This window comes from Parambassis ranga, chromosome 5 (genome assembly GCF_900634625.1).
Source record: "Parambassis ranga chromosome 5, fParRan2.1, whole genome shotgun sequence".
Taxonomy (NCBI): domain Eukaryota; kingdom Metazoa; phylum Chordata; class Actinopteri; family Ambassidae; genus Parambassis; species Parambassis ranga.
Genome location: NC_041026.1, coordinates 18,083,496 through 18,208,914, shown reverse-complemented (window position 1 = coordinate 18,208,914; position 125,419 = coordinate 18,083,496). Strand labels below are relative to the sequence as shown.

Here is a 125,419-nt window from a genome sequence, read left to right as displayed (position 1 = left end):
TTGAAGGTCAAAAATCATGGCAGTGGGCAGTAGCATAAATGGTCACAGCAGTCACACAGAATCCAGTTAGATGCTGCAACAAATGATCACACTGCAAAAAGACTACAATGATGACAGAACAGCTCTCTCTCCTCTTCTCTCGCCACATGGCCTCCTCCCGTATGGCTCTGATTGTGTGGTCTTTTCCTTTTGTGTTTCCTTGGCTCTTTCTCCCAGCATCCTTTTCTGCATTCCCACAAGCTGATTTTTCTCTTTCATCGTTTTTGTCCCTCTGCCCTCAACATCTCATTCTTTCTGCTCAGTCCACCCCCTTTGTTATCTACTCGCTCTGTATTCACTGTCAGCCTTGTCTTTTCTGTCAAAGTGTAGAATGCTTATTTTTGCATATTTTTGTACTTAAAAACACACTGTATGCTGTTTTAAGAGTTGTTGAACCTACAGGTTAAATACCAGCATATACACAATGTCTTGGTACCTGGACAACAGTTGTGCTCTCCCACGTCTCCCTCATCACCTCCTCTCTTCTGCTCAGTATCCTGATCCTTTTGCAATAAACATGAAAATAACTATTTCTCCCTTGAAAATTTAAAAAAAGAAAATACCCAAGCCAAGTTAAGAAGCCTTTAACACTGGTGCCCATGCACAGTCTCCAGAGTGCAGTAAAACTAACTGTAGTAGCTTTTAGGAGAGACCAAACAACAGGAAGGCAAAGTGATTACTCACATGTGACCCATAGATGGCTCCACAAAATGTAGCAGTAACAACAACAATAATAATAATATGGTGGTTACTGTTATTTTCATCAGGTCATCCAAATACCTATAGCATAGTCAAGCCATGTTTTAATTTCCTGTTAGTAATTTAATTATTGTCTGTTGTTTCTTTATCTTATGGCCCTGAATGGTTGGTTCAGGTATCCATGATTCTAAACAGTTTTAACCACACACTGTGCTAGCAGTGAGCTAGACAGTCACACAATATGTTTACCTTGCTTTGACTTCAAAAACAGCCTCTTTTGTATCTCTCTTTCTCTCTTTCTCTCTCTCTCTCTCTCTCTCTCTCTCTCTCTCTCTCTCTCTCTCTCTATATATATATATATATATATACCTTCCTCTCTCTCTCTCTATATATATATATATATATATATCTATATATATATATATATAGAGAGAGAGAGGAAGGTATTTACACAATATTAACATGTATTATTATTATTTCAAGATTTCATTTTTTTCATTGTAGGTGCAAATGGCGTTGTAGAAAAGTATGGCTCTCTTAATATACAAAGAGGACGTAAGAGTTTTTTTTTCCTCCTATGTTTGATCAAGTTTTGAATTTCAACACATATCAAAACTGTAAATTGTTTCTATGATTTGTTTCTTTAAGTTAAATCAGACATGGTGAACCTGACCGAGATAAAACCAGGAAGAATAGTTTTGACGGCCTCATTTGATGATGTGACACCAAAGTAAGTCCAGATTTAATGATTCTTCTTTACAAATGATTCCATATCACGAAATGACCTGTTCTGCTGCTCCGTGGCAGAATGACAACTGAAGTAAGGGAGGCATTTGTCAGAATGGGAAGCACTTTGATCATGTCTGTGAAGCGCAGAGACAACTGGGTGTTTGCTGGAACAACAGGAACAAAAATCAAAAGCCTCTTTGAGAAGGTGAGTGAACCTGTTCTGTGCACATTTGTTTGTTCTATTTATGTCAGAAAAGACCATCTATTTTAAAAACTGATGAAAACTACTGTTTTTCTTCCCTCTTCACCTGTCAGCGAGCTATTAATGATGAGAAAACCAACATTTATGAAGGATGGCCAGAGGTGGTGGAGGTGGGCGGCTGTTTCCCAAGAATCCAGACTGACGAGCTGACATAAGCTTTAATGAGAATGGCTGTGATGGAAGGTTCTTTTTTAATGTCCTGAAAGCTCATAGGTCTTATTTTTAAATTATATAATGTGTTCTATATATTATTTATTGCATTGTGTTTGTGTATTTTACATGGACAAATTATAGACCTCTGCCTGAAGCTTTTACCTAACAGAGAGGAAAAATCTTATATTTGTACGAAAGCTGTTATATTTCATAGAAGAGAAGACAAATATGTGATTTTTGTGATTTACATACATACATACATACATATCGAGTAGTACTATTGATTGTAATAAAAAAAATCCTAAACAAATGCTTAAAGAATGTTGATGTGTCATTATAATTGGCTATAATACACAGCATAGCACATAATATGCTTGTATCAAGGATCATGTTGGTTGGCTAAATACACAATCATATAATCATATTGTTCTAGTGATAACACAGCATTTATACATGGACCCCACATGGGTCAGGAGTGGGCAGCCATTATGGGTCCCAAGTGGGTTTGTCCGCAGGTTTCATGGTGGCCTCGGATGGGTTTGCCCATATGAGCTCAGAGTGGGAACTAACTGAAAAAACTAGTCTGCTCGCTGTAACCTGGCTACACTATTTGGATCTGTTTTTATTAGTTGTATCTGTGCTGGGATGACTGTCATTATTTATGGGGGAATGGATTCTGAATTATATCAGTGAATTCTAAAGGAAACTGCAGGTCATCTGTCTGTGAGCTGAATGTTAAGACAACGTGTAACAACAACAACAACCACACAAGTTTTTAACAAAAGAATGGTTAAAGAAGAAGTTAATGTTCTGGGATGACTGAGTCTAAGTGCAGACCTTAATCCAAATGAAATGTCAATGACCTGAAGCAAGCTGCTCATGCAAGCAGCCCCACCAGCATCTCTGAACTGAAGCTGTTCTGTACTAAAAATGAGCTAAAAATTCGGCAGTTACTGGAAACCTTACCACTCACATATGTGTATCATTTATGCAGGCTTCGCAAACTGTATGTGTATGAAATTTTGAGTGGGTCAAATCATACTTTAAAAGGATGCAGTGAAATCGAAACTACATTGTAAAAGTATTTTACTTGTTCTGAAGGGCAAAACTTTTGGCCTGAGTGTGTCAGTCTCTGAGAACATCACCATTGGTCCAAACACAGAGACCTTTCCTCTGTCTGTGGCATTCTTGGCTGCTGGTGCAGAGAGAGAGAGAAAGAGAGAGAGAGTCAAATTATTAGTGAAACTCTGTCCACTGTCAGGCCGAAGCTGTGCAGGCACCGAATCTGGATTCATGCTGAGGACATGGGAGTCACGCATGGGAAGAATGTGAGTTTGTTGTGATATCTTTGGTTTACTTTGCTATTTCTGTGCAATAAGAAAATGCATCTTTGTGGCAAAAACAAAATCTTTTTTATCATGAATTTTGTGAAGGATAATGAAAAAAGAAACACTGTTAAATTGTGTTTAGTATTTGTAAGACATAATGGATTAGATATAGTTGTATTTGTGTGTGTGTTGTAAAGCTTTGCTACATTACCTTGTTTTTTACCCAAGGCAGTGAATGCTTGGACCAAATGCAGGTCTTTATCCAGCTGAAAAGACACCCACTGAAGAGTGGGCCTTGGAGACTGTTTATCCTGTCATGTCCTATTAACTGGTCTCCACACAATAGCCAAACAGCAGGACTCCCCCTCTTCATCAAACAAATAACAGCCAGCAGCAAAGTTGTAATTAAAATGCTCTCCGTTCTCATTAAAACTCCCAAAATTTACTCGCATCTTATTAAATTTATAGACATTTAGATGCAAAGGCATGGTGCTGCTGTAATCCTGAGACTACAACAGACAGCCCTGAATAATCATGCTCAAAGCCTTGCATATTCATGAAATATTGCATCCAAATAAAACAGAAAGAAAATGACCTGTTTATTCATGTGTCCAGTCTGATTCCCAGAGGAATGTCTCCACTATTAATTCTGCTCAAACTCCAGCAAATGAGTAGCTCAGTGGGAATGAAACTGTTTGTTTGATCCTGTCATTAATGAGGTGGCAGCCTTCCACCCCACCAGTAAGGGAGCTCTGCTCGCTTCACTGGACACATGGAAGAGGAGCTGACACTTCATTTGTCTTTTCATTCAAATGCAACACACACATCGTTTTGTTGTGTCATATTAAAAAGTATCAAACCATCTTATGTTCTTCTTTTTTCCTCTTGACAGAGAGACCTCCAGCATGTTCCAGGTAGAAGTCAGACACACTTTAACGAGTCTGGTGAGAACAAAATATATGTAATGAGATATTTCGTCTTCTTCTTCATCTTCATCTTCTTCTGTTCAGTGTGAGGTGTTTGACCTATTGGCCTGAAAACAGAGAGGGGGTAGCCTGAGTCTGTTGGAATTTGTGTGACTATAGTGTTTGCAGAAGAGACATTTTTATTGATTTTGACTGCCATTAAAGAGTAAAAGGGTGAGACATAATTTGTCAAGTCAATGAACTGTTATGTGGCCGTTAATAAACCATTTCCCAGTGACATTTGGCAATTCAAGTGAATTGTGTTTAAAACTAGACTATGAAACTTTTGAAAAAAAAATTAAATAACGCAGTTTTCTTCTTATAGACAGAACACTTTAAACACCCCCCTGCTCATTTAAGTGGTGCTGCAGCCTTACAGACAACTGACTGTGACCTTTCTATAGATGTGCTGCCAAATTTTCAGTTTCAGTATTTGCTGTTTGTGGCTCTTGTGGCTAGATGTAGGGCAACACATCCTCTCTGACGAGCCAAACTACATGAGGAAGATCGCGACAAAATACCCTCTGAAGTTGATGGTTCTGTACTTCACAGCATCATTTCATTCTTTATTACTGACACCTTTACTTTAATGACAGTGTAGAAGCAGTATTTATACACACATGATTGTCAAGATGCTTTTAGTTTCATAATCAGAAACAAATAACCAGCACCAACCATCTCCACCATTTCCATGGCTACCATGGCAACAAGCCCTTGATATTTTATGTGTACTTATTAGGGGGAGGTCTGATTTAATCCCAAATAACATAAAATTAGGTCTATTATTCAAGGCTATTTAAATGACCATGTATCTGGTGCCTACCTGTGACTCATATCTATTATGTAGTGGGACATGTCACTAAATATTAGTCAAATAAAACCCTCACCCTGAATACGTATCACATAAACACACGCACACTCACACATCCTTATATTCACTGAATAATTTAAAAAAAATAAGAGCATGCCGTTGTTACTTTCACTATGTTTTGCAGTGTGAGGAAACACTAAGGAAATTGACATAAAACAGTAAAACAATGCAATAAAACAAACAAAAAACAACAAGACTTAAAATAAGCTAAAAGTGCTGAAACACATCAGACCTCACAGGTCTAGAGGGCTCATAGATAAAAGTGATTCTGACAAATAAGATAAGACCATAGAGAGATTTATAAACTAATAAAAGGATCTTAAAAACAATTTTTAAACTACAGAGCAAAGCACTAAAAGACATTTTTGTAATCTGGAAACAATCAGCACTATAGAAATCAGATCATGGATGTTTACAGTGCAGCTGCGTGTAGACACAGGCCATAATAAAAGGTCTCCCAGTAACATCCACGTCTCTAATATACAGAATGGAATAAGTTTCTGTGATTGAGTGGATGCTGCAGGTTTATATCCAGACATAGATGAGCAGAGCAGACTGTGTTAGTGGGTAATAGGTAAGTACTCAGCTTGACAGCTGAGTTACTGTTTGGTGCTCACTTGTTGTAATTCCATCACTATAATCTGTTGTTATACAGGTCACTGAAACAGAGCTTCTGGTCTTGTTTCTTACTCATATGGCTGCATGTGAGGTCTCTCAGGTCCCTTTGCATTTGTTAGAAGCTGATATCAGAACTGAATCATGTTTTCTTTGAGGGCAGCTTGGTTTGAGTGACAACACTGTGTGAGAAATGTTTGGGCCTGGGGAGGTTCAGTTCACTTCATCGCTACATAACATATTATTAAATAATAGGTGCCTGATGAGGAAGTAGACTATTTATACAAAGTAAAATATGAATAATTGTGAGGTAGATGCCCATGTAAAATTGTCTGACAAGAATCATCATTACCGCTCTCTGTTCAGATGATGGATCCCAAATTCTTTCCTCAGTCAATAGTAATCTTAAATCTTATCCCTAGAAAAATCACCTTGTTTGAATAGTGAGGGAAGTTTGTTTGTTTTATCTTTAGCCTCTGTGATGCAGACACATCAGTCTGGGCACAACGTTGGTTTCCCAGATCTTCAATACCAGCTGCAGAGTGAGGAGGACAGCAGTCATGTAATCAGACCCCCAAAACCCCTAAATCCTTTAACTGCCTCCAGGAGCCACCAGGAGCTCCACAAAGAGCTGCAGATGACCCACAAGAGGTCAGACAGACACGCTGAAAGTCATGATTACTCACACCGAGGTTTCATTATTTATAATACAACCATTCAGTCTGCTTTGACAGGCGAGTGTCTCGAGAAGGAAAGACTGAACTGCAGAGAGCTCTCGAAAAGAGGAACTGGGAACAGAGGATGAAGGCGAGCAGGGATCAGGAGGAGGCAAAGAAGAGCACATCTCCTCTTCATCAAGAGCTGCTGAAAAGGCATCAGAGGCTAGAAACTGTATGCACGGCATATGAAATGCTTTCATGTCTTTACAATGCACTGTATCCTATATTATTATAACAGTTCTAAGGGTGGCTGATGTTAATGTGAAATTATTAAGATGGTCTGCAGCCAGTGGCCAGTAGGGGGCAGTCTAGCCTAACCTGAAGCTTGCAATGCTGTAGTGTAAAGTAATATAAACTTAACATCATGTTTATTGAAGTATTGAGTGGAACTAGTACTTAAACATTTACATTATATGCTTCTTAACTAAATTCTGTAGCGAGGGCTGATTCAAAGTTAAACTAACGTTTTAACTTGAGGGGAAAATATTGTAGTTTACTTTATGTTTTGTGCTTTACTACATTTATCTGACAGCTTTGTTTTCTGTGACAAAGTAGATGGAATTATAATAATTGACAAAGCATCTGCTTTACACACAGTGTGTAAACACATTGTCCTTGCGTGCTGTGGCTGCTGTTACACCACACAGAGTAGACATGTTCACTTCAATTACAGCTTTGGATGTCTTCATGTCTCCACAGCTGGAGAGACAAGAGAAAGCTAAACAAGAGGAGCCAGAGTTCCTCCAAGTCAAAGAGAGGCTGAGAAGAACCACAGCGCTCCACGCAGGAGAAAAGCAAACGTGACAGATAAGATTTGTCGTATGATTTGATTTCTGTTGACGGTCAACAACAGACTCTTGGGAATGTTAGTGCTTAAGTGTCTCCTACAATAGACGGCTGAATATACTGCTTAGTGCATGATGGAGGCGACACCTTCTGGTCAAATGCAGACACATCATTCCTGTGATTTAGCTGAAGAGACTAAAGGATGCAGAGAAGAATTTCCAGTTGTTATTAAATTAATGCTTTATTGAGGAGGGAACAAATGAAGAGTATACTGTACATTATGTACGTGCAGTTCATCACAGTCTTTTTTTCCTCATTAATGCGATTCAGATTCTCACATCAGTTTATAACATGTTGATTTTTCACTTCTGTAGTAAGTAATGTCAGTGTGTCCATAACATTCAACAAGACGATCCTTTTTTCCATTTTGTTAGTGTTGTTATTATTATTATTATGAAAGACTATCAGATGCATCTGTCTGTGTGTAGAAATATAAAAACTGAATTATTAAATTAATGAAGTGCTCCTTAAACAAACTGCTCATTGTAGAGCTGTGTTGTGACACACCCCATATTTTAAAATGTTACCTTTATTACCTTTATGTAATGCTTATATTTTATATGAGCCTTATATATACACTTCAGTTCTCCTGCACACCTGTTAATGCTACAAGTAGTACCACCTCAGGACTGCATCACAGTGGAGTTGACCTTTGACCTTTGTAATATAAAATGTCCCCCTGCCATCATTTTGTTTTTTGTCTTATTCTAAATCTGTGTGAGTTTCAGTAACCAAAAAATGTGTTTTGACCTTTGATCAAATTCTAGTTCTGAGTTCACAATGACAGAACACACAATGCATAGACAAGGAAGTTTTATTTCATTTCCTGCAATCATATCTCTGTGGGTACAAATCGTCTTTTTCTTACATCCTGTTCAATAACCCATGATGCATTGCATCCATACATTTGTAGCTCAAAACAGCTTTTACAAAAAAAGGATATACAATATATAATTATATTTATATATATAATATACATGTGTTTCTTTATGCATTTAGATGTGTTTGTAATGGGTAATATAAGCTTTAAGAAAACAGAAAGAAAGAAAGAAAAACACAGCCAAGTGGAAACAAATCCCAGGAAAGGGTTCAACAGAAGGTCATTACCAAACATGTAATAGCCAGGTTATCAAAGTCATCATCAGTGGCTATCTTACGGTTAACATGAAGCCCTTCAAACACAGTTTGCATATTTTCCACAATTACAGTCATGTAAATCCAGAGTGATTGCCTTCTTTTACTGTACTATGGACCTGTATGAGTCAACTGAGGATAAGTACAGATACAACAAAATATTCTTAGTTTCTGTGAGGTGGACTGATAAAAGGCCAATAAAAAGACATGTCATGATCAGTGTGAGGATTAAAGTAATTTAAACTAGGTAATATTTGTGAGTGTAAAACGTTCCCATTGCACTGTATGGCTTTAGTACTCTTAAGCTCAGAAGGACAAATGCAGAGGCTGCACACTGGCAAACGGTGACGCTTTCATCACTGTGACCTTTTTTTTCATATTTTGCACAGTGGCTGATATGTTTTTCTCTACTCATGCATGGGCATCATAGAAATGAATAGTTGAAGAGATTCTGAGGATAAACAGCAAAAAAAATCTGAATGAAAAATGAAAATATTTGAGCTGTAAATAAAGATAGTACAGGAGAAACGTCACTCAGGCAGAGACCATCACTTTCAATGCAAATGATAAGTCCACTGTGCTGTGTTGTATTTTGTCAACAACGTTACTTCTGGTGTTACTCACTTCACATTATATAGCTCAAAATTACAGTATTACATCATTTTTTTCAATACAACAGAGTAATAATAATCATGTGTGTTTATACTAATTGATCATCATTCATGTAAACATATTTAACCAGGTCATGCAAACAGTAGACCAAAACTTCTTCCACTAGAAGTGCACAGCACAGAGCAGGCGGAGCGCCCAGACTGAGATCCCTCTGACTCAGCCTGAGCCGGGCCAAGAGACCGACAGCTGGCGGATATTTAGACACTTGTCCGAAATGCAGCAGGGAGGAGGAGCACGATCGTGGATTGTTTTTGTTTTGTTTTTTTCTCCTGACATTTTTTTTCAACATAACTACACCTTCCAACAGTGAGGAGAGCGCATAGAGGACGCTGAGAGATTCCTGTGATTTATGGACTTTTAGGGGGATCTCAGTTTGAGCCTCTGATAACAGAACAGCCATTAAAACAAACAAAAACAAAAGAGTCTCCTTTTGATATTCATACACTTCCCAGACAGAAGCATGCAGACACTTCAGGTCAGAACTACCCTTCACAAACCCAGTCTGAGCCAGAATATAGAGCCACCACCCCCCCCCCCCCCCCCCCTTGACTTTCAAGTATCTCCTTTCCAACAAAGGATTTGAACAAAAGGAGGAATAAATACTTAAACATTTAAGACAGAAACACTTAATAATGACAATATGAGAATAAGGGGTGAACAAACACAAATAAATGTGCAGTGAAGACAAAGCCTTGAGAACTAAACGGCTACTTGGTCGGTGACTGGGATGAGTCACATTGATGGGTAAAGACATGCAGGAGCAGCTTTCAGCATTGTTTCCCTTTGGAAAGCATTCCCCTTTTCTATGCGTCCTGTCTGGCCAGATTTCTGGAGGAAGCTGCCGGTAATGTAGAGTGTGTGGGCTGGATGGATGCAGATGCACAGTAATCATGATTAGAGGTAGATGTGACAGAGAACGTGAGGACAAAACTAAAAAACTCCACGTCCCTCCTGAAGCTAATATGCTGAGCCATCTCTTGTTGTATATACACAAATGACCACGCTCTGTCATAGCTGCATGCTGTACTAGGGGGGGTTACTTCATTACAATTATACATTTAGACCTTGAAGCAGCCTTGCATACCATTCTGTGTTAATGATGTTTTTTTTCTGAATATGTTTTGTCCACACTGTGACCTGCTGGCTGTGGATGTACTCTGCCTGATGATTTCTACTTTGCATTCCTGGCCAGACTGGGCGGACGGGCTCTGGGCGCTCCAGGGATACAATGTCACCATGACGACAGGGAGGTTGTGCTCAGATACGACTGGCTGGCCTGCAGCAGTAGGTGCAGCTTCTCAGGCTGTCCCGATCTGTGCTGCCCTCGTTGCTCCCACGACGACCGTCCTCGTAGTGAGACACTGGATGTTAGAGCAGAGCAGGGCTCCAGTTAAGAGTAAGTAATAGTATTTTAAAGGGGTACATCATGCTATCTTTGTACTAATTAGATTATAGACATGCAGAAATAATAAACATACACACAAACTTCTTAATGTTTTCCAAAAAATAGTTACTTTTAACTGTAGGTAACTAACTAACTAACTAACTTATATGGTAGCAAAACCTTTGATAAGATCCATGACATTATCTCAATGGATGGTAACATAGGAGTACATAGCCACAGAGCTTGGTATGTCCTGATTCTAGCTTTGGAGAAGATATAGGTCGTGGATTTGGTGTGGGAAGCTGACAAGTGCGCCTCCACCAGGACAGCACTCCACTTGTCATCATCAGCCATCATCAAGGAACACATAAGAGCTCAGTGGTTGTCATTTTGGCGGGGATAAAAACATTGTTGTTGTGGAACTATTTCTGAAGCCTGATTTCTACAGAGAAGAGATTTATGTACTCGTGCAGTGTAAACGCAGGAAGGGACTATACTGAAAAGCTGAGATAGTGGACTTTCTAAAATGCTACTTTAGTCCACAAACTTATCAGTCACCTATATCACACACTATAAATAATTGAAAAAGAACACTTTTCAGTGTGACTTGACTGTCCTGATTTGCACTAGAATAGAATCAGTCGCTGGTAGCTGTGGAGCTCCCTCTCTCTGCTGACTAAAAAGTGCTGTTGTCAGCCCAGCTGTGATTCACAGTGCATTACCTCCTTGTTAAAAGCACATTAAAAGTCTGAGAATGGTTCAGAAAAACAACAACAACAACAACATAATGTCAGGACTCTTTTTAGAAGCTATTGACCTTATTATTCAGTTTGTGTATGGGCCAGTATTGCATGTATTGAAATGAACATAGACCCGTGTGAACTGAGGCTGAACTGAGGACAGTCTGAATCAGCACCAAGTGTCAGGCTGTATTAGCAGTGATGAGTCCACTCACTGACATTCATACTGGGGTGCATGTAAGCCGTTGCAGCATGCTCGGTGGTACAGTGTCAGCCTTGCCTGCTTAATATAGCTTGTAACAAAGCTCATGTTACATGTGGTGATAGAGGCGTTCAACATCCTATAGACTCACATTTAGAGGACTGTATGACAGGAAAACGACCTGACATCAGTTTCTGTATGTGTGCATTCACTGATAACTTACAGCTCTCCTCCTCTCCATTCCCCAAATCATCCTCTTCCTCCTCCTCTTCTTCTGGGAGCAGATGTCCATGGCAGGGACTGGTGGGAGTAATCTGACTGGGTCCCTCGAGACTAGTGCCCAGCTGCAACTTCCGCATGTGGCGCACCACCGCTGTGGCATTAAATGCTTGCTGCACAGAGGAAGAGAGGATTGGAGGGGGAAAAAAAACTGTAAGAACCTTCTGTGTCTGACAGCTTCTGTGAGAGAGAAAACAGCGAAGGCGTACAAAATGTGCTGGAACTCCTGCCAATCTCAATACTGCTCTTTCAGCAGGCGGCTCTGTGATTCAGCCAAAGCACTGACCTTCCATTTACTTTTGGCAAAGTTCTTCTTGATTTGTGCACTGACAGATTCATGGATATTCTTGTCCAGAGCTGTGTCACCACATATCCTGCAAGTCACCAAGAATAAGAACGTTTACAAGCATTTCAGGCAGCTTTGGTTTGATCCATTAGTACGTTAATGGAGCAGTCCCTCTACAGAACATGAATCTAAACCAACTATTTTAAGAATCTCATAATTCTCTTCAGTTCTTTTTTTCAAGGACGAAGCCAAACACAAGTACAATGTTATCTCTGATGTGTCTCGGAGCTGCTGATTGGTCTGGACCGCTACCTCCACAGTGGAAGAGGAACAGAAGAGAAACAATAAACATATGCAAGAAGACTTTATACATTTTTTTTTATAAATATGAAGTTTCAAGTGGCAATTAGTATCATTCTGTGTATAGAATATATTGTTCTGTTTATACTGAAACAGAATGACACTGTTGAGTTACTTTTGCATAATGTCCCATCTTTTTTTAGAATTTGGTTTATTATTCATTTTTAATTTCTCATCTCCTTTATCTCATTTAACAAATCACATTCCCTCTTATTTCATCTGGTACATGTATTCATTATAAAAACTTGGAAATTAAGTAAAATATATATAGTTAAATAAAATAATGATAATAATTTGAAACTCCACAGGGTGAGGTTGCATCTTGACATGAAGGGTTTTTGCTTGACAAATCATCACCACAAGCAGAAGGTATCACATCACTTTAGAATTACACAACATAACAGTTACCTTGGTTGTCATTCTTTCATGTCAGGACTAACTATGCTGAAAGTTAAAGAGTATGACTGAGTGGTTTCCTACCATGGGTGCTGGAGGGCCAGCTCACACGTGTATCTCTTCGAATGATCTTTTTCCATCAGGTGGCAGATGAAGTCTTTGGCTACAAGCAAAGGTTTTCTACATGTTGAAGGTGTTCTCACTCTGTATGTACAGCTGTCTGTAGCTTGTTTTAAAAACATACCTGAATCTGAGATGTCATCCCAGTACGGAGAGTCAAATTCATATTCTGCTTTCAGAATCTGCTCGAATAACTTGGCATCATTTTCATCGTAAAAAGGAGGATATCCACATAACCTGAGGAGCGATATTAGAACATATTCAAGAATACAATATAAACCCTTTCGCATACATTCCAGGAATGAATGAACTTACAGAATATAAGAAATAACTCCTATGGACCAGCAGTCGACTGCTTTGCTGTACGGCTTCTGAGCGAGCACCTCAGGAGCTGTGGACATGCACACACACACAGTAAGCGCTCACAGAGTGGAAAATATATGAGACAGAGCAGCAGTGAGGGTGAATTCAAGTAATCTTGACCTTTTAGTAATACCATGTGATCTGACAGGTCACGTCAAACAGGTAGAGAGCACTTCTGAAACACTTGCAATTGACTCAGTAGTGGATGAAAGAGCCTCTCACAACACAGTGAATAAAGAGGGGATATCATCTGAAACAGCAAGTGCTGCACTCACATGAAAGAGAGAGAGAGAGACGGGAGGGGGGGGGAGACTGAGAAATAAATGCCTCACCCACATATCCAGGAGTCCCGCAGGCTGTGGACATGACACTGCCCGCTCCTTCAATTTTGGACAGTCCAAAGTCACTGATCATAATCTTGGAGTCTTCGTCCATACTGTAATAAAGCAAATTCTCCGGCTGCAAGGACAAGAAGGGGGATCAAAGAGGAAGGTTTGAGAGCAGCAGAATAAAAGGCCAACTGCAAGTCACATCGATCTGTAGCTGAATTAAGAAACCTTCAGGTCTCTGTGGACGATCCCCATATCGTGGAGATATTTGACTGCATCCAGGATCTGGTGGATGAGCTGACTGGCATCTCTCTCTGTGTAGAAACCTTTCTCCACAATCCTGTCAAACAGCTCACCTCCAGAAACGCTGAAGGGCAAACAAACAAACATTAAACACTCTTTTATATTTAGTACAAATATGACATAATCCAGCATGAAAGCTGAGCTACTTACTTTCTGGATGGCTGCAGATCAGCCTGTTAGCTTAGATAGTAGCTAGCTTGCTAAGCAACCACTCTACAAACAAACCACTCAGTGGAAACCAGCAGATTTACAAGATGTATGATGTTTTGAATAACAATAAGAAATAGTTTCCACCATAGTTCAAATGTCATTATTATTGTAATATATTTTTCAATCAGTCACAATTTCAGTCACAAGCCAAAGGGTTTCGGTTGTATCATAGTAAAAGCTGTATGATATCTCTTATATAACTGGTCCCTGTGTAAGATAAAATAGGAAGGCAGACTCACAGTTGCATGACGAGATATAGGTGGGATGTACTTTCAAAAATATCCTCCAGTGAAACAATGTTGGGATGCTTGATTCTGAGGAAGATAAGTGGACAAAAGAAATCATCAGAACATTTTAAAGCACATTTCTTTAAGTAAATTGGTCACCAGATGGCATACTTGCTGCATAATTCACAGTATAGAAAGGCCAGCTCTCTCCTTTGTATAGATATGTAAAGCACATATGCTTTTACACTGTTTACACTTTAAAAAAAAAACTAACATTTCATTTCATATCAAACACATGCAAAGCTTTACCAGCTGATGCTGAATGACAATGACAGGTGTCTGCAGCTGGAACAGCCACTACAGCACCTGACTCAGAAGAAATCATTTGGACTGTTCATTGTTATGAGCAGCAAAGAGGCAGTCAAGCATCTCTGTTGGCTCTTGAGAGCATATAACTGTCATTCACCAGCAGCTGAGAAAGGCTAATGTGACTGAGAGACCCTCCCTTCCCCCTTTTCTTTTAACTTTCTCAGTGTCTCTTGCTCATGTGTCTGTCTTATTTATTTAATTTGTGACTTTAAATATTTAGCTAAACTCCGCCCATTCCTCCATATCGTTCTCCTTCTCTCATACCCTAACCCCCTCTTTCACTTCTCCACCCTCTATGTCTCTTTCTCTTTCTTCAGTATACTGCTGCGGGGAACTCCACACCATCTCCGCCTCTGTGTGCTGTTGCCCTGGCAACAGGGACACTAAAAATAGGTTCTATCTTCTTTACTCCTGACATTTCCGGTGCACAATCCTACTGTTTCTACTGACACCATGCATTTAGTCACCCGTTCAATTGACCCCTTGCATTTATTCTGCAACTGTGTACATGCATTGCTGTGAGAGGACTGAATCCTCCTGCTGGTCATGCAGTAACAGTAACAGTGCATGGCAGGTATAAGCTCCAGCCACCTCACCTGTGTAGTACTGCGATCTCATTCTCAATGTTGTTCTCTTTGCCTTCCAGTGCTTTCTTGGGGATGCACTTGATGGCCACCAGCCTCTGAGTCCTTTTCTCCTCTGCTAGAACCACCTCGGAGAAAGCACCTCTAAAACACACACACACAGCAGAGAATGCATGAGAAATGTGTGGGAGTAAGAAGTGGGAAAGATTGGAAAGAAAAAAAGAGGACTCCTCTTAAGCTGCCAGCCAGGGTGGATTGAAAGCATTACAGGAAAGGTGTGAGTTTGGTTGATTTGAAAATACAACCCAGTGTACTTATATTCATCTTCTTCTTCTTCATTTAACCAGCTTGGTTTGTGTTTGTGTGGCATAGGTGCATGAGTGGTGAGAGTGTAAGTGGTGTTTGGATGAATAATTCAACATAGTGACATTATAAGAGGTTTTGGAGGGCTGAGAAAAGGCTCAGGAGGTAAAGCAACAGTCCCATTGAGACATTTATAGGAACAGTTGCTTTAAAAAAAACTATTTTTAATCCATTCAATAATAGATAGAGTAAATGTAGTGTGGCTGTATCTCAGGGAGACTAGACTGCATTATGGATTATGGTCTGGTGATGATGAGAGGCAGAATAGTGTGTATTTACACAGTCTCCCCACAGGAGCGTGGGAGGGAGCTCAGGAGGAGGCCTGAATGCACGAACATTGTTAGCATCCACAGGGATATTTGTATGCATGCGTGTGTGTATATGTGTGCGAAACACAAATCATTCGAAACACAATGTACATTAAGTGTTCAAGGTTTTAGAAAAATACAACTTTGTCATTGAGTATCTTAATAGAGGGTTACCTTCACTCTAGTCTGTTGCCTTAAATAAAAGAATACATGCTTCACAGTGCTGTTGCTACCAGCAACCCTGTTATAAGGAGGTAAACATCTCCTGCTTTCAATATTTATTAACTAATTACAGAGCTGCAGAGTTATCATGCATCTCGCCTGTTGTCACGGTCCAGTGATTTCTCTCCCCTCATCATTTTTTCTATCAAAATGCTCAGTGTGGTAAACCTTGGGATGGTTTTGCATTGTGGCAATCTTGTGCTCAACAAACCAGTGCAGTAGAAACGTTCGCATATAGTGAATGTGATGCTCAAGGGGAGACACAATTCTCACACACGTCTCCAGTTTCATTTTAAAATCATCTGCGAGCAAAATCACATAATGCTCCGATATTCATCAACCACATAAAAGAGCCATAATGTGTTTAAGCCAGCAGCATTCATAGCCTCACCAGAGGACCAGCTGGTTTAGCTAAAACTGTTTGGGTGTTTGAGAGAAGATTGTCAAAGACCTGAGACAGGGTGTCACACAGGTATGTCTGATGATTGAGAAATCACAGACATTCTCTCATTGCAAGCAATGTATAGTATTAAGATGATAAGAGGGTTTGCTGCTTAGGTTTACAAACCAACTAAAGGCTTTGATAGGCAGCATATTGTGGTGAATGGAAAAGTGATGTAATCCTTAATGTTCAGGAACAGTGGAAATGTTTCACAACAAAGCTTGTTGATTGGTCTGTTAGTTGGGACTGCAGCAGCTAAAGTTTTCTGCAAATGCTTAAAGGAAGAAGCAGGTGATTCATTAATCTGAGTGGAGTTGAAAAAGAAATCATGCTAATTTATTGGATGGACTAAAAAAAGCACAATCAGCTGTATCAACATATAAGAAATATGCTAACTGCCAACTAGCCAATGCAGAAGTAGCACGAACTGCAATTCTGCTAATAGCCACTTGAGGTTAGCTTCAAAAGTGAGTCAATCTCCATCCGACCTACAAATAACAACACATAGGTATCTATACATAAGTTATCCATTCATGCACAAGGGGTGATTTTTACCTCTATCACAGGCTGCCTGCTCAGAGGGCTGCCTAACCACCTCAGATCCACCTGCACTACCATTCTTTACCCACATTTGGATTGACAGTGAATTAGGCAGAGTCAAGTATGATGTAGTACCAAGATGGAACCACAATGTTAAGCTGTACTTTAGAAACACTTTGGGTGATGACACAGAAGGTCTGTTCATCTTTAGTGTCATGCTGCCCTAACCTTAACTAAGGATAGTGAGCATTTGTATTCCATTTATTACCATTCATATATGCAGTTCCATGACAACTATACTAAAAGCTGCTCCACTATCAGGGCAAAATCTTAATTTCATCAGTGATGACTGTAAAGAAGAAAGCCACAGCTAATGAGCCTCTTCTCGATGCTAATTAGCTCATAGTATGGTCGCACACTATACTAAGATGGTGAACAGGAGATATGTTACACTGTATACACTTTACAACATGTTGGGGAAAATGACAGAATAACTGAGAGTCAAAGTGGAACCTAAAAAAAAGATGTTGATGGATGTATAAATACACACACACACATATATATATATGCACACACTTTTCTACTGTTGCCATGAGACACACTGTAATTAACCATCCAGTTGCTCATTTCTCCTTGGAGACATAGTAGGGTGGGCTCTCGACGGGTTTGAGAGAGGAGCACAGAGGAAGCTACTGTAGCTGTTACTGTGAACTAATGAGATTTTGTGAAGAGCTAATGTGTACATCCGGACTAAAATATGATGACATGAGAGAGGTGCATGCACGTCCAGTTTCTGTACACCACCTACAATCAGTAACAGACGACGGAAATCCATTTAATGCCAACAAATGATTCTGGCACACATATTAACTGGCTGTTGAGACATTAAAAATAAATAGGTTTCACATGAGTCATTGCTCTCAATATTCAGAGAGGATGCATCTGTCAGCCCGCCTGTCATGTGTACATGATGATGACTGACAGACAGACAGACGGACAGAGATAGATAGATAGATAGATAGATAGATAGATAGATAGATAGATAGATAGATAGATAGATAGATAGATAGATAGATAGATAGATAGATAGATCTTCACAAAGTGAACACATGCACCCCAGCACTGACACACACACACCCATACACCAGCTGATGAAGACACTGTAATCCCAGCTGTCGGTATGGGCAAATATTGATTCACACGTTCTCATATCGCTATCAGTGTCTCGCACTGCTTTCACTATGATCAGTGTCCTATTACTGTTTTCTACGTTCTCTCAGGGTTTCACTTCACAATTAATATTTATGACTTATACCATGATTGAGTGTTGCAAACTTGATGCAATGGTTTGTAAAGATGTTTGTGGCTACTTGCTGTTTGGCTTTTCTCATTAAACACGTATCTGGGGCCTTCACTTAAAAAATGATGGATGGTGAACATTATTCATGTTGTTGTTTTGGAGTGATGGGCTATCAATCAGAAAGGCTCTTTGGACCTGTTGCAAACAGCTACAAGCATCCGTCAGCATATTGATTTCACTTGGTAAAAGCACCCCCTTCAAGCCCAACATGCCTCCAAGTCCAAAAAAAGAAAAGCTTTCCCTTTTTAGCCTAATCCATTGTGTGTGTGTGGATTTGAGAAAGGCAAAGGAAAAGGAGGAGGAGGAGTGGATACATGCGGTCATACTGTATAATCCCATTCAAAACAATCTGCAGATCCATTTTCAGGAAGCAAAAATAACTTTGCACAAAGTGTTTGACTGGTCAACTGTATGTCCTCCACCAGCCTCTCACTGTAACTCCTCTGCTCCTCTCTACAGCGTGAGTGCTGTTGAACAGTGATGCATGCTCACACTGTTTATGCTGCTACCTATTATCCACCTGGACTACTTCTTCAACTGCTCCGTTTCATTTATTAACTGAATCCAGCAGCTTTTTGTTTTAGCATGGCTTGAACTACTCCCTCACTCGTTGCTTCATTCTTCTGTAATCATTCATTCATTTTAGATCTTGAAGAAGAATCATGTGTCAGCACCCCTGAAACACTCTGCTGCTGGAACTGCTGCTGCAGCTGTGCACTGAAATGACATTGTTAAATTGCCCCCTGTGCACTTATTTTCTCAGCTCTTCTCATAAACAGAACTAATGTTTAATGCACAACTTTACGACTTCCCATCTCATACTTAACCACATTAGCCCAAGTAATTTCATTGGACATTTAATCAAACAGTAGACAAAGACATCCGTGATGTGAACGTCCATGACAGAGACGTTACACCTGTAGTAATTAGACTGATGACAGCAATAACAGCTGCAGCACTCCCATCTTTAACAAAAGCTCTCTGTGTAAAAACGCTGCCAACAAGAATTTTGACTCCTAATGGTCTGTAGAGGTGAGAAGTTTGAGTCTGTACGGTAAATATGAAGCTACGGCAGCAGGTGATCGAAGTGTAGATATAAAGAACAAAATGTCACAGTTCTGACAGCTCCTCCTCTTCTTGCCCTTTTGTTTCCTCTGTTCGCACCTTGTAACTCCTATTTTTGGCCCCTTGTCTGTGTGTGTATGTGTGTCTGGCTGGGCTTTTCACCTGTCTGCTCTTAACTACTGTACAAACCTCCTTTACCAATTCTTCTGTTGCATATTGAATCCATCTATTGTTGGCTGCATGTCAGCTTATGTAGGCTTCCAAAAATCCAAATGTTTCTTAAATTTTGAGACTTTTTGAATACCGGTATATCCGTTATACTGACTGACTTCCTGAACTTTCAGGATCCTGATATATGGCTGTTTCTCTCTTAAGTAACCAGATTATTGCTGTAACTTTTTAATCTACCTGACAGCTGTGAAATGTTTTATCAGCCTTCTATCCCTAAGTTTGATTTATGCTTCTAAAATTGGTAAGTATAAAAGGGATTATTTATGATATAAGTATCCACCCTCTACAGTTCTACCCTGTTTCAGTCATTAATGACATTAATAAAAGGACAAAATCATAACAAGTGAATGTCTCCAAACCATGACAGACACAGAAACTGTAGAGTTGAGAGGATTTTTCCTTCATCTCCTAACTCTACAATGAGGACAGTTTGTCCTCAGGTGGACTCCAGACAGAGGTAGAATAGGGAGGATTAGCTGGATCTGAATATAATATTTCAACATAAATCAATTAACTTCACACACTGAATTCCTGGATAAAGCTCCTCTGTAATCTTTTCTCTGAGCATAAGGAGCTTTCCGTCAACGCGTTAATTCTGCCCTCTGCCAGGTCCAGCTACAGTGACAGCAGGGAAAGAATATTACTGCAGCATTTTCTGAAATAAGGGAACATACTAACCTGGCAATGCACTCACTCAGTCCCTGTTATATAACCTTTAATATCATACTTTAAATTACAATCAGTGTTTCTAAGTTCCTGTGAAGTTATCAGCCTTCAGCAGGCTGCACTGCACACTGCATCTACAGCTCTTATTTGCTGTCCTCAAACAGCATTTGAGAGAACAGCCTCATCTACCCACTGCTATTTCACTTTTGCTTTTTGGATGTGGACCAGAGCCGTGCAGTCATTAATATCTGATTCTGTGCTGCCTCTCTGGAGAAGCAGGTGTGATTCCAAAAAGAAAGAAAACAACCACACTACATATGGCACACTCCTGTCATCACAGGTGGACGTGTGCTGGGTCACTTGTACTCAGTTTGGGGGGGTGGTGGTGGGGGTGGGGGTGGGGGAAACCATCTGGGCTCAATCCTGTCCCCCTAGAGAGTGCAGTCACAGGTCTGCACGGGCCCGGCCCTCACCCTTATTGATGGCGGCTCATTAGAAAATGAAGACATATTAAAACAAGGTATCAAATTCCAGTGTGTTCAATGTGTAAGAGCAAAACAAACACAATTCACCACCAGCAGCTGATGTATACATTTATACCTCCTCTGTCGTTCATCACAGGATCAGGTGGAAACAGTGCCGACAAGTGTGCACATTTTAACCCTTGAATGATGGATTTGAGTGATAGATTTTTACAAGAGTTATATCCGTAGTGTGACTGTTCTGTCACTTGTTGGCAACGAATTACACCAATTTGTGCAACAGCGACAGGAAACCAGCATGAAGGTGGAACAGCGCCACCTGCTATGTCAAAATATCAAGCAGATACACTGGAACTGGATTATCTACATCACCGTTATCATTCCATCATATTACATGGATCGTTAGTTTACAATGAACTTATGACTTGTCAGCAAATTGGATGTTGTGATCCACAATGATCAACTCCATATCCAGAACAGTCTGTTTTAAAAAGACAAAAACAGTCTGTTCTTCAAGAATAACAGACCTCAGAGTGCAACAACCAATCAGAATCCAGAATTCAGCACATCATTTTTAACACAGTATCAGTGATTGATCTTCATAACTGCCAAGCAGTAAGCTTCTAGTCGATATATCGATATCTCAACCTGCTCTGTAGTTGAATTGAATGCTTTTATTTGTATATGTTGCATATTTCATTGACTCTGACCAGTCCACCAAACAACAACAAAAGTTTCTCAGAGTTTAAAGTGTGTGTGTGTGTGTGTGTAAGTGTGTCAAGTAGTTGAGTCAGCATGCAACAGTGGGTAACAACAAGACAAGACTGAGTCAAACTCTCCAGAGTCTGAGCTCAGATCCTTCAGGCCTGACAGCGGGGATACATGGGGAATAGAAGCTTCTCTGTTCCTGAAGCTCTGTGTGAGATGTGTGTTTAGCTGCTCTGTTACCTGCATGTACACATCAGCTACAGCGCACACAGCAGGCTGCAGATGCCAGCCACAGTCCTTCCAGACTGTATTCTCTTTGTGGTAATATCATGGTACTAAATGCTAAAGCTAAATATATAAGAGCACATATCTTCAGTAGATTTTGCACAGATGGTCATCCGTTGTACTTACGTTCCCAGCACTTCTTTAAAGTCATAATGCTCCTTGATGTCTGATGTCTTCTTTTTCCATCCATTTCCATCCTCTCCAAGAGGCATCCTACAACGCTGGTCGGATTCGCCACACTACAGCTGTGAGTAAATAAAAAAAAAAGAACTCACTCAAAATCGTGCAAAACTGACCAACCACAATGCAAACAAACACAGAAATATTAGATCCACAGGCTCGTGCTATAAAGCTGTAAATTTGAAAAACAAAAATCCTTCAGAGGAACCAACTTTCAAGTCAAGTCAAGTTTTTAAGATAGTTAATCTCATTTATATAATATTACTGGACAGCACCTGCAGTTTACATACTTAGGAGTATTTAGGTATTCTGCCTCTGCATTTATTTGCTATAATAAATAACACTCTGCAGACCGATGTGATTGCTGCATGAAACATTCCTCCAATAATTCATATTTAGGCTACAATACAGTGACTTCTGTAGAGACTTCTGATCCTGACATGATTAGATCAGGACAAACATAAAACTTCCACGCTGATAGGAATATGTTGCTGCATGTCCTCCACCAAAAGCCACAAACCACCACATACTTCTTCTTAGCTTGGAACAATAAATAGCAGCTTTAAAGTAGGACAAACCGTGCAGCAGAGACTGTCGCAAGAAAAATGGGACCGCATGCAAAAAACAAACGCATGGTCAGTGGAGGCTGATACCAGCTGGGGGATCTGAGCTATATTTAACAACTGAAGCTTCAAACAATTAGGTTGCACCGACGACTGAAAGAAATCCACAAAATTCTGAGAGCTCCAGTCAAGTGGAAACTGAATTCCACTGAGTATTTGGCTCTGACAACCCGCTCTCTGCATTAAGGGCTGCAGTCTAAGCCTAAGCCTAAGAATGACAAGCAAAGCAATAAGCATCTATGGACGCGTTTTGCCGGCTCATTGTGTCCCCCCCAATAGTGACATAAGTGCATTTTTTTTCTTTTCGTGGAGATGATCATGCAAGTGTGGGCAGCACAGAAAGAACAGGCGGTGTGGGTGTGCAAGCCGCTCTGCAGCGCTCAAGGGTAAGGCAGTCAAATGGAGACAGCGTCTCTAGGTTCCATCAGGAGGCTGCGGACATGCGACGCGGGCGCGCGCCAAAGACACTTTGTCCAAAATTAAAAATAAATAAATCTAAAGCCACCTGATGGTGCATTTGAATGTAAAAGAAAAGGAAACGTACCTAAATGGCGATGCGTGTAGCTGTGATGTGCTCTCCTTCCCTCTGGGAGCGATGTGGTTGCTCTCTCAGCTTGTGCGCAGCGCTGGGTCCGCTCAGACTTCTCCTGACGTCAAGAAAACCAGACGTCTGTGAACGTAGTGTACCAAAAAAATCACTCACTGTTCTCTTAACAACGTGATCTGCGATTCACCTCATGATAGTCCGTCTGTTGCATGTGAGGGACTTTTTTTAGGGACATCTGCTTGTTGTTTTCTGAAAGCTCTTCTTGCAGTATGAGGGGATAAAGCTCAAGCTGTGTGCAGGTTATCCAGACTGTCTGAAGGGTTTGTTCAAAATAGACATAACGTGTCACTGTGAATAATTCATTAAACAGTGGGGCACGAACAAAAGTATCTCATACACTGCAGAGAGAAATTTTATTGTTACTTTTAAACAATCCAATCCTTTTTAAGTCTTACTCTGAGGAAACGCCCTGATTCTGGCGCCCAAATCCTGCATCACTGCTGTCTCAGGTCAGGGTCCACATTAGAGGTCGAGGCCCTGGCATCTAATATAGCATAGGAAGGCTTATAGATAATGTGTATCAATCTTTGCCCTAAATTAGCCTATAGTTAGCCTATAGTATGTAATTATAATCTCCAGACACCAATTTATCAGGACAGTGTGTTTTTTCTTGATATGATTGACCACGTGGTATTTCCTGTGTAGACTTAAACGTAAACAGCTTATCCAGACCACAACGTTTGCATTGCAAAAAATATATTGGCACTGTTCATTCAGAGTAAATAAAGAAGTCGGCCTTAAGATCACTGGAACTAAACCTGAAGTGAAAACTTCTGATTCACCTACACTACCAACACCTTAAAAGTCAACTGACATTATTATTATTATTAGATATTGATCTTTTCTTACATCATTGGGTGCATTATCACTTCTGAACTGTAGGGGGCAGCACTACCTCCGGCGGCCCTTTTTTCTCTCTATTCACAAACGTACTACGACCACAACTTCCGGGAAGGAGTTTTCAAACATCGCTTGCTAGCTAGCTAGCCTTTATACATTTGCTCAGGGAATTACAGCAGACTTTGCTAAAATTTGGGTAAGATCCGCATGTAAATGTAAATATGGGTGTTTGGTTTTCGTAGCTAGTCTGTGTGTTTTGGGAAACGTATTATTCTATAACTTGCTTGTGTTTTTAGAAAAGCGGCAAGCCAGTTAGCATAGCATGCTAACAGCCGCTGGGCTATTTGCTTTGTTTCATACAAGCGGTGCTGGGGCTAATAGTCTGCATGCTTGCTCGAGTTTGTTATGAATGGGAAAGTGGGCGATCGATGTTGCGTTCATATTAAATAAATGCGGACAAAAATATACAGTCTTCAGTTATTTTATCCCGTTTTGCAGCTAGCGGGCTAGCCTGTTGTTAAATCAGCGAGCGATGTCAGTGAGTTCCAAGAGGAGACGAGCGACTTCTCCCTCCAGCAGTGTCAGTGGAGGGGGAGACCTCGATGAAAGCAACTCCTCTACTCCTGGAAGTGGCAGAAAAAGAAGAAAAACCTCAAATGTCCCTCCTGTAGACACGGTACATGCAGCTCTTTCATGTTGATGAAGATTTTTTAGTCATCCAGGTCATTTTCATTCAGAAGGTTGAAGCAAGGCATCTGGACTTGTAGAGTTTTCTTGAAGACGTTTGGCTGCTACTCCAAGCAGCTTCATCAGTTCTGTTGGGTGGGAAACATGGTTTATATGTGGTGGAGGACCTCAGTGGGTGGGTCTGTGTGAAACTTACTAACACAACAGTCCTCCGCTACATATAAATCTACAAGTCCAGTTGCCTCGCTTCAACCTTCTGAACGCAGCTTTTTCATTTGTAGCAAGGATTGTTTCAGGATAACGATCACTGAGAGTCTCTTTGTTGCCTTTCAGATTGCTGTATGTCATGAGCTGTTCAATGCTGTCAGGGATTACAAGGATGATCAGGGGAGGCAACTCTGTGAAGTCTTCCTACGAGTGCCAAAGAGAAGGTATGGGTCATTGTTTAACATGGAGTCCTTGTGTACTGTATGTTTTATGTCAGTAAAGACTCGTCCATAGTTTTCTTAAGACTTTTTTGCCACTCATCTGAGTATCTTTTTAATTATATGTGCATGTTTGATCAATTTTTTTCAGAAATCAGCCTGATTATTATGAAGTGGTGTCCCAGCCGATTGATATGACAAAAATTCAGTATAAACTGAAGTCAGAAGATTATAGTGATGTGGAGCAGCTTACTGCAGACTTTCAGCTCATGTTCACCAATGCCAGATCATTCTACAAGGTAAAGAGAATACTGATAAATGTTGAAATAATACATTTCATTTGGTCAGCTCATTGTGAAAACCTTACAGTGATGTGTAACGTTGATTTTTGTTTTTTTTTTTTCTTTCCGTTCTCGGCATCTTATGTTATTACTAATTTCTTTTCTCATTCAATGAGTCAGAGTGACACTGAGGAGTATCAAGCTGCATGTAAGCTGTGGGAGGTCTATTTGCAAACGAAGAATGAGTTTGTGCAGCCTGGGGACGGAGAGGAGGATGATGAAGATGGTGATGATATGATGGATAATCCAGCAATGTCAACCGAAGATGAGGTAAGATGATGTCTTGTTTTTCATGATTACCGAGTTGTCTGCTTGGATATCCGTCACCTATAAGCTTATTTTATGCACATGTCACAAATTTTAAAAACATTTTTACTGATAAGAATATTCCTTTGGAAAAGTCTATGATGCTACATGTCACAGCAGGATTTAGTTATTGTGTATTTGTTGTTTAGACCTCAGCTAGCAGTTTGAAAGAAGTGCTGGAGCAACTCTTGGAGGCCATAGTGTCACATGCTGATCCCTCAGGGCGTCTGGTCAGTGAACTGTTCCAGAAACTGCCGTCCAAAGTGGTAAGTCCTTCAGTTGTGGGCTGCTACAACAATCTACCATTCATTCACATTTTAATTCTAATATAAGATAAATTTGATTTTGTAAAAATGTTTTCCTCGATTTGTGTTTTTATCCAACCACTCCGGTGTATTTCATCACTATGTCTGTTTCATTCCTAGCATTACCCAGACTACTATGCCATTATAAAGGAGCCAATTGATCTGAGAACAATTGCTCAAAGGATTCAGGTAGTTAAACCACTTTCTGGCTCATTACTCAGGCCTAAAATGTACTGAACTTCACAGTGTTTTATTCTAACCGGTATCTTTTTTACTTTATTTGCATAGATTGGATACTATAAAAATGTCATTGCTATGGCCAAGGACATTGACCTGATGACCAAAAATGCTAAAACATATAATGAACCAGGATCTCAGGTTTTTAAGGTAAACTTGTTTGTCAGAGATTGACGAAAATGTTATTTTAATTTTAGTTGTTGTAAGATGTAATATTCCAGGTAATGATGTTCTTGTTCTCTTTTAGGATGCTAACACCATAAAGAAAGTGTTCATTCAGCGTAAGACTGAACTTGAACATGCAGAACCCACAAAATCCAGTCTTCGCATTAGGTATTAAACAACAGTTTTTGTTTTATTCTTTTAGTCAGAACAAATGAGCAAATTATTCTCATAAAGATTTTTGTCAGTATGGATACAGTATGATACCGTTATGTTTCAGAAATCGCAGGTCTGGCCAAGGAGATCAGTTTTCTGGTGTGAGTGTAGCTCTTCAGTATGGCTCAGAGAGTGAAGATGATCCTGTGCTATCAGGTAAGTTTCAGCATTTTAGGCAACAGATATTTACCCGATTTATTGGGAAAAGTGTCAGTTCCTATGGTATATGTTTGCAGGCTCTGTGTGCTATGACGAGGGAGAGTCGGAGGCTGAGAGCCAGAGTTCAAGCATGGAGATGAGCAATCCTATCTTCCAACTGTATGAAGCAGTGAGGGGTGCCAGGAATAATCAGGGACAGGTCTTCTCTGAACCTTTCCAGCAACTGCCCTCTCGTAGAGAATATCCAGACTATTATCAGCAGATCAAACAGCCCATCGCTCTGCAACAAATCAGGTTAGGAGTGCTTTCACACTAATGCTGTGTAAGGTCATATTTAAGATCCACAGATTGTTTTGCTAGAGAAATGTCCAACTTTTTCTTCAAGGGCTAAGATGAAGAATGGCGAGTATGAAAGTGTGGAACAGATGGAGGCTGACCTCACTATGATGTTTGAAAATGCAAAGCGCTACAACATGCCTAACTCAAGCATTTACAAAAGGGCTTTCAGGCTTCAGCAGATCATGCAGGTAAAGTCTTCTGTCAGGATGTACTGCACGATGTTTTCACATTTTCCAGAAATTGTAAGAGGGTTATTGTATCTGTCTGTATAGGCAAAAAAGAGGGATCTTCTAAGAAGAGACGATGAAGACGGAGACAGCATTCTGTCAACTGATGCAGGGAGCGTTAAGAGGAAAAGGTATTGCTATGTTTATGTCTATTGCTAAACATCACATGTGTGTTAATGAACATTTAGTTTTTTCATCCATTGTTTTATTGTTTCTGTGTTACTACCTGGTCTAATTCTTTTCTTTCCATATTTTCCGTCAAGTCACAAGAAAAATGTCAAAAAGAACCGAATGAAAGCTTTGTACGCTGCAGTGACCGAGGCCAGGGAGGCAGGCACCAACCGACGACTCTGTGATCTTTTCATGGTCAAACCATCTAAAAAGGACTATCCTGACTACTACAACGTCATCCTAGAACCGATGGACCTGAAAACCATCGAGCACAACATTCGCATTGAACGCTATGCCACAGAGGAAGCTTTGATGGACGACATGAAGCTAATGTTTCGTAATGCCCGGCACTACAATGAGGAAGGATCTCAGGTTGGCAATATAATTCCATCAAGTATAGAAATATTTTTGTTTTTTTCTCTTTGTCACAATGAAATCAATATTTTATCCAACACCCTAATATTCACTTACACAGGTATATAATGATGCTGACATTTTGGAGAAGATATTAAAGGACAAGCGCAAAGAATTAGGTCCTCCACCCGAGGAGGAGGACGTAGGATCTCCTAAAATTAAACTAAGTAAGTGTTTTTTTGCTTGTTTTGGCCCATGAACTAAAATGTTAATACATTTTATTCATTACAGCATGGTATAAAAATGTTTCCCCTTTAAATTTCTTCTATAAAATCTTTTTTTTTTGCACTGAAACTGGATGACGTCTTTAATCTCATTGTACTTGTGTATAGTGACAATAAAAGGCATTCTATTCTATAATAAAATCAGCACCAGCCCAAACTCACCCATTTCCATGTCTGTCAAATGACAGCGGTGAAAATATTAGCTTCTGAGACATTATTATTATTATTAGAAATGAGTGATGTCATGGTCAGTCTTTCTTGGTTTTACACTTTTTAATTTAATTGTTTTATATTTAGGAAAGAGTGGTGTCTCTCCAAAGAAGTCCAAATACCTCACCCCGCTGCAGCAGAGGTTAAACGAGCTCTACGATGCTGTGCGGAACTTCACTGACCGCCGAGGTCGGCGCCTCAGCACAATCTTCCTCCGTCTGCCCTCTCGTGCTGAGCTGCCAGACTATTACGCTACAATCAAGAGGCCTATCGATATGGAGCGCCTGCGGAGCCATATGGCAGCCGGTCGTTACCAAGATGTGGAAGCCTTGGTGGAGGACTTTGCTCTCATGTTCAACAATGCCTGCATTTACAATGAACCGGAGTCTCTCATCTATCGGGATGCTCTGGTGTTGCACCGAGTTTTGCTGGAGACACGCAAGCAGCAAGAGAGAGGGGAGGACTCTGGACTTCCTGCTGCAGGACCACTGGTGCGAGAGCTGATCAGGAACCTGTTTGTCTCTGTGATGGGCCATCAGGATGAAGAGGGTCGATGCTACAGTGACTCACTGGCCGAGATCCCTGCTGTGGATCCTGCTGCTCCTGAGAAGCCACCACTTAACTTTGATATCATCAGGATAACCGTGGAGCGTGGCCGCTACAGGAGACTGGATGTCTTCCAGGAGCACATGTTTGAAGTGCTGGAGAAGGCAAGGAGGCTGCACAGGTATGGTAACCCCTTCAGAATTACCAGTACCTTTCATATTAACACCAGGAGTTACAGCAAAAAGTTATTTATATTTTTCTGTTGTCAAACAGAACAGATGTGATGTATGTGTATTTTACACAGTGTCTTTTTTTCGTTTTATAGGACAGATTCTGAGGTATTTGAGGACTCAGTTGAGCTGCAACAGTTTTTTATCAAGATCAGGGATGAGCTATGCAAGAATGGAGAGATCTTGCTTTCGTCTGCGCTTAACTTCACAACAAAACATCTGCACAGTGACGTAGAGCAGGAAAAGAGGGAGAAAATTCCCAAAGAGATAGAGGAGGACAAACAAAAGGAGGCTGAGGAAAGTAAAGGTGGGTGAACTTTTGTCATGAAGCAAAATCATGAAGAATTATATGTATGGTATGATATTGATTTGATTTTTTTTTGTATTTCTCATCTAAAGAGGATGACAAAACAGGGGACCTGGCAGGAGAGTCGTGGGAGTCAGAGTCCGACTCAAATCGTGTGTACAGTAAGGACTGCAGCTTTGAAAACAGAACCTACCATGTGGGGGACTTTGTGTATGTGCAGCCCTCTAAACCAAACTTGAAACCCCACATCGTCTGCATTGAACGTCTGTGGGAAAATGAAGCAGGTAGAAGAATCATTGTATTGAAAAAATATTACAATAAAGATATGAGTATATATGTGGTATATGACGATTATTATAGCATTTATTTGTCTAACGTGAGCTTATTATGTGTGAAGGGGAGAAATGGCTCTATGGCTGCTGGTTCTACAGACCCAGCGAAACCTTTCACTTGGCCACACGCAAATTTCTGGAGCAAGAAGTCTTCAAGAGCGACTACTACAACAAAGTATCCATCAGTAAAGTTCTGGGACAATGCCTGGTCATTTTTGTGAAGGTGAGGTCCTCTGCAGGAAGTGAACCACATACATAAAAATCTGTGTGAATTAGCAACATAAGAATGCTAATGTAGTAATAATAACTCTGGTTCCTCTAGGATTATTTCAAAATGCAACCTGAGGGCTACAAACCTGAGGATGTATATGTCTGCGAGTCCCGTTACTCTGCCAGGAACAAGTCCTTCAAGAAGATCAAGATCTGGGCTGTTCCTGAAAGCTCTGTGAAGTTGGTACCTCGAGACGTGGCTCTGCCTGTTGTCCGTGTAGCTTCCATGTTTGCCAAACCTGACCTAGAAAAACTATCAGTGTCATACACAGATAGTGGGGATTTTGTGGAAAAGGTGAGGAGATGCTATATCTTCACATTCTTATGTGGTTTTCGTACTTTTTATGAAACATTACCATGCACAGCTTATGTCATGTCCTTTTCAATCATATTGTAAGACTAGTCTTTTTAAGCTGCTTGTAGTAAAGCATCTACAGATCGTGGGGTTAATATACAGACACTTATCTCTCCAGCCTGGAGACTTCACCTAAATGAAAAGGAAAATGAAATCTAGAGTGTATTGTCACCAGGCACAAACTGTCAACTTCTACTACAGGGGATTAATTAACTCTTGAATTGGAAGCATACATGTTTTGAAGGAGCCTGGTGGCAGAGGAGTAGTTAGTTCTAAGTATAAAACATTGTTTGTCACAATATAAATAAACACCTCTGTGTGTATGTGTTCCTTCCTTTAGGAGAGAGAAGATGTCCCTATGGAGATGAGCGGAGCTGAGCCCGGCTGCCAGTACTACGAACAGTTACGCTTCAACAACCTGTGGTTTAAAGTGGGAGACTGTGTGTACATCCAGTCACATGGGCTGTCAAAACCCCGAGTTGCTAGGTTGGTGAAAGTGTGTTTTTCTACACTATGGGGTCTGATTGGTGCTGTAGCAATAATATTGTTATTAACCTTTGGCTTCCTTGGCTGGGCTGCAGGATAGAAAAGTTGTGGGTACAAAATGGAACTGCTTTCCTATTTGGACCCATCTTCATTCATCCTGAAGAAACAGAACACGAACCCACTAAGATGTTCTACAAGAGAGAAGTGTTTCTGAGTCATCTGGAGGAGACCTTGCCCTTGAACTGTGTCATAGGTACAGGAAACTGAGAGAAATATTTAGTATGAGTCTGTGTGTAAACATTACAGTTTGGCATCTTAAATGTGGCCTGGCTCAACATAGTTCCTGCCAGGGTGAATCTCTGTTAACACTTCAATCTTCTCTGCTGTTATAGGCAAATGTGTAGTATCCTCCTTCAAGGACTATCTGTCATGTAGACCCACCGAGTATTCAGAGGATGACGTCCTGCTGTGTGAGAGCCGCTACATTGATACAGAGAAGCAGATGAAGAAATTCAAGGGTCTGAAACGCTTCTCATATTCTTCCAAAGTGGTGGAGGATGAGATCTACTATTTCAGGTTTGCAGGCTCAACATTAATAAACACTTCCTATAGTTCAAAAGCCATGTTTCCCATTCAAAATTTGTATTTTCTCATTTACTGGTATCCTGTTTAGGAAATTAATGGTGCCACAAAAGGAGGCATCGCCATTTTTAGACAAGAAGATCGATGAGCTTGAAGTGAAGCTGGCAGATATAGAAGATGCAGACGATGATATGGATGACATGGATGATGATGAGGAGGCTCCAGAGACACCTTCTTTGCCTCAGATGCAAACTCCTCTTGCGAGTGACATGGATATCATGCCATACACGCCTTCACAGGTAGCCAAGCTCTTGTACATTAATAGCAAAGATTATTATTCATTATAAATAAATGTCTAGGTCAGAAGACATTTAGCTAACCTACTTCTTATGTCAAAAAGAATTTACATATACTTAACACAACTTTAATTTGTATTGAAGTCCACTCCTAAGGTGAAGGGCTTATCAAAGAAGGAAGGAGCAAAGAGGAAGATCAACATGAGTGGCTATATTCTGTTCAGCAGTGAAATGCGAGCAGTCATCAAAGCTCGTCACCCAGACTTTTCTTTCGGGGAGCTGAGTCGACTTGTGGGTACCGAGTGGAGGAACCTCGAAGCTTCCAAGAAAGCAGAATATGAAGGTGAGATAGAGGAACGCAGGAATTCTGGAAGTTCTTTTTGTAAGAACCAAAGTAACAAATCTTTCTTTTTCAGAACGTGCGGCTAAAATAGTGGAACAGCAGGAACGTGACCGGCCACCCCAGAAGCAAGCGTCCCCTAGAGCAGGTACCCCCATAGGGACAATGATGGGGGTGGTGCCTTCGCCTAGCACTATGGGAATGATAAACCAGACCATGACACCTGTGTCAGGTAACCCCTCTCAGAGACAGCACGAGTGTTTGACTACAACAAGGCAGCAGGGAAATGAGGCTGGACTGTTAAAAACCGTAATTCTCAAATTTTCTAACCATTTTAAGTGTATTTATGTCAGAAGGACATGCTTAAAGCAACATTTTTTCTTTTGCTGCTATTTCATATTGTTTTATGTTCATAGTTTTATTACATCATCTGATATTGCATGACATTGACTGCATGAATGATTTTTTTTAGCCATGAATGCTTTATTTGATTTTCCATTTAACGTACATGCTTGTTTTGCTAACATTCTCAAACCCATTTTGTATTGTCTGCCCCTTTCACACATCAAACTTTAAACATTACCAGGTTTGTTTATTTAGGTGGATAAGTGAATTCACCCTTATAGTACTTATCTATCATACTACATGCTTAAGTATTCGTCAGCAGAAAATTGGAGAAAGCACACCAAAAAAAAATCCTTTGTAAATCAAATAAATTTCATGGAAATGTACGGCTAGCTTTGGGAATATGTAAAACGGAATAAAGAGCAACTGTAAGTTCCTGCGTAGTTAAACATATTATATATTACAGTTAGAGTCAAATATATTTTAGAGCTGTAACCAGCCTTGATCCAACATGTTAAATTGACTTGAGTGCAGTTATTTTAGTACTTACAGCATAGGGAACATGTGTGAAAGGGGTGATTGTGTGCAGTAGTAGTGCATGTCATTTTAGGCTGCATGTTTCTCACGCATGGTTATGTTGTCCTCTCCTTGCCCTCTTCCTGAAGGCATGATGGGAGCTTACGGCCCACCTTACATGCCCATGCAGGGCCCTCATGAGGGTTTGCTGAGTGTGGCCCCAATGCCACCTCACCCTGCAGGGGGTCCTCACCTGCCTCCTCACCATCTCCAGCAAGGTATGCCTGGGTACCCTGGCATGCCTCATCAGGGTAAGGGCCACTGTCCTAGCCACACCTGCTCAGTCACATCCAGTCGTGTCTCTCCTGCTGGAGGGGTTTACCTGGTCCACAGGCCACACAGCCTGATCTACCGTACTCACTGAGCGGTCAAAGCTCTGTGTTCTCCAAACGCCCTCTTTCATATACACTTGTAATATACAGAAGTCCACTTCTACACATGTAATGCATGAGAAAACTGATATAAACAACTAACATTCAACTGAGAGTCAAAGACTAACATTTATAGGTCATTTTGAATCTTAACACAAAACAGACATGAGTTGAGCTATCACAGTTACTGAGTGCACAGCAACTAAGTGTTGTCATTTAACAGGTATGATGGGTGCAGGCATGAATGGCATGGCAGGAAGTCCTGCACAAGGAAACTTCATGCAACAGGTGAGTCCCAGTCTAGAGTTTCATGGCCAAATGGGTTTTAGTGGAGTGATTTTTAGATTGTACTATATTCTTGTAAGTGAGTTATCAAATCAGCTTTGAGTTATGTTCACATGATTTGTTTGATTTTAGCCTGGAATGTTTAGCCCAGGACAGCATGCTCCACCACCGTATCCAGGACAAGGCCAGCCTTCACATCTTCAGCCCACCACGCCCATGTTTGTGGCTCCACCACCAAAGACCCAGAGGGTGCTTCACTCAGAGGCTTACCTGAAGTACATTGAGGGCTTAAATTCAGACTCTAGCACTGTCAGCAAGTGGGACCAAACGCTCAAAGGTGGGGTTAAGTGGTTCTTTGTTCTTTATAATGATTATACAGGGATGAATAATATTTACCCATACCGTCTAAACTCTACAAGTCCAGTTGCCTCACTTCACCTTTGTGAATGATCTGGATGAGTAACAATTTTCATTGACAAATATTTAATCTTCTTTCTTTAAGTGAAATATCTTCCAGTCAGTTAAATTCTTAAAGACAATACAATAGGAACATAATTCAGACATGCTTATGTTTATCTTGCATTACCTGTATTTCTTTCTGCACACAAAGAGAGCATTATTTCCTATCAATATAATGAATGAAAAATCCTGTTTTCATTTCATTTCACAGTTCAAAGGCGTGACGCTCACCTGACCAAAGAACAGGAGAGTCGGCTGCCAGCCCACTGGCTGAAGAGCAAAGGAGCCCACACCACCATGGTGGATGCACTGTGGCGTCTGCGTGACCTGATGTTGAGAGACTCTCTGAACATCTGTCAGGCTTACAACCTTTAACATGGAAGAAATACGAACCACTCAAATCAAGTCACTGCTCTTATTCTCAAAAAATTGGAGTTTAGGAAGGATTATAGATCATAGAAGCAATATTTTGTAGTGACTCACGGATCAATTTTATATTTATTAGCTAACATTATGAGCCTGATAGTTATGTGTGTGTGCGTTTTGACTTTTTACACTATTTGGATTAATAGTTCTGCAAACCTGTGATTTTTGGCTTACTGATATGACCAAAATAAAATGATAAGTATGCTATTTGGACTGTGTGTATTTTTTTCACCACATAACCTCAACAAGTGTTCTGTGCGCGTGTGTGTTGTTTTACTGTCTACTTAATAGAGAATTATTTTTGAAACGTCTTGTTGGAGGCACTTCCTCTCTGTTGACGTCATTTCCGGCAGAAAAGACGATAGTGCCATTCTCTTTAGTGTTTGCCCTGTCTTCCCAATGTCCACCTCCTCACTGCCCGCATTTTGATTCTAAAATAACATACACTGACTCTTGAAACTGACCATTAACAAACGTAAACGATACCAAATCAACGTGTCTTATGGAGTAACTAAAAACTGAAGTAAAGGAGCGACGAGGTGAGGTTTATTTTGTGCACAGACTTACCGGGGTTAGCTAGCTAGCTAGCGGCTTCTCTGGCAACTGCCAGAAACAGTGGATATTAACGAAAGATGTGTATTTAATCTATTTAATAAACAAGTGTCAGGCACTGCTATCAATCGGCTATGAAGTACTCTTTATGGCGATACTGTTGTTACATTGTTAGGTTTTCATTTTGTGAAGATTTTCATTATAACTAACCTTGTGAATATAGCTAGTAAGCTAGATGGCTAACGGGGTCCTGTGGGAAAGCTTCCATAGCCAACCGGCGGCCTGATTTCAGCAATAACTAACTTAACTAAATGTGTTTCTGACACAAGTGTGTAAAAATGTATGTAAGGTTTTAAGGAAATATACAAATTAAGTGCTCTACGAGACAGTCTGTGTGAAAATCTGCAAGACGACGATCCTGATAGGTGTCAGCTAACTGCCCAACCTACATGGTGGTTTAGTTATAAACCCGGCCAATGTTTTTGAGTTAACATTTTACCATAAATAAGCTTGATATTCCTTTTACTTGACGCACAGTGTATCCTGAATTCGTCACGAATTTTAGATCACAGCTAGCAGTGGCTCAAAGGGCCCCACAACACCCACCCAGACTAATGGACACCTCCCAGCATTTTGAGTGAGAGCCAAGGCATTGTGTAGGATGTTTTAGCCTCCCAGTTGACAACAATCCTAGCTAAAGTTGATCTAGTTACATTTCTTAATTGGAGAAAAAATTACTATTCGATGACTGATAAATTCAGTAAATGTAGACACACTCATCACCCTGCAGAAAAAGCATTTTTATTTTTACAAACAAACTGTAATGATGCTAAAAACTGAAGACCATTTTAAGAATATTTAACATTGTTGCATTGCTGATAAACTAGTAGTAGAGGGATGCTTTTTGTATGTGGTGATTTATTCAACAATGTATCAAAGTCCCACAACTACTTACAACGTTAGAGTAAGATTTTTGTAGAAAGACAGAAACATTCTTTGGATGAGTCTAAAGAGTACTGTGCAGAAACATTATTTTTACTGTACTTGTTATAAATAATCTGTTACCTTTTCCTTAAACTAAGAAATGATTTTATAAATATCTAAGAAGCTTTTCTCTGGCCTGCATCGATCCAAACAATCTAATCACACCCCAACGCTACAAGAGAAACACTTCAATTATTTAACCATATATTTATTTATGGCTAATTATTTTAAACCTCGATTATGAACATGGAATTGTTAACTGTGAAGCAAAGTGGTTTGTTTCTAGCGAAGGTGCAGTGTAGACACGATCTAAGCAGTTATAAGATTAAGAAATTTATTGGTAATTAAATAGTCTACAGATGTAATGTCTTGTCTTCCTCCTGAAATAAACCAGTACCAGCATTTAGTCTAGTCTTGAATGGGGTCTGTTGTGTTTTTTTGAACAATGAAAAGTCTGTATATTTTGGCAATATGCAAATATCGGTGTATCTTAGTTTTCATCTTTTCACTTTTCCAGGCAGAGATTACATCCAGACCTCCTCAATCAAGAGTCCCTCCAACACTAAAAATCACCTATCTTGACCTCAGCTTACTTTTGACTAAGCCCAAGCCACAGCAATGTCTCAGCTCCAGTTTCAGTGTCCAGCTGGTCCCATGTCTGCTGCTTCTGCCCCACTGCAGCTGGGACAGCCACAGCCCAGCTACAGCATCCCTTGTGCCTCAGGGACTCTACCATCGGAGAGCGCCAGCCAGCCCATCAGGAGTTCCGCTCTCCCTGCGGGTTCAGCCACTCCCTACAATACCACCACAGGTTGGTGTTATTAGTTTGGCCTAAAGACTTAGTTCTGAACAGTTAATTTATTAATTTTGGGTGTATAGTACTATCAGGTATAATCGCACATTGTATTTCAACTTCCTTCGAGTCTTTAGGTCTTCCCATCTGTTTTCCTGATGATTGCAGTTTTGTGTTGGTTGTAGGACCATCTTGTTGTAATAAGGATTTTGAGGGTGTTGTTGTTTTACTTTCCTGCAGTATCTAACATGGCAAACCCTAAAGAGAAGACCCCCATGTGTTTGGTGAATGAGTTAGCCCGTTTCAACAAGATCCAACCGGAGTATAAGCTGCTCGGTGAGCAAGGACCAGCTCACTCAAAGGTACACTGGGTGTCACATACTATACTTTTATGCAGCTTGATTTAACACAAGTTCATGCTAACGATTAAGAATCTATCTCAGATTTTCTCAGTGAGGCTCACACTGGGAGATCAGCACTGGGAGGCTGAGGGGACCAGTATCAAGAAAGCCCAGCATTCCGCTGCTGCATCTGCCCTCGCTGAGACATCACTCCCCAAACCCCCCTTGAGGACGCCCCGCAACACAGGCAAGAACCCAGGTGGGCTGTTCCCACAGGCTCTTTTGTAATCCTTTTACTATTGCTATTAACATTGTTTAGAAAAGGGAGGCAATCTACTATATTTATTTTTGCCTTACAGTAGACGGCATTACACATACTATGGAGTTGAATGCACTATGTATGAAGCTTGGTAAAAAGCCTATGTATAAACCAATTGACCCATACCCGGGAATGAGACCACCAAACTTCAACTACAATGTCCGGGCTCCAGGGCCTTACCAGCGCCCTATGCAACAGTGAGTTTACGTTACCTGGAAACATTGCTTTTTACGTTTTAAGAGCAATTATTGTTGTATTTAACATTTCTTGCATGTCTAGGTACTACTACCCATTTCCTCCAGTGGGACCAATGATATACCACATGGAGCTTTCCATTGGAGGCCAGCAGTTTATTGGGAAAGGACGCACCAGGCAGTTGGCCAAACATGATGCTGCTGCCAAGGCCTTGAAAGTACTGCAGAAAGAGCCAATACTGCAACAGTTGCCAGTGGTGAGAAAAGAAGCACACGCTCAGCATGAAATAGTGCTAGACAGCTTTTATGCAATTTTGAAAGAACTGTTATGCTTTTATTTTTTTAAATATATTTTCATGTCTTGACAGATGAATGGAGAGCCTGAAGAGGAAAACCTGAACAAATCAGAAATCAGCCAAGTGTTTGAAATTGCACTAAAACGCAACTTACCTGTCAGCTTTGAGGTTTGGATGGATTTGTATATTTTGAAATTCAATTACAGCATTCGCACCTGCATGATATTCAGTAATGTGCGGACAAAATGCATGGTTTAGCTTAATATTTTATCAAGTTTTATTAAACAGAATGAATGCTTCTGTACATCATGAATTGCCGCTGTTGTTTTTCAGGTGTTAAAGGAAGAGGGTCCTCCCCACATGAAGAGTTTTGTAGTGTGTGTTACAGTTGGGGAGTTCACAGGCGAGGGCGAGGGTAAAAGTAAAAAGATTGCTAAGAAGCTGGCGGCAGCAGCGGTGCTGGGAGAGCTGAAGAAACTACCCCACATACCCAGTGTGGAAAAGACGCTGCCACGCATCAAAAAGAAAACCAAATCTATCATTAAGGTAAAAGCCACTTCGAAAGTGCAGTTAGGGCAGTCAGTAAAGACTCCTTATTAAGTAATCATTGACCTGTCATGCAAACAGCTGCAGACTAGCCCGGAATACGGACAAGGAATGAATCCCATCAGTCGTTTGGCTCAGATCCAGCAAGCCAAGAAGGAGAAGGAGCCGGAGTACAGCATGGTGACAGAGCGAGGTCTACCACGGCGAAGGGAGTTTGTCATGCAGGTGAGTCAACTGCAGCTGAGGCATGCTGGCAGCAAGACTTATGCAACATGTGACCCTGTGCTCCGCTGCTAGTATTTTTTATTAAGTTATTTTCATCTCATCTCATCCACTTCCTTTGATTTTTTAATCCGGTGCAGGTTACAGTGTGCGGCCAGTCTGCAGAGGGAATGGGACCTAGTAAGAAAGTGGCCAAGAGGAATGCAGCAGAAAAAATGTTGGACCTTTTGGGATATAAAGTGCCTCAGCCTCAGCCCCCCAAACCGGCACTGAAAACTGATGAAAAGGTCCTCCTTAGCATCTTTTGAGTGAGTCGTGTTAGTATGTAAGCCAAGAACATCCGTATTAAACCTTCATGCACCTTTTTTGTAATATTTAGACTCCAGTGAAAAAACCTGGTGATGGACGCAAAGTGACCTTCTTTGAACCTGGATCTGTGGAGGAGGGGTCATTGGGTAAGTCACAGAACAGAACAGGTTCTCTGTAGATTATAGTAAAGAAATAAAAATGTTTCAAGTAAACAGCCAGGTTTCCATTAAAAGGATCCAAGGAGGAAGAATTCCGCCTGCCTTACCTGAGCCACCAGCAGCTGCCTGCAGGTATCCTGCCGATGGTGCCTGAGGTAGCTCAAGCAGTCGGGGCATGCCAAGGATCCCAGGCCAAGGACTATAGTCGAGCTATTCCCAACCCAGGCAAGGCCACAATCTCTGCCATGATTGCCAACGAGCTGCTTTACGCAGGGACATCACTGACTGCTGAGACCATCCTAAAGAACAAAAATAACCTAAACCAACTGCCCCACGGACCCCTGACCAGGCCCTCAGAGCAGCTCGGCTTTCTTGCATCAGTACAGGGCCTGCAGGTAACCAGCATTATGTTTACCTTTTATGAACTTAACAAGCTCATTACTGTGTATGTATTTAAGCTGTACTGAAACCAGGTAAAACATCTTAAGTTTATTAAATGTCTGCAGGTGGAATACAAGGACTTTCCCAAAAACAATAAGAACGAGTTTGTGTCACTGATTAACTGCTCCTCCCAGCCACCACTCATTAGTCACGGGATTGGAAAAGATGTAGAATCCTGTCATGATATGGTGAGTGATTTCAAATTACAAAATAGACTCTTTAATATTAATTGATCACCAACATTTGACCAGCAAGTGGTTGTCAAAGTCAAACCTTTCCTTAAGACAGAAGGGGAAACCTACAAGGGTCACACTGTTTTTTCTCACATTGTGTAATGCATCCCAGTACTAGACAAACAAGATTAATATTTCCCCTTTCAACAACATACATGAAGGAATTTATAACTCAGGACTGTGAGGTGACCAAAGGGAGCAGAGTTGTTAATAGTGCGATCACTCCCACACAGCTGTTCCCAAAATGAGTGCTGCACAAACAGGCTGCTTTGTGGACACCCACTCTTTTTTGTTGTTGCTACCAAGAGAATAGACCTCATACTTTAGAGGTTAAGTGAGCTGTTCTTGCCTCTTGAAACAGATATTTGAAATGACACATGCTGTTCCTTACCTCACCAGGCTGCACTGAATATATTGAAGTTACTCTCAGAGTTTGACCAGCAGTCAAATGAAAGAACAGGAAATGGACCAGTCTCTGGGTAAGCTGTGTGTATTTATATGTGTTAATTTTGTATGTTCTAATTAGAATTAAACATTCATTACAGTAAAGTGTCTCATCATACATGTCATATATCCTGGGTAAATCCTGCTCCTTTCTGTTACTTCTTATTTACTACACTTATATTAAAGCAAAATAATTGAGGATAAGCAGGAATAAAGACATTATTTTAAAGCTATTAAGAAGAAGTTTAGTGATATAGGATTGTAAGGTAATTGTGATTTATCTTCCACAGGTGTGGCAAACAGGAAGTTGAAGGTGACTTGCACCTCAAACAGGCTAACTCAAGCACATTGGCACAGACCCTGGATGGCACTGTTTAGATCACCAGGTTTGGTTGTCTGTAAAAGCACTAGAGAAAATTCAGACACTGTGTTCTTAGACTTAAAAGGCTACAGGAAGCTCTGGGTGCTGTAGGCTTAAAACTTATCACTGTTCATATTCATGGTTACAAAATGTTCACAGTTAAACAAGATTGATAGGAAAAAAATAGCTTCTTCTCCTTGATGTTGTTTAATTGCACACATAATTTATTTTCTGCTGCTCTGTAGAAAACGTAGCTGCATCCTAGTCAATGATTTGGAGGTTTACTTGGTGAGAAGAAAAGAAAGAGATTTACCGTGACCTGTTTTGTTTTGCTTAGGACTCAATTCCTCTTTGTGAAACCTCTTATTTTTAAGTGTTTTTTGTTTTATCCCCTATAGAGGTACTTCTTTAAAGAATGATCTCGTTAAGTGGTTGACCTCTTCTTTGTCTAGGGTGCAGCTGGTGAACCTCTGTTGATTTTCCTAGAGTGCTTTATATCAACAACCACAAGTGTTACCAACATTACCATGTAGGGCTGGGATGAATTTGTCACTAAATGTAGCGTGTGATGTAATGTGATGTTGTCTGCTGTGTGTGGCAGGGATGGTTCCCTGTTCCCCTCTGTTTACCTGATGATCCCTTATCATCCCTTATGACAACCCTTCCCCCCTCTCTCCGCTCCCCATGGTAATTAAACTTACGTGCTCACATGCACACAACAAAGACTTCGGCCTTTTTTGCTGTATTTTTTCATTCATCACATGTGAATGTAATGAAACAAAATTATAGTAGGGGTGCACTACACTTGTTTTTTCTAAATTCAATATATCAATGTAAACTACACCTTGACTTGTTTTGTATGCCACCACTGTCAGGTGGTGGCATACAAAACAGTGAAGCAGTAATATTGAGCTTAGATAAAATCAATTTCAATTTTTGAGTCATCAGAAAAATAAAAAGTAAGTTTGTGTAGTATCCTGGATATAGTTGCAATTAGGGTAATTTCAGAAACTGGATTAAGGTCTCTTGGCTTTGAGAATGCGACCTTGCTGGTTGGAGTACTTAGATAGAAACCAGGATGCTGTTACATGTAAACACCTTGTGCATGGTTGTAAACATTCTCTGGCAATAAAGATTATATCAGTTGAAATGTGACAAAATATATACATCATAACATTTGCATGCTGAAGTTAGCAGTTTTTTATTATTCTTTCTTGAGTGCACAGTCATGAGCTCATTTTGGGGGCGCTGAGTATGACAAGAGACAGAACATGGCTACACTGTGCTGCATCATTAGTCGGTTGCTTTTTTGCCTTTGATCATGCTTTACTGCATCATTTACTGCTGTCTTGAGAAAATCACAGAATACAGTTTGATCATGTTCGACTATATTTTCACACTGTACACACCTGTACTGATGTGATGTGCAGCTGGAAGTTCTTTGGTGTTCTGAGTTTTTGATCTGCATCTCATAGTGTATGCAATTTTCAAGAAATCAGAGCAGCAGATCACTTGTGATTTTCTGTCATTTTTATTTTATGTAAATATAATACAACAAGCCATCCTGTCAGACCAGAGTTAAAGACTCTTGAAGTTGAGGTTCACATGACATACTGTACATGTGAAAAAAGTAAAGCACAACATTAGAAGTCCTGGAGGCAGAAAGTGACCTGATGATCAATGACCTAAGTACAACCTTAAGTGTGGATATAGTTACAGTTACTGCATTCCTCTAATGTTTATAATACTGTTTATGTGTAATGGGAAACAATTAGCTTCACTGCTAAGCCATTAGAATATTCACCATAACAAAAGAAGCACTTTCCTTATAAACCACACTGACCCTCTCAAGTTGGACAGCTGTTGCCTCGGGAAATACATGCATTACCTGGGTAAGAGTATCTCCAATATGAGATTAAATGATTAGTAGCTTCTGTAGACTGCAGCTGTATCCAGCCAGAGCTGTCTGTCTGTTTACTGCAGCCATAATGGATGAGCTACATACTTTTACTTATACGCACAAGAGGAGTCACACTGTAGTCTTCATGCTTTTATTTCTGTGTGTTCTCCTCTTACACACGGGACAGATCTTTCTCCCTCCCTCTCTCTTTGCTCAAACAATAGCTCTGGGAATCTGAGTCTGAGCGGAGGCCTGCACTGTCCGCTCTGTTGTTCTTTTTGCATGAATAACCTCGACCATAGAAGTTTCATTAATCCACCCCTTTCACATGTTGAGGCACACACAGAGGCTGGATGCTTCATAAACGTCTGTATGGAGAAATGAAGGAACACAGAACACATTTATTTCAGTTTTGCACAAAATAGAAGAGCTGCATTTTTTAGCCCTTTCTGTGTAGAAAACAAGACTTCTGAATGTTTTTGTTGTTGCTACTCATTCTTCACTCTTTCATTTCTTATCTGCACATACTGTGGTGATTAGTATATTTGTACACTCTGCAGACTGAGACTGTAAGGAGACACTGAAAAATCAAAATACACTGAAAAGACGTTTTCTTGAAAGGATCAGCTGCAATACATTTGATAAGGTGAAATGATAAAAAACCATCATGGATGACTTTTCTTATAATTTGTAATCTTTTGGCTTGAATATTCTAATTATGCCTGATTTCTAATCTTTTTTTGGTCTGTGATGTTTGTCTTTGTGGGACTGCTGTCTTATTTCAGTGAACTGCTCCTTTAAGAGCTGCAGTGTTGACAGATAAATCACTTCCAGCCCACCGCATGTTTCACACTGCTGACCCTAAACTGACCGCTGATGATTGTGAGTTCATGAAGACTATTAAAAAACAGTTCAAAATCACTGTTTAAATTCAAAGTTACGAGCCGTCGTGATGTCAGTCTGTGGAAGAAGTTCTGTCACACTGGTTTCTCTCGGAGTGTGTTTATTCCTGGTCAGTCCTTGTTGGTCAGGATGCAGGGAAGCGGGTCAGTGCTGTGCCGGCAGGGACCTGTCATGCGTCAGCAAAGGATGGAGGTCTGACCGATCGTACGGCACCTGCTACTGTGACCAGGCCTGTGTGTCCACCATGGACTGCTGCCACGACTATGAGACTGCGTGTCCAGGTACAGTTCCCACTTTTCTCTTAAACTGACACATGGTCCCTGACAGAGGGCCACTAACGCACTATGATCAGCATTGGTGTACTGCTGGTCTATTTTTAGTTTTAAAGGTGGGGAATGTTGATGCAGCAGTCATCTACATTGTAGCAGTTACCTTCATTTACCTCTATACGATAGGTGATGTGCTAACCTGCTGTAAGAAAAGATAAAAAAAGATAAAAAAGCTCTGTGCTCTGTGTGCTTTTATATATCAGCGCTGTCTTGTCTGGTGAGTGAGTGGACGGAGTGGTCTGGCTGTGCTGAGCCCTGCAGGGCCACCGTTCGCAGGAGAAGCAGGACTATCCTGCAGGAGCCGCTCAATGCAGGAAAACCCTGTCCCCAGCTGGAGGAGCATGCCGGCTGTGCAGAGTACTGGTCTCATCAGGGACACTGTCAGAACTCACTGGGTGAGAAAATCCACTTTATTAGCTTTGATTTTATTCAATAAATATTGAAAACCTGAACTCATTCTTAAACATTGTTATACTAAGGAGATGAGTTGTACAGCTCTGGAAACATTACAGTGGACAGTATTGACTTTCAAGCTATTATCTGCATTCTCAGTCACAAGGAGGTTAATGAGTGGCAACACAAAGGGAGGGTGCTCCCTTTGACGGTGTTTCTGTAAGGCTGATCAATCACTGTCACAGGCAAGGTGATGCCTCTGCTTTAAGAGATGTAAAGAGCACCTAGACAAGGGTTGCACAATTGCCAAAGCTAAACTGTAGAGGAGAAAATCAATCACATACAGTGAGGGAAGCAAACAAGTGGAGTCCTCGTCCACAGCCGTGATGACCACCAACCAAGAATGTGGAATTTAATTGCCCAACACTTCTCAGTCGCCATTTTGACAGTGATGATGACGTTGTTGCTGTGAGTTAACTACTTCCTGGAGGACCAAGATCTTAGCTCAAGTCAAATAAGCATTAAGAAATAAACAAGTGATGTCTCCAAGCTTAAAACTCAGAAAGAGTGTCCTGCTTTCCATTTTCTATCCTGATCTGAAATGTATGCCCATAATTACAACATGTAATGTTCTTATCATGCTTTCACTGCAGTCCCTGCACTTATTACCACTGGTGGCTATGGCAACGCAAGGAAGAAAAGAGACATTCCTGACAGCAGCGACGTTACAGGGTAACACATCCAGCCAGTCGACAGGAGTGTGAAATTACACTTTGTCTTTAATGATACGTCCTCAAGTATTGTCACTATATATTTAATCCCAGTATGTACATGAGCCTGTGTGTGTGTGTGTGCCTGTGTGAAAAACAGGTACTGTGTCCAGTTTCAGTTGACGTTTCTGACAAAAGAGTGCCAGCAGAGTGAGGGCCCACACACCCAGTGGATGCAGTACCTGAGGGAAGGGCATCGCGTGTGTGCTGAGTGCCAGCCGCCTGCTCTTGCTGCCGGACAGAAACACTGCGCTGGGGACGGAGAGGAAAACAGCAGAGACAGGTAAGACATGGGAAGATTGTGGTGCAAACAACTGCACAACAACACACTGAAAAGAAAGATAAATTCACAAATTAGACTCACACATTAGACTCACACAGTTTTTGTTCTGAGACCCTGCTAAAGGAAATAGTCTTAATTATGCAGGAACAACCAAGTCCCCAACTCAAGGCAGTCACCTGAAAGCAACGTTATGCAAAAGCTTAATTTTGATGATATAATTTATTCAGTTGCTGTTTATCAGAGAAATTAATGCTTTGCATTGAGGTTCTGATGTTGTGTTTGAGGAAACGGTGCTGATTTGTTCCAGTATCCTTCACAGCTCAACAGAATGTCCTGTTATGACCACTTGTGGACACAGATACACAACATTGTGTTGCTTTAAATATCCATCAATAGAACAGCTTTTTAAAAACTCAGCACACGTCCTTTAAACTCTGTCAGTGCGGTTTAAGAATGACACTTTGCAAAATGGTCTCCAACATAATTGGAAAAGTTCTATCTGCAGTAAAGTGTTTGTGGAAGAAGAACTGGTTCCCTACATGTATTATGGGCTCATTAAAAGATAACACCCAGCTTCTAGGTGATTACACACTAATTAAAACATAATTATGTATGTATGTTTGCATATTTACCATATAGAAGACAGTGATATTGATCTTCTCGTCTAATATTCAGCAAGAACTATTCCATTGCATGATTACAAATTACTTCAAGATTTAACCCATTTTATATTTACGCAAGGTTTTATATGGGCTTATACTGGAGAAGATTCTGTTAGTGACATCAGCAGAAAAGCAGACATGTAGACCGTGTCAGCTGGGTGTGTGTTTTGAAAGGCTCAGTAGTTAGACAGACAGTGCAGGTATGTGGGTCAGTTGTATAGTAATAAGTGTCACATTCGTACGCCATCCTACTACCTGCTTGTGAAGCCCATCTCTTTAAAGTCTGACTGGTAGCAGTGAGCATCTCCACTAGATGGCAACATTGTTTATTACTTGGCTTTAAAAGCGAGGCGTTATGATAGCTAACTTATTCCTCCCTCCCTCCCCCACCACCACCCATGCAGAAGGCAGTCTCTCCAGTGGCAGGCAGTGGGAAACCCTCGATGCAGGGGTGCGTGGAGACGTGTGGGGAGGCTGGAGGCTTGCTCCTGCCCAACAGCTCACAGCTTCCTCTTCATCTAACCTTCCTTCTGTGTATGTTTACTGAGATATGTAAAGACATAAAAACTTGTATAATACATTATGCAAATGAACAGTGAAATGAAAGCCAGCACTTCCTAATCAAAATGTAAAGTGATCTGATTTATTTCATTTTGAGTCATTCAAGGGAAATGTTGCTTTTCTTAAGAAATAGAAATATCTTAGGACATTGAGACACTTTTTTTCTTAATTTTTTTTAACATGACAAGTACTGGCTCTGTGTGTGAATCACAACCAGCCACAACGCCAAAGCTACAACATGCACTGAACAATAGAACATTGATACAGAAACAACAGCATAGAAAGTCAACAGGTAAAAACATTTTTCCCTTATTTTCTTTTTTTACAAAACAGACAGCCTCGGGACCTACAAACAACATTGTATAAGAGCTGGCTAAGGTCATTCAAATCTTTTTATTTTCTTCAATTCCCTGGAAACAGTGTACTTTACAAAGACTGATGGCTTAGGCAAGGTTGGGGTCAATTCCACTGAGAGCACAAAGGTTAGAAAAAATATACTTTTAAATTTGTACTTGGTTTGAATTTGTCTCTTGCTCTAATACTGGTTTGTATTATAGTGTCATGTGTGATGTGTGTTTTACTCCATCAAGGCATCCTGAATAGACCCCAACCCTGTAATACAGTGTTCAGCTTCAGAATGCGTGGAATTGGGGCTACTTGCTAAAGCAACAATGTCCTTGAACAGGGTCCTGTGGGGGCTTCTAACAGAAGTGAGGAAACCTCTTAACAGTTAAATTTAGCAGCTGCAGTAGCGACACAACCAAATTCTATTCCAGATGAATGCTTTCACTGTACAGCAGGGACACTTACGGGTACAATTGGGAGTCTAGTAATAGAAAAGTTAGAGGATCTGTGCTCTTCGTTTTCATTTGTATCAATGAATGAGGAATAAAAATGAGTCACACGATTGTGTTTTCTTCATCCTTGGATTCATTATTTTGTATGGCTCCCATGAATGATGGAGCAGGAGGTCCAAATAACAATAATCTTTTTTTGTATTATGGTGGATTGTGTCACAGTATCACAGTCTAAATATCAAATTAGAACATCTTGCTTGATGCCCCCCCCCACACCACCCACACCCTTTCTAAAAGCTTCATAATATTAATACTAGCATCAGGATTTCAATACTTATGTTAGTGAGTTTCTTAATATTTGCCCACAATAAATCTCTACAATAGTGCTTGCTGCCTATTTATGAAATATTGATTGTCATCATTTTTTCAGTGTAAAATGGTCCCTGACTACCATAATATATAGAAAACCTAAACACAGGGACAGTAGCTCATCGGATGCTTCGTGATGGGTTGAATGCCCTTTTATCTTACTGGAAAACCAAAAGTATGTCATTCAGAACCAGTTGACATGAATAAACATTATGAAATCTCCATAGAAATGAACAGGAATAGTTATCATACATTGACAAAGACAAATAAAAGTGACAAAAAGTAAATCTTTAAAATGCAATCAGTGGTTCATGCATTGATGATGTCAATGGCTTGAAAAGAAAATAACGTGTTTCTGAATATAGCAAATGTATGTGTATGGATTATATTTATGAATGAAACCATTGGAATACTACCAGAACGTTCAAGAATGTTTTGCCCTTAGAAAAAAATCAAACTGTTCTTTGCAGATGATGCTCATATTTATATTTTATAATGTTCATTGCACATTACATTAAATCACGATTTAGCTAGACACAAAAATAGAGAAATAGCAAGTGGTTGTGTACCGTTTTCTGCTCAATTATGATATGTCCTAAATCAATTTTATAAAAACTTTATCTGGCTTCAAAAATCTAATTTATATTAATACCACCATCATCAATCCTTGTGTTGTGTTGTCTGTATGACTGCAGCATGTCCCCCTCAAAACAGCAGAAAAAACAAATGCAGGATTCCCCAACAAGCATTCATATTGGAAACAGTTCATTCTTTTCCATTAAGCAGCAGCCACACTGCTCTAATGCCCTGGCTTTACAGCACACACACACACAGACAGTTCCCTCCACTTCTCGTACTCATTGGTATTCCTTTCACACCACAGCTCCTCTCACTATGGGAGAGCAACATGAAATGGTCTGTGATTAAAACAGGAAATGAAAATGAGACTTTTAACTGCAACACAAAAATATGTGTCAATCACATTCGGTTGACTTTTGTTTTCAATTTTAACTAACAAATACATTTATAATAGTGCATTGGCATCTTTTACTTACATTATATACCAGTATGGTCAGGATATGAATAAAACTATATCTAGTTGGCACCAAGGTTCTTCTTTCCTCTTCTTGCATTTGAGATTTTAAACTAAGATTCCAAGGGGTTGGTCACATGACCTATGAGGATGTCTCCTAATACCTGCTGTATATTGAAGGGTGACTGTATATCTTGCCTGACAGTGTAAACGGATAATAGAGAATGTGTTGTTTTCCAGTTTTAACAGTCAATAACGAAAACTTAACTGGAAACTAAAGAAACATAATGCACATGGTCCTTACATCGTAATGTTGCATTTACACAGTACCTGTAAATACGCACAGTGAGGAGTGGCTCTGCTAACATGCGACTACTGTGTCACTTGCATGTCTGTATGGTCTGTGTGTGTTTTACATGCAAGCAGACATTCACCACCCTAATTAACAAATCACTGCTTAGCTGTTGCCAACCTTTAAGGGACAACTGCTGTCACTATGGAAACTAAATGTATCTATGCATCCTGAAGACTGTCCTCCATACCTGTATTTGTGTGTGTGTGTGTGTGTGTGCGCCCATGCGTGAGTTTTATCAGTACTGACAACTGATTAAGGGTAGAGTTGACCTGGCTGTGTTTATTCAGTGCTCTTGGAGTTTATTTCAATGAACAGATGGATGGCGTCCCCTGCTTTAAGTATCATGTACACGTATCCTCCATCAGTTAAAATCTCTTTGGCTGCTTATGTGTTGATTTTCATGAAGGCCAATGCATGCTGAACATCTGAGATCTAAACTTCATGTTAGCAAGCTGTAAATGTTAAAAAATAGTGGACCATTTCTCCTGTGTTTAAAATACTTCTGCAGATATAATGGATGACGTCTTAACTCATCATGTTTTTCTGTGTTGACTGGTTTGGTGCAAGCATGCTTTGTTAAGTGTGTGCTTTCTTTATGCATCAGGTGGCTCTTTTGTTAGTCCATATTAAAAAAACTCTTGGTCAGCATGATCATCATTTACAAATTATCCAGAGATGCTAAGAAACTTTGCTACAGAGTCCTGGAGTGGGCATTAGGAGGAATTAAACAAACAAACAAACAAAAAGAGGCCATATTTTACTATTTTGAGCTCTTAAAATGCTTTTCTGTGGGCAAGAGATACAATTAATTGTCACCATTTCCTGGTCTTGGTCAGTATATGCCCATGAGATAAGTGTATAGATACAGAGAGCTTCTGCATCATAATCCAGGTGGATGGGAAGGTGTGTAAGAAGACAGTTCATGATTCCAAACAGCATCACCATCACTCAAAGCAGCTTAATATTATTCAAAGGGGTGAATTGTATAAACAAATTACCCTTTGTAAATCCGATAATTTTGACTTGGTCTATGAAATATTTTCAATTTAAGAAGTGGGTGCAGTAGTATGCCATATTGGCTCTCTCTCTCTAGTTATAGGTACTTATCTTGTGAGCACAAATAAACTAAAACCTGGGAACAAATTGCATCCATGCATGTGCAGTAGCATTTCAGGATAGCGGTCAGTATAGTAAAACATAACCTTGATACATATACCGGTAATTTCTCTCTATGACTTCTCCAATCATCCAGCATCAGACATGTTAAATAATCATCTTTTCTCACTAAGACAATGTTAACAGGGGACAGCAAAATACTGTTCAAGAAAGAACGATCATTATAACGAGTGACGAGTTGGAGCACTCTAATAACTTCAGCCTCTGTGCCAAGACATTGAACCTTACACATGATAACTCTTTACATATGGTTATGACACGGCAGACAAGCAAATCAACTCTTTGTGTAAGGAACTGTCTCTTATCTATATAAAAATAAATCAGGTTAGACAATCTGAAGAGTGTGTTCACATGAATTAGCACTCATCACACTCTCTCATACACATATTGCAGACATGCATTCCCCTACAAATGTAAATGACTAAGGCCAGGTTCGGGGATGGAGGGCACAAGTAAGTAGCTTATAGGCTTCTAGGTCCACTCCTGTATCTCCAAAACTACAAAATAAACTGGGACATAGTAACTGGGTAAACTGGGCAGCAGGGTGTTTTTTTCCTTCCTGGAGATTATGGAGATAACCCCATGTAGCTAAAACCATCATTTGGTTTGGTTTCACCAGAGCTCAGTTTGTCTGATGTCTTTTCTGAAGAGACCTATTGGCTACGTGGGAATGCTTTTTTGGTTTTGTGGATGCAGACCCCCACTAGGAATGAGCTGAAGGAGGGGCAGTGACATTCTTCAATTTAGAAATGTTTTTTTTTTCTCCCAGAGTATTCACCACACATGTTCATGTGGAGCTTATTGCCCACTGGCATGCTCTGGCAATTTGTGAAATGTTTCGGTGAGACCCTTTGTCTCTCCCTCTTTTGTTGTCTCTGGCTTGCAGTGTTTCAGCCCATCTGGTGTCTCTGTCACACACTCTGTCCACAGCTTCCTCTGCATCACTCATACCTCAGAGGCCTTTATCCAAAGTATTTTGACGCCCCCTTTCAACTTTTGGTCTACGTGCCATCTCAGGCCCTATGTGATTCTCATGAGTTATCCCACGAATCCCTTCCAGGGGGAACAGACAATTCTGGCCCAGCATTTTCTGGGCTGCTTCTAAATGGTTAGCGCCCCTCTGGTAGTTTTTATTTATGTTGCGCTTTGGGCTTCCACTAGCCAGCAAACGCTCTGAAGGACTGGTATCAGAGATGTCGCGGAGGTGCTCATCGTCATCTGTATCAGCATCAATGTATTTGCTGATGGAGGAGTCATGAAAGGTGAAGACAGTTGGGGCCAGGGTAGTGCTTTCTGGAGTCTTAGGTGGGGTCCGGCTGCTGGCAGTGGTATAGACAGAAGTTCCAGGGCTTAACAAAGAGTGGTCTGACATGACAGAGCTGTCTGAAAGTGGCGATGGCCCCGACTCCCCCTCACTGTGACAACCTCCCTTTGGAGTAAGGCTTTTTGAAGAATTTCCAGAAAAGAAGAATTTCCTTGCTGTCTCTGTGCAGGAGGACTTGGTGACGGGCACAGGAGTCAGCATGGGCTCACGCTCCCCTGCAGTGCGCTGGCCTGTTTTTGCACTGGCATGCTGGGACAAAGCTGTGGCTGGACTGTATGAGTAGCAGTTGCTTTCCTGATGACCAAGGTCCAGTGCAGGGCTGTGGAGGAAACGTGGATTCTCCTGGAAGTCTGTTGCACAACTGATGTAACTGTCAATGCTGGACAAGCTCTTCATGTCCCCTACTCCCTCTCTGGTTCCTAGCACTGGTGGTCCATGGTCTTGGATGGCCCCCAGCTCTATTTCATCTCTCTGTTTGCCCACTCTGGAAACCCTGTCTTTAGCGTTAAAGTTGGGTTGTGACTGTGTCTTTGCCATCTGGTTGTACATCTCTTCTAGCTTCTGAACATTTAACCTCTGAGGACTGGTGGGCCTGCCCTTGCTGGGAGAGCCCAACTCCTGGGCGTTGAAGGAACGGTTTGAGCTTGTTTCTGATGTTGCCCTCTTTGGGGTCCATTTCCAACGACTTGGAGAGAGGTGGTTGTCATGAGGCCTCTCACTCTTCTCTACCACCACATCCATCAGCTCTGCACTGCGAGCAAACGCTTCTTTCAAGTTCATTGAGACAATGCTACCATTTCTCTTTGCCCGTTCAAGGGCTTCCCTTCTTTTAAGTGCTTTTTCTTGCCTCTTCTGCTCTTTGTAGAACTCAGAGAAGTTATTTACAATGATTGGAATAGGTAGGGCAATCACAAGTACTCCAGCTATACAGCACAACCCCCCCACGATTTTCCCCAAGAGAGTCTTTGGGTAGATATCTCCATAGCCTACAGTGGTCATGGTAATTGTGGCCCACCAGAAAGAAGCTGGAATGCTTTTAAACTTTGTATCCTCTTCATCCTTCTCAGCAAAAAATACCAGGCTGGAGAAGATCATGATACCCATGGCCAAGAAAAGAATGAGCAGGCCAAGCTCATTGTAGCTCCTCCTGAGGGTGAAGCCCAGAGACTGAAGACCTGTGGAGTGACGGGCAAGCTTCAGAATACGCAGGATCCGCATGATCCGGAAAATCTGAACCACACGCCGGACATTCTGAAACTGCAGCACACTCTTGTTGGATTCTGTCAGGAAGATGGTGACGTAGTAGGGCAGGATGGCCAACAGGTCAATGACATTAAGAGGACCCTTAAAAAACTTCCATTTATTAGGGGAGGAAAGGAAACGGAGGAGGTATTCCATGGTAAACCAGGCAATGCACACAGCTTCCACGTGGGCCAGTTGTGGGTTGTCTGTGGACTGACCAAACTCATCTGTGCCCTGCAGCTCAGGGAGGGTGTTCAGAGACAGGGCAATGGTAGACAGGACAATGAAGAGGATGGAGATGATGGCCAAGATCTGCAAGACACAATAAAAAGAATAACGGGGTTAGGATTGCAGGATCAGAAAATATGATACTCTGCAAAAACATTGTTACAACAGTATATGTTAAGGGACACTGAGAGGACCTCCAAGATACCAGAAATCATAAATGTTCATAGACAGCTGAACATAAGTGAACCACACAAAGTAAATAAGTAAATTAAAAACCAAAAACCGACATCATTTTTGAAAAGCCTCCTTGCCTAAAAACTGTGTGTTTGGATGACAGTGTAAAAGTGCTGACAGTAAGTGAATTCCAACTCTAAATAAACTTTCAATGAATGCCTGACTGCCTGTGAGATTGGCTGAGGGGTAATGGATTGAACTGGCTTGGGCCACTTATTTATTCATGACTCAATTATCAGGCTTATCCACATGAATGCATGTGCTTGAGTGGACAATAACATTTAGCAGCCATACACAAAAACAAAAGAACTAGATCATCAGCCAGTGAACAATTTCCCCAATGTATCAAATATTAGGTAAACAAAACAAGAATTAGGAACAACAATGAGCAAAATAAGATTCACTGATCCTCAAAAAATTTTATTCTAACATTTCCACGTCACGTATTTGTAGCCAGCGTCCTCCTGTTGTTTTATCAAGTGATCCACCCAGAGAGTTTTGTCATGGTCCCTGGTTCAGTTGGTTTTTGGTTTTATTTAAAAACTTGTTTTTTCCCCGGTTATTTTACTGCATTTGTATTTTTTCATGGTTCATTTTGCCTTGTTTTAATTGTTTCCTGTTTTACTTTGAAAGTCTAGTTTCCTTATGTGTTTTACTTTCTCCTGTTTTCCCACCCTGTTGATTACCTGCCCCGTCTTCACCTGTGTCTTGTTAACTTTGTGTATTTAAGTCTTGTGTTGTTGATTACGATTCTGTAGTTTGTACTTTGTGTATTTATTTGGATTTTTGTGTTTCAGCTTAAAGCTCACTTTCTGTTGTGTCTGCATTAGTTTTCATCAGTTTTAATGTCCAAACCTGACAAGTGAAAATGAAACAGAATTGACATTCCACAGGAGCCATGAAACATCTAATAAAAGCAGGCGACATAACCCCAGTATCCTAGGTGAAAGGTTCGAGCAAAGACTCGACTGCTCCTCCAAGCAGCTTCAACAGTTCTGTTGATAATATCTTAATATTCCTCACAGCTTCATTCAGACTGACTGCCAGTGATGGAGAGAGGTTATGTCTCGTATGCATGCAATATTTGCCAGATTGGAAGCTGTTCTGAGCCTCCGCCTCTCTCTCTCTGTGAACCCTGTCCTCATATTCCCTCTGCTCCTGGATGCAGACAGCCGGTAGTTAATTAAAGTATAAAGTGTCCACATTGGCCAAAATTTTGAAAGTCTGTTGGACTTTTTTTTGGTTGTTTCTTCATAATAACCTTGTGCATGCCTTCATGTTTGATGTTCAAACTTATGCAATTAAAGTGAAGGTTACTAGGGCAGGTCTGACTGAGGCCTAATTGCAGAAATCTGGGCCATTTTGTTTTTCATCTTTTAATCTCTATATTTAAGAGAACAGACCTCTCAGTCCTTGTCACCTTCCTTATGTCACTGACACCACCAGTGACATAAGGATGAACATATAGTAGTTGCATAGGGGAAGAACCCCCCCCCAATCCATCCACTGCATTAGATAATGCTGATGATTCATATTACACAGAACAAAGAACTGGGAAGTCTGTCAGAAAACAGCAACCTCACACACACACTCACACTCTACCCCACCCACACTCCACCAATCATGTTAACAAGCAAGTACGTGGTGGCAGACTACACCTTTTTAGCACCATATGACAGCCCCCCCCCCAACCAGTATTCATTTTGTAAACAAAAAGCAACCATTGGGTTTCCTTTGAAGAAGCTTGAGCTTGTCTCATCTACATAAGTGACAACTCCACAGTTAAAGTGAGAAATACCTGAGAAAGTGTCAGTGCCTTCCAGCTTGTAATGTCATGTCAACCCCAGCTCAAATAACATAAACCATTAACAACGATCAGCATGATGTCTCATCTAAGTGAATTTACAAAAATGCCTTTGCATATAGTGTAAAAAACAACCATGTCATAATAACCTCTCCTGTGTGCACTACATTGATAACAGCCTTCCCTAAAATAGGGAACGAAGGGCTAAAATCCTCCTAAAAAACATAGGTGCTGCTGACTGACCTGATGATGAGTCACACAGGCAACATGATCCAGCAGTGTGTTTCATGAATATTTACTGTATCGTATTCTTGTTTACAGTAATTGTAATGCTCTCATCTCAATTATTATTATTACTGAAGGAAAACCTCAGATGTTTCCATACTCCATGTCGAATGCATCTCTAGTAAGACAGCACAGTATTTATTTCCACTGCATTGCTTTATGAGCTATACATTGCACTTGTTACATTAAGAACTCCAAACAGCACAACTTAGAGGATGAGTAGGAGGTTGTAGCTGGAACACTGAGCCTGTTTTGGCAATGGCCCACACAGAAGAGGTTAGGATGTTATATGGTGAAATAAATCAGAGCATCGTTAAAATACTTTCTCTAAAAATCAAGTTCAGCAAAGCCCTGGACCACAATGCAGCATATAGGCACATTCAAAGCATCTTTGAAACATTTAATATGGATGAGAATGACATTAATTATTTCTCAGTGATTTAATTTGAATTGTAAAACAGAGCAAAGTAGTAATTTCCTCCCTTCACAGTCTTATTATGCTTAATCAAAACCTTGTCAATAAACTGTATGTGCTAGTTACACACACACCCCCTGGTGTAAACAACTAGCACTTGATGCAGGATCTCCCTATAAACTGTCTAAAGGAAATTACACTGACAGAAGGGGCAATGCCATTGGCTGTTAGAAAGTTATTTGGCAGTGAGGGCCTTGACAATGGTCTAACAGTTCGGACTCCCGAGAGTAAAAGTGACGGCTAGAAAAAGCAACCTTATCTACGACCAATCAGAAGCAAGAGGACACTGTTGCCATAGCGTCACGGCAGACATGAATAATGGCCCTATCTGTTTATTTTCTTCCCTCTGTGCTCCTCTACCCCTGCCCTGCTGAAAATCTACTTGAATCAAACACTTGAGGAGTGGAGAGGTGCTGGAGGGTGAGGGTGGAGCTGACAAGGGCAACATAAAGTGAAGGAGGGGAAAATGATGATGCTGTTAAAGGGAAATGTATTTGTTTATAAATTAAATTACAGGTTGTAATGCTTTTAATGTATCTTAAACAAACAACAAAGTAAAAGTTCACTCATTAATCCTATTACACAGCAGAACTATAAAAGATGTGAACAATTCCAAAACTTGAAGCCGGTGGAGACTGTAGCCATGGAAGAGCAGGACAAAAAAAAGGGCAGAGGTAATAGGATTTAGAAGCTATAAAAAGGTCACTAATGAAGGCGCACTGGTGCTGCTGTGTAACGTTATGGTGATGAGGTTCCACTACGAAACCCTGTGCATTTCCCACTGGTCCATGTCCCTAATGCCCCTAACTTCAACACACTGTGTGTCACCCAGCATAGCTTGTCTTTATCTCTTTCATTGCTGAGTTGTTTAATGTCACGGCGCACTGATTCCATAAAACCATTTAACTCCAAATCTAAGATAAACCTCTGAGCGCTCATAAAGGAAAGTACAAACAAACACGTGTCTCAGGAAAAGGTTGAATGGAGCTCCAGACATGATTCTAATGGCATCGCGGCTATTTATAGACTCTCAGAGGCCCACATAACAAAACAGATGTTAATACTGGCCGCGCGCAACATTACGTCCTTTATGTCCTTCTCTGTGATGAACACTCAATTACTGTAACTTGATTATGGACACAAAAATGACTAGCAGTGGATGGTCCTTGGAGGGCTAATAAAGCAAAGATGAAGGCAGGCAGATATTTATATCTAGAGGAGAGGCAAAGACAACATGTGTGCAAAGAGATAGAGATAGAGAGGAAGAGAGAGGGAGACTGACAGGAAATCCCACTGTGACACTAAACAAAGGCAGATCACACACTGGTTGGTGTCTCTCATGGCACATTGTCATGTGGCTCAGCGGACACAGAAGACCATCATCTTTAGGACAAGGTGACACTCGGCCTCATTAGGGTGTTTGAGGAGATATCCTGGACAGAACTGGTGTAAAGGATGCTCTCAAAACTCATCCTAGCATGTGTGTGTGTGTGTGAGACATTTCTTTTAAAAGGAAAAAAAGCCCACAGACATGACACTCAGTGCATAGGGAATATACTATGCATACACCAGAATTGTTTCTGCTCTCCAGAGGCACGCACATTTGGGACTCAAAGAGGGGCATTCATTTACAATTTTTCCTGAGCATCTTAACGCTACCCGCTGTTTGCATCCCCATGCTGCAGCAGCCTGGTTTTATGCCAGCTGTATCACAGAATGTGATTAATTTTCTTTTGCTACACTGGTTTTGTCAGGGCCAGGTCCATTCATTTGTTTTATTTATAGACATAGACTTAAATAAAATCAGAGTTAGTATCTATAAATCAAATGTTCACCATAAAATCACTGGTGTGAGTGTCAGTAGAGAATGACAGGTAGTAGTGATGTACTGAAGCAAAACAAAGGGGTAATAAAAAGCAGAATTCAAAGGAAACATCCTCTAAATCAGAGCAGTATTTTAAGCCACAATAACAACAGAAATAGAAGTATATAATCAGCCATCTTCAGCAGAAGGTGACAGTAATTATCAAAATGTAAAAACCTCCATCACAGTATAGCACTGCTGTCTGTTAATGTGGCTCTTCCTGTACACAGGATGAAAGAATGCATTGAGACACATTTGCATGTCTCTGTAATGACAGGTTTTTCTAGGTCAAATCCTGATTATGTGGGATAAAAAAAGTTTGATGAATGAGACTAAACTTAACTATGAAACAAAACATTCGCATAAAATGCTAAGCATGTACAGTAGATTGGTCCAGGTAATAATCGTTTCTGGTTTCTGCACTCCTGGTGGTGCTTGGTTTGGTGCAGGTGCTGTGTTTGTGCTTTGTTTATTCGGCTTGGCCACCTGTGGTTAGATGCAGCTCAGGCTGGTAGCCTCACACTGCATTATGTGTCTGGTGCATCCCAAGTGACAGTTCAGGAACTCCCAGGCTCCCGGCGCTCAGGTTGGCACCTCTCTCATTAGCAGCCACAGGAGGAACAGACACACTGCGGTGCCTCAGCAGTGGAAGCTCCTGTTCCTGCGGGTACCAGCTGCTAACTTTGTCAGCACTCAGGGAAACTACTCGTAAACTTCCACCTAGCACTTAAACACAGGCATGGAAGAGGCTGAAGAGGCTTCGGTAAAGGTGCATCTATTTTCAGTTGACTAAATTCAGGTCTTGCTTGATCACTAAGATCCACTGACAGCTGACTTGCTTTCCCATCATCCCCTGAGCCACATCGGAGGCCAGAGGGATACCATGCAACACTCTCCCAGCCTCGATTGCCAGCCACTGTCACCATGACAACCCCCTTGAAGCTCGACAGGAGGTGGCTACGTGGACCTGCTTGTGAAAAGCAAGTCTGACAGTCTCCTTCGTCGTCTCTCTCTCCCTCCCTCCCTCCCTCTCTCCCTCCCTCTCTCCTTCCATCTCTCCCTGATTTGTACCTTATTCAACGCTCAACCAGCTTTGAACCATCTGTACAGCTTCAGTATCTATTTTGTCTTCTATTTTCGTCAGATAGCAGTTTGCATTCTCAGTTTAGGTGTTTAATATTAGTTCAAAATTCAAGTCAAATAATAACAAACATTATTATTTGAAATGAAAAAGAAACCATCATCATCCGCAGATGTTTGCACCACACACCCGCTGCTCTGTCATTTCACTATGTTGCATCACAAAGTCAGACTATTAAACTTCATCTTCCTCAAGATTTTATTGATGACGGTCAATGGTACGTGAGTAATAATGTGATCGTTAAATAATATGGAATAATTCACACCCCTGATTCTGAATGTAGAATGGCTCTGCCTCTCTGCCTGTGAAAGAGATGGGGTTTCCATGGAGACGGGAGGAGACTGTGTCTTCCACATTTCCCCCAGCATGATAGCTTGAAATACACACTCACATTTGCAGTGGCTTAGCTGTAGCCTCCCCACCCTACATCACTTCTTAACTTTGAACAGCGCATTCTCATTTATCTTAACCTCCCACTTCTTGCCAAAATGAATAACTTCATAACGCTCCCATGACCTTGCTTCTGTGACATTAAGACTTCTGCACATACAGCCTTCTTCTATGCTTCCTATTGTTGGCCAGTTCAAATATCATAGACTGGTTAAGTCAGTTTAAATAATCTGCACATATTAACTCCTTATTTTACCCTCACATTTCCAATCTATATTCGAGTGCACCTCACCATTAAGTTTTGTCTTTACGCCTATGTTTACTTCTACATTTCGTTACATCTGAAAACACTGCTGTTTGAGGTCACAAAGAAGTCTGAAACATGCCATTTTGAGGGGGGAACCTTTCTACAAACTTTTTCCAAACTCACGCAGTGCCTCCATGCACAAAGTGCACCATAACCCCATTCAGTAAACCACTAACGTAGGTAGGAAATGTATGCTTGCACCATCCATCTCCTGAATGAATCCCACCTCATCTCCTCTCCTCCTCTATTATTCATGCATTTCAGATGAAGAAGAGAATCCAGACTCAGCATCTATATTTAAACTCTGACTGGGTCCATGGTGTCTGTATAAATAGAAACAGTATAGGGTCTGGTCTGGTACACCAAAGAAGGCTGTTTTCTCGTCAGGAATTGTGCATTAAAACACAAAGAGAAGGAGATAAAAGACAGACTCATCAGTGCATCCGTCTTTATACCCGCAGTGTACAGTAACAAATTATAAAAAATATGAAGAGGTTTATATTTAAGCTGCTCCATTATCTAATGATGAGTGTATGATGCAGTTCACACAATCATGTATTTATTACAGAAATCAAAGAGCATCATGTTATACTCTGCAGACATCAGCACAGAAGGAAAAGATAAACATGCAAGAAGCACTGATTCGAAACGCAAAGAGATGCACACACACACACACAGTCAATCAACAATGATGCCTGAATAGAAGGCAGCTGCAAGTCTCACAGAAATGACAGTTACCATGGCGACAGTCACAGTGAACTTTTAAACATTTTAGTAATGGCAGTGAAAGAGAGGAAAATGGAGAGAGAACAAAAACATCCAAAAAATAAAAAAAACAAAGTGTGTGTGATCTACAATGAAATATGTGAATGTCACGTATTCATTTCATACAGCAAGACTACTATTAATCCTGTGCTCAAACACATGCAGTCTGCAGATTTACAACATACTAACAACATAACAGTCCACATTTCACAGTGTGCAGGAGCTCGAATCAGTGGCTATTTAGTGTCAGTGCTTGTTAATCCCTTTGAGAGTTACACTCCAATTAACATGCAAATCCTTTAAGTTGTGGTAATTGGACAGCTATAAGCACAGCTATTGGACTTAAGACAGCCTCTGTTGTATTGCACTTAACAATTCAATATCAGACTATGATGCAACTACGTCACAGTCAAAAGAACATTGCACCAGGACGGGCACAACATACATGTATGCTGTATAATTCAGTTACTGCAGCATGTACAGGGCTCCCTGTACTGTACTCATGTAAATGAAGATAACGTGACATTACTGTCTGTTAATCCTCACCCTGCTTAATGTTTCAGCATGGCACTGCATTGGTGCTACTCAGTGCTATGCACATCTATTTGTTGTTGCTGCCTGTTCCCACTTAGTGGCAGTGCCAAGCAGCCACCTCTGGGTTTGGCAATAGTGCCTACATAGAAGGGCCAAAAACTGCAGTTCCTCCAATTCCCACAGATTCCCATGTTTATTTGTAAGTAAAACCGTTCTGTAGAAAACTATATATGTAAAAAGGTCAGTTTATGAAAATGTCTATAAGCTGTATTTGTCTGTAGTTTATTTTTTCAGACTGCAAAAGCAGCCTTGAATAAGACACTGACAGCCTTTATTAGCTGTTAATAGCTTCTCAGTTAAGCTAATGGTGTCATTATCTTTGAGGCTAACATTGCTCTATTGACCTCAATCTCTGGTAATAAGTTTGGTTAGGTTTGCTTGGAGTGAAATGATCCCCAAATCTATTACAGAGCTCTAATGCAGTAATGACACCATTCAAAGGCATCACACACAATAATCTCAATATTAACAAACAGGAGGAGGTTGATAGGATGCAAAGGTGTTCCAAACTGTTCTGAGAGGAGTACTAGATTTTTGATCAATACAATTCAACTCCATTGTTTTTCATATTTGACAGAATAATGATCAGAATATCCATCTATCCATCATCTGAACCCGATTATCCTGCAGTGCATTCAAACACTTTAACAGTTACACACACGTCAGAGCTTCAAAAGCTCTGCTGTGCTGCTTATAGTTCTATGATTAGATAATCACTGTTTATCAAACAGTCCATTTGAATTCAGGCTCATGGAAATGAATAAAAAAAATAGTTAGTGGTGTTTATTCGGATGTACATGCTGGAACCTGAAAGCAGTCCAAAGTGTAGGTGAAACTGTTCATCAAGGTGAAAGGCTTCTCGCACCACTAGTCAAGTGCTCTCTCCATACTCTCACAGGCAGCCATTGGCTTGATGAATGTCTCTCCTTCACCTGAGTGGATTCTGTCTCTGCCTCTGGCCTTCACACTTTCTTCAAAGTCATTCATTCACCTTTCCACACAACCTTCACAGTGAGGCAAAGTGAGGAAAGAAAGTGGCTGCAGCTACAACAAGTGGGTCAGGCTCCGTACCTGGGAATTCTGATTTATAGGCCATGTTGTGTGTGTATATGTGGAGGAGCGGAAACAGCGTGCAGGGGAAGGTTTCAAATCAAGTTAATGGAGACGTGGCCTTTCTGCTGGGCCGTGGTCGACAGATGCCACAGGGCAAAGAAAAGAATGAAATGAACACAATGATTTTAAAAAATGGTTACAGTATATCCAATATACAACATGAATCTAAAGATGTGTATACCTCACTTTTTATCCTCTTTGTTTGCAGCACTTAGAAAATAAAAAAAACTGCAGAAATATGTTTGATAAATTACAGGATACATGATGCAACATGCAGACTATCCAAAGCCCATTCTGCAGTGAGGTCTGCTGCATGGCCACTGGTCCACTGAGGGGCTCGAATGCAATGCTCATTTGCAAACTCTCCTGTAACACTGATGCAACCTTTTGCCACTGCTAATGGCTCTACTACGGAGAAGCTTATCATCAAAACCCCTCAACCATTGCTGAGCTGAGCTCTGTCTGAGCAGAGGAGAATACACATTATGCATTCACATCAAAATAAATCCATTTCACTGGTGCAATTTGACAAATGTAATTATTTTCTAATTCACTGAACAGTGAACGGTGGGGAAAGTGAAGGATGGCAGGTGATACATTTGATCCATGCAAGTCAGTCATATGACCATTGATCTTCATGTTAAAATGTTACAACAGACAGGCAAAAATCTGCTTTATGATTATGTATAAGCAGTAAATATCAAAGTTAGATATAACAAAGATGTGGCTACATTAAATAAAAGGTGAGCGTCATGTGACTTCCCTGCTATGCTCCACCATTTTGCCCATATTTCTAGGATTTAGGTGGTCAGTTGGTCACTTTCAATAAGGTGATGTTATCTGTCCGGTCAATTCACTGATGATCTCTTTGTAGCACTGATGCATGAAAAAAGAACACACATAGCTGTGTGTAAGTTGAAGATGTACATGATCTCAGAAGTGTTTACAAAACTGCTTTGTCTGTTTTTCCCTCATTGGTTGACTTCAGAGAGACCGTACAGTGCCAGGAAGTTGGATCTGTCTGTGTACAAATGCACTTCCTGTTGTTGGACACTGCAGGGCATGTTATGTGCCCTATATGGAAGTGCAGACACCAAAGCAAGCTGTGTGTAAATGAGGTGTTAGATTTTACATTGTCTTTGAAATCCTTTTTTCTCCTGTTTCCCACACATTCTATTTGTGTTTGCACCAAATGGCCTTTTTTCTTTCTTTTTTTTCTTCTTTTTTTTTATAAAGCTGCTGTTTGGCAACAGGACCCCAGATTTTTTTTTTTAGCAAAAGGGCAAGCACGACTTCCAGTTATTTCTATTAACATGGTGCTAATCTACCATTTACCTCACAATAATAATGCTGCAGGCATGCTAACCTTCCAGAGTTGTGAGGCGTTCTCTCTTCCCCAGGTTCCCTGCTGGGTGTCAGAAAAAGGGAATATGTGTTGCTCAGATTGTTCAGAATCTTTATGGTTGCTCAAACGGCGTGAGTGTTTCCCAGTATAACACGTCATGCACAGCTGACGAACGCTCTGAGAGGGTTAGCACTGATTCAGAATAACTGACAGTGTTTCAATATTAATCATTCACTACTGCATATTTTTTTACATCTACAAGTGAGACGGGGTATTACCGGACAGTCTGACCTCTACTTCACTCCGACGTCTTTTTAATAAAATATATACTACACTCTGCCAAGGTCTGCTTTTGTCACAGAAGAGAGAACATGAATCACATACTGTACATGCCGCCATATTAAGGGCAGGAAATGGGGAGATTGTAGTAGATTTTTCTTTTGCTCTAAATATTTTATGTTGATGTGTGTTTGTATGTATGTTGTTACAAACCTCAGGATACAAATTAGTGTTTTTTAAATGCTGTTCTTCAGTTTTTATATATTTATTTATTTTTGCTGTCAGAGCGGAAACACTGACCAGACCAGATGCTTTTGTTCTTTTTGCCACAGGGAATGTGGATGATTGTCCTGCATATGGTCCATTAGTATTAATCTCACAGTTATCTCCATTAATCTGTTTGTCGAAGGCTTTTTTTTTTCAGGCAATCCAGTCTTGACTGCAGGGTGGAAATCGATAAAGTCCAGATGAGGGTTCCTGTTTTCAGTTGCTGTTTGCGGAACATTTTATTTCTGCTGTAAAGCTGAGGATTTTAAACATTGCCATAACAGGCAAAGAGGTGGGGCATGAGTGAAGCTAAGGCAGTAAGCTTCCACAGAGACTTCATTTCTCAGCCCTGTTACCACTTTATTTAAACATATAAATCTCTGGTGAGAGAACTGACCTGCTTTTGGCTTCAAGTGGTCACTTGGGGAATTGCAGTTTTGGGCTTTCCTTGTTGGCTTCCTCTCTCAGCCCTGTAGGTTACCACTCGGTAAACACAGATTGTTTTTATTAAAAATTAATAACAACAGTTGATTCCCTGGTGAGGATGTACTGATTAGGTTATGGCTTTTTAAATTAGTATTTATAAATAAATGTGTGGTTGGGAGCTCTAAAAGGTCTTACAGAAACAATCCCATAATTGTCATGATCTCATGTTTTTTTATAATGTTCCAATTTTAGCTTCCTCCCAGAAGCTAAAAGTAGAATGAATGTTCAACTATTTAAAATTGTTTGATATCCCTGGATTCTAGTTTTCCATTAGTCACAAACCTTATTCTTTATCTTCTGTTTCCCTGACTCAGACTCAGCGAGCATGTCACACATAACTTTTCTCTTTCATGTTTACAGTCTTCAGCTCTCTACATCTTTTCATCTCTCTTTTATATTTGTCTCTTACAGTCTTTGGCCCTCAGGCTCACCTCCTCTTGGGGACAGTGATGTCTTAGTGTCACTCAGTGCTCACGTAACAGCTCAACTTCTAACTGAAAGCACAAAGGAGCTTCTTGCAGTGGCAGTGCACAAGGTCTGACACCATCTGTTTTCTATAGAGTTATTCTCTTTAATCTAAAGATTTAAAATTCCATTTCATTTTTGTTAAATCTATACTTTTCAAGGAAGTTTGCATCACCTTGATGACCAATGGATTTATTATTTATATCCCAGCTGTGAGTTTTAGTCCAAACAGACAGAACACGTCGTCTGAAATAAATTCTACAACAGTAAATAGAGCAAAACGAACGAAGTGTCTCCACTAAAACCATCCTGCAGCAGCGACGCTGAGCCCCTGTGTAAAGCCTGAAGAGAAGAGACGACACTACAAATCCTGATCTATCCCCTACAAAATGCATGACGTGACTTAAATAAAATACTCACAAACACATCAGACCTCTGCACATTAAGAATGAACATAAAAATACGAACATAAAATATGCACCAGTCCCAAACTACTTTCAAAACTTAGTTGAGACGTCTTGAAAGCTTTTAAGTTGTTGTGGCTGGGCTGTTTACCTGCATGCAATGAATGCCTTTTAACATTTAAACATAACAGAAGGTATAAATATGACACTATAGCAACACAAAACTAACAAAATTGGCCACTAACTGAATTATACTAGAGGATTCAGCAGCTCAAACATTTCCCTGTTTGCACTCTAGTTTAATAGCAGGTCTTAAAGATGGATGTAGATGCACTCACACTTACAAGCCAATTGGAAAATTTGGTTTTAAAGTTCAAGTCATATAATCCAACAAATATGTTCTTGTCAGTTAAAGTTCATATTTTTTTTTCTGTGAAGCTGACTGGCTCTGCTGAAGCATCTTCACCGAGGCTTTTAAAACAGAATATTAGGTTCTCCCAACTGTTGTTGGCTGTGATGTACAAATGATTTTGGCAATGATGCTGCAGAATAAGGAAGGGAGCCATCTCTAAAAGATCATCATTATAATTTCTTCAGCAGACACATGAATCCTCCATGTGCCACCATCCATCTGGCTAAAAGTTAGGTCACTTTCTGGCTCCAAAACTTCTTTGGACATAATTATCATGTTTCTGAATAAATAAAATTATAGTGTTGTTTATTGATGTTTTGTGAAAATGGTTAACTATGAGGCTAACAGCACCAGAAAACATGTTCATGTGAAGATGATCTTAGTTTCAGACTCTGTGTGTGTGTGTAACAGGGAGGAGGTTAGGAGGATGAGAGGAAGTAGAGACAGCAAGTTATTTTTACATTTAACTCCCATCATAAAATCCATCATGACTCTCAGGGATAGTGTTTCACTGCATCAGAAACTGCACACTATGCAAAATATTGGTGTGTGTGTGACAACAAAATCGTTGATAGGTGAGAGTGGTTAATCAATTCCCGTTGCTCTCCATTGTCAATAAATCCATATTTTAAGCATCGTGGCAAAGACAGTTTCAAGGTTTTGAGTTTATTTCAACTTTAACCTTCAGAGGTTGCAGTGGAGTTTTTATAGCTGCATATGAATCTGACTTCAGGGCAAGTTAGAGGAGACACTTAGAGGCACTGCTGCTGACAAGGAGGCAGTATGACAGTCAGAGAGAGCAACCAGCATGAAAGCAATCGCCGGGGCACTCAATCTCCTCATACACATGATCCCAGCTTATATCTCTGCAGCACACAAACCCGGACAAACACGGACAAATAACCTGGGAAGCCCTAATATGTTATTTCCCACCTTAATCCTCTATCAAGCACAATTGGCGACTTTCTTGGTCGCTGAACAGCTTCCTGCCAGAGATACCTGACGCTCACTTAAATCTCTCATCTGGTGATGCCTGTGATGCTCCACAATAAGGATATTACTTTCTCAACTGAACCATTAAACAAAACATAAAAATGAGAATGCCATCTTGAGGATATAAAAGCTTTCTTGTGCTTTAGTTAATTGTTAATCTCCCCTAATTGAAGCAGCCGGCTCCCAGAAATTGTTTACTTGTTTCTAAAAATACTGATATGATCCATCACTGCTATATTTTAGGACGTTTTAGGAAGAACAGGTGAAAAGACCTAGCCTGCTGGGTTTCATTGTGTCCTGCACTCAGAAAAGGAAGAGGACATGAGGACATTGTGGTTTGTGTTAACTGACTGAGCAATAGCACATAGTACACAATAACAGTCAAAGTTTATAAAGTATATAACAACGGCATGCATAACTGGCAATGTTGACCAGTCCTGCCCAGACTGGGAGGTTTCATATACGCTCACATTCATAGACATCAGCATGAGGGTGTGTGTTTCCAAGTTACTAAAACTATTCTGGGCTCTTAAAATAACAAACAAAGGCCAAAACTGAATCTGTGCCCCTGTGTCCTCCTAAATGTCTGCCTTCCAGACCAAAAATAGATGACAAGGACTGCATGAATGCTCCAAAGCCTGTGCAGAATACTTGGTCCCTTTTGCAAAAGTTTTCAATAGACTGCTCCATTTGTTCCAATCCTTTAAAATGGTACAGGCTCTGTTGGTCTTTTATGAGATATTCAGTCAAAAATGCAGACTCTGAATGATCCAGGCCATGAATAAACCGTGTTTTTTATGACTTCCTATACATCATCTGACTAGATGTGACTTTCCAGCTGTCACAGAAGGTGATAGATTCTGGTCTGGTCTCAGATTCTGCTGCAGACTGATTTATGGGTATAGGAATATAGCCAAACCGCGTGTCATCTTAAGTGTGATATGAGAGGAGCATAATTGGAATTTGTTGCCTGCCATCTGATGCACAATACCCAGTGAGAGAGTAGGAAGAGGGAATTCTACATGTTTGGATCCATGGAGGCAGCACGGTGGTGCAGTGGTTTAGCACTTTCACCTCACAAAGAAGGTTCCTGGTGCGATTCTAACTGGTATCTTTCTGTGTAAAGTTTTCTGTGTGGGTTTTCTCCGGGTACTCCAGCTTCCTCCCACATTCTAAAGACATGCTTGTTAGGTTAGGTTAATTGGCGGCCCTAAATTGCCCATAGTGTCAAGGTCACCGCCTCTCACCCATCGATAGCTGGTTAGGATCCAGCCCCCTGTGACAAAGTGGGTTCAGAAGATGGATGGATGCATGGAGGACAAAATGACTTAATAATAATGATGTTCAGCTTTGGTTTCTAATATAAACTGTATAAAGACAAACTCAGAGCAAACAGATCAGCTCAGAGAAAAATATTATGACCTATTTTCCATATACTAAGGGATATGAATAAATGCATATAGTCAAATGTTATTAGGACTCAAAAAGTAGACTTCTCCTGACTTCCAGCACCCTGTAGACTAATTTGTAGACATTAAAAACTGGGCCGTCTGAAGTCAGGATTTGGGTCAAATTTAGCCCATTTATGGACACTTGTTTCAGTTTACAAACAGTCTAAAGTTAGCCTTATAATACCAATTTTAATATGGTCTGTTAGTGTCATTAAAATGTTGAACTAAACTAACAAGATCCCCTGTGAGATTTATGTTTATCTCACATTTTAAAATTGTGATTGTGACAATGTGACAATGTGAGAAAGGATTAGCTTGTTGTGTTGTATACTGGTACTGACACTGACAGAAACCACCTAAATCTAAGATAATGTTACATGAACACTGGTGAAAGTGCAAAAAAGCCTATCTCTTTTTGCCAATCTGGCTGTTTAGGCGCTGCTCAGCCGGCGGTCAGACACAATCTTATTTTATAGTGACTCACAGACAATGCTACGGCTCACAAAGAATGTAAACACACACACATACACACACATAGAAAGGAAACCTTCAAATTGGGCCCAAAGTCTCCTGGAGAATAATTAATGTGACATTTCCCTGACATTTAGTCAGAGGTATAACGGAGGGGCCTGAAGAAGGGAGGAAGGAAGGAGAGATACGAAGCGAAGAGGAAAAAAGAACGACAGGAAGGACGGCAGGGCAGAGACAACACACTGTACTGTTTCCCTGAGCAGCCTGCCAAATATTACAGCCTCCCTCTTTTTTGTGTTGCCTTGCGCAGATGTTAAATTACACACATACACACACACAGACAGACACCTACTTTAATGTTCAATACCCACCCCTTCGATGATGATAAAACTGTACTTTAGTTGCTCGGTAACCATTTGTTTTGTGCCCATCTCTACCATTTGCCATCTGTTTATAGGCTGTTACACACACATTCCCAGGATAAGAGAGTACAGCTGATGGGCTAACACTGGGACAGTCTGTGGTTTGAGAATAGACCGCTCAACTAGTCCATGAAAAATATACCTAAGACAATACATCAATGCTTTTAGCAGCGTGGTTTGTGGTTTCACAGACAGGCCCTTTTAAGGTAATTAGGAATAGATAAACTCTGCCTCCGCTGCTATGTCCAGGCTGCTCTTTTTTCTTGGAACACTACTCTCCACTGTATAGTTATAACTGAGCGAGGATGTGAATTAACACACTTTTACGAGCCTTACAGATTTGCTGGAAGCACTTTACATAAAGCAGCAATCTGCTGTGTCATTATTAAAGCGCGTATGTTAGTGAAGCACTTTCAAAATAGTTGATATTTTGATACATTGCCGATATCAGGGTGTGATAATGGAGACTGCAATGTATGGTCGACTCAGAGCGGTCATCTCCCTTTATGTAGGCTACAACACATTCATAGCTCAAACACAATAAACATTGATTTTAGCATCTATTTGATTCCTATGAAGAAGACATTTCACTGACAGACTCGCAGCACTCATCTCAGTCTGTTTGTGGGTTTAGAGCTAGAGACAGCTCTGGCAAATCCTCACTGAGCACAAGCGGCTAATAGTTTTCATTTCCCATAAGATGTTAGCTGCAAGCCAAACCAGGGCACTGTGCTCCCCCTTAAAACAGTGTCTTTGATCCCTCCAATCCAACCTGATCAAAGGTTGCTGCTTTTTAGCACCGCTCTGGTCTCCCAGGTTGCAGGTGCAGGTGTGACTCTCTGAAAGGCATGCTAAGGGTTAAACGTGTCTTTTGCACCCACTGAGGATGAGCACAGTTGATAAAAGGTGGCAGATGTAGCCTTCAGATAAGGAAATAATGTGCACTAGAGTGAGGCATGTGATTATTTAACACATGGCTGTTACAAACAAACTGCAGGGCTACATGCTCATTCAGCCAAACAGTGCATGATATTAACCACATGGGCTTTTAGAATTCAGCAGCTGCTGTCCTGTCAAATGCATTTATTAATAATAACGTGATCAAGCAGTGTGACCTCACCACTTTCTTACTAGTAACTAGGAGCTAAAGTCTGTGCTTACCAGCGAACCTTCATGGGATTATTTTCTGTTTTCTCACAAGCACTGGTTTATCTGAATGATTCAAACTATTCAAAATCATCTTTGACTTCTTGTTTATGCGCACAAAGATATAATTCAATATCCCAGCCTCCTGCAGAATATCTCAAATTCAATTGGCTGAGAAAGATCCAGTGTGGTTGTCACAAGCAACTCGAGTTTAATTGAAAGAAATAACCTCTACATGTACGTATTTCATAATGAGAGTGAAGTGTACAATGCTTCTGCTGTGTAGAACAGATGATATTTTCAAAAGTAAGCTAATGATATAGCTATGGCCTTTTTTGTGACACATCTGGTAATAGGAGCATTACAGGCGGATACACATAATGAACCTTGTGTCGTGTTTTGAAAGAGGGTTAATAGCAATGCACGCAGACAGCCATTTACACTGTTACCACACTCATCTGACTGTCAAGACATTTTCATTCACATCTTGAATAACAGTGATGCATAATAACACATCTCAAGCTAGTAAATCACATCAACAGTTTTTTTCTATAAATCTTAGTGTTTTGTTTCAATCTTGGAACAATAAAAATATTAGTAAACGGTCAAAACAAGATGTGTTTAGAAAGGTTTATAGCCCAATTCGCTCCTGTAAAAAATACTCTAGCAATCTATGTCTTTATGGCAGGCTGTATATAAACGCTGCCAATGTCAGCAGACCTTAATTGGGCACAAGATGTTTTAACAGGAAAGATGACACATTACAAGCTGTGCTAATGCTATGAAACGGTACGAAAAGGTATACGCTTCCTGTCTCCCAAGTGGAAATGCTGAGATCATTGCAACACATCCTCACAAATGAACAGTACATTCTGGAATAAATGCAGTACAAAAACCAGGAGATTATATATTGGAGCTACCTCTACCCTCACTATAGATGTGTCAGACATTTTGCCATTAATGTGATTATTGTGGTATTTGCATCTTATTCTAAAGGATGTGTGACAAATATCCTATCATACACATTTTTATTAACATCGATGATGGATCAAAACTCCCTGTATTCTTGAATAAATTAAGTTTTAACCCCTTTCTTTTAGGAAAGGGTTGTGGTTTGGGTTCAAGTAGAGTTTCGCAACATTAAACATGTGTTACGAGTCAAATCTTTCTCATCTCTTTGTTCTGCTTTCACCTCAAACACATTTGACACGCGCTGTTAGGATATGACCACGTGTAGGCGCAAGATTCATACACACTGGTTGTTTCAAAGGCCTGGAAATACCAAGCTTTTAAACAACGTACACTGATGGATGAAAGTAGACTGTGGGTAAATATCAGAATGTATATGTTCAACAATGGTTGACTGGATGGAAGTGTGTGCTTACACACTGCTCACTTCAGCAGACTCAGGACCTGCCACTTGCTTCCTAAGGATGCACCTCTGTGAATCCTCCATATTGTCTTATTGTGTGATGTGGCTTTGAGATTCATTCCATCAAACTTTTGAAGGTTTAAATGTCTAAGACACATGTTGTGTGTGCATTTGTTCTGGAACTTTCTAGCCTACACATGTCATCAAGCTTCCTTCAGTCAGTCACACTCAGTTTACACCCAGTACCCCATGATAAGTACCTTTGCTGCCACAGATGAGCTTGGCTTTTCCAGGAGGTCCCAAAGTTTCTTCCTTTTCTCGGCACAACAAGCATTGTCAAATTCTTCTCCCTCCCTGTCTTTCAGGTTGTCTGCCTCCCTCTTGAGTTCCTCGTTCATTTGCTCCTTTTTCTGGTGGTACCTGGCCTGGCAGCACGACTCCAGGTAGATCTCGTCAATGCCCCAGTAGTCAAGCTCTTGACTAAAGGACAGAGCGCACATTTCCTCCATCATGTGCAGCTTCCCAGTACGATAAAAGTTCAGGATTGAAGTGAACGCCCCTGGATGTCGGTCAAAAAAGTACTCATTCTCCTCGAGATTATAGTCATCGCACACCTCCATCAGAGATTCATGGGAGTTGCAATCTCTTAATTTTCCCAAACGTGTTCGTGGTAACCTATCTAACGTTCGCCACAAGACTTCGTGTGGGAGGCCCCCAACATTCAGCCTGACTCTGCGGAAACATGACTTGCTGCGAATGATGTCCACGGGTTCAGGTGGCAGGGATGATGTGGACCGGGAAGCGGCTTTATTTAACTCTGCCAGGGATTTCTCCATGGTGACTTAATGTCAAGGAAACATGCAAACATCCAGGGCTATGGACTACAGTAGGTCTTCTTTCCATTCATCTTGGTACCTAAATCAATTGTAAAAGAAAGGAAAGCATCAGCATTACAGGATTGTAGGCTTTGAGTGTATTGATAAAGGTTTGTTGAATCCCAAGACCCCAATGATACATCTGACAGTCGACACGAGGATTTAAGAGAAAAATGTTTTTTTTTTAGCTTTCCCAATTGCTCTTCAAGTCTTTCAAATGAAGCAAATGAATTATTACTCAAATAACATAAAATGCTTCAAACTGGCATGCATAAAACAGAAATGAACTGGTTTAATGTTGGTGACTGCTATCATCTACAGTTGAATCTTTGAGTTCCTTTTCAATTATTTCATGAACCCAGATGGGGGGTCTTGAAATGACTCATACCAGAGGCACGCAGTTCTATTTGTGGATTTGGGGGTAAAGAGGGAAAATGTTTGGGAACCAGAACAGCCACACAGAAAAAAATAACCATATTAATCCATTAAAAAAAGAGAGAAAAAAAGTGTCTTAATCAGAAATCCTCTTTCTCCTGCATGTCTTACATGGCTGCACACAGTCATAAAGGTCATGATATTATTGATTTTGTTTGTCATGCCGAGTTTTTTTTTGTTGATCTTTGCTCCTGTGACGCCCATGCAGTGCTGCTGTGGGCGGGTCGCAGGACACCACAGTGGTGAGTGGTGGCACAAAGTGAGCGCTGTCCACTCCAATGGTGCTGAAACACCAGGAAGCGCTGCTCACTCCCTGAATCACGGCGAGCTCCCTGAGGAGGAGGAGGGGGGGGGGGGGGGGGTGGAGGAGGAAGAGGAGGAGGTGGAGGGGGGAGGCAGACTGACAAGAAAATATGATCCACAGCCTGGATCCCATCTTCACCTGGCAAACATTTTATAAACCATTTACACAAGCTGCACATTAATCATACTGCTTAGTGACTGATCACACAAAGTTTCCTACACTTCACAGGGCCGTGTCAACATGTGCGCATGCAAAATAAAGACCATTAACACACACAGACTTTAGGGATGTTGTTAAAAACAGGAATAATTTGAAGCAGCCTCCACCCTCCTTTAAAAAAATCTAAGTCAAGGCTTCGATAAAAACACAAACGAACAGCAGCTTCATCTTCTGTGTACACACTGTACTTATCTGCGTAGCCTCAATGGTAATAAGCCGGCGTGTTTAATCATATAAAAGTGCTACGTAGCCTTGTGAATGTATTTTCTCCATCGTTAAGCATTCCTCATGTTTTTCAAAGGCTGCCTGCTCCATATTTGCTGCAGCTTGAATGCAGCTCCTACAATGATCAGCTATTACAATTGAGCGACTGCATACGATTCAAAGTCCAGAATAGTAAAATAATAAAAAATACCGTAGTGAGTTGTTGTTGTCATCCTGCACCGGATCAAAGCGCTGCGTGAACAATCAATCCGCTGCCACAGACGGAGATGAGGCAGTAGCGTTTAAAAAGAAAAAGGAGGCGCCGTTATTGGTTTACTATTGCAAGGGTCTAACCCAATCCATTTCCCCCTCCTCTGCCTCCGACATGGCAGAAGGATGTTCACCGTCTACCCTCCGCTTTCCCTGCTCCGCATATCGCACCACTGCTTCGCCCGAAGATCAACAAGTATGCAGACAGCTCATTCGGACAGACTACCTGTTTCAAGTCAGCTGTCTGACTATAAGGAGGCGCAGCATCTCTGTGAAGGTGGATCCATGGCAGCTCCGCGCTCCCTTCTCACATCTGTTTAACTCTTTCAGCACCGCGCGTTCACACTGGCGCACTGGAAACACTGCTGGGTGGGTGTAATGTTAGATAACTGCAGAGAGAAAAGGATGAATATGAAGGGTCACATGATATGAAGTCAACAACATGAGCGAAAATCAATGACTGTATGCTGAAAGAAAATGTCAGGTGTTGAGGACACTATCAAGTCCTCTGCCCACAGCATTTACATGATAGCTTCAGTCACAAGAAAAAGACTTTACACAGTGGACAATATCAAAGCTTACCCGGGCACTATAGCCAGCCTTTGTCCTCTTGACATCTTACAAACAGCAGTAGCCTTTATGGATGGTGCCATTTTTTATTCAAACATTCAAAAAAAAGACACAATTCCTCCACCTTCATTCAAAAAACCTTAAAATTACATGAAACACAACATTTATTATTTCACTGAAACTTATTGTGTATCACAAAAAGAGGAAAATTCCAGATTTCCCATTTTATATATTTAGCCTTGGTTTTGTTTTACATGGAACAAACATAAATATGATTTATTTATGGACGGATTAATTATCATAGAATAAATAGTAAAACAATATACGTTACTTTACAAAATAAAAGTTATACCACACAGGACATGCTTTACAGCAGTTATTCATTAAGTCACATTTCATGCAGCATCCTCTTCAGTCTGTATCGGACCTGCAGATCTCCGTCCGGGTGCAGCATCCCAAAGCCGTATCGACTGGGATTAACTGATGGCAGTTTAGCCTCAGGGTCGCACATCTCCAGATCAAGATGGGTCAAGAGCAAGAACACAAATCTACGCAAGAGATGGAGGGAGTGAAAATAGTCAGTGCAGTAATAATCTGCAGTGTCTTAACATACATATGTCTACAGCAACTAATCTAAACAAAAAAGGCAAAGTAAGCCTACATCTCACTATTTATGCCTTATATGCCTTATGAAGATGGATTTTACTGGTCTGATCTGGTAATGAGAATGAAATTGCAACGCTTTGATCATGAATGCATCATTTTTAAATTTAAAGATATTTAAAAAAAGAGAGAGTTGTGTGTTTCCAGACTCACCGTTTAATGGTTGTAACAGCAAACTCTTTCCCAACGCACATGTTTCTCCCTGCGCCCCAAGGCATGGTGTAGTACTTCACCCTTTTTCCATGCTTGTGGAACTCATCCTTCACTGTCATATCTTTATTTAGGAAGCGATCATACTTGAAGATCTATGAGGCGGGGGTACAAGTAAGAAACCATGAGGCGTAATATCATGCAAATAAGTTTGATCCCATGTGGTCCTGCTCCTTATCTCCTTAATTATTACCTCTAACCACTGAAGACAAATAAACAGAATGAACACTGATAAATGATCTCGCTCACTTGCTACCCTTGGCATTTAATTTGTGGGCATTTACCAGCTTATCCCAGAGGATGCATCCTGTCAGTGATTTAAATCACACAGCTTAATCCTGTATCCTGCAGGACCACCAAGCATGCTTTAATATCACCCTAGGTATATACAGTAAACTCTGCTTCTCGGATTGATAAACATCGTGTAATGGTTGGTTTAAAATCTGTGCCGTTAATGTACTAGACCTGCTTTACACTAACTACCTGTGGTTCCTGGTGTATCTGTGGGTCCATCTGAGGGCTGAGGAAGGGGAACAGACACACTCTGTCTCCTCGTCTCAGGCGGTACTCCTGTCCATTGGCCATGCGCAGGGTCTTTTCCTGCACCACTTCCCTGTTTATCATCACTGCAGCGGTAAGCCGTAGGGTCTCACTCAGAACACTATCTGCAGAATTGAAAGGGCAGCAGAGTGGAAGATGTCACCGTGAGTGGGATACAAACATTTACAAGGATATAAATAAAATGCCATTTGACTGGTGCAAAGGTCAAAATCCAGGTATCACTGTCATTGGTTTAGTAAACTGAACTTATTTCCAGCAGCTTCTGTTTCCATCTGTTTTTTTATCTCATGACTAAAAACCAAGGTGGAGGAGCTCAAGGGAATAACAGAAAAGCAGCTGTTACGCACCAAACACAGGTGTGCTGTGTGTGTCCAGTGGGTGGATGTGGGGATGCTGTAGGGGAGTATCTTGAAGAATGGAAAGTCCTCTCATCTCTGACTTAACAGCCTTCATGGCCTCAGGGTGAGTCAGCAAGAAGCCAAGAAGCCAAAAGGCAGCAGGTCCAGCATTACACTGTAAGACACAGCACAACACATTAAACCTTTACATAAGCTTCAAGTCAGAAAACACACACACAACTCATTGAAAAGCTGCATGTAATATACTTCTGATTATTTACTGACTCGCGGAAGATTTTTTAATAATGTTTCCTTTCATGTTTCTATGCTAATGCTGTATGAATATAACAAGGAGCAGCTAGTAAATCAGTCCACACTTTGTACACAGTGCTGTCAGCCTCTCTGGGAGAGACACCTGAGCCTGTCAGACCATAATTGCTATGGGTTAAGGGAGCTGTTCTTCTTACTGCTGCACATCTCAGGTCAGCTCTCCATTGACAGCTGGGGCAAATACTTAAAGGCGACTACGGGTGCACATCACATTGTCTTTTTCTGCCCTCTTAGATCCTCAGATCACCAGAACTAACACTGCATATGATATGTGTCTGGGTGCTCTAACAGCTGCAGGGTGGGGGATCTTGAGGGAAAACATTTGACAGAGAGTACTGTTAGCTTGACATCCATTGAAAAAAATGGATAAAACAAAGTAGAGGAGCTTTAGGTGTTAGGTTGCAGGGGTAGCTGTTTCTGCAGTGGCTGAGAGCTCAGTGCAGTTTCCTACACTGTATTTTAACATCCTAGTTGCATTATTAGCCTTTTGCTGATCAAGTAATGTGATTCTATCTGTGGCTATTGCTGAGGTTACTGCTGTGTAACCTGCTACTGCTGTAGTTGCTTATCTTGTAAATGTTCGCAGAATGACTTGTCAAGATGTTGTCTGCATTTACTTGTGTGTCTAGTAGCATCAGTGCATTTACCGCTCCCAGTCCCAGCTAATGTATATTTCACTCTTATTGGGTATAAACTCTAACCTAAGCTACAGTAATTAGCTGCTTATTTTGACTTGAAAGTGACAACTTTTCATCTAATTCTCACTATGACTGTGCTTATATTAAAATACATGTGGTGGTGAAATTGTGACAACACACTACATTTACATATACACTGATTGTTTGCAAATGGAAAGACGGCAGCTCCAGTATGTGCAGGATTCATGATGGTGGCTTGTGGTGAAATCCCAGCACTTTACACTTTACTCTGAAATACATCAGTCTGCCTGTTAACACATGCATAAGCCAAATTCACTCTGGCACCTCTCAATAGTCTCACATCTAATCCTTCTATTCTCTGCAGAGATGCTCCACTTTTCATCTAAGTATGAGACTGTGGGCTCCAATATCCCAGCAGACATAATAATGCGCAAACAAACATGCTCAAGGACTGGCAGGTCTTTCCCCAAACAAGCACAGTAGCTGTATCAGCCTGCATTGGGTGGCCCAGCAGGCTTCTCCTTGCTTTAATTTTTAACACTGGCGTTCAAAGGGTGAACAATCATTGTTCCAGTGAGACCGCAAGCTGACATAGGGTTGAAACTATTACAGCTAAAATGTAGCTCTAGCAGTCATAAAGACCATAAACTGCTCGCTATCTCCCCCTGCTGGCAACAAGGTGCAATGACACCAAGTTACTCTGCACTCACTGGCTTAGTGAGCAACAATTCTGTACTCACACCTGTGTAAATATAGCTAATAATAGACACTGTAGCCATCAGAAACCAAATAAATAATATTTAAACAAGCTTTAATGAACAAAGTTATTGCTTAATCTGTAATGACAGACAAAATATAATTATGCTCACAGGTTATAAAGCAACATTTTTCTGAAGTGACACATATGTGGCTGAAACTATATGAACAAGAAAACAAAGGAAAAACAGCTCCCTCTGTTCTCTCTGTTTACATGTGTAATTACTAAACATCAAGCGAAATGTGGTGACTTGAAACTGATTCAGAGGACACAACCTGGCAAAGATCCCAGATGCAGGTTGAGGCAGGTAGCTCTAAGCAGTTTTGAGCAGACTGAGCACACGGAGTGGAATTCAAGCATTCAGTCTAGGTGTGGAAAGTTACCTCTGTGCGTGTGGTTTATAAATGCGTGAGAGAAAAACAGGTAATAAAATAGCTCTCACCTGTGTGGTCCAGAGTTGCAAAAGCAGGGCTCTTTTCTGCATTTTTGCATCGACTCCCTCATTCTGCAGGAAATGAAGGTAGCTCTGCTGCCAAGACATTGACTCTGACTGTCTGCTGAGCCACTGTGGAGACAGTAGCTTCCAAAGCTGCTCCTGGGCTGAGCTGGCTGTTTTGCTTTCCTCTGATAACAAAACCACATAATGCACGGTGATGCATAGCTGTGACAGTAAATGACGTAAATGAAAGCAGAAGCTAAGTGTCACTTACCCCGCTTGAGTGTGCAGCGAGCCAACTTTGTGAGAAGATCATCAAACTTGCGAAACTCTTTGTAAGTTGCAGCGGCATTATCTGGTGTCTCAAACAATGTAAGATAGCCAGCCCTGAGAAAAATAATAAAGTTACAAAAAATCCTTCTAACTGGCCCTTTTACATGTTGATTGACTGTGTTTTGCTAGGGTTAAAATGCTGTGAGTTACCTAAAAAGTAGACTGTAGCAGAGGCTAAAGAGTCCATCCTCTCTCCACTCTGAAAGATTGCAGCTATTGTGGTTAGTCAGCAGCAGCTTCTGAAGGTGAACGCTCATGGCACTGTTAAGCTTGAAAAGACTGGAGCCCTGAAAATGCCTAAGGATCACAAAGGACATTTGAAACATTTGTCCAAAACATAAATTACTAAACCATCTGTTAAAAAAAATAGTTTTTGTTTTCTTACTGTTCCATCCATTTCCTCTCTGATGAGGTCTGGACGCTCGGCAGCTGCAGACTGAAGATCCTTTTAATGAGCTGGTTTCTGATGCGTGTGAAGTCCAACGAGATTGTGTCATGCAGCACGGCATCAAGGGAGTTTGGGTCCAAAAGCACTGTCACGTAGACACCAGCAACACGTACCTGCGAGTATGTCATGTTAGTTGTTCACACTGATATTTAAATATACACACGCCTTTTTCATTGACAGCTGGAGCAAATATTTAAAGGCGACTACGGGTTGTGAAGTTTCCTACTCTGCTGGTGTGCTAGCAGTAAAATTTGTGTTAGTTTAACATTAGTTAGTTAGTTGCATTATTACCTTTTGCTTATTATTATCAAGTAATGTGACTCACATTTTCTGGCTCCTTGAACTATCGCTGAGGTTACTGCTGTGGTTACTTGTTTCCATAGTTGCTTATCTTATAAATGTTCACAGAATGACTTGTCAAGATGTCTGCATTTAGTTGTGTGTCTAGAAGTATCAGTGCATTTAGCGCTCCCAGCTAATGTATATTTCAATCTTATTGGGTCTAAACTCTAACGTAAACGACCGAATGTAAGCAGATCACCAGAACTAACGCTGTGTGTTGTGTCTGGGTGCTCTAACAGCTGCAGGGTGGGGGATCTTGAGGGAAAACATTTGACAGAGAGTACTGTTAGCTTGACATCCATTGAAAAAAATGGATAAAACAAAGTAGAGGAGCTTTAGGTGTTAGGTTGCAGGGGTAGCTGTTTCTGCAGTGGCTGAGAGCTCAGTGCAGTTTCCTACACTGTATTTTGACATCCTAGTTGCATTATTAGCCTTTTGCTGATCAAGTAATGTGATTCTATCTGTGGCTATTGCTGAGGTTACTGCTGTGTAACCTGCTACTGCTGTAGTTGCTTATCTTGTAAATGTTCACAGAATGACTTGTCAAGATGTTGTCTGCATTTACTTGTGTGTCTAGTAGCATCAGCGCATTTACCGCTCCCAGCTAATGTATATTTCACTCTTATTGGGTCTAAACTCTAACCTAAGCTACAGTAATTAGCTGCTTATTTTGACTTGAAAGTCACAACTTTTCATCTAATTCACACAATGACTGTGCTTATATTAAAATACACGTGGTGGTGAAAGTGTGACAACACACTACGTTTACATATACACTGATTGTTTGCAAACGGAAAGATGACAGCTCCAGCATGTGCAGGATTCATGATGATGTAGGTGGCTTGTGGTGAAATCCCAGCACTTTACACACACCAGTCTGCTTAAATATACACACATGCATTTTTCATTAGCTCAGACTGAATAATGCTTCATTTAGTGTCTTTTAATTTGAAACTAAAACATATGAAATAGGGGCTTTTAAGTAAAACATATTACACTGGTAAAAAATAAATGGTGGCACTTTCAGTTCTAACTTTAGATGAATAAGCCTTACATTATGTTTGACTAATTAACTTAATATGTTCTTTTAAAACTTATATTGCTGCAGTCTTGGAGAAATGTGCTGGTGCTCTTGTGGTCTTAATTAACTGCTTTAGATTTCTTGATTCTTTATGCAGAATTTTTTTTCTTTCAGATCATTATGCAAACCTTTACACTTGTCTCATTACAAAAACTTACTGTGAAGATATCTCCATGCTTGTCTTTCATCCGGGCCAGAAACTTGGCAGCATCTTTTCCAAACTCAAGTGCATGTCCCAGCCATGGAATCAAGCCTTTGTCCAGTGGAGGCTCATTTTCCTGTCTGCCATTGATAAGGAAACTCAGAATTTGCTTATCTTTATGAATCTCACCCAACAGGTTTTTAGTTGGCATGAAATCATACCAAAATAGCTTTGTAACTGCGACATGCAGTTAATAGGTGACTAAAAGCTAATAAATGCTAAATGCTTCGTTCTTTTGATGTTGATCAATTTGAAATTAATTCTAATGTTTGACACTATATTTATTTTACAAACCTTGAGACTAACACAACCTATGAATGAAACAAATCCATTAAAATCAGTAAGAACACACAGTTCTTGTCAATGAAAAGCTTTACCTTCTGCGAGAGTAGATTAGGACTAGTATAAGCAGTCCAATGAGGAGGAAAACCGTCCACAGCATGTTTCTGTGAAGTTTCCCTTGCTGTCCTTCAGGTTATTTACTCCATAACTGCTGCCAGCTTTCTTATAGCTGTGTGCATGGTTCTGCTGTAACTACCACTTGTTAGGAGGCGTGGAAAGGTGTGGCTGGTGACACCAAGTGTTACACAATTCTCAATAATAGAGTGTCAGACACCACAAAAACTAAATAGACTGGGATGATCTGTGAGACAATTAACTGTTTAATATGTATTCAGGTAGAAATGTTCACATTAAGTTGCATCTTTCAGCCACACAGCCTACACTAGGTCTTTCTTTTGTATTTTGTTTTGATTGTTTAGTTCAAACAGCGCATTGAAAAGCCACATGCCAGAAAATTTCTTAGCCCTGACATCATCCAGGAAAGTTGACTCATGTTTCACTTAGTAAGAGGTGATGTCAGGAAACCTGTGTTTTACACTAACATGTTCCCAGGGTTTGTTGATGTGCAGTACTTCTATGACAACATTCTCTGTTCCTCTTTCTGTTGTGAAATTTCTATTTTTATACACACTCCTGACGATTTACAGACACAGTCACACAGAAACCAACAAGGTAGTTTACCTAATTTTGAAATCTCACAGTTTGAGTTGTGTGCCTATCCATGTGTGGGGAAAAGATGTTTACAGGACTGTGATGCATGTAAAAAAATAATAGCCTGTAGCATTTTTGAAGGTGGTCCCTTGGTGTGTAAAGTGACCAGAAGATGGTAGTCGTGCACTTGTAGCTGCCTTACCTCTAATCAGTTGGACAGAAGAAGTTCAGTGGACGCTCGAGTGAAGTGGGTATGCATTTGTGCCAGTATACACAATTACAAAAAAAATCACACATCTTTGCAACCCGAAAAAACGTAATTGGCAGATACCTTTCACCTGAAGGGTCGTTCAATAGACCATACCAGACTGCCAAAAGTTAGCTTGAGTTAAACTAAACCCAAGCGTAATGTTGAAGTCAACAACCACCTCGTTTTGTTGTTAAATCAGACAGCTCTCAAAACAACAAGCATCTATAAAGTGAAACTTGCGATTTAATGTCAGACATTCAGGACACTGAACATGTAATTTATGTGTTATTTACGTCTAAAGTGGCCGCTAGCTTGCTGCTAGCTTTCTATGTGCTCATCAAAAACAGACCCGAGTAGCTACAACGAACACGCTACAAAGTTCCTACTGCATGCAGCAAGCTAACGTACAGATGTGAAGGCTTTGACATACATTCTTGTGACTTATCATAAATGTCTTAATGTGGCTCCAGCTTTACACTTAACTCTAGGTCAATAATAAAATGTACATTGAAAGCAACATTAAAAATGGATGAACTATAAAGGAATAAGTGGAACTTAGTATCAATAGAGGTCTTTCATTAAGAAAATCCCTGTTATAATATATATCATTTGATTATCCATCCTCAGCAGTTTTGTTTGTTTAATTTTCTTTTATAATGTAAAATAACACTTTATAAACACCACATTTACAGTCTGTTGTTTCACAGTTCAGGTCTGAATCATGTTATCTCACGGGATAGGGTTGAACCATTAGACTCTCAGGAATAATGTTATCCACTCTGAACAGTCTGTTTCATTAAAAAGTGGTCGTTTAACACACTACACAAAATGTGCATTATTTTTATTGTGTAGATTGTCAAAGGTGGATACTTAGGTTTAAGTAAGTCTGTTTGTGAAACATGTAATCTAATGCTGCTCAGTCTAATATCTTTATGACAATTTCCCCTGGGATTAATAAAGTATTTCTGATTCTGTATAAATATAGTTCCAGCTTATTAAACATTACCTGAATTAAACATTAATCATATTTTAGTCATTATAAAATTTTAACATAACACTATGCATTGCCTTAAATAACTATGCTATATAACTATAATTCTTAGCCTTCCAAAGGGGACACACCTTTTTGATGGATGATTTAATGCTTTTGCAAGTGGATGGTTTAAGTTTCCTTGTCTGTTTAGTCACAGTGTTTTCACCTTATTTTGAAACCCACTTGATCTGTATGCACTCAGTCGCACTCAGAGACCAAGAATCGGTGGTAACATTTGCTCAGGAAATAGGACGTGAAAGGATTGCATTATTAGCACTGAAAGGTTCCCTGCAGATATCTCCTGGCCTCTCCTCCAGCTCTAACAGCTGTCAGAGGCTGACAGGTACCCACAGTTCTCCTGAAAATGTGTTGCAAGAAGGCAGATGGGTTCCTTTCGACACATATCACAATGCAATCTTTTCACTGACTCAATTATCCCTGTCGTACACGTCCTTCTGCGGTCCTCTGAGACACATTTTGGGAGTAGGATGAAAGATTTGGCACGCAGTTTCACTTGAGAAGATGCAGGAAGTTATTTGACAGTTGTCAGCAAAGTGCAGTGAAGTGAAGCAGGTCAGTGTGACACACAGGAATCCTGATATTCTCTGGAGAAATGATCCAAAATCAGTGCTGCTACTGTAGCACGTATTAGCTTTTTGTAACATCTTGTAGTTCCTCAGATTAATTTGCAAACTTGGCTAATGCAGACCTTACTTAGCACATTTTCACTAATATAAAACTGATCTACAGTCATGCTAAAATGTAAAACTGTTGAACAACCATCTGATTAAAACAGAAACATCTAAGTTAAACTGTCAGTGGATGGATTGCATTGTGATTCACCATTTTATACCCCTGAGCTTCTTCTACTGTGGTCTTTAAACACTCTGTGGCAGGATGCAAATTCAGCAGAATCACCGACTGGAAGGTGCAAAGCTGCAGCAGCAGAGCAACCCCAAAACCATAAGATGATGCTTCACGGTTAGTGTCCATATGTTGTTCCTCAAATGTAGATTGATAGTTTGCTTTGCGCTAGTGCTCTTTGATGAATTTGAACACCAACACTTGATGGTGCAGATGCTGGGAGGAGTACATGCAACACTTTTGAGCTTCTTAGGTGCTGACATGATGAATCAAATTTGATCAATATGAAGGCGGGGTAAAAATAGAGGCGTTTTATGTGAGTGATCAGTATATTTTTATTTCTTTCAGCAGTTGTGCACCTTGTTTATATAGCTACATTAAACGTGAATTGGTATAAGCCCTTTATGGCTCTGCTCTTTAGCAATCTTTAAGATCTGTGCCGCAAATGATTTAAAGGAACAGTCCAGTGTTTTTAGAGTGAAATTTCAGTTTTGCTGTTATAGAACTAATCTCTCATGCTATGCCTTTGTAAAGAAACTAGTGCCTTTATCTCAAGGTTGACCTTACCAATATTTTATAGGGTCATCAGGGAATTGAGTCATTTTCCAGGCAGTGGCAGGCAATTATGTCACATTCTGGGGGATTTACGCAGCATTGGGTCAGGATATCACAGCTTCTGCCACATTCATTTTGACCACTATCTGTCTCCTGTGAAGCCCCAATTTTATAGTAGTGCAATATTGTATTGCAGAAGTTAATGCAGATTTGGTCCCAGAGGCCTAAAAAAACACACTCATGTTGTCATTTGTGTTTGGGCTGACCGATTTGTATATATTGCCTATAATAGACATGTATGTTTTGAATGATCCAATCACGCCTCTGGTTTGCAGTCAGCTTCAGTTCTCATGCAATAATCAAAGCAGTCATTCATTCAGCTGTGGACTGTGGAGAGCATATCTGTTATTGGCAAAGCTTCTCATCTCAGTTCACACAGAATAATCTTAAATCATCCATGAAAAGAAAAGTGGGGAAGGAGGGAGGGGGTTGTGGGAGGGAGGAGTCTCACAATGACTTTCACATCCATTCACAGCGTTTTTTTTCTGCAGCAGCATTGAACTTGCAGAGAGAGAGAGAGGGACTGGACAGTTTTGTGCAGCAGGCTCCTTCTATTATCACTGAGGCTGCCATAGCTGTTCCTCCCAGAGACCACTCGAAGCTGCATGAAATGTGCATCAAACGGGGAGCGTTTTGCGATTCACTGAAGAGTACTGGTGACGGGGAGCTGGAGGAGTGGTCGCAGATCATTATGCACTTTTAGACAGACGTCGCTTTGAACCCAACAGCAGCAGCAGCAGCGGCGACGTCGCAGAGCCTTAAGTGCGTTTAATCTCCGAAGTTGTGTCAAAGCGGGCGATGATTTGCATCTGATTGTTGCTCAACTATCTGGAGAGGACCGCAGACAGGCGAAAGGCTGCATTGTGGCCAGTGTGAGACGCTGATTCCTGCCTGAGGACTGCACAATCCCCTTCTCCCCCCAAAATGTCATCTCAGGCGAAAGTCAAGAAGGACAAAGAGATTATTGCCGAATATGAGACCCAAGTAAAAGGTTGGTAACGTGCAGGCCTGGTCGCATTGTTATGCACTGTGTGAAGGCACTATTGCGTAACTTTACGTGGCTCTCTGGGCGCAGTGTTTCTGGGGATGAGTCATTTATTTTTGTTAAAACATATTGCTTTAGGAAATAGCTCATAAATGAATGGTATGTTAGACCATCTGTTAACTCGGATCGAATGGGATGAGGCTGTTATTCGAATTCAGAGGTGTAAGTTGGCTGAACCGGTTTCTCCCTACAGAGGATGACTGAGCTCCTACAACATGCCTAGCCCTGCATGTGTAGTCATGAAGGAGCGTCTCAAGGAGATCCTAATACAAACAATAACCAAACACACTAATTCAACTTTTCCCCCTAACACCCACTCATACAATACACAATTCAAACATTTCTAACTACTAACTGGGGAAAAAGGTTAAACATGGGGAAAATCTGTCACCTTAAATGACAAAATGCTTTTCAGTAAGTATTTAGTCCAGGATGAGGTGTAATAGATGGAAGAGGAGGGAATGCCTGAGAAGGTCACACAGCCAACAGTTCAGAAAGTCCATACATAATGTATGCTGTCTGTATGAATTATGAACCATGAAAGGATTTTACTGTCTGCCGCTAAATATGTGACTGGATAAACCACCCAGAGAGAGAGGAGAGTCAGGAACACTGATGCTGTGTTGCAGCATATTGTGCAGGATGTATATGGGTGGGCTGTCTTCTCAGGCTCTCAGAAACAACTTCACACTGTGGTGACTCCTTGCACTGACGTGCATCCCCTTCCACAGTTGTGGTTTTTTTCTGTAAGCTGTGTGTGTTGTGCAGACAAGGTAGCTTCTCTGTACACTAAGTTACATAAAACCAGTTAGAGCTGACTTATCAACTAACTGGTCCAGCTTTATTTGGAGGATTTGCTCTTTTACTTACATCAATCAGTCAGGCTGGTATGACATAACAGCTCATGCAGTCATACCTTTGTGGGGCATTTTTCAGTTTTATATTGATGATGAGTGCCAACCGCTGTCCTAGTCATCTAGCATGTCATTTGATGCTGTCAAAGTGCAGCGTGATTATCAAAATACCTTGAAAGGACATGCTGAGTGCTGTCCTGTTCATACACAATCCCATAATATCACATAGAATTGATTATTAACAAAGCTCTTGAGTGGTAGAAACCACATTAACAATGCTAACCCTGGTTGGCAGCCACTGGAACCAAGCTGATTGGTTCCACATAAAAAAATAACATGGCTCCGTTTTGGGCCTGATTTCATGGACTATAGGCTATAATCAAGCTGATTGGTGCAAATCAGACTGCATCATCCAATTACAGACTCTTAGCAGATATTACATGAGCTGATTGCAGCTCTCAGGTGTGAACTGTTTAATGCAGGTATTCATTTTTACTATTACAGTTCAGTTTAACAGATAATTTGTTGTTCTGGCATACATGCTGTTTGTTCAGAGGCATGTATGGTCCTCAAACCTGTTGGCTGCAGCTTAGCTCTACTTTGCATTATAACTATAAAGAGGGCAGCTTAATGTAGATTAATGTATACTTTAAAGTACAGACATGTTGTGTCTCAAACATTTCATCAAACTTTTTAGTATGCTGTTGTTTTATACTCTTTCCTCATTATTAGTAAATTTTATGGTCACTGTTTAATTCAATTGATGAGGATGGTGTTTATAGTTAGACAGATCACGTTATTATAGTTCCTCTGCAATAATGTTGAATTAAAAGCAACATTTTATCCAGGTTTAATGTAGATTCACTGCTGTGTACACAGAGTAGAAATGACAAAAGCGCATCAACATGTGTCACATATAGCATATTTCAGCCAGAGGTGTGGTTTCATTTGTTCTTGCCACTGTGTGTTTGTTTGTCTGTTTGACTCCGTCACTCTCCCTTACACTCTGTCTATGGTTCACACATCAGCTCTGTGGCTGTGAGAGAGCCATCACAGCTCCATCTCTCATCTCAGTTTCAGGAAAAGCTTTTAAGCTGACATCTTAAGCTCATTTGCAAACTGGGTTTAGATCAGTGTGGAGCTGTGGGGGGCTCTACTCTGACACTGACATTGGACTCCAATAATGCTGACTGTACAGCAGTTCAGTCAGACAGAAGCCTAATGCACTTCACTGCATTTTACTGCACTTTACACAACATGCCACATTTCAGCAAACAGTGTCGCACTGATGCCTCCAGTGAGATAATATCATAAAATGTAATCATACATACGCCTGCATTTGACTTCCTGAGTAACAGGTCTGTATAGGTAAACTATTTCCTTCTATTCATAGGAGTTGTCTGCAGCCATTCGGTGGAAGTGTCAAGAACATGTGGATTAACTGGAAATGTTCTTACCCGTCTGTTTGTGTTGATGTTTGTCCTTTTGCTTCGACCACACAAAGAACTTCTTTGTATGAGAGTTTTATTGTGCACCCATTGCCTGTGATTCATCTTTTAGTTTTTGCCCTTCCTCCTCTTTGTGTAACTGTGGAGTCAAACTTTTAGCCAATCAGTATTAGACCTAATAGCATCATCACACAAGGGGTGACACAGAGTTGGTTTGTTAGAGGACTACACACAGACGTGTCTCCGTACAAAGTGGCCATAAGCTTCCTGCTAATCTGACACCAAAACTGGACTAAATGAGGGGATGCCCCTTGTCACACGCCATGCGTGTTCTCTGTACTACACGTCTAAGCCATATTATCTTTAATGCAGTTGGGGCTGTTTGCACAAATAGCCTTAACAATGTGTTGTTGTGCTGTTGCTAAGGGAAGGAAGGGCAACAGAATTTATGTATCTTAGCCACAACTTTATATGTTTTAAAAAAGGATGTGAAATAACATTTTATAAATGTTATCATACTTTATTGAACAAATTACATTGGCTTCTACTAGCAAATAAATAAAATGGCACCTTACTACAGACACTCCTACTGTTACTGCAGATATGCAGACACACCCCTCTAGGGTTATTCATCATAATAGAAGAATGCTGCGACTGATACTGCCGTGAAATGTCAGGGTTGGATTACGACAGTGGAACAATATCTTTGTTGCCTGCATCTTGGTAACATGTATGACACACACGGTCTGTTGTTGTGCTGACAGATTCACACTCACAGACTTGTGTCACAATGATGACGATGGAATTCTGGATTTTCCTGTTCTGTGGCTTTGCAGATACGGATGCTTTCCTTAGAAATATTTGTGCAGCATGTGAGAGGAATACATGCGAACTTAAGCAAAGACATACCATAGCCGTTACTATACGTTCAGAAGACAAGTGTTCACAGAACACAGCCTTGATTTGTACCAAATTATGTCAACGTGTCAGTCTGGGTTAGGCCCCATGTGACCAGCCACGCATGGCTTACTGCAGACACAGCCTCAGAGACTGCTGCTGGCTACTGCAATAGCTGTGTAGGCTAGTTTGAACAGGTTACTGTGGTGACAATGACTACTCATTATGTGATATTTAGTGCTCTTTGTGCTGCACAGTGTCTCTAACTGGCAAAGCTGCAAGGCAGCAGTGACCAGTTTTTTCCCTCAGTTTCATTAAATGATCCGTTAGAGACCCAGGAGTATAGCCACCATCACAGACATGGTGAGTTTAAACATGGTGTGTTTTCTCTTTTGGTGCGGGTTAAGCCTAACAGTAATCACACTAAACTAAACAACATAGTGGAGAATAGTGCTGATCTATCTGCATTTAAAATCTGTTTGCAGTGTGATCTGTATGTGCTTTCATTCTTCTTTAGTGTTTCTGCACCTCCTGTGTTTCTGAAAGTAATACGTTTATGCACTTTGTGCTTCTTAAAGTCACCAGTTCATGTCAGACTTTTTATAGGAAAAAAATAACATCAGTAAAATCATGTTTGTGAATTTCCATCAGCCTTTGGGTGCGGAACATTTTATTCATTCTGGCTACACACTGGTCCCAGACAGAGAACCTGGTCCGGCATGTGACTCAGTATTTCATTTCATTACCGTCTGGTTGTCAATAAAAAAGATAGAAAGAGAATGATTGAACTTTTGAGGCTTATTTCTTGGTATATTATTTAGTGTAGTCTCCTTGCCAGCATCTATGCAATTATGCATTACTCTGCAAAGGCTTGAATCATTCATCAAATGTAGTGCGGTATTGCATAGTCCCTAGTAACAGTTTAAGATCTAAAAATAACACACTTACAGGAGAGCGAATTCAAATATCACAAGTCTATTTGATGTCTCTTTTATAAATTTATGGACTGAAATTGGCTTAGATTTGCTCATTATTTTCTCTGCTTGCTCTTTTACACTTTTATTTTTAACACTGTAGGTCTAAAGTGAAGCGGCGGCGGCCACGCTGTTCAGTGGTCTGTTTTAGCACATCACAGTTTTCTCTGTTTTGAACTTGATTGCAGCCTCATTTATCATCACAGGCTGTTTGTTGAGTATTTCGTAGCAGAGTAAGTTGCCCTTGTCCTTGGCCATTATGCTAAACAGAGACTGCTGTGACTGTCAGAGCAGGGAACTGGCCTGCTCTCATTGAAATGCCTCCAGTGGCATGTAACCAGGCAACTGGGCAACTGTGGGGACCATAAGGGGTACATCTCCAGTTAGCAAGGGACTACATATTTACTCTGTTTGCCTCGCTCATTCAGATTTTCTTCCTCGCAGTCACAGACTGTGGGGGGATGAATTTGGAAATCTTTTATTCAAGATACAGAAACAGCATTTAGATGGGAACAAAAAGGCTTTTCTTCTACTGGGCAATCTTTTCCATTGATAAATTTATACAGAGTCCTTTTTCAGTGTGCAGCAGCAATCATATGCATGGTTGTAACAGTCTGTCATCATGGAATCTTCAGCCCTCTCAATGCTGCTCGAGTGCTTCGTATTGTCTCATACAGAGAGCAGCTTTGTTTATTCCTATTATGTACATCTGTATATAATCCAAGAAGGAGAACTCACCACTAGTGGTTTGGTTTAGCACATTCTGAGCTAACAAGATCTGTCATAATGATAAACTACAAAGTTTATAGTCACAGACCTGAATTTATAAAAAATCATAGTAAATGTAGAGTGAGTTAATGGAAAGATGATTTTGTGTAGAACTTTTGGTGCCAGCCTAAGAGATTTTGGCAGAAATCTATGAGAAATTACCAGCAACACAGTTGAGAAATAAAGTGCAGTTCAAATCCCTTTATAAATGTGTACCTGAGCATAACAATGGGCAGAAAAAGGCACAAAAATTTGCAAATTTCCTTTTCCCAAATATGGCAAGCACCATTTAGCTTTGTGTAAAAACACTCTTTCCTCACCCTCACCCTTCTAGAGCAGGAGAAAATCATTGAGATGAAAATTACAAGAAGTCTGCTTATGCTTAAATCTGCAGCTAGGGGAAAACAGTTAGATCCAGCATGCAGGGTTGGCTGTGCAGTCTTACTTTGTTGTAAAACTTTCACCAGTTTTACAACTAACTTTTTTGACTTTTGTTAAATGTCAAAGCTTTATTTATCTCTCATCATTTACAAAAAGATATTTTTTTACACTAATGTTCCACAGTGGTCCACAAGAAAGCCTCTCCATTGACATTCAACTAATCATTTCAAGCTGTAATTTAATTTAATCCAAATAATCTGTCACATTTGTATGTGTACTTTTGCCATGCTAGGATACTCTACATGCTCCATAGCCCTCAGCTTAAGGGCTCTGACATGATATATGGGTCACATTCGGCAGCCTCTTAGCCACTGGATTTATGACAGCCCTCCAATAAACAGTATATGGATGACATAGAGTGTGATTTGTGTTCCTTTTCACTGTTAATGTGAGACTGTAAAAGTGATTTTATTATTTTATTGGATGTTTTTTATGAGCTGAATTCCCAGAGGTGTTTAAGAACAGCCAACTGAAATACCAATACCAAGACTGGCATAGAGGGGAGTCTGTTGATACGCAGCGGTCGTCATTGATAAGATTTACAGGAAGTGATAAAATTAGAGTGAACTACTTAATTAACTTCACAACAAAGGAAAGTGATAAATACATCTCTTTCTGTTTCTACAAAATAGCAACTACATTTTCACAGTTTGGACCAAAACATCATTTCTCCTCATTTTTAGACTATGACCATGAGCAGCCAGTTTCCAGACCTCATACACACAAACCACAGTAATCTCCTAATCAAAAGAATGCTCGCAATTTGTGTTTTTTTTTCTCAAGACAAACTTCTCTGAAGGCTCGCTCAGCACAATGCATTGACCTATTTTACATTTTCCATCCTGTCTGCTGCAATCATCAGACATGCAACTCATATGCATGTGTGCTACCCCAGCGTTTAGACACCCCCACACTGCCCTCCCTCCCACTACACACACACAAACACGTGCACATGCAGACAGCTGACAAATGCACTTTGACGTCGGGGTTTATCCAATTATGATGACTTTGTTCCTTTATTTGTGAGTTCGCTGGCTTGTCTGTATCCTTGTAATTCATTTGTGTTCACATGCTCAGAGGGATTGTGGGTTTGAAGTTGACCTGCAGCACTGTTTGGCGGGCAGAAGTGAGACCCAGCATGTAACCCCGCTCCCCCAGGGAGGGTCTATTTATTCTGAAGATATTCTCTCTTTTTTTGACTTGCAGAGATCCGTAACCAGCTGGTGGAGCAGTTCCGTTGTCTGGAGCAGCAGTCTGAGTCCAGACTACAGCTGCTGCAGGATCTGCAGGAGTTCTTCCGCCGAAAGGCCGAGCTCCAGCTTGAGTACTCCAGAGGCCTGGACAAGCTGGCCGAGCGCTATTCTGCCAAGATCCGCACCTCCAGAGAGCACCAGCACTTCAAGTGAGTGTGTTAAGCAGGGGAACGTCTGTGTCAGATGTGTCTGGCCGATAAACGACTGTTACACTATTTCATACTGATCACACACAGACAAAAACAGAGACAAAGAAAGGAGGGATAAACAGCTGAAAGGAGAGGAAGGGATGAAAGCAGAAGAAATGACCTGAAATGAAGCCAGGGCCAAGGAAGCTTGTGGCCTCAGGCTGCTGTGTTTCTCCCAACTAGGTCAGACTCTTTATCCACCCCCCCTCCGTCTTTTCTCTGTGGCTGTCATTTCATTTCCATTTTCAACTCCATACCAGACAGCACCTCAAATGCTCATATTTTCTCAATGGAGACATGAAGAATAAATCAGAGCTCCATTTGGAGGAAACAAACAGCAGGAGCTGTTTTACTCGGATAGAAATCTGCAGTGATCATGAAACAAACATACCCTGCAGCAATGTTGTGGATGTCCAGACCAGCCTGCAGCACACTCTGACTTTTAGATCAGGTTCTAACTGTGTATGCTGCTCATGTCCGTGAGGTTGATTAAAATCCCTCACCGTGAATAACAGGAAATGAATTATCACAATAATGGCAATGTACAACTTTAAACCTTGGGCATACAAAGGCAGTCAGTGCAGTTCTGTTTATATAGATTTGTGCTTTGCAGATGACTGAAAATAGGAGAGTCCAAATGTAAACAATAAAACTGATTCTGATGCACATGAGAAATAATTATTCTTAAAATAATATAACCTAAATAAATCAATAAATCAATAAAAAATAGCCCCTGAAGCTTGAGTTGATTTAATTGAGATATATCATACTGTAAAGTACTACAGTACAGACAGTGTAATTAACTTGTAGGCGATTGCACGCCCATTCATGTGACCTGGCTTTGTCAGTCAGGCGGAACAAACACGTTGGTTTATTCAGGAGAGGTCTTCCATCTCTCTTTCAGTCTCTCCAGCCAATTGGACGTAAAGTGTAATCGTGGTGGAGCGCTACCGTCACTGGGACATTGATAAATGGAGCATTCCCTCATGTGCAGGGAGTCCCAGGCAGAAAAAAAAACTCACATTGCATGACTTCTCTCTGCACAGCACTGTCCCAGATTCTCCCCCCACGTCACATTAAATGGTCATCATTTTATCTGTCTGTCAAAAGCTTCATACTTAGATGTAGACTACAATGGAGTGACTACGTTTCTATCATTAACACCACGTGGTCCTTTTCTCTGGAGTTTCAGAATTGGCTCTGCACTCGTGCTTACAGTTGTTTTGTCTGTGGTCGATAAGATTTAAATCTCTAGTGTCAGCTCTAATAAAAGAAGCCTATACAGTGAACATGATAGTTTCCTATAGCATTATGGCTGCAGAAAAGATAACATCAGTTCTAGTCATAATTCAGCAGTTCACACATTCACTGTGTCTGGAACACTGCAGCCTCATCCTTATTCAAGAGCTGCAGACAGCCTAACATTTACAGTCAGTTTGCTTGCATCCCATGTCTAGGATCAAACACCTGTTCAGCTTGACAAGAGTGCCTATAGGGAGAGCTTGTTCATGTTTTTTTTCAAAGAGTTAAAGGATGAAAGGAAACTAGAAGAAGATGCTGATACCTCTGGATCACCTTTAGCACGGCATGCAAGACTCTTTTAACTTGGTAAACAACAGCAGTCTGAAAGGAACTGAGTTAGAACTGCTTTTAACTTTGTTATCACTGAACCACCAAGGCCGACACCTAACAACACTGCATAGAAGAGATTTAGGCTGAAGGTGGAGGAACACAGTCCCCTGCTACATTTATACACTTAGACCAGGGATCATCCATATTTTGTTAAACTAAGCACAAAGTGTTCACATTGACTCAAAAATAGTGACCACTGAGCTCCTTCTTCATCTTGGTGAATATGTAGTCTCCTGAGGGGGTTAATCAGGTCAATAGGGTGGGTTGGATGAGTTCAAATTCACTTTCCTAGATGGCAGACACTTACAATTAAAGACATACCAAGAAAGTAAGAAGTTCAATTTCAGACATGCATTAAAAGGTCTAACACTGAAGGCAGATTTTAACATGTTGATGTAGCTTTGATGTAATTTTTTTTTATAAAAATTCCAGTGTTTTTATTAAAATACACAAATTAAAGGCAGTTGACTTGCAGTCATGGAATTACCAGTCAGTCAGTAAACAGATTAAGATTAGGATACACTGTATTTACCACTGCCTCACTGTGTTGAGGAGACGTATGTCCTTCAACATCTGCCAGACCACGCTGCAGATGTTTGACCACTCGGTGGTCTCCAGCGTTATCTTCTGTGCTGTAGAAGAGCAGGATGGGGCAGCAGGATGAAGACGGCCAACACCAACAGACTAAACAAGCTCATTAGACAGACCGGCTCGGTCCTGGGAGTTGAGCTGGAGTCTGTGGTGGAGGTGACAGAAAGGAGAACACTGAGGAAACTACTCAGTATTCTTAACGACACGTCTCACCCCCTGCATGCCACACTGCTGTCCTACAGGAGCACATTCAGCAGCAGACTGAAGAGCAGCACAGAACACCACAGGAGGTCCTTCAGACTGTATGACTCCTCCCCTTTCAGTAGGGAGGAGAGCTGGAAGAACAGATAATGGTCGATGAAGATTCTCAGCCATCCAGGTCATCATACGTAGAGAAGATTGAAGCAAGGCGTCTGGACTTGTAGAGTTTTCTTGAAGACGTTTCGCTGCTCATCCAAGCAGCTTCATTAGTTCTTTGAGGACAACAATGTTCACATCTTAGACAGAGAGGAAAGGTGGTTTGAAAGGGGAGTCAAGGAAGCCATCTATGTTAAGCTGGAAAAACCTTCCCTTAACAGAGGTGGTGGCCTCAGACATCATCTTTTTACCACATACAATGCAGTGATTCCATCCATTCCCAGGAAGTTTGCACATACTCACAGTAAGAACAAAGGGCTGTCAACCAGTCCTCCTCTGGCAGTTTCATAGTCGTTAGCCAGTCGTTAGACACACCTGGGCCAGTCAGCCAGATCATCACAGGTAATTATGGAAACATTTAGTTCTATTGTTTTTTAAGTTTGACCTAGACCCACCCACTGAGGTCTGTAACCACATATAAACCATGTTTCCCCACCAAACAGTTAGAACTGATGAAGCTGCTTGGATGAGCAGCGAAACGTCTTCAAGAAAACTCTACAAGACCAGACGCCTTGCTTCAATCTTCTCTACAACAGATAATGGTCATACTCTCCACTGATCTATATTGTAGCACCTTATATATATTGCTGTTTATAAGTGAATGGGGATTCATCTACCCTTTTTCTTATTTGCTATCATTCTGAAACATTAGCTCCAGTTTAGAGTGAGCTTCACCAAGGAGGCATAATTCACTTCAAAACGAAAATGGAAGTATAAATACAATCCTCCAAGGACAGAGATGATCAAAGTTTTTCAGTGGAGAAATAAGTCAAGACTACTTCTTCAGTATGAGACTGAGAGACAAAAATAACTTCTGATTCATACTGAAAATTAAATTGCTGCTGTGTTCAGTTCAGGTGAGGGAATCATTTATTCAGTTCAACATAATAGCATGGACAATAATCCATCCTGATACATTTTAAGAAAAGTCATATTCTTAATGCTATTTTAGGAGCACAATGCTGTCATATCAGTTTCATATTAGCACAAACAAAGAGGTTCATGTGAAGCCTGTATTCTAGAAGCTAGAGTAGCAACAGGTTACCAGGGTAGACCAACATCAATATACTGTTGATCATATGTGTTCAGTGACTTCAGGTTCTTTCATATTGAACTATAAATCTGTTCCTAGTGAAAGACCTGCAGGATGTACAGTTGTAGTCTACTTGAAAAGAAGTCTTTTCGCTGTGCCCGAGGTCGGCACTTTATCGCTCCTTAATTGAAATCAGCTTTCTTGAGTTTGCTGTTGAAGCTGCTGCTGATGTCCTGTGCTGATGCAAACATGATGTGCATTGGTTCACCCTGCATCACGGAGGAGTCATGAGGAGCAGTTTTGAATCTCAGTGGTGGTGGAGTCCAAGTGGTGCAAAGGCTTGAGCATAGGCAGCGAGCTGATGTCATGTGTCACTCAAACTGTATACTCTCTTAACAATGCATACGATTGTTATGAATGGTCTGCTGTAAAGACATTTTAACATGGAGGTCTGTAGTGACTGACCCAACTGACTTCAAGTAGCCATTCAGCAAAGGTTTTTGATGCAATAAGAGGGTATTTCAGTGCAAATCAGCAGAGATTACTATGTGAAATGATTTCCTATCAGCATCATCATGCAGACTGTTAAATCGTTGATCACAATTCACAAAAGGAGAAATTATGTCCATCAGTGAAAGCTGATTTTAAGTAGACTGTGTATAATGTGAACTATGATGCAGGATTTCTATAAGGAGTCATAGTTGTTGGAGGTTAAAATGTCCCTTAAGACAAAAGAAGAAAAGAAGACTAGAGTAAAACAAACATACTCTTTGGTGTAGGGATAATTGAACTCACATGCTCTCTTGAGCAAGAAGGCAGTCGGCATGCCTTGTGTGTGTGTGTGTGTGTGTGTCAGTAGGAGTCTTTGACCTGTAATGTGTAAAGGCCCAGAGCTGGAACCAGATGATAGACTGAAGGATGTGTGCAGTCAGAAAGTCCTGCTCTGCTCACACACATTAAGCACATTAAGTATTTTCATCAGGGTTGAAGGATTCATCATTTGTTATGTGGTGGACTTTTTAGGTTGTGTTACAGATAATAATTCATTTTTTCCAGCTTTGGTCTGGACTCTGAACTGTATTAAAGTCATAATCTTTATTCATCTTTATTCAAGTCTTCCCCAATTGCTGTTTCAGAAAGGACCATAATCTCCTGTCGACTGTGAATTGCTGGTATTTGGTCTTGGACCAGACGCGACGTGAGAGCAGAGACCACGCCACTCTCAGCGACATCTACAACAACAACGTCATTGTCCGTTTGGCACACGTGGGCGAGGATGTCATCAGACTTTTCAAAAAGGTCAGAATCAGAATGAAACGGTTGAGGGCACGCAATCCTGACCGTTACTGACACACACACACACACACACACACACACAGTCACAAAACTCATCTGCTCAAACCGCATGACTGATGTCCACAGCTGGGAACTTTATGTCACACTAACAGTAATATGCATGCAAAATATGTGTAGATGTAGGACATGTAAATGTCAGCGTTTAAATTGTTTTTTACACCATGTGGTCAGCATACAAGAAGCTCCTTCTTTCTTGTCCATTTTAATGCCAAAAATACTAGCTTAGTTCTGGAAGGCTATTGAAGAGATGGAGCATATTAATCAGTCCGTCAGCTTCCTCATGTGTATTGTCATTGTAAATGTCACACTCTGTTTGTATTTTTTGACACTACTCACATCTAGTCACTCTTGTTGCCCATTCTACACCACCCCCCATCCCACCCCCCACAGTCACTTTGCACTAAAAAAAAAAAACTGTTGCTCATTAGGCTTACAGTACACAGAGTGTGTGGTGTGTGTGAGAGTAGAGAGTGCATGTGGAAAAGCAGCTGTGATAAACAAACTACCTTGGGGATTTTAGATCAGTATCGTTTGACAGCAGCAGGAGTCTGCAGTAATTTATGCCCTCTAGGGGGCTCTGCACTATCACGATGGCAGTTTTAATGAGAACAGGATGGCTCATGGCCAGCACAAAGTAAAAGACTAATAACTGCCAACAGACGAACTAACAGAACTAAACAAAACGTTAGCTCAGATTGTGAGCTCAGTTATTGTCTCTCCTCCTGGTTTAGCTGTACTGCAGTCTAGATAATAATATATTACATATGTGGTAGGGAATGAATCAATTCTGGCATTTGATAAGACAAAGTGTAAATGTACGGAATGTGCTGAAGCTTAATTGTTGACACATGTGAAAAGGCTACGTGGCTGCTTTGAGAAGTGGTCCCTGAGAGGTGACAAAAAGCAGGATGGATGGAGCTAAGCATCGCGCCATATCCCCTCAACAGGATTTTACAGAGTCACCCTCCACCGGCACCATTCCTCCTCTCAGGCTTTAAGCCTTATTGTGGGACACGTCCAATTCATCATAGGCTCTTATCCCCTGTAACTGAGCTGTAGCACTATGGCTCTGGTCCATGGGAAATATTCTGCTGTTACTGCACCGTTCTATTTTTGTCTGCATGTGCACTTGGGGCATTGTATTAGATCTTTTCTGGTGCAGAGTAAATGACAGCATTTCAATGCCTGCTGACATCCCTCACACACAAAACCAGACTGACGTGCAGTCTTCATTCTGTTACGGCTGTTAGATGTTTTCTATTTTAGTGTCTCATTGAAAACAATCACATGTTTTCTCTTTTACAGAGTAAAGACATCGGGGTGCAGATGCATGAAGAGTTAGTGAAAGTCACCAATGAGCTCTACACAGTGAGTTAAACAAACCTCATTATCCTTCCTCACATGTCATACCTCTGTGTCTGTGGCCATGCTGCTTGTGTTGCCTTCCCCTTGTGTTGGCAGCCTGTGGCACGTCAGCCCCATAAAGCTGGGCATTTGTTTCCAGAACTTGAACCTGCAACCTGTGAAGCAGCTGGCCTGACACTGCACATTGCAGATATGCCTTATCAGCAGAGCAGCCTTTAACAGGTCATTTCGTCCATCTCCTGAGGGAGGAAATTTACATTCTTCCTTCCACTATGAATTTCTACATCATTTGAAGGAGAACGTGCTCTTGCCCCTAGCTGTGCTTCAGGCAGGCTCAGCAGACCGTGCTGCAGAGGTGCACTGTGCTCACAGCAAATGTGAGCTGATGTTACATGTAATCAGACACCTCTGCTTGTGTGGTAACAGTTGTCATGTGAAGGAAACACTTGCTACATGCCGTGTGTGGAGATGTGTGTACATGTAATAGATACTGAAGAAATGGTCTGTGTGTTGGTGCAGATAGAACACATCTGGGTTCAAGTGATGCTGAATCTTCATTTGGCTGAAGAAAATGATGCAGTGATATCACCTGCTGTATATGGGGCACGACAGGCTTCTTCTGGGTTCCTAGTTATTATTTAACAGCCATTATGCAAAAAAATAAAATAAATTAAAAAAAAAAAGTCAAAATCCAGATGGTGAAGATGTGCTCACTACAGAGTCCCCTATGAGCTCCACAGTAGGTTTGACAAGTTCTAATAATCTTTTTCAGGTTTCAGTTGTTATTTTGGCATACTTAGGGTATCCTCTTGATTTTATGAATTATTAAATGACTTAATGCAACTTGCTACACATTTAATCATCTGTGTTGCCTCTCAGTTGTAAGTTGTATTGAGCAAAAACTGCAGGTGATCAATCAAAAATAATTAAGAAACCCTAGGCAAAGTCTTTGAGTTATGACTCATTTATCACGGTCAAGTAAAATTGACCCTAAACTATAATTGCACTAAAGTTTTAGAGACTTCGTTAGACTTTGAAGTGAAACTATTTAATGTTCTGATGTGATTCCTTTTTTAAACGTAACTGAAGCAGAAAAGAGCTCAGTTTGTCAGGGATTACTGCTAATCTCACTCTTTTAATGTTTGAGACGAGCGAATGTGCAGCAGATTACAAATAAGAACAGAAAAAGTAGCATAATATCACCCGTAACATTATACAGCACATGTAACACCACTGCTATACTGCTATTGATTTTTCTTTTCTGTGATTCATGCATTATTAAATGGCTGTCTGCAGCTCCCACACACAGCAGAAGAAACAGCAAGAGCAACTTTCAGATTAGAAAAGTTGTACAGCTTAAAGGGTGCATTTATAATGTGCTTATTTTATCAGTTAATGTGTTAAATAATCCTTTTTGGGGCTGCTGGTTTCTGGTATTGATCTGCGGCTGGCTTTTTGGTGAAAATCGAACAGCTTCTTGGAGCAGAGAAGGTTGCTCACTGTCACTTTGTAACCTCCCACCCCCCCTGCTGATCGATCTCGCTGTCCTCTGCTCGTCCGTTTCGCTCAGGGTTGCTAGGAAACCAGAACTTGAGAATCAGTGATGGGAAAGCAGATGTTGTGTAATTGTGCTGTGCATGCCGGGTCACTAGTTAAACAATTACATGTAGCGGCTGCTTAATAACACCATGGAATGTGAATCTAAACATGCAGTTCATGTTTGACATTTCTGAGATATTATTCCTTTATCCTGCGGCTTAAGACAGTCAAAAGCACGAGGCAGACACACCCAGTGCAACACCTCCAGCTCTGTTAGGAAATGTCAGTGAAAATATGACACTCCCAAGAGCATGATGAGTAAGATGCATTCCCACATGTTTACATGTCTGATGAACAAAGATATTCAGGGGTCAGACGAGTTCATGTGTAACAGACACTTACTGTGGAACAGGACGGCATGAAGTGTTTACACCCCACAACTCTAAGGTATATGTTTAGATATTTATTTGAGATAAATCAAGACTGTGTTTCCTGTCATATTGAGCAAAGTCTGCTACATGTTCTCTCAGGTTATGAAGACGTACCACATGTACCACACCGAGAGCCTCAGTGCTGAGAGCAAGCTGAAGGAGGCGGAGAAACAGGAGGAAAAGCACATTGGCAAGGCTAACGACATTAGCAGTGGCCTGCTGCGATACGGTCATGATGAACGTCCACAGCGAAGAAGCTCTGTGAAGAAGATGGAGAAGATGAAGGAAAAGGTCAGTTCAGCTGACATGCAAACACGTAATGATGATTTATGTAATGTACTGTACATTATAAGAAACACAAAAAGTGCATTTGTAACAAAAATCCCAGCTCTTGCCATTTTCTGTAAAATGATATTTGTTACAGTTATTTAAATCATCCAGTATAGATGAACAAGATAAACTCTGTTTAATGTAGTTATGCATTCTTTGAGTACATTAGGAACCCATTTCACATCCTGCACTGATGGGACTCTCTCTTCTTCCCCTTAGAGACAAGCCAAGTACTCTGAAAACAAGCTAAAATGCACAAAGGCCCGGAACGACTATCTTCTCAATCTGGCAGCTACCAATGCTCTGGTGGCCAAATATTACATTCATGATGTCTCAGACATGATAGATGTGAGTTAAATCCAGATAGAGCCAAAAGTGTAAATACTGCCGAACACATCCTTTGTGTGGATTTTGTTGTAGTGTCAGGTCAGCTAATCTGGTCTTGCTTCTTGTCCTCAGTGCTGTGAATTAGGCTTCCATGCAAGTCTGGCACGCACCATGCGAACATACCTGTCTGCAGAATATAGTCTGGAAACTTCTCGCCATGAGGGTTTGGACTTACTGGAGGGAGCAGTAGATGCCATGGACATCCGAGGAGACAAGCTAAAGTTCATGGACACACACAGCCAGATCTTTTGTCCTCCAGCACGCTTTGACTATCAGCCTCACATGGGAGATGAGGTGAGCCAACCGAGAGGGATAAAGAGCAGTTTGTTTGTAGGTCTTAATTCTCATCCTGTTAGCTATCGTGTGTGTTAAATCATCCTGTTAAAGGTGCCTTTCTTTCTTAATCCTAGGTGTGTCAGGTGAGTGCGCAGCAGCCTGTCCAGACAGAGCTCTTGATGCGCTACCACCAGCTGCAGTCTCGGCTGGCCACTCTGAAGATAGAAAATGAAGAGGTGAGAGGTTTTGTGCACACAACAAATTAAAGTTAACCGTTGTCAGCAGTTTGTTGCACTGCAGGTGTGCTATTCAGAGCAACGTCCTTTTACTAAGAAGCACAATAGTGTCTCACAGTCTGTTTACCTACTAATGACAGTCTAAACAATGGCAGCACTCATTAAATACTTTTGAAAATAACTTTTTTAGCTGCATCCATAGAAGTGCATGGAGATAGTAAATAGAAAGTGGGTAAAGCATGAAAACCTAAAGCCTGTCTGCTGTAAGGTAACATAGTAACATGACTGATGCTGATAAATCTATAAATATACTTTGCCTTGTTCTCACAAAAAACATACAAGGAAATGAGCATCTTATCATTCACGCTGTCACTTGTGTGTGACCACAAAAGAGAACAGGAAAAGGTGCATGTTAAAAGGCTTATAAAACAGATATGGGGACTGATTGCAAATGTAATCTGTAAGCTTAGTTTAGCAGTGAAACTGCAAGCTTCTGTGTAAAAGTATCACGAAACCTTCTAGAAAATCTAGAGAAATTCTTATGTGCATGTTATATTATGAGTGATCAGTTTGTCACTCATCAAAGAGCTGCCACTCTTCTTGCTATACCACCTAAGGCATTCTGCTCTATTTTAAAATGGGCAACATCCTCACTTCTGATCCTCCACACTCACATGTAACAACAGAACAACCAGTCTTCAGGACTGTCACCTTGCATTTATATTCATCTTTAATCTGACAGTGATCTGTGGGGTTGTGTCTTCTGCCTGCAGTGGGGGGGGGGCTCTTTGGTTAGCAGTCACTCAGGCCACCGTGACTCACACAGACCTGTTTAAAGGTCGACAGGCCATGCGTATATGTGTCAGTGTCTGTCTCTTATGAATATGGAAATGCACACTTCCTCCTCGTCTGCCTCACAAGGAAGGAACGTAGTTAATCTTTCATGTCACGATGCATCATGCTAGGAAGCTAATTGCTCTGTTGTTTACGGCATGTCAGTCAAACTGCTGTGCAGATGGCCTGCAGCAGTATAATCTTAGACTCTGCTACCTTGTTTACACCAGAGCTTGTTTGTGACACTGAGAGGATGCATATTATCACATGTTTGTATGCTGTATATGTGTGTCAGGTGAGGAAGACTCTTGATGCTACCATGCAGACCCTTCAGGACATGCTCACTGTGGAGGACTTTGATGTGTCAGAGGCCTTCCAGCACAGCCAATCCACAGAGTCAGTCAAATCTGCTTCGTCTGACTCTTATATGAGCAAGGCAAACATTGCCAAGAGGCGAGCCAATCAGCAAGAGACTGAGGGCTTCTACTTTACTGTAAGTTCCCTGACAACTGAGACATTGCAGCACTGCTATACACAGTACATGTAACATGTAACCCTGGCACTGTTTGTCTTTTGATCCATTTGCAGAAATACAAGGAGTACTTGAACGGCAGCAATCTCATTGTGAAACTGCAGGCTAAGCATGATCTTCTGAAGCAAACGTTAGGAGAAGGTAAAATATTAAAGTACTGTGTATTACAGAGGGGAAAAAGTACTAGGGTATAAATGATCATGCAGTATTTGCTACTCCTTGATAAACAGCGTTAATATTGCTAATTAGGTGCCCATCTCCAGGAAAGTCTGTCAGAATTTGACAGTATTGTTTTAAACCCAGGGTGACATCTAGAAGCAAGCTGTAGCCATGGAGACAGAGAAAAGTACAGCAACTAGGAGAATGATAGAGAAGATGATAGATGATAGATGATAGAGAATCTGGTTCAAAAACATAAAAAGCATCTGAAAAAATGATCAGTGAAATAACACTGCTTATGTACAGAAATAGTTTCAAGAATGCAGAGAAAGGTCCACAGCTCTAAGTCAGTAACCCATTGTTTAGGTAGGGTTAATCTAAAAGTTGCTCTGGTATCTACAGTATTTTGTGTAATTACTGTCAATGGCAGAAGAGGGAGACACACGATTTGCACTGCAGCTTTCAGTGGGTTAAGTAGTGACTCACATAAAAGGATCATGTTAGTGTGTTTTGTAACCAATGGTATCATATGATAAACAGGTTTGAAGTTCTTATAAGAGAAGATCTGATATACTTTATTTCAATACTTTAAACTGGAACTTTCCCCTTCTTTTGGAAATGCACAGAATAATGTCATTCTCTGTCATTGGGGTCACAGCTTGACAGTTGGACATGCTGAGCGGTCACTGGCTAAACAAAACACAGCTACTCATGATTAGAGGCAGCCTGCTTAGAGCCTGCGCCACATTCATTTAATGACCTTGACCTGAAGCCAGTGAAAGAATGAAAGCCAGATGGATGAATGAGGAGGCACTTTACTCTGGTTAAATATTGGTCTGAAATGACACACACAGGTGATTGTACAACTTGTGTGGATACACAATATAGTGTCCATGTTTTTTTGGAAATTAGATCAGTCAACACAGAGTAGAAAATTATTGTTATTCTCTCGACAGCTTGAACACTTTGTAATAAGCAGTGCTGACCTTTAAGGGCATTTTGTGCTGTACTTTGGATATTTACACTAAATGAGGGGAAAATCTACATGAGACTCACACTAGTGTCTGCTTTAAGTTTGGAATCATGTGTGTTTGACATAAAGAAGGATTGGCCTGGAAGCTGCTTTACACATGACGTGATCCTCAAACAAACATTTCTGACTGACTGATCAAAGTGAGGCTGTAATAAGTTTGTGTACATAGAGCTGTGTGTGTGTTCTAATGCGGTGCAGATATCATGAAATCACCATCACCACCACAACCTCCTCGCTCTTGTTGCCCCTGGATACATTTTCACTCTGCAGAGAGAGAGTGTGTAGACAGACCATCCCCTTCTGGGGGCTCTTGTGCTGTTTCTAGGGCGACCGCTGAATGACCGCTGCCTGGCGGTGAGTCAAATGCAGCCATGGCGCTCACCCCATTCAGCCTGGCTGAATAGATGCCCGTTTTCTCATAACACCCCTTTCCGTCTCCATCTGCCAGTCTTGTATAGTTGGCCAGCACTCAACCGTACCACTAACTTCTGTGATTGTAAAACTAGTGTTTACTAATTTAGTCCCTTTCTCTGTGTTTTTTTTCTTTCAGGGGAGAGAGCTGAGTATGGAACAACAAGGTAAGCTGTCCAGTGACAGAAGGCTGAATAAAGTAGGCGATGATGTGTAAAAATCCTTCCTGTGTCGCTGGATGAGACATAAATGAGTTCACAGTGTGGAATAGGAGTTTACAGTGAATTTGAATCAAATTAGAGTTTATTTCTATAAAAATATGTTAAGAAATGAAATGAGATGGATGATGTTCTGCTGGTAAGAAGAAGATTCTGAAAAAGAACAAATATTGACTGTAAAGAGGGCTTTAGCTTTTATTTTGATCTATCACACATTTTATTAACTGTCAAATCTGTATTGAATATTCTGTGAAATTCCTTCCAGTCATTATCACTGACTTTGATAAATGGCTGTCTATGGGGACAGTTTAATGGAAAAGTTAGATTTTTTGTTATACTTTACTTTATTTGCTCGCTTGCAAAGTGTTAAATGAGAAGATTGGTGATTGATGATTGTTCGACGTTTGATTTGTCAAACAAATGGAGGTAATAGGGACGGAAGCTGGTTAATGTCAAGTCAGTCTTTCCCATGTTAAAGACAACTTAACAGCAGCAATAAACATGCTTACAGCCTTGTTTTGAAGTGGAGTGGTTAGTATTTGGAAGTTAGACAGACTCCTGTGGCAGCTCAAGCCTCCCATATAGATCTTCACAAAGCATGTGTGACATTATGGAAAATTCTATATTATCTTTATTGATGATCTTGATATTCTTGTGCCAAGCTCGATTAATCAGTTCATATATTTTCTGTACAGACATGACAAATATAGCAATCTTCTCATCTAACATTTTATAAAATCATTCCCAAATTGTTAAACTATGACTTGAATGTGTTATTTATTTATATTTACCATGTACCAACCCTACAACCCCCACCATCTCCCCAGGCCCCCAACTCTTCCCCCTAAACCCCAGAGAATGCGGAAGTCTAGACCTCGCTCCATTTTTAAGCATAAGCTGTTTAACGGCAATATGGAGGCCTTCATTCAGGTATTAGCCCGTCCGTGCCCTTTGTCTCTCCATGAGCTTAGCTGTCTCGGGGGTTCTCTTGCCTGTGACCGCTCTCTTATCCAAATGTTGTCTCACTCATGCACTGACTTTCCTCTTGCTCAGCGCCTTGTCTTGTTGTCAGTCTTCCAGTGTAAGACGGTGAGAGCTGATCAAACATGTTGAAAGAGATAGCTTATTTTCACAGGCAGAAGTGCGAGGTTTGCTTTAATATTCTTCCTCCAGACACTGAATTCATTTGGCCACACAATAGCCATGTTAGGATATGCAAATAAACACGTGGCCACATCCAATCTGATGCTCGATCAAACAGCGGCAGGCAAGCGGGGCGTGAACCAACAGCAGTACAGAACTGAGACAATTAGTTATTTAATTTAGACAAACATAAAGGAAAAATACTGTTAATAAATTGTTTATTTTTTCCACTAAATTGTCAAACTTAAAAGGATTTGCTCTTCTAATTTTTCTTGCTGGATAATAATGTCATTATTTTTACGTTAGTGGTAATTTGATGGGCATGAAAACAACGAATCCGAAAATAGATTGTAGTATTAATAAGATAAATAAAGTCTTGCATTCTAACATGCAAACAACCAGCAGCGCTTTTTGGCTGACAGATCTCTGTATCCTCCCCTCCTCTCAGGTAGCACCTTTCCTCCCACCCCCTCCACCCCAAAGACATGTCCTCATATCTCACACCCCACAAGGCACTGATGCTTTGACTATACTCCAAGGCCAGGCCTCCTCTCTCTCTCTGTCTCTCTCTCTGTCTCTCTTCTCTGTATGATCTGTCTCTCTCACTAACCTGATGTGGTTGTTGTTGCCTCTCTTCCTCTGTCTACGTGCCTTACTGCTCTCTGCCCAGGGGAAGACGGAATGTCCGTGCCAGGAGTCAGGTACTCTGTCTTATAGCAGGGCGGGATTGTCACGCTGTGTGTTCAGTATGCTAACCAACATCTCTGTGCCTCTGTCCTGTTGGCATTCCTGTGAAAACATAGTAGTAATAATATATATGGTGATGAAAATACTAACATCATTTTGATCTGCATATGTTGGTTCTGTACACATACTATAACTTTTATTAGCACTGAATCATTAACGATGTCCTCTCATCACTGTGGATTTGATTAACTTGAGGCGCTGCCCTTTATGCTTCTGTTGATAACACCTAACTAGCATGGCCATTTGATTTCTATTATTTTCTGTTTAGTGCCTTCTGAAAATAATAATTGGAATCTGTCTGTAGGATTCAGGACAGCCAATCCCTGCGGTGGTTGAGAGCTGCATTCGTTACATCAATCTGTATGGTATGTTCCCATTGTCTTCATATGCTGATGATATGGAAATGATCACAACATGTATTAGGTCGAACTTTGTACATTTGTAGATGTCACTCTTATGATGTTGGACAAATTGATTTTGTTAGAGTAGATTAAGATTAGAATCATTAGATTAGGTAGAGTAAATCAGATTAAGATAGTTGATATGAGATTAGATTAGATTAGACAAACTAAATAAGTGCAAATACACTAAAATTACAATAGGATTAAGGTGGATTACACCCTTCCAAACTTGATTAAACTACACCACAGATTAAATTATATGAGATTAAACTTGTTAAAATACTCTTTTAATTAAAACGGATAAATAGATTCGATTTTCCTTGGTATATTACATGACTGAATGAGATTAGATTACATTACTTAGATCAGATTACACTAGATTCAACAAAACTAAATTGGTGTAGATTATTAGACTAATTCGATTAGATAGATGGGCTAATACTGTAAAATTAGATTACAGTGGATTGTATTTATTTCCTACAAGTAACAAATAATAACTATTATTATAATAACTGGCAGTAAAATAAGATTTTCTCAAATACAATTAATAGTTAAAGCATTCTTGTGGGTATAGTAAAACAAATTAGAGATTAAAAACAGCTGTATGTTAATTCCCTAATTAGTCAGGAAATCTAACAAGGACATCTTTAATCCCTTAACACCTTTCATTTGTTTTTTGTCACTGCACAAAGCTCTTTTATATCAAGACTTGCTCATTTTGCACACAGAAACTTTTTAGTATTTAATGACAGAGTATTTTTTCAATGTGTTTATTTCCTTAAAACCTCCTGGATTTCACTGATTTGCATTTTATAAGAGAATTGTTAAATTATTCAAGAACATTTGGTACTATTTGTCATTTGTACACTATACAGGTACAGAGAACATGGTGTATTTTTAGGTTTGTGTGATATTTCTTCTGTCCTTAGGTCTTCAGCAGCAAGGTATATTTCGAGTTCCAGGATCCCAGGTCGAAGTCAATGATATTAAAAACGCATTTGAGAGAGGTTCGTCCCTGGGCGCTCGCCCATCTTCTCCTGATTGATTTTAAATTGTGTTTTGCCCACCTGAAAACCCACAGTTACTCTCACAGGTCTCTAAAGTGCAAACAAAGAGCCTGTGTGTCGCATGTACCCCTGTAATGGACATGTAAACCATTTAATGCATAATACATAAGATCAGCATCCTGGAGTAGTGATAAATGAGGAGACACAACTCTGCTTCCATTACTTCAAATAGACTTAAAACAGCCCATCAGTGTCACAGTGCTGTATAGCAAAGTGTTTGTGGGGAATGAATAATGAGTGAATTAAAAGTGTTTTACATCTTCAGGAGAGGATCCACTGATGGATGATCAGACTGATCATGACATCAATTCTGTGGCCGGCGTCCTTAAGCTTTACTTTCGGGGGCTGGAAAATCCATTGTTCCCTAAGGAGCGCTTCCTTGACCTCATATCCACCACCAGTAAGTCACCTTCCAGGAAGCCCTCTGAAATATTAAGGGCTTTTATTAAATGTACTTTGTGTTGCATTTTATTGTTTTAATATTTATTTGTCTTGTTTTTCTCCAGAACTTGACTCCGGAGGAGAAAGGGCTCATCACCTTCAGCAGATCATTGTGACTCTTCAGCGGCCTGTGATCATTGTGATGAGATACCTCTTTGCATTCCTAAATCAGTAAGTCACATGACAGCACAGCCCATGTTCATGCCACATTGATACAGTGATGCTCACTGCTTCTGTCTTCCCCCAAGTCTGTCCCAGTACAGCGACGAGAACATGATGGACCCCTACAACCTTGCTATTTGCTTTGGCCCCACACTGATGCCCATACCCGATGAACAGGATCCTGTAGCCTGTCAAGCACATGTTAATGAGGTCATTAAGACAGTCATTATCCACCATGAGGCCATTTTTCCATCTCAGCGAGAGTTGGAAGGACCTGTGTATGAAAAGTGCATGGCTGGAGGGGAGGAGTACTGGTAGGTATCAGGCAGGGTGTCCAAAATGTATCATAAGAAGTGCAGTCAGAGAAATAAAACCTGGGGAAACACTGGGTGTGAAACAGAATACACAAAATCTATTGAACATTCTCAAGCAGATCATCACTCTCAATGTCATTGCCACGCCTGTAGCTGGTGGAGAATGCTGCTGCAAGAACCCCAACTAATAACAAAGCAAAATAAAAGCATTACACTGTTACTATACCATCCCAGATTTTAAAGTTCTTTACATGGCTTACATTTCAGAACATCTCAGCCCAGGCTCTACCTCAAAACATCTACCCGTAATATGTCCACTGTTGAGGCATGACAGATAGAGATTCTGTGCCTGGAGTGGAGTAGCCATCCCCATCACTGACACAGTCTGGAAACATGTCAGGTCCTTGCAGTGGCAGTGTCGGCGTCTTTGGCACACTGCCAAACACTTAACTGTTTCACCCCAAGAACATTATTATTGTTGCTATTATGTATTCTAAATAGTTCTTCTCCTAAGCAATGCTACTGCACGCAGAGGAATTTGTACCTGTTTATGGAGGCACACATTTAATTAACTTTAATTAATTCAATAGAATTTTTTATTTTTATTTTTATATTTCCGTCTCTTTTCTGTTCAGTGAAAGCCCCCACAGTGAGCCGGGAGCTCTCGATGAGATAGACAATGGCACCGGACCTAACACAAGTGATGAAGGTGAGTCACCAAACACAGTCAATCTGCTGTCAAATTTATTGCTGCAGCTATGGGAGCTGACCGAGGACATGATGAGATTTCTTCCATTGAATTGTGTCACTTTTTTTTGTGTCGCAGAGTTGGAGCAGATTGAGGCCATAGCGAAATTTGACTATGTGGGCCGGAGTCCAAGAGAGCTGTCCTTCAAGAAAGGAGCCTCTCTGTTGCTCTACCTGCGAGCTTCAGAGGACTGGTGGGAAGGCCGACACAATGGTGTGGATGGGCTGATCCCGCATCAGTACATAGTTGTACAAGACATGTAAGAAAGATGTATTATTTCTGTGAGTGAATATAAAACTTGTTTTCTCTTGCAGCCATTGTTTTTAATTATAAAACTGCATCATATCAGGAAGCTAGATACCTTAGAGCTACTTTGGGCTTGGTCATTATTTATGTTGCTCCACTTTCCTAAAATACATGTTTCCATTCTTGCCATCCTCATGAGCTGTGTTGTGTTTTTATAACTACAAAAACTGCCTTTGTAGGGTTCAAATGCTTCCTGTTCCTCATTCTTTATTTCAGTACAAACAAAGCTATTAACCCCTCAGTCAACACATTGTTAAGGTGCTTTAAAGAGGACTTTTTCTTCTCACTTCTCAAAGGCAACTTTTAATTTCTGCTCCATCCTTTAGCCTGCACTACACAACGGGTAACAAAATTAAAGAGATTTCTTGAATACCAAAAGTAGCTTGTGGGGAGAGTAAAAATAATGGACCCACCTTGTCTGCAAGAGATCTGCATCTACAAAGTCCAATTACAGCATTGCCTTGAGACAGAAGCCATTAATCAATAGTCATCACTGCTGTATGTCTGTGTCAGGGATGATGCATTCTCAGAGAGCATTCACAGGACCGATAGTGAGACCAGCAGTGGGCCGCACCACGACGACAGACCCTCGTCCAAAAATGAGCGTCAGTCTCCATGTGAACACACACCTGAGAACCGCTTCGGAGCTGCACTAGGAAGGTGGGGTTTGGTAAAACTCTATGGGATACATTGTGCAGATAGAAAAGCAGTGCAACATAATTGCAAAGCATGAATTTATTTTATCACTATCTCATAGGGTGAGAGTGCGATCAGATGGGGCTGCAGTTCCACGCCACAGGAATGACACTGACAGCCTCAGCCCGACCAGAGCTGCCGATCAACCTCCCAGGGTTATGCCTCGGCCCTGCAGCCCACACAAAATAGCTGTTAGCAGAGGCCAGACGGAAAGTCCTGAGAAACGCCGTCTCACCACATTTGGCAGTGCTGGCTGTATCAACCACCCCAACAGAAAGGCATTTGTCGACAGCCACTCGCAGCGATCGTCACCGAGCACCACACGGCATGCAAGTTTAGGAGACCACAAAGCCCTTGAAGCTGAAGCACTTGCAGAGGTGAGTGTTGGATCAGATTCATTAACATGCCTGACTGTGCCACACTCACTTTAATTCGTGTGAATAGGCAGAAATATTTTACTAATGGTTGTTGTTTTTTCAGGACATAGAGAAAACAATGAATACAGCTCTACATGAGTTGCGTGAGCTGGAGAGGCAGAATGTTGCCAAACATGCCCCGGATGTTGTTCTTGACACGTTGGAGCCACTCAAACATCCTGGTGTGAACCAGGATGCGTCCGCCAGCCCTCTCCACACCATGGTAATCAGAGATCCAGATGCAGCCCAGCGACGTAGCAGCAGCAGCTCCTCCTCCGAGACCATGACTACTTTTAAGCCTGCTCTGTCCGCACGTAGACCAAGTGCACCTCTAAGGCCCCCACCTGCAAGACCTGTCCGACCAGCTCCTGTGATCGGACAGGGACAGGGACCGCATCGCTCCAGCAGCTCCAGCTCCTCTGGTCTAGGCAGCCCAGGCATCACCCCCACTGACAGGGTCTTTCCCAAAGCACCCTCCCCATCACCCTCCACCTCCTCCTCATCCTCAGACAAACAAGGTAACATGTAGCTCTACTCAGTCACAAGTCCGGTGGTGGGATTGAAGAACACTGTGGCGACTGACTGATTATCACCCCTACACCTCCTGGTGGCAGCAAAACAAACTCTTGACACCTGGTCTGTATGATGAATATTTACCACTAATCTAATGTAGTGTAGGATGGCTACTTCTGGTTTCTGCCCACACACTGTATTACAGTGATATATTACACAGAAATAGGATTAAAAATCTGCAAGGATTATTCTATAGAATGCTTCCATGCTGGAAAAAAGGGATGCACTGGAAAATACTTCTGTTTACTGAAAATGATAATGAAACATCTCATTGAAATGTTATTAGGTTACAAAGATGCTGTGAGCTTGTACTTTGTGTCTGGTTTCCTGTTCCATTATGAGAGAACACTTAGGGGAATAGATCACCACTAATCATGTCGACATCCAGTCTGTGCGGGTGGTGCATGCAGTCTATTGCTGCTTTAATTCCTTTGGCACCATTTGTATTGACAGAGAGGTTTCCTCAGAGAGCCTGTCCCATAGAGACACAACATAACCTGAAACCTGAGCTGCAGTTTATCTAGTGACCACTAGATGCTGTTTCCAAGGAAATAATAACAGGGTACCATGTAGCTTCAAGCAGCAACATCCAGGGTTGAAAAATGAAGCAGTGTCAAAAAACTGATGTTCCTCCATTCACTAGAGGAATGGCTCCAAATGTGAGTCCATCCCCGTAGACCTCCATGTTAAAATGTCCACACATCCATTTAAGATATGTAAAGTTGTCCATGACTAAAGACATGACTGCTTTGAGTGCCACCAGGTGGCTACATATCTGAAAAAGACTGATTGTGCTGCCTGTGCACACACAGTAAGACTGTGGGGAGTCAAACGACATGCCAACAGAGCATCACAGTCATGACCTTGATGCTCCGTCTTCTAGTCGTGCTTCACTTCTCTATTTCTGAATTAGCTGCTGCAAAGGTGGCAACAGCAAGAGCTATATACAGTCTATGACCCACACAGACTTCAGCCTCAAGCTGTGAACGTGTAGCGTTAATCAATTCAATACATTAGTCTGTACAAAGTGACTTCAAATTAAAATCCTGCAAATGTAAGAGGTTGGGTAAATTTATCTGAAAATAGTCGGTCCTGATGAAACTCTTGGCTGCACAGTCATTTCTTTGGCAGCTATAAAGCACAAAAGCAACCAGCTGGCTCTAAGCAGCATTGTCATTGCAGCTCGCGGTGCTTCTTCAGATTGGCGAGTTTGCACCATTAATGACGGCAGTGCGGGCGTCACCGGGCCAATACTGTAGCTGTGTCAGGCCAAGTTAAGCAGTAGCAGTGCAGCAGCACCTTTGCCTCTCTTTGATTCATTTTCTCAGCAGTTGGCCAGAGAAAATGACAAACCCCACTGCGACTCTGATTAATTCATTGTGTTCACTCTGTGCCAGTAACGGGGGACGTGTTTCTAAAGATACTCCTTAAACGTCTGATATAATGAGTCAAGCTTAATAATACATTCCATTTTCTGCATTCAGTGTCAGATAATGTCAGAATGGGCCAGTGGGAAGGCACAATAGACCAGGCTGCAGTGATGCAGGGAACGCTGACGATTGTTGTGACCATTATAGATATGCCATCCTCATATCTAATACAGAGGAATAAAGATGAACATTGTAAAAACATTGTCATCTCTCCATATATAAAAAAGATTATCTGTGGTACCTCAGCAAACACACTCGTACGATTCAAATGACTGATGCATTTATAAAAACTACAGGGAGCTGTGCTGCATTTGTAGATTCTGTGTCTTCATTTTGATGAACTTGTACTAGAAACATGATATAGCACATCAGCTCTGTCTGGATTGCACGCAGTCAGACTGCAGGCTGCGTGCACCTTTAGCTGAAGTTGTTTACTGTTGGTGAAATTTGTCGTCTGTCGTCATCTGAGGATGATCAATATATCTTTAAAGTGTTATAGGAATATTGAAATGAAAATATACATACATGCTTGTAAAAACAATAACATTGTATGATAGGAACAGGATATATTATCATCTCTAGTGTGTAGATTTTTTTGTAATTCCTATCCTTGCACAGATATTAGCAGAACAATAAATCAATGAAACCTAACAGTGTGTATATGATATATTTTAGTGCACCACACAGGATTATGTTAATGTAGAGGAGCTCACTGCAGTCTATGTCTTCTTATTCTCATTACATGCTCTACTGTTACTGTGGTTGTGCAGCGCCATCTACTGGTCAGCATGGATTTTAGGGGCATCAAAGTAAGTGATGAAAAATGTAAGGTAATGGCAACATAACAGTGAATATTAGATGCGACTTGTTTAGTTTTATGTAGTGCCTTCATTATATTACATTTCAGAGAAAATCATAAGAAATCTCATTATTTGGTGCTTTGCCAAATAGTATGTGGGAAATTATGACATAACAGTGCTGTTAATATGCTGAGTTGTCTACATTCAGTTACCACATGTGTCCTGTGGATGGAGGCATTGTCCTCCTGAAACACTCGGGAGACACTCTGAAGTGGGAAAAGGGTTCATACAGAGTATCTTCTTACTTATTAATATCCACTTATACATTACAGCTGGAACAAAATGAAAGAAGAAGCTTTACACTTCACAACCCTACATGTTAACACACACACACACACACATATATATATATATATATATATATATATATATATATATATATTTCTAAATGATTAAAAACATAAATCTAATAGAAGAAAAAAGGATTCTGTAATACATTTTGGTTTCATTCTTTGGATTCTTATTTCTAGCAGTGGTGGAGTCTAACTTGGTGTTGTAGTGCTAAATTCAAGGTACTTCTCTTTGTATTAAGGCTGTGTACCTAAAATAGGGTACAGGGTATCCTACAAATAGGGTATCCTGAACTACCCACAAACCTCTTCAGCTTGCTTAAAAATGCATAAATATAATAAAGGTGAGTTTTTCTGACCTCAATTTTAAACTGGCCTGCTTTATGTAATATAAACAGCAGTGATATTATCATATTTTGTTCATTTTAATTTTTAATGTTGATCATTGAATGAATATCTTTCACTGCTGTTTTATTCGTGATGGAAAAATATATTACAGGTGTGGAAAAAAAATTCATCAATATTGTCTATAGCAGTTCTGCTGCCATCTTGACACAGGGGTTGATAATAATTTATTCTTGGCGTTGTTCAGTATACAAAACAATGCCTGCTCTGAGATACTATTGACATTCAGTCATAAATATATAAAGCAGACAGTCTGTAAGATCCTGTCTGCCTTTCAGAACCTGCCGGCTGTGTTGTTTTCCATATCCTGATCCGAGTCAAGTCTACTTGACTGTTTTGTTTCTCCCAGCACTCAAGTGTCAGGTTTAATTCACTTAGGTGTGTTTATTGAGATTAAAGTGGGAATATAATCAGATTATGACCTTGACTGAGGCAGGAATGGCTGCCAAGAAGGAAAGGACCACCCGTAGACCAGCACTGAGCTTTCCGGCTATAGCTTCTTATAGTTCAAAAGGCCTTTTCATTAATGTTGTGATATGATTAGTAAGGCCACCAGGGTCGAATCTAACACGAGGTTTGGAGACTGTGGTCAGTGATCTCAGACTTTCCAAGCAACACAACAGTCAGATCCCCAGTTAGGAGGATGTGAGTGATTGTTGTTGTGCCACCTGTGTGACACTGTCACTCACTCGTATTCCATTACACTGTGTTTAATAAGTGTGAGTTTTTAATTTCCTTCTTAGGTTTATCCTTCTGGCACAGAGGACAGCACAAATAACAATGATGCCACAGTTCCAAAACAACAGAATGTAAACCAGGCCCTTCAGGGGGGGACAGTGCAGAAGCATTAAAATGACAGTAACAAGGTCTAACTTGCTGTAGCTTCACGAAAAAAAAGCTTGCAAATGTTCTGCAGGTAAATTCAGCCTGCATGTGATTATACCTTCTAAAACAGGCTCAGCCCTCTGTTTGCTCTTGCAAATTAAATAAACATAATGTATCATGCAAAAGCCAAGTTTAATTACACTACAACGTGGTCTGTTTTCTAATCAAACAATGCTGACCTGTTGTTGCCCACAGCATCTTTATGAGTGGAGAGTTTAACTTGAATAACCTTCTAAACTTACGGAGAGAGATAGAAGAGAAAAAAAGCAGAAGAATAGTGAAAAATCATTTTATGTAGTAATTCTAAAATCATATCATTGCATCCATAATCCCTCAAATGCCTCCTCAGTAAGTGCAGTGCAATTCCTTCAGTTATTTATCCATGTTATTACAGTCTGATTTCCTCCTCAGCTTGTTAGGATCAGATCTGTGCTCCTGTCTTTGCCGTTTGCAGCTTTCAGTTGCTGCTCGTCTGCTTTAAATTAATCAATGAAACTGCTTGTAGCCGTCCAACATGCAATGAATTGGTGCGATGCTTGTCCAGCTGCTCTGCCATGCTCTGAACTGGCTCACAAACTGTAACATAACACACTTTCTAAACCGTGTTAAAGGAGATTGTTCTGTTAACCTCACAATGTTGTGTTGATGACACCATTCACTTTGGGATTTCACCTAAAAACCAGACGAAGGTATGCCTCACCATGGAACAGATTCTAGCTGATATCCTAATCACACGTTTCCTTGTTGTTAGTTTTTGTTATTGAAAACATCTGCGTGAAACAGCGGCGAGGTACAAATCCATGTTTCTGTACAAGTGATTTTAACAGAGTGTAATGCTGTGGTTGTGTGATGGAGCCAATTTTTTAATAAATAACTGACTATCCCATGCTCTCATATGGGAATACAACCAGGATGAATTCTTCTTCCTCACTGGTGCAAATACCAGCAGGTCATTTCACTGTGATTAACTCCATGTTTCTTTTTGATCAGAGCTTTATGAGCAAGTTCAGCCTGACAGGGAAACATTTCTGATTCACACACATGGGTTGAAAATGAAAGTAATTAAAGTGATCCAGCCTGTCTTAAGATTTCACTGCCAGTGTGTGTAATACAGTAAGATATAGCTTGCTTATTGGAGAAGGAAAGAGAAGTTCAACAATGTGAAGCACTTCTCCAGACAATCTGCGCATTTTGGATGAGTTAATGCATGAATTGTTATATTTAACGTGCCGGCTCTCTAACCTCCTCCCGGCAGGTCCTCACTTCCCATCTTCCACACCATCAGCTTTACTCGGAGCGTATAGATTTAACTGAGCTGAACTAATTGTTGACCGCAGATCAACCATGTAATGAGACTTGTTCGTTCAGACACAACAAGTTTTTTACGTAAATCATGTGTGGTTATACTTCATTTATCCTGCAGTCACTAATCAGAACCTTTACTTAAGAACATGAAATAATAGTATTCCATTACATGTTAAAATGGCTGACTGATTGATTATGCAAAAATGTTTGAAGTTTGAAAAACGTATCAATCTAACTTAAATAGAACAATGTAAGTTTTAGAGAGCTAAATGTATCTGTTTTCTAGTTGTTATTACTCTAAATGTGACTCAGTATCCTCCTGGTCCCTCCAGAGTGTCAGACCAAAGAATTAGTAGGGGGTTGTGAGGCACTAAAAGTAATCTTATATGTTTGGAGCCACAGTTTTGAACCATGTGCCCGATGTTATAAATGGATCTAATGTGTTTTTGTCTAGAATGTGGCTGACTGCAGCTCCAGCTGTGAGTGATGATAAAAGGCAGAGGAGTCTGTAACATCACACCTCCTCAAAATAATTTACTATACTAACTACAGGATATAAGTAATGGTTGTTGAACATAATTGAAACACACTGTACTGATCTAAGAGAGGAATGCGGGCCTTATATGCTGTATATCCAGTTATCCAGTTGCATCAGCCTCTCCAGGTTATATTTTATATTGTGCGGGTGGTCAAAATGTCTGCCAACATTTGTCTTGTTGCCTTGTCTCTGTGGAGTTCAGGTCCACTCCAATACACTTGGATATGTTCTCCTTATTGTTCCTAAACTGACCAGGTCCGCTTTAACACAAAGCTGCTGTCGATGCTGAAACTACCCATCTGTATGCCAAAGCAGCAGTTAGCTGAGCATAGCTACAGACTGGGACAACATTAAGAATATAGTTCAGTTATTTCAACCATTGTAGAGATGAGATTTAACACAATCGCATCACAAAGTGAAAAACATGTCAGGCACTTATGTTAACATGTAACAGCATGACAGCAGTCTCTATTCCATAACTTTATATCAATAGTACAAGTTCCTTCCTGTAGACTGTAGAATGAAGCTGGACAAACCTTCTGTGACGTCCCCCATAGGTTTTTGAGGCTTTGGCTGTCACTAGCTTTGCCTGTGTCATGGTTGGCCTTGGCCCCGTTGTTGTTGTGTGAGTGTGTATATGCGTGACAGTGTGGGTGTGGTTTCTAGGTGGAGGCGGCTCCTCCCTCCTTCAATCCTCCCACATGTCACTGGCTGTGCAGGTGTGCACAATCACAGAGAATAAGAGGGGCATCTTGCCTGTGCTTCCTCATCAGTTAGTTCCGTCATCCATTGTGGTGAATTCCTCTGAGCTAAAACTTACCTTATGATTGCTTCTTGCCTGTTTCCTCTGGAATCTTGACTAACAGTTTTGATTTTTACTCTTCTCCTCACCTCACACCTGGTTCTTTGATTCCCCTGGCTCACAACCCTCACGTTTACAAGGCAGCGACTAGCAATTTGATAATCATATGTAAAAACTCAAACAAAATATATTTTTAAGTACATTATGCCAGCAAACTCACATACCGTCATTCACAGATTCATTAAAGATAAAACCCTTTTTGTTACTTGGTAGTTAACATGCTTATTTCTGCTGTAAAGTTGGGCCTTTTACCATTGTGGTAAGTGCACATCAACTCACTTTTAGATCAAGCCTCAAGTGGCCACTAGACAAAGGCCATTTTTGGCTTGACAGTATTATCTTCACTTCAGGTTGGTGTTATCCTCACTTATTTACAGAAAGGGTACCTTCTTCCAGGTTAAAGTGTTGCCTTGAGTTCAAATTAACTGTAGAAGAAGGGAACATACTGTTCAGCCTAATGACTAGTCTAATCATGGCTCAGGGGAAGAGAAGCTTTGCTTTTACGTGTCAAACATGGATGGTAGAGGGCAACAAAAGGTCACTGCTTTATTAATCTAACTGAATAAAAGGTGGATGCACATATAGGAAGCCCAGAATCCATGATGAATTCCACCTTTTTGAAGGTGGAGTGCAAGAATTCCAGTTGAAATGACTGCCAGAGCTTGTGTGTGGGAATTGTGCCAATACCACAGTGGAAATTAAATGAGCCTTACCATGCAGCCGCTTGCCCCCTCTGCCCCTATAGTGTGAGAGGTGTCTGTTTCCATCCATCAGGAGGGGGTTGGCTTATTTATTTCCTGGCTCTGTTAGGTTAAACCAGAAACAACAGGAAGGTGCTGAAGTAACTGTCAGGAGATGCAGTGATCTGATCAACCAAATCTCTCTGAAACATGTAGGCCCAAAAGGTAGATTAAGATAAAACAGTCAGATACTAACTGATGACCGGAGGCTCCTGGAAGGTCACACTGATTAATATCTCATTCAGCAAGTCTCAAGATCCATCATCTGTGGAACTAATGTGCTTTTGGAAAAATGCAGGATATCTGTGTGCAGGAGATGGGAGGGCTAGGTGTGGATATGGAGAGAAAAGTCTCTCTCAATGTTTATTTAAAAGTTATTTTTCAGTTCTTGTATTCACTGGGAAATTGATTTGAGCTTAAAAAAAATCAAATTTATGACAGTAGGAAGGAAAGAACTGGGATTCCTTTTTTCAGTGTTTATCTGTTTCTTTAAACAAATGCAGGTTATTTAACTTTAATCCATACTAAAGTTCAACCGAAACAACCAGCATTTAATTGTACATTATTTCACAGTATTTACTGTACATTTGCATGTACAGTAAATACTGTGTGACCCAGTGGAAAACAAAAACATCATGAGACGCTTGTAGATTACAGCACTCCAGTGCTGTCACACAGTTGTCCACAAAACAGTAACAGATGCTATGGGAGTGTTAGTCATTCCTCTTTCCAGAGAATTGTATTGTAGGGATGGGAGATGTTACCATGGTAACCAAGACCCTAACCATCCTGTTTTCTTTCAATCTTAAACCTATACGTTTATCTCTAAATCTAACAATGTGATTCTGTGCCTGAATCTGACCAAACTATTTTTTAATGGAACAGCTCAACAAAATACACTGGGCTTGTTCTTCATAAGGGTGTGTATTGCAATCACATACTGCATTACAAGGAAGCCCTTTCCACTGCTAAATCTGGTGCTTATGCAACCCTAATCAGTTTCAGAAAGTTGATGTCAGTGATATCTACAGTTAACAGCATCGTGTGACCACCTGGCACACTTGCAGCTCACCTGTATATAACTGCATCAGCTGTATGGCCTCTTTTAGCACCAAGATTGAAAATATTCATCAGCAGCTGTGGGACACAGCCGACTGTACGCTCTGAAAGAGCAATGCTGAAGTGATTAGTAATTGTGTGTCCAAGTGTGGTGTGTTCTATTAGAATATGAGGCGAAGGTCAAGTGTCTGTTAAACAATCTGAAGTGATGTTTTCTTTCTGATCAGTTCAGGGACATGCTCTCACAAGACAACATGTAGCCAAGGCTGGAAATTGCCCTTCGGTTAAACATATACCCACAAATATCTTCACTTTTAGCATGTTTTGACATATTCTGAAACTTGGGATTATCTCACTGCACGAGAACTCACTCACCTCCATCTGTTGAGCATATAAGTTGAATTTCTGTCTTTTATGGATACGTTCCAGTAAGTCTATTATGTAAATGGCCAGGAGCAGCACAGATTGAGATTTGATATGGATAGAGTTTCCCTAAATCTTATGAGTAGCTTGAAGCCATCTTCATCTACTGAGAGCTTCCCCTGTATCAATTTCATGGATATCATCTGTCTCTGTTTAATATGAGACACAGATGTAGGATTTCTTTCCCACATTTGAGATGCAATGTGTAACATATGAAACAGGGCAGCAGGGGGTTGTTTGTTTGCTTAGCCTCTTCTCTTCCTGTTGACAAGAAGTAGGAAGCCACATTGGACAGTGGCATCAGTCTACAAGTCTCATGGGTAAAAGAAGCACAGAGGGATAAGTGTGTTTAGACATCCACAGACACTAATATGCTGTACTCTGCATTCCTGGCCCCTGAAAGAAAATAACTACATAAAGTAATTGCATTGAACCTTGAACTCTTCAAAGTTATAAACAATTACAGCAATAAGCCAAAACATTCATTATTCCATTACAATAGTGTCTGTTTACAGTGTGGTGGGGTCTGTGTGTGTGGGTGTGTGTATGGAAAGGCAGTTGACAAACCCAGGACTCTTTGACATGCATGTGGAGAAGTCTGGCCCCTCTAAAAAGCTGCTATAGTGAAATTGCAGACAGCTGTAATAATGGCTATGATAGAAAGGTGTCAGGACACACCAATCATCTCCAGCTCGCAGTGTATATGGGACTGTGGAGCCACACGCGGCGTGCCCAGGCTGCCCAGGGCTGAGGAATGAAGCCAACACTGAAGTGCCAATTCAAGGCTGGCTCCAAAAGCAAGTCAATCCCCATAGACCTCAGTGTTAAAATGTTCAGCTGTACATCAGAAGTGAACATGTTTACAGCCTGGTACAAAAATCCTGTAGCTCCTGTGGAAGATTTTCTTATTTAATTATGACAACTACAAGGACAATAAAAGCTGCAGGAAGGTGGTTTGACCTAAAGATTTTTTTTTTAACTCTTGTGTGTGCATCAGAACAACCATTTTCATTGTGTGTTTTAAATGTTATATACAGTTATGCAGGTGTAATTTTTGTTTTCTGACTTCTGGGGTTCATGCTGTAAAACACAGATCATGTTAGAGGCCATTCAGTAGGAGGACACACATCCACTTCACAGGGGATCACAAACCAGAAGCATCAAATTATAGCTGAATAACCATACAATGATAATCCCTACAAACAGTTTGGCTTTATTTAGCATGTAAATATTTACAATCTGTTACCAGGAACTGAGAGACTTTCCTTTATTCTTCTGCTCCTCCATTCAGAACCAACAAACTGTATGAAGCATGTTTAAAGTTCCAGTAAATCAAATTCTGCACAATTTTATGCTTTTTTATCTTTTAGAGAACACACAAATTATCTTGTTAGAAGGTTTAATGTATTTATTTTGTAATTTGTTACAATGTGGTACAAGTTGTGGCGCTGACTGTGTTTATGAAGGACTAACTTAAATTTCCACGTATACGCTATCCAAGAAAATGCTCTGCTCACTTATGCAGATTAATGTTTATGCTCATACAGGCTGAATGCACATATTAACCACATGCTCTGAGCTCTCTGAAATGACAGAAGGTCAAATTTGCCCATTTTTATCTTTTACTCTGCTGTGTGGTTCCTCTTAGCTGAAGGGCTTTGGGGTGCTGTTTAGTGTCCAAATTTGTTTGTGTAGATCTGAAAAGGCAGAGCTAGAAAAGCTGATTATGTTTGTTTAGTTTTTGTATTGGCCACCACTGAGCTGGGAAGAGACTCAGTGAGTACCAGCAAATAAAAATGTCTTTTGATTTTCTCTTTGGTGGAAGGATTGCATGTAAGCTGAAGGAGGTTGTAAAGATCAAAGAGAGCCTTTTGCTTTGAGTTGCAATGTCAGATAGAAAACATGTACAGTATACAAATCATAAAAAAAGATCAACATGCTGCATTGGAAACAAACAAAAAAAGTAAAGTTTAATCACATGAGGAGAGACATAATATCCATTATAAGTTTCCTTATTCTGGCTTCGTAAAGAGTGTTTAATTATTTGACTCAGATGGTGCACACTGCTGCCACATGAGCAAAAGAAGAGGTCGATTGATTATATATATATATATATACACACACACACACACACACACACACTGCTGTTTAACTGAAATGTAAATGCTGTAAATGCAAGATGTCTATGAGGAGGTAACATGTCTTATGATTTTTGAGGATCCAGTCAGATCAGATAAGTGCATTTAGCCCGGCACACACAATATTTTCTGGAACATCTGTAGTCACATAATCAATGTGCCAAAGCTGTGTTAATGCTCCCATACAGTACCACACGTGTTAAAATTACTTGGTGGACTACAAAGCCCACGAAGTGCCACAAACCACAGGGGTCCGTGACATTTTCTTGGTTGCAATGGTGATGAACATGACCACAACCACGACTGACAACAAGACAGATCAGTGGTAAAAAAACAAAAAAGATAAAAACAGCACTCATTTCAGTCACCTACAAAAATCACCTGCCGTCATTTTCCTGCTAAAATTAGGCTGCTTAACTCCAGATGTTTACATATGAAGGATTTGCACCTAAGTACCCATACCCATTTTGCCAGTCAGAATGGGATCTGTCATGAAGTTTCATTAAAGGCATGCAATATTACATGCAGTCATTCACACATATGTTAAAACAACCATAAAACACCTGTCCTTTTAACTGCCTTAACATCCATCCTCTACTGTTGTGTTCTTTGCAGACTGGACTGAGTTTATATGGCTAATACACTGAAATGATGAAAAAACACATCTCTGCAGCTGCAGTGTCAGTGTAGTTCAATCCATCACCATCACTTACATAGATCATAGATTACACACCAGATGCTTGCAGCTGGAAGCACTAAAATAAGTTCTGCTTAAAAGCTGCCTAAGCCATATGTTCACTATAAGTATTCATATAAATTGCATCAATCAAGTGTCATTAAGTTTGGAGTCTGCCTGCGGTGCTCTGTTACAGTAAGTTATGAATGAAACATACAAACACTCCTGCCTTCCTTTGCTCTGCAGATATTAATCATACCCTCCTTTGAGATGCTGTTGGTAACATGAATCTGGTGCAGTGTGACAGGTGAGAATAAATGACCTGTGAGTAATGCTTTGGTGGACTTTTCTGGACCTTAAAAATGTTTGTTGTTTTTTTTTTTCTACTCCATTGGTGGGAACGTTTAAAAGTGGTCCATGTTATCTGCTTGAAATGTGTACATATCTAAAGAAAACATTCAACTCTGATAAACTGTAGCTAAAAAGAATGTATTAGCCGTCAACAACCTTTCATCAGAATCAAGCTGATAAGTAGATTGGCTTATCTTGTGTGAGTGTGTGATGACATAAGAAAAATATCATATTGTTTGTTGGCCAGTCATGAAAGATCTGCATGATGCAAAGCATTTGACATCTTCTAGATTGTTACAACACTATGTATTTCTTAAAGGTTCTTTTTACACATGTCACTGAATGCAACATTGAGTGTCGGACTGGGCATTTAAATGGAATGAAGACGAGGGCAAGTGAGTTAGATGAAGAGTTCGATAAATTATGATTTCCCAGTAAATACATAAACTGTAATTTCCTCTGTGCAGGCTGATGTGTTGCTATTTCATTTTGTTGTATAAACATGAGCACAGTCTGTGACTAACTCTCATTTCCTCTGGTCTTGTGTGATGCAATGATAAGTTAGAGGCAGAAATTTAAAACAAGAGTTGATGAGAGAATTTTAAATTAAATATTTTTAAATTCAGAACAGACAAAAACTCATACACGCGCATTGTATTTTATTTTATTTTTATATTCTTATTTGTGAAACCATATATGACTGTATTTGTGCATGAAGACACATGATGACAATAGTACGAAGCCTCAGTAAAAGGATCAGATATATAAACGGACAGGATAATGTGCACCATGTGTGTAATCCTCACCGAAGATTAACCACTTACTCCCAAAATGTGAGCTGTAAATTGAATTTTCCTCTTAAAATTTAATCAGCCCAGAATGTTAGAGGGTCATAGATCAGTGTGGATTTTATTTTTAGATCGTATTCTGATAGAAAGAAATCTTCTCACTGATGTTTTGGTGCCGATTCTCTTCAAGCGTGTGTGTGTGTAAGGGAAAATTTAGGGGGAGAAATGAGCGTTCATGCGGTTAAGAAAACATACATGTTCTCAGTATAGACACTTT

General features: G+C 40.6%; 9 protein-coding genes across 20 annotated transcripts in view; 6 read left to right on the top strand and 3 right to left on the bottom strand.

Annotated features, from left to right (window-relative positions):
- Window positions 1-2,043, top strand: part of LOC114436436 (protein FAM3C) — a 4,687-nt gene extending 2,644 nt beyond the window's left edge. For both annotated transcript variants that reach the window (XM_028406707.1, XM_028406706.1), the window contains 4 exons: window positions 1,243-1,293; window positions 1,387-1,468; window positions 1,546-1,672; window positions 1,783-2,043. In XM_028406707.1, the coding sequence (XP_028262508.1) occupies window positions 1,243-1,293; window positions 1,387-1,468; window positions 1,546-1,672; window positions 1,783-1,884 (362 nt within the window). In that variant the 3' untranslated portion in view covers window positions 1,885-2,043. The remainder of the gene's footprint in view (window positions 1-1,242; window positions 1,294-1,386; window positions 1,469-1,545; window positions 1,673-1,782) is intronic.
- A 4,099-nt stretch (window positions 2,044-6,142) lies between these two features.
- On the top strand, window positions 6,143-7,184 carry LOC114435484 (actin-associated protein FAM107A). Its single transcript, XM_028405178.1, has 3 exons — window positions 6,143-6,312; window positions 6,396-6,552; window positions 7,080-7,184. Exons 1-3 carry the CDS (start codon window positions 6,143-6,145, stop codon window positions 7,182-7,184), a joined length of 432 nt encoding a protein of 143 aa, XP_028260979.1.
- Window positions 7,185-9,688: 2,504 nt separating this feature from the next.
- camk1a (calcium/calmodulin-dependent protein kinase Ia) lies at window positions 9,689-23,322 on the bottom strand. The gene is made up of 12 exons (XM_028406135.1): window positions 23,204-23,322; window positions 21,983-22,101; window positions 15,197-15,328; window positions 14,244-14,318; window positions 13,720-13,858; window positions 13,495-13,621; window positions 13,115-13,190; window positions 12,924-13,036; window positions 12,764-12,842; window positions 11,924-12,011; window positions 11,582-11,750; window positions 9,689-10,393 (listed from the first exon to the last, which is right to left on the bottom strand). The coding sequence occupies exons 2-12, from the start codon at window positions 22,066-22,068 to the stop codon at window positions 10,290-10,292; spliced, it is 1,188 nt and encodes a 395-aa protein (XP_028261936.1). The 5' UTR covers window positions 22,069-22,101; window positions 23,204-23,322; the 3' UTR covers window positions 9,689-10,289.
- Window positions 23,323-24,195: 873 nt separating this feature from the next.
- On the top strand, window positions 24,196-34,942 carry LOC114435720 (protein polybromo-1-like). Of its 5 annotated transcripts, none has more exons than XM_028405645.1 (30): window positions 24,196-24,302; window positions 24,605-24,782; window positions 25,127-25,224; window positions 25,370-25,517; window positions 25,680-25,829; window positions 26,015-26,131; window positions 26,291-26,359; window positions 26,459-26,557; window positions 26,655-26,740; window positions 26,850-26,941; window positions 27,022-27,238; window positions 27,330-27,471; window positions 27,556-27,641; window positions 27,774-28,053; window positions 28,157-28,262; window positions 28,617-29,256; window positions 29,401-29,612; window positions 29,705-29,896; window positions 30,010-30,167; window positions 30,267-30,509; window positions 30,910-31,055; window positions 31,151-31,308; window positions 31,448-31,631; window positions 31,729-31,936; window positions 32,078-32,276; window positions 32,350-32,421; window positions 33,284-33,445; window positions 33,789-33,853; window positions 33,983-34,187; window positions 34,521-34,942. In XM_028405645.1, the coding sequence occupies exons 2-30, from the start codon at window positions 24,639-24,641 to the stop codon at window positions 34,682-34,684; spliced, it is 4,842 nt and encodes a 1,613-aa protein (XP_028261446.1). In that variant the 5' UTR covers window positions 24,196-24,302; window positions 24,605-24,638; the 3' UTR covers window positions 34,685-34,942. The 5 variants fall into 5 exon arrangements, with proteins under 5 accessions (XP_028261446.1, XP_028261445.1, XP_028261444.1 ...); XM_028405644.1 differs by having other exon boundaries at window positions 32,350-32,505; window positions 33,284-33,412; XM_028405643.1 differs by having other exon boundaries at window positions 32,350-32,505.
- A 151-nt stretch (window positions 34,943-35,093) lies between these two features.
- stau1 (staufen double-stranded RNA binding protein 1) lies at window positions 35,094-41,653 on the top strand. 2 transcript variants are annotated; one of them, XM_028406751.1, is made up of 15 exons: window positions 35,094-35,274; window positions 36,789-37,082; window positions 37,305-37,426; window positions 37,508-37,652; window positions 37,765-37,921; window positions 38,004-38,175; window positions 38,287-38,382; window positions 38,548-38,760; window positions 38,842-38,985; window positions 39,123-39,269; window positions 39,362-39,437; window positions 39,525-39,844; window positions 39,956-40,078; window positions 40,523-40,602; window positions 40,858-41,653. In XM_028406751.1, exons 2-15 carry the CDS (start codon window positions 36,890-36,892, stop codon window positions 40,943-40,945), a joined length of 2,076 nt encoding a protein of 691 aa, XP_028262552.1. In that variant the 5' UTR covers window positions 35,094-35,274; window positions 36,789-36,889; the 3' UTR covers window positions 40,946-41,653. The 2 variants fall into 2 exon arrangements, with proteins under 2 accessions (XP_028262552.1, XP_028262551.1); XM_028406750.1 differs by having other exon boundaries at window positions 37,508-37,664.
- A 2,127-nt stretch (window positions 41,654-43,780) lies between these two features.
- On the top strand, window positions 43,781-46,690 carry LOC114435483 (somatomedin-B and thrombospondin type-1 domain-containing protein). The gene is made up of 5 exons (XM_028405177.1): window positions 43,781-44,012; window positions 44,264-44,455; window positions 45,107-45,185; window positions 45,324-45,506; window positions 46,573-46,690. The coding sequence occupies exons 1-5, from the start codon at window positions 43,781-43,783 to the stop codon at window positions 46,688-46,690; spliced, it is 804 nt and encodes a 267-aa protein (XP_028260978.1).
- Window positions 46,691-51,398: 4,708 nt separating this feature from the next.
- kcnb1 (potassium voltage-gated channel, Shab-related subfamily, member 1) lies at window positions 51,399-74,289 on the bottom strand. Of its 2 annotated transcripts, none has more exons than XM_028406145.1 (3): window positions 74,272-74,289; window positions 71,999-72,653; window positions 51,399-53,337 (listed from the first exon to the last, which is right to left on the bottom strand). In XM_028406145.1, exons 2-3 carry the CDS (start codon window positions 72,572-72,574, stop codon window positions 51,412-51,414), a joined length of 2,502 nt encoding a protein of 833 aa, XP_028261946.1. In that variant the 5' UTR covers window positions 72,575-72,653; window positions 74,272-74,289; the 3' UTR covers window positions 51,399-51,411. The 2 variants fall into 2 exon arrangements, with proteins under 2 accessions (XP_028261946.1, XP_028261945.1); XM_028406144.1 differs by lacking the exon at window positions 74,272-74,289 and adding an exon at window positions 73,987-74,234.
- Window positions 74,290-74,738: 449 nt separating this feature from the next.
- LOC114436004 (prostacyclin synthase-like) lies at window positions 74,739-81,499 on the bottom strand. The gene is made up of 10 exons (XM_028406028.1): window positions 81,353-81,499; window positions 80,932-81,055; window positions 79,288-79,463; window positions 79,053-79,199; window positions 78,844-78,956; window positions 78,576-78,757; window positions 76,397-76,562; window positions 75,972-76,153; window positions 75,432-75,583; window positions 74,739-75,163 (listed from the first exon to the last, which is right to left on the bottom strand). The coding sequence occupies exons 1-10, from the start codon at window positions 81,415-81,417 to the stop codon at window positions 75,004-75,006; spliced, it is 1,467 nt and encodes a 488-aa protein (XP_028261829.1). The 5' UTR covers window positions 81,418-81,499; the 3' UTR covers window positions 74,739-75,003.
- A 3,743-nt stretch (window positions 81,500-85,242) lies between these two features.
- On the top strand, window positions 85,243-114,614 carry LOC114435605 (SLIT-ROBO Rho GTPase-activating protein 3-like). Of its 5 annotated transcripts, none has more exons than XM_028405411.1 (22): window positions 85,243-85,721; window positions 92,364-92,559; window positions 97,408-97,570; window positions 98,933-98,995; window positions 101,062-101,253; window positions 101,512-101,640; window positions 101,752-101,973; window positions 102,090-102,191; window positions 103,321-103,518; window positions 103,614-103,698; window positions 105,300-105,327; window positions 107,192-107,222; window positions 107,573-107,633; window positions 108,599-108,676; window positions 109,002-109,136; window positions 109,243-109,348; window positions 109,426-109,653; window positions 110,289-110,362; window positions 110,480-110,660; window positions 111,221-111,367; window positions 111,465-111,780; window positions 111,884-114,614. In XM_028405411.1, the coding sequence occupies exons 1-22, from the start codon at window positions 85,655-85,657 to the stop codon at window positions 112,346-112,348; spliced, it is 3,267 nt and encodes a 1,088-aa protein (XP_028261212.1). In that variant the 5' UTR covers window positions 85,243-85,654; the 3' UTR covers window positions 112,349-114,614. The 5 variants fall into 5 exon arrangements, with proteins under 5 accessions (XP_028261212.1, XP_028261214.1, XP_028261211.1 ...); XM_028405413.1 differs by lacking the exon at window positions 107,192-107,222 and adding an exon at window positions 106,182-106,308; XM_028405410.1 differs by having other exon boundaries at window positions 101,752-102,009.
- Window positions 114,615-125,419: the final 10,805 nt, after the last annotated feature.

Bases quoted from the DNA above. Each gene is read 5' to 3' on its own strand.
- LOC114435484 (XM_028405178.1), top strand. From the start codon at position 6,143: ATGCAGACACATCAGTCTGGGCACAACGTTGGTTTCCCAGATCTTCAA. The intron at 6,313-6,395 runs GTCAGACAGACA...CTGCTTTGACAG, and splicing joins CTGCAGATGACCCACAAGAG to GCGAGTGTCTCGAGAAGGAA. The intron at 6,553-7,079 runs GTATGCACGGCA...ATGTCTCCACAG, and splicing joins GGCATCAGAGGCTAGAAACT to CTGGAGAGACAAGAGAAAGC.
- camk1a (XM_028406135.1), bottom strand. From the start codon at position 22,068: ATGCCTCTTGGAGAGGATGGAAATGGATGGAAAAAGAAGACATCAGAC. The intron at 14,319-15,196 runs GTGAGGTGGCTG...TATCTTCCTCAG, and splicing joins GAGATCGCAGTACTACACAG to AATCAAGCATCCCAACATTG. The intron at 11,751-11,923 runs GTCAGTGCTTTG...TCCTCTGTGCAG, and splicing joins TTGCCAAAAGTAAATGGAAG to CAAGCATTTAATGCCACAGC.
- LOC114435720 (XM_028405643.1), top strand. From the start codon at position 24,639: ATGTCAGTGAGTTCCAAGAGGAGACGAGCGACTTCTCCCTCCAGCAGT. The intron at 31,632-31,728 runs GTTTGCAGGCTC...TATCCTGTTTAG, and splicing joins GATGAGATCTACTATTTCAG to GAAATTAATGGTGCCACAAA. The intron at 32,506-33,283 runs GTAACCCCTCTC...CTCTTCCTGAAG, and splicing joins GACCATGACACCTGTGTCAG to GCATGATGGGAGCTTACGGC.
- stau1 (XM_028406750.1), top strand. From the start codon at position 36,890: ATGTCTCAGCTCCAGTTTCAGTGTCCAGCTGGTCCCATGTCTGCTGCT. The intron at 40,079-40,522 runs GTGAGTGATTTC...TTACCTCACCAG, and splicing joins TAGAATCCTGTCATGATATG to GCTGCACTGAATATATTGAA. The intron at 40,603-40,857 runs GTAAGCTGTGTG...TATCTTCCACAG, and splicing joins GGAAATGGACCAGTCTCTGG to GTGTGGCAAACAGGAAGTTG.
- LOC114435483 (XM_028405177.1), top strand. From the start codon at position 43,781: ATGTCAGTCTGTGGAAGAAGTTCTGTCACACTGGTTTCTCTCGGAGTG. The intron at 44,456-45,106 runs GTGAGAAAATCC...CTTTCACTGCAG, and splicing joins ACACTGTCAGAACTCACTGG to TCCCTGCACTTATTACCACT. The intron at 45,186-45,323 runs GTAACACATCCA...TGTGAAAAACAG, and splicing joins GACAGCAGCGACGTTACAGG to GTACTGTGTCCAGTTTCAGT.
- kcnb1 (XM_028406145.1), bottom strand. From the start codon at position 72,574: ATGGAGAAATCCCTGGCAGAGTTAAATAAAGCCGCTTCCCGGTCCACA. The intron at 53,338-71,998 runs GTACTTATCATG...TGTGTCTTGCAG, and splicing joins GCTCATCTGTGGCAGCAAAG to ATCTTGGCCATCATCTCCAT.
- LOC114436004 (XM_028406028.1), bottom strand. From the start codon at position 81,417: ATGCTGTGGACGGTTTTCCTCCTCATTGGACTGCTTATACTAGTCCTA. The intron at 78,957-79,052 runs GTAACTCACAGC...TATTTTTCTCAG, and splicing joins TGCTACAGTCTACTTTTTAG to GGCTGGCTATCTTACATTGT. The intron at 76,563-78,575 runs GTGAGAGCTATT...TGTGTCTTACAG, and splicing joins TGCAACTCTGGACCACACAG to TGTAATGCTGGACCTGCTGC.
- LOC114435605 (XM_028405408.1), top strand. From the start codon at position 85,655: ATGTCATCTCAGGCGAAAGTCAAGAAGGACAAAGAGATTATTGCCGAA. The intron at 85,722-92,363 runs GTTGGTAACGTG...TTTGACTTGCAG, and splicing joins ATATGAGACCCAAGTAAAAG to AGATCCGTAACCAGCTGGTG. The intron at 111,781-111,883 runs GTGAGTGTTGGA...TTGTTTTTTCAG, and splicing joins AAGCTGAAGCACTTGCAGAG to GACATAGAGAAAACAATGAA.